This window comes from Xyrauchen texanus, chromosome 36 (genome assembly GCF_025860055.1).
Source record: "Xyrauchen texanus isolate HMW12.3.18 chromosome 36, RBS_HiC_50CHRs, whole genome shotgun sequence".
NCBI classification, from domain to species: Eukaryota; Metazoa; Chordata; class Actinopteri; order Cypriniformes; family Catostomidae; genus Xyrauchen; species Xyrauchen texanus.
In genome coordinates this window covers 35,629,634-35,773,812 of record NC_068311.1, presented here as the reverse complement: position 1 = coordinate 35,773,812, position 144,179 = coordinate 35,629,634, and the positions used below count along the sequence as shown (strand labels likewise).

General features: G+C 40.8%; 5 protein-coding genes across 10 annotated transcripts; 4 read left to right on the top strand and 1 right to left on the bottom strand.

Moving 5' to 3' along the window:
• The first annotated feature begins 2,555 nt into the window (after window positions 1-2,555).
• Window positions 2,556-4,515, top strand: LOC127629842 (alpha-(1,3)-fucosyltransferase 4-like). The gene has a single exon (XM_052107119.1). It carries the CDS (start codon window positions 2,799-2,801, stop codon window positions 3,939-3,941), a length of 1,143 nt encoding a protein of 380 aa, XP_051963079.1. The 5' UTR covers window positions 2,556-2,798; the 3' UTR covers window positions 3,942-4,515.
• Window positions 4,516-24,645: 20,130 nt separating this feature from the next.
• amotl1 (angiomotin like 1) lies at window positions 24,646-82,299 on the top strand. Of its 4 annotated transcripts, XM_052107103.1 has the most exons (14): window positions 24,646-24,661; window positions 24,859-24,895; window positions 28,789-28,893; window positions 46,731-47,964; window positions 48,540-48,870; window positions 50,183-50,327; window positions 55,743-55,823; window positions 61,605-61,750; window positions 67,937-68,086; window positions 68,316-68,506; window positions 71,526-71,642; window positions 72,500-72,693; window positions 74,680-75,054; window positions 78,338-82,299. In XM_052107103.1, the coding sequence occupies exons 3-14, from the start codon at window positions 28,803-28,805 to the stop codon at window positions 78,439-78,441; spliced, it is 3,159 nt and encodes a 1,052-aa protein (XP_051963063.1). In that variant the 5' UTR covers window positions 24,646-24,661; window positions 24,859-24,895; window positions 28,789-28,802; the 3' UTR covers window positions 78,442-82,299. The 4 variants fall into 4 exon arrangements, with proteins under 4 accessions (XP_051963063.1, XP_051963064.1, XP_051963062.1 ...); XM_052107102.1 differs by lacking the exon at window positions 24,646-24,661 and having other exon boundaries at window positions 24,683-24,895; XM_052107104.1 differs by lacking the exons at window positions 24,646-24,661; window positions 55,743-55,823 and having other exon boundaries at window positions 24,682-24,895.
• A 9,403-nt stretch (window positions 82,300-91,702) lies between these two features.
• Window positions 91,703-94,945, top strand: LOC127629848 (transcription cofactor HES-6-like). Its single transcript, XM_052107126.1, has 4 exons — window positions 91,703-91,829; window positions 91,931-92,026; window positions 92,197-92,275; window positions 94,172-94,945. The coding sequence occupies exons 1-4, from the start codon at window positions 91,764-91,766 to the stop codon at window positions 94,522-94,524; spliced, it is 594 nt and encodes a 197-aa protein (XP_051963086.1). The 5' UTR covers window positions 91,703-91,763; the 3' UTR covers window positions 94,525-94,945.
• Window positions 94,946-101,689: 6,744 nt separating this feature from the next.
• LOC127629845 (transcription cofactor HES-6-like) lies at window positions 101,690-109,106 on the top strand. Its single transcript, XM_052107122.1, has 4 exons — window positions 101,690-101,967; window positions 102,074-102,160; window positions 102,745-102,820; window positions 108,144-109,106. Exons 1-4 carry the CDS (start codon window positions 101,887-101,889, stop codon window positions 108,566-108,568), a joined length of 669 nt encoding a protein of 222 aa, XP_051963082.1. The 5' UTR covers window positions 101,690-101,886; the 3' UTR covers window positions 108,569-109,106.
• An 8,651-nt stretch (window positions 109,107-117,757) lies between these two features.
• LOC127629833 (period circadian protein homolog 2-like) lies at window positions 117,758-143,742 on the bottom strand. 3 transcript variants are annotated; one of them, XM_052107098.1, is made up of 23 exons: window positions 143,612-143,742; window positions 139,954-140,321; window positions 138,643-138,735; window positions 138,123-138,277; window positions 137,908-138,029; window positions 137,481-137,682; window positions 135,668-135,719; window positions 135,175-135,317; window positions 134,351-134,429; window positions 134,134-134,240; window positions 131,977-132,130; window positions 131,773-131,881; window positions 130,571-130,744; window positions 127,839-127,935; window positions 126,034-126,169; window positions 125,727-125,851; window positions 125,352-125,546; window positions 124,728-124,967; window positions 123,195-124,264; window positions 122,951-123,107; window positions 122,367-122,544; window positions 122,131-122,281; window positions 117,758-119,103 (listed from the first exon to the last, which is right to left on the bottom strand). In XM_052107098.1, the coding sequence occupies exons 2-23, from the start codon at window positions 140,280-140,282 to the stop codon at window positions 118,987-118,989; spliced, it is 4,185 nt and encodes a 1,394-aa protein (XP_051963058.1). In that variant the 5' UTR covers window positions 140,283-140,321; window positions 143,612-143,742; the 3' UTR covers window positions 117,758-118,986. The 3 variants fall into 3 exon arrangements, with proteins under 3 accessions (XP_051963058.1, XP_051963059.1, XP_051963060.1); XM_052107099.1 differs by having other exon boundaries at window positions 126,034-126,166; XM_052107100.1 differs by lacking the exons at window positions 117,758-119,103; window positions 122,131-122,281; window positions 122,367-122,544; window positions 122,951-123,107 and having other exon boundaries at window positions 123,123-124,264.
• Window positions 143,743-144,179: the final 437 nt, after the last annotated feature.

The window sequence follows — 144,179 nt, the reverse complement described above, 5'->3', positions numbered from 1 at the left end:
CTTTCCCATAGCGTAAGCTAGCTTACGCAATACGAGAGAACCTCTCGTAAGAGAACATAATGAATAAGTACTAGTAATTGTTGAAAAAGTACTAGTACCTAATGAATAAGTACTAGTACCTAATGAATAGGTACTAGTAATTGTTGAAAAAGTACTAGTACCTAATAATAAGTACTAGTAATTGTTGAAAAAGTACTAGTACCTAATAATAAGTACTAGTACATAATTAATAAGTACTAGTAATTGTTGAAAAAGTACTAGTACCTAATGAATAAGTAATAGTAATTGTTGAAAAAGTACTAGTACCTAATGAAGTACTAGTATTTGTTGAAAATGTATTAGTACCTAATGAATAAGTAATAGTAATTGTTGAAAAAGTACAAGTACCTAATGAATAAGTACTAGTAATTGTTTAAAAAGTACTAGTACCTAATGAATAAGTACTAGTAATTGTTGAAAAAGTACTAGTACCTAATGAATAAGTACTAGTAATTGTTGAAAAAGTACTAGTACCTAATGAATAAGTAATAGTAATTGTTGAAAAAGTACTAGTACCTAATAATAAGTACTAGTACATAATTAATAAGTACTAGTAATTGTTGAAAAAGTACTAGTACCTAATGAATAAGTAATAGTAATTGTTGAAAAAGTACAAGTACCTAATGAATAATTACTAGTAATTGTTTAAAAAGTACTAGTACTTAATGAATAAGTACTAGTAATTGTTTAAAAAGTACTAGTACCTAATGAATAAGTACTAGTAATTGTTGAAAAAGTACTAGTACCTAATGAATAAGTACTAGTAATTGTTGAAAAAGTACTAGTACCTAATGAATAAGTACTAGTAATTGTTGAAAAAGTACAAGTACCTAATGAATAAGTACTAGTAATTGTTGAAAAGTACAAGTACCTAATAATAAGTACTAGTACATAATGAATAAATATAGTAATTGTTGAAAAAGTACTAGTACCTAATGAATAAGTACTAGTATCTAATGAATAAGTACTAGTATCTAATGGAATAGTTACTAGTCAATAAAAAATAAGATTTAGTAACATAAAAATAGGTAGTAAGTTTAAGGAATAAATGTCAAAACGGCTTGCCATAGACAGTCAACTGTCGATGATGTTCTAAATACACAGCCACCAGCAGTGAAAAAGCGATTTGAATGTGTATTTGACACCTAACCCGAGTCCCGATTGTTACCATGTTGTTGTACATGTAACAAAAATATTTTTATTATACTAAAATATTTTCCATATTTCATTTTTTTTTTGGTATGAGTAATGCAGGTTAATCTTTTACTATTATTTCTTTAAAAACAAAAAGTAGTAAAAAAAATGTTTTAAATACAATAAATATTTTTAAAACCTTTGTCCAAATCAAAGTCATGTGGTGTAATTAACATGCAGGTAGCTATTTTATTACGTGACAAAAATAAAACAAAAAAAACAGAGAGGACCCCTTTTAAAAAAACTTTTTTCAGTTTTAAATTATTATTTTATCATACCATTAAATGTCAACATTTTGTTCAGATCATTTGTTACCCTGAGAAACTTCTTGCTATTCATGACTCAACATTAAGTCTGAAAAATGTCATTAATGATTACGTTACTGTCATGTTCACTGTTGTCTTTTTGTTTTTGTGCTTTTATGTTCAAGTTTAGTTTAGTTCCTGTTTCCTGTTTGGTTTTTGTAGTCCTTTGCAGTTTCTTTTTATGATTGGTTTTCCCCTGATAGTTTCTCCTTCCCTGATGGTTTCCCCAGGTGTTCCTCATTCCCTTGTTTGTTCCTTTGTGTATTTAAGCCCTTTAGTTTCCTTGTTTCCCTTGTTAGTTCTTGCATGTTTTTGTATGCTCTGGGCCAGGTTTCCCTTGTTTTTCTTGATTCTGAGTTTTCTTTATGTTTATTAAATAAACTGCTGCACATAGATCCTCATTCTCTGCCTGCTTCATCACAGTTACGTTGTGTGTGTGTGTTTAAACCCATTTTAGATGAAGTATTACACTATACAGGACAGTTCTTTAAGAGTTGGACTAATCAACTGTAAATTACTGCTAATTGCTCTAATGCCTGAGATTTCAATTCTCTCAAAGTTTCGTTTGGATTTTTAAACCCTATAAATTCAGATGTCACACACCTTTGTACTTTGTACATTACCTAATGAATTTAATTGAACCATGTTCTTTGTAACCTTTAGAACAAATCTTCCTTAATGGCTTTTACACTGGGAAGTTAAGTAAATTTACCTTTAAGGCATGTGAGATTAGTCCTGTTAAAGTTCAACATTTATTAAAGGCTTATGTCTGTGGTTATTATAAAATAGACCTGTGGATGTTTTAACAAACATCATGATCACATGAGGAGGACAAAATAGCAATTAGGCTCAGAGAATGGATGGACAACCAAAATTATGCATTGGTATGTTTATTTCTTATCCACAGAGGAGTTAAAATTCAGTAGAAGGCGGTAGTACTTTGCCTTCTAAACCCAACTCAAAGCGCCTTGTGTGTGTAAACAAAGAGCCCTTTAAGATGTGACCCGCCTGCCACGTCGAGCGCCTGTAATATGACAGTAAAGACGGATTGAGGGTTAAGGTACACATTCTCAAGTCTCCATAATGAGTCTGCAAACACCCTCTCCGCTTTTATGCTTTATCATGAGATTTCACTTTGGAGAATTGAATGGGGAACGAGTAGATCATTCAAACAAGTCAGACTTGGTTAACAGGTTGGGAAATGAGTCTTGACTGCACTTTACGGATAGTGGCACTTGGATATATGGATACCCACTCCATATGTGGTCAGGCGCAAAATCACTCAGATGTACTCGAAAATCCGCGAACCGACCAATGAACGGCGCGTACCGACAGAAACAATGTCGCGTTGTGTTACTGTCTCAGAGGTCATACCGGCGTGTCTTTGTTCTGACATTGGGGTTTGCGTTGCTGCTGTTCGTGTTAAGCCTGATGAATTCGCCCCTGCCGCCGTTGGATGAGCCCACGCACGGTGAGGTGATCCCCGGTGTTACGCTCCTCGTCTGGTGGAGGCCCTTCGGGAACCGGGATCCCCTGCCTGACTGCGCCGTGAGTTACGGAATTCAGGGCTGCACCGTTACGGCTACGAGGAGCGCGTACGCCCGCGCGGATGCCGTGATTATACACCACCGCGATTTGATGCGAAACTGGAGCGCGCTGCCCCGAGCGCCGCGTCCTCCGCGCCAGAAGTGGATCTGGATGAACTTTGAGTCTCCGACTTACTCCGGCTGGCTACATGGGCTCGACGGAGTGTTTAACCTCACCATGTCATACCACCGAGGCTCAGACGTGTTCTTGCCCTACGGTTATCTGCAGCCCAGGAGGGGAGATGGAGGTGACCCGCAGTTGAGCGCACCGCACAGGCGCAAGCGCGGACTGGTCGCATGGGTCATCAGCAACTGGGACGAGCATCACGAGAGGGTGAGGTTTTACCGGAATCTCCAGCGATATATACGTGTGGATGTGTTTGGACGTGCGACGACAATGCGAGATGTAACATCTGACAGCGTTGTACGCACTGTATCGCGGTATAAATTCTATCTCGCCTTTGAGAACTCACTACACACAGATTACATCACGGAAAAACTGTGGAGGAATGCGCTTTTATCAGGCGCCGTGCCAGTAGTTTTGGGTCCGCCACGGGAGAATTACGAACTCTTTCTTCCCGCTGATGCCTTCATACACGTGAAAGACTTCAGCGGCCCGCGGGCTCTCGCCTCATACCTGAAACACCTGGACCGAAACCCTGCCCTCTATCAGCGCTACCTGAGATGGACGCGTCACTACAGCGTGCATGTGACATCATTCTGGACTGAGCATTACTGTATGGCCTGTCGAGCTGTTCAAGCCAGTAGAGACCAAAACAAAGTAATCAATGATCTTGCTCTCTGGTTCGAATCTTAATGTTTGCTTGATGATCTGTCAGCGTTTGTCAGCAAGTATTTAAAAGAAGAATGAAGGTTGAAAATTCCGCGGTTAAGTTTTCCGTTACAGGTCAACGAAGTGTGTCAAACAAGTTTACAGCAGCAGAAGTTATATTTAAAGGAATATTCCGGGATCAATGACAGCATTTGTAATAATATTGATTACTACGAAATGTCCCTCGTTTTCTTTAAAAGAAGCAAAAATCGAGGTTAAAGTGGGGACAAGTTTTAAGGGGTTAAAGGCAAAAATGTGAAGCTTATAATTTTATGAAAGCACTTAGGCTACATTAATTCTTCTGTTATAACTGGTGTATTATTTGAGCTGTAAAGTTGTTTTTATGGTCAATTTTGTGTTATTGTCGTTATGTTGTCATGGCAACATGTAGTTGTAATATTGAAAATAACTTTACACAGAAAAGGTTAGTAAGTAAGGGATAAGGTACAGTCAGCAAAATGTGTTATCATAAAATAAACCCTGACAGGGTGATCAGGACCCAGGTGTGAATAATCCAGCTTATTACATGGCTACTAAATAAATAAATACATAAATAAATAAATGGACAATAATATTGATTTGTGTCTAATTTATTTAGCTATGTGGGAAGAATCAAAATCGCTGAACAGCTGACTGCACCTCTGGTTTGCATCAGTGATCTGTTGGTGTTTATTTTGAGAATTACTGTCTGAATGCTCATTATTCAGCTTATTACCAGACTCGTTGCCAAAAAGATAAATAAAGGGACAAGAAACATTGAGATTAGTTTAAATTATTTTATTTGTTTACTTATAGAGATCATAGAGTTATATGAGAAATATAAGCGCAGTGTAGTTCTAGTGGGAAGACTAGCAGCTGTACATCATCGCACCATTAGCTGGGTAATTCCCGGCCAATCACATGTAAGCCGTTGCTTTATAAGTCTGCTCACAATATATCACATTGCTGTTTAAGTGTGCTAACACAGCGACCTCCACCACCCCACCACCACCAGTTGAGACCCGTCCTGCACGGGGGTAGGCTCTTCGCCCCTGCCTCTTATCTCCGGCAGGATTTGATGGTTCCGTATAAACCGCAATACGGGGCCTACGCCACAGAGATACATTACTTTTCTGTAATAAGTTATTTTATCATACTAAAATTATGTAAACACACATATTGTTAATGTTTTGCGGCTATACTTTTGAAACATTTACAGATTGGCCATATTCACTTCCATTCTAAGTTCCTTAAAGGTGCTGTAAGCAGTTTTTGCCGTTCTGGATTTTTCTCAAGCTGAGCCATTGAATTAGCCACGCCCCCTCTTTCCAATACCCTTCACATCAAAGACACCGTTGTCACCGACACCAAGCAAAAAAGTGTCATCCCACGATTGTCAAACACAACAGTAGCAAAATAGCGCCCTCAACTGACAACTGTTAAGAAAAACTTGGCATTAAGCCTCAATATTTCGCTGCAACTACAACACTATGAGAACGCACAAAATGATTGACAGTCAGAAAGCGTCAGAGTCCGCAGACACATTTTTGTTTGCTTTTTACAGAGTCTAGAGCTGTTACAGAGACATGCAGCGAGATATCTCAGGACATTCATTTCATTAATATCTTTTAGAGAGTAGGAAAAAAATGTGCACACCTTTAATTTAACCTAAATTTTTGCTCTTTTAGTTAAAAAAAAAAAAAGGAGGTATGTCAATTTTTTTTTTGTGGTATTCAACATTATACCACAAATGATGTTGAACGAGCTTAACTTGTATTGAACCCAGAATATTAAAGTTATTTATTGATGATGATCCAAAAGAATCAAAACATAACACTAATTGTTATGAATGTAGATGAAGGCAGACGTGGAGTGAGGATCTATTTGCAGGTTTATTGAAGAAACGTGAAAACAGACAAAACAGGAACAAAAGAAATACCCGCGACGGGGAAAAAAAAACAAAAACACGGAAAACATTCAAAGGTATAACAAGCAGGATAAACATACAACGAGCACGGAAAACAGGCGTCCACAAACATCAACAATCGACAAGGGAATGGAGAACAAACAGGGTTTATATACACTGGAGACATGATGATGACAAACTACAATCAGGTGAGCACAATGGCAGTGATGAGGGCCGGGGATCATGGGAAGTGTAGTTTTTGACAAGGACAAGTGAAACCCAGGGCAGACAACAAGGGAATCGTGACACTAATAAATATTCTTAAAACTTCAACATTTTTTCATTATTTTCTGAAAAGAAGAAGCATTTGTCTGTAGCTCTTTTGTTTATTTCAGTACAGAATTAGAATAAAAGAACTGTTTTAAAGAATAATATTAAGTATACAATTTTCATTTATCCAAACTTTCATAACTCTAAGCTGTCTGACAAAATTTGAAATGGTCTGCCACTACAAAGTATATTGTTTTCCATGCAATCCACGGATTTAATATGTGTACACGTGTGACATTGATCCCTTCAATGTCTGATGATAATACAAAGAGTTTTCACCCTGAAAGGTAAGGAATTGAAGTATGCAATTGTATTGCAATTTTTATGTTTGTTCATTCAGCAACTTTAAACGCACAATCTCACAGTTGACCTATTCTTGTGTCCATCCTTGTGTACACACAGCCTCGCCCAATGTCTACTGCACACTAGTGTGGAATGTGATCTGCTCTGCCCACATCCATTCAGGAACACTGAATTCCACCTGTCTCTGAAAACGACATTCATTTGTTCTATCAAAATCTTTCCAAGAACGCATACAGAAACATTCTCATTTACATATGCAAATGAGCTTTTCTCCTCCGGATATCGTGACTTGTTGATTCATATGCAATAAGGCAAATGTCTTAAGCTTGGGTAGCTCCTAATTTGAAAGTCAAAGCAGAGGCGTGTAAAAGAGCAGGAGACTGATGTTGATGTGTGTCTTTGTAACCTTTCATCAAACAAGCAGCAATCAAATCTGACAATTTCCATCTGCAGCAGACGTGAAGGATGGCAACACACTCCTTCTAATGTTTCCTGAGAGAATGGCTCCTAAACCCTAGAACGCAGATGTGACTTCACTCTTCCCTAAAACCAGTGTTGTATAAATGATCCATACTTGAGTAAAAGTAGAGATACCTTCATGGAAATTGACTGAAGTAAAAATTTAAGTAGCTCATGAGAAAATGACTTAAGTAAAAGTATTAAAGTAATTGTTATTTAATTTACTTAAGTATCAATATTACAGGTAAATTGCATAAATTACAGAACAGTTCATTAAACCCATGGCAACTTATTTGATTGGTGGTGCTCATCATTTACTCGCCCTCATGCCATCCCAGATGTGTATGACTTTCTTTCATCTGCAGAATGTATACAAAGATTTTTAGAAGAATATTTCAGCGCTATAAGTCAATTCAATGCAAGTGAATGGTGGCCAGAAATTTCAAGCTACAAAAAGCACATTAAGGGAGCATAAAGTTATCTATACTACTACAGTGGTTAAATCCATGTCTTCTGAAGTGATTCAGTTAGTTTTGGGTGAAAACAAACCAAACTGTAACTCATTTTCACTGTGTATCTTGCCATTGCAACCGCTAGGCACGTTCATGATTTCAAGCTTGATTTCACTTTCTAGAGCTTGATGCATGCACTGAGCCCTAGGTGACGCTATAGGAAGTGTAATCGAACTTGAAATCCTGATTGCCAAGAAGAGTGCTAATGTCAAAATGTAGAGTTGAAAAAGGTGTTATATTTTGGTCTATTCTCACCCAAAAACCAATTTGATCCATTCAGAAGACATTGATGAAACCACTGTATTCTTATTAATTACTCTTTTGCTGCATGTATGTGCTTTTTGGCGCTATAAAGTTCTGGCCACTATACACTTATATTGAATTGACCTACATAACATCAATATTCTCCTGAAAATCTTTTTTTGTTGTGTTCTGCAGAAAGAAAAAGTAATGCACATCTTGGATCAAACAAGGGTGAGAAAATTTAGAATTTTTTTATTTTTAAACGAACCATCCCTTTAATGGTACATTCTTAAATCACATCAGAATGATCATATATATGGGATTATGGGGCCAATAAGCAAGCACCCAGCAAGCACCCAGAACATCCTGGCAACTGCATAGCAATGTGCTGAAACACAGTTAAAACAACTTAATAACAGCATAGTAACACCCTGGCAACCACATACTGTAGCAATGCGCCAAAACACACAGCAGAGATCACCTTGATAACTGCATGGCATGCCCTAGCAACCATCCAGAAAACCCTAGTTACCACAAACTGTAGCACAAATGTGCAACAAAGCAAATATGACACTTTAGCAACCACCAGAAAACTAGATTTGCTTCGGCAAAGACCATTCACATCTTCATAAAATATAAAAAATTAATATTGTTGGACATTTTCATGAGTGCTGGTAATTATTCATACACATCATACCTTGTTTAAATGTAAAATGTAAACGCATGTGATTGAGGTTTATATGAACAGGTCTCCTGGAAAGGCAGGATACTGATCGCGCATAACTTAACTATTTCACAGCTTTCATAATGTTTAAGCCTAAACTTATAAATGTAATTAGTCTGGATTTTTTTTTAAAATTCACATGAGCCGTCTCTTGTATTCCCCAGAAGAGATTCAAATGATTCTTTCAACGAATCACACGTCACTATCGCTGATCTGCATGCATTTTTGCATGTGCTGCTTTTATTTTTATTTATTTATTTATTTTAGGTGTTCAGTCGCAAAAGTATCGAAATTCTGGAGAAATTTATAGGAGTAAAGTATAAATTTTCTCTTCAAAATGTAGTAAAGTGAAAGTAAAAGTCCAAAGAAATATTAATACTCAAGTACAAATATTAAAAAAACTGTGCTTAAGTATAGTAACGAAGTAATTGTATTTTCGTTACTATACACCTCTGCCTAAAATAAATATGTAGGTCAGATAAGACCCAGGTGAAATATAGATTCTTATTCTTGAGAAGACTTTATTTTTTTGTGGAGCGGAGGGGGGCGGGGCCGGGCTAGAATGTCGCACGCCCGGTCCCCAATCGGCCTGATGGGGCGCGCGAGGGATAAAGGCAGCCGGTGACGACTGTTCGAGAGAGAGAGAATTACGGGCATGTCCGTCATCTGTGTGTTTATGTTTGTGCTTTTGGTTTAAGTTTTCATTAAATTATTATTTATACTGACAAGCCGGTTCTCGCCTCCTCCTTGCCCATCTAACCCCCTTACATGTTTGTAATTAGTGACAATTTTATTCATTTAAAATTTTAAAAGGTTGATATATCATATATTCAAAACTGAAGAGTTTCAGACACATTGAAAATAGAGTAGGACTTTTGGATGACCGTATAAAAACGGCTGTATTAAGAAATATGGGCAATTTCCATGTTTGGTGGTAAAATATTTATTACAAAAAACTTGGTAATAAACTAGTAAAATGACAACCTTTTGTACTATGTATAGCTACATTACTCTGTGTAGCTACATTTGTTTAGAGTGGTGAGGTGTGAAAAAGGTTGCAGGTTCAAAACCCGCAAAGAAGTGGTCCAGGAGCTATTACCATTGTGCCCATACCATGGACTATCTAACCTCAGGTTGCTCCATGGGGACTGTCCCTGTGAAAGGTATATAATGGCATGCACTTTGGATAAAAGAATCGGCCTCTGTGACATCTTTCTATCCCTGCATACTACACATAAAAATGTACATGGTATTTAAAATACACTAATGAGCCACAACATTATGATAATATGCTGTTGGTCCTCCGCGTGCCACCAAATCAGCGCCCACCCGCCAAGGCATGGACTCTACAAGACCTCTGAAGGTGTCCTGTGGTATCTGGCACCAAAACATTACCAGCAGATCCTTCAAGTCCTGTAAGTTGCCAGCACATCCCACAGATGCTCAATCAGATTGAGATCTGTGGAATTTGGAGCCCAGGGAAACACCTTGAACTCTTTGTCATGTTCCTCAAACCATTCCAGAACAACGTGTGCAGGGCGCATTATCCTGCTGAATGAGGCCACTGCCATCAGGGAGTACCATTGTGATGAAGGGGTGTACCTGGGCTGCAACGATGTTTAGGTAGGTGGCATGTGTTAAAGGTTGTGAAGCACTGTTTGTTGTGACACATTCCTCCGCCCATTTCTCCTGCATTTAACATGTTAACTATGAGAACTGATTGTTCACATACCATCTAATCTACCCAGACCTTGACATGTGGCCTTGTTTGGAAATTCTCAGCATTATTTGCTTCACCTGTAAATGGTCATATTGTTTGGCTCATCTGTGTATATTTAAACAAAACAGATGAAAAATGAAAACAATCAATCAATACAAGTGTAAAACCAGTGTTAAGTGCATTGTAAACCAAAGTAAATAGGATTCATACACATTCTAGTACATTCAACTAAATGTTAAAAAGCCTGTTTTTCAGGTGCTGTGTGTATGTGTACCATGGGATGTTGGAAAACACTGATCTATGGCTCACTTGTTATTGCATCAAAGTTCTATTTTACCACAAGAGGGCATCAAAAGCCCTCAGCTATAATGCCAGGACTGAGAACATACCAGTCTAGATAATCTCAGTCAGTCAGGATAAACAAATATGGCCACAAGCGAGTATATCCTTTGGTAAATGGTCATTTTTGGAATGGAAAATTTCAATTCAGCTCAGTTTTCTCCCATAAAAGCTGAGGGTAAATGTTTTTTAACACCTTGACATTATTTGCATTCATTAAGGACAACTTGACTGTTGTTCTTTATTTTTTATTATTTTATTTGGTCAAATAAAGCAAGGGTTGTAACACCAGTGACAAATTCTCAAAATTAATCTTTTTTAAGATGGTGTCAAAAGTATCACAAAACATACACCACTGATCAGAAGAAAAAACAATTATTAACATTAACATTAAACAATGTAATACCAATGATATTTAAATTAACCATATGAACAAACGTCTAGGTTACGTATGTAACCTCCGTTCCCCGATGGAGTGAACGAGACGTTGTGTCAGAGAAGCAACACTAGGGGTCTCTCTTGAGCGCCGATACATACCTCTGTTCTATGAAAAAAGGCCAATGAGAAGTTGACAGACGGTATTTGCATATCCCGCCCCCGGACATACGGGTATTTAAGTGGGGCGAATACAGGAGTTCATTCAGGATTTTTCTGAGGAGCCGGAAATGGTCAGGCCACAACAGTGGCTCGGCTCAGCGACGTGGCGGGGAAGACACAACGTCTCGTTCCCTCCATCGGGGAACGGAGGTTACATACGTAACCTAGACGTTCCCCTTCTGTCGCTCTCTCCACGTTGTGTCAGAGAAGTGACACTAGGGGTCCACTTTTAAACGTGCCATGCACTGAGCCGTGTACGTGAACTGCTGATACAGGAGCGGGCAGGTATTTCTTACGTGCAAAGGCGACCAACTGTATCAGGCTACACGTACCCTTCCCCAATGCCCCATTAAAGCCATCAGAATCCTTCTGGTTACCCTGGAGAGGGGAACAAGGTGACGCTTGCCAACCTGGGAACGGGCCAAGCCTGGCTGGGCCTCTTTTCTCTCTATGTTTCTCGCATAGAGCAACTACGGCCGGGGCCCTTACATGCATTAAGGGAAGGGGGTCTTACCCCGTTTCCTATTCTTTCAGGGGGAGAAGAACCTGCGGAGACCACACCTACCCTGCAGGGGAGGCAAAGAGTGCCGAATACATCACATGGCTGCTTAGGACCTATGTGGGAAATTTGGCGCGGTGGTAGATCCAGACTCGTAGAGGGGGGAAGCTTACAGCACGGCGACCGAGGCAGCTGTAACTGCCTAAGGGAACACGGAAGTCTGCTCGTGAGGGGACAGTACCGCGGAATTACACACAGGGGGAGTCCAAACAGGAGGCCTTAACCAGTGGAGCACCTATTCCAGTATAGGGTAGATTGAGTACCCGTAGTGGCTTGGGTCAGTGAGTTCCTCCGCTGAACTGCGGACCCAAAAGGGCTAGGGAGGAATCAACCAGGGTTCTGAAGATGGGGTCTCTTGGGAACAAAGGCGCACTATTTTACCTCGGCTGAGGGAAAGGGCGCTAGGCGCAAGCGATTCACCCGGCCAGAACGTCAGCGTGTTACCGAGTTCTATGGGCTCGGACCTGAGAAAACACGGGACGATACTGATTCAATTCGGAGATTGTAGAATCTCACGAATGTGTTGGGTGTTGCCCACCCTGCTGCTTTGCAGATGTCTGCTAGGGAGGTGCCCCTGGCCAGTGCCCATGAGGACGCAACACTCCTGGTTGAGTGAGCTCGGACCCGCAAGGGAGGGGCACGGCCTGGGTGTGATAAGCCAGTGAGATGGGGTCGACAACCCAGTGGGCGAGCCACTGTTTGGAGACAGCGTTCCCTTTCTGCTGTCCCCCAAAGCAGACAAAGAGCTGCTCAGAACGTCTAGAGCTCTGTGTGTGGTCCAAATAGATACGCAAAGCACGTACCGGACACAGCAACGAAAGGGCTGGGTCTGCCTCCTCCCGGGGCAGCGCTTGCAGGTTCACTACCTGGTCTCTGAAGGGCGTGGTAGGAAACTTGGGCACGTAGCCCGGTCGCGGCCTTAGGATCACGTATGTGTCTGCCGGACCGAACTCCAGGCAAGTGTCGCTAACAGAGAACGCTTGCAGGTCCCTGACCCACTTGATGGAGGTGAGCGCGATCAGCAGGGCAGTCTTGAGAGAGAGGGCCCTGAGTCCAGCTGAATCTAGCGGCTCGAAGGGGGGTCTCTGGAGGCCCGTGAGGACGATCGAGAGATACCAGGAGGGAAACAGGTTAGGCCGGGAGGGAGTTATCCTCCGGGCACCTTTTAGGAACCTGATAATTAAGTCGTATTTACCTAGAGACTTGCCGTCTATCGTGTCGTGGTGAGCCGCGATGGCGGCGACATACACCTTGAGGGTGGAGGGGGACAGCCTCCTCTCCAGCCTCTCCTGTAGAAACACGAGCACTGACCTAACCGCGCAATTCTGTGGGTCTTTAGCCCAGGAAGAACACCAATTTGTGAACAAGCGCCACTTTAGGGTGTAAAGATGCCTGGTAGAGGGGGCTCTGGCTTGGTTGATAGTATCTATGACGGTCGATGTTAGACCGGCTAGATCTTCTGCATCCCATCCAGGGGCCAGATGTGGAGGTTCCAGAGGTCTGGGTGCGGGTGCCAGAGTGTGCCCCGTCCCTGAGAAAGAAGATCCTTCCTCAGGGGAATTTGCCAGGGAGGGGCTGTAGCGAGGAGCGTGAGGTCCGAGAACCAAGTCCGGGTGGGCCAGTAGGGGGCCACCAGAATGACTTGCTCTTCGTCCTCCCTGACCTTGCACAGCACCTTTGCAAGAAGGCTCACTGGGGGAAATGCATACTTGCGCAGCCCCGCGGGCCAGCTGTGTGCCAAAGTGTCTGCCCCGAGGGGAGCCTCTGTCCGGGCATACCAGAGTGGGCAGTGGGCGGTTTCTTGGGAGGCAAACAGGTCTACCTGGGCCTTGCCGAACCGGTCCCAGATCAGCTGGACCGGCTGGGGGTGGAGCCTCCACTCTCCGCTGGGCAAGCTTTGTCTTGACAGCGCGTCCGTTATCACATTGAGGTTGCCGGGGATGTGAGTGGCGCGCATTGACTTGAGTCGCTGTGGAGGGAGCGTACTCCGCCGTGGCGATTTATGTAGGCTACCACTGTGGTGCTGTCTGTCCTGACTAGGACATGTTTGTCTCGAATTAATGGGAGAAACTTCCTCAGGGCAAAGAAAACAGCCAGCAGCTCTAGGCAGTTGATGTGCCAACGCAGCGGGGCCCGGTTCCAACGGCCTGCGGCTGCGTGCCCATTGCATACGGCGCCCCAACCCAGTTTGGAGGCGTCGGTTGTGATCAGAACGCATTGGGACACCTGCTGCAAGGGTACTCCTGCCCGTAGAAAGCAGAGGTCTGTCCAGGATTTGAAGGTTTGGCGGCAGGCGGTGGTAACTTTCACATTGTGTGTGCCGTGGCGCCATGCTCGTCTCGGGACTCGAGTCTGGAGCCAGTGCTGAAGTGGTCTCGTATGCATCAACCCCAGCGGCACGGCCACCGCGGAGGATGCCATATGCCCCAGGAGCTTTTGGAATCGTTTTAGAGGGACCAGCGAGGCACTCCAGCACCGACTGAGCACGCTCATTGGAGAGACGTGCTGTCATTGAGACTGAGTCCAACTCCAAGCCGAGAAAAGAGATGCTCTGAACCAGGGTGAGCTTGCTCTTTTCCCAGTTGACCTGAAGCCCCAAGCACCTGGTCTCTGTGCGCTCATAGTAACTCTCACGAGGGGGCCAGGATGAGCCATTCGGCGAGGTAATTGAGTATCCGTATGCCGGCTTCTCGGAGTGGGGCAAGAGCTGCCTCTGTGACTTTCGTGAAGACGCGAGGGGACAGAGACAGGCCGAAGGGGAGGACTTTGTACTGATACGCCTGGCCGTCGAACGCGAACCTTAGGAAGGGTCGATGACGAGGGCGGCAGCCCAGGAGAGTCCTCAGCGTCAGACACTGCGCCCTCCGATGCAGCGGCGGGCTCATCCGCTTCTGTCTCTAGAGGATAGGCAGACTGGCTGTAAGGCGAGTCACTGTTGCCTCGAGCACGGACGGGAGTCAACGAGCGTGCCGGGGTGCGGGTGGTACCCGGCGGAGCTGCACCCACTGCCATCCCCAAATTGCCTCCATCGCCAACCACATCATCCTCAATCCCGTGGGAAGAAGGAGCAATGCGGGGGGCGGCTGGAGTGGTTTGCTTACGGTTGTAAACGAGCCGCGACCGCAACGTTGTCATGGTCATGTTCTCGCAGTGAGAACATGAACCATCGACAAACGCAGCCTCGGTGTAATCGCTACCCAGACACACGAGACAACACCTGTGGCCATCTGAAACGGAGAGCACTCTACCGCATCCAGGGACAACACAGGGGCAGAAAAGCATGTTTATAAAGACGCGTCCTTAAAAGGACGTTCAATGCCGCTGTGTTTTGCTCTTTTAGAGGAAATTACTCTTTTAAATAAAATCACTCTGTAATAACCCTCACGGGAAGGAGGACAGGAAACGAGATTTCAACAAAAAGGTAAGGCTTTAATTGCCATCTTTCTCATAAAAGTTTACACAACTGTCACACAACACAAGCACACTGGGTTGGCTTGTCGGGTTCTCTTGACTGGAGGCTCTGTCTCTGCTTTTATGCCACTCTCCTCGTGCTCACTGGAATTAGAGACAGGTGTTAGGCATAATTTAGCTCAGGTGTAAGCGCCCTTACCGCTTTCCTCTCCCGGACGGGCGCTTGACCACGCCCCCGCTGCCACACACTCTTTTATGGAAAAAATTTGTGAGAGTTCTTTTATCTGCGCTGTCGAAGCGCCCAGGGGCAGGAATGCACAGCCGTGCAAACAGGAGAAAGCCGCTGTTGTGAGCCGTAAGATCCAACAGCATGCAGCAGAGGAATGACAGGAAACTGGCGTGTAACTCGCAGCAATTGCAGACACGACCATCGGCTCCGAAGAAATTTTCTGAATGAACTCCCGTATTCGACCTGCTTAAATACCCGTATGTCCGGGGGCGGGATATGCAAATACTGTCTGCCAACTTCTCATTTGCCTTTTTTCATAGAACAGAGGTATATATCGGCGCTCAAGAGAGACCCCTAGTGTCGCTTCTCTGACACAATGTGGAGAGAGCGACAGAAGGGGAATTACAGTTAAAATGTAAATTAATATATTTTTCCAACATCACTGTATGCACATTTGAGCAGCCTCTTCTTCCGTTGAACTTTGACCTTGGAAGTTCATTTCCAGAATTTTTTTTATTTTCAAAAAACAAGTTTTTAACATTGATAACACCAATATATTATTAATTATTTGTTTTGTTTTGCTTTGCTTTTTTGCAAAAGGCACTCAATTTGAAACGCTTAAATTTGGTCTCAGCGCCTCCTTAACTTCACATGATCACCCACTATTATGATTGGCTAACATTGTGCAGCAGCTCAAATTCAGCCATATTTGAAACTCAAGCTGAAGAGAATGAACAAAGCTTCACAACATTATAAAACTAATATCAGGGTTAACACATATTAAACTGTTTATCTCAAGCACAACTGTAAACATTCAGCTGCATACACTATCAAACAGTCATGACATTTCAAATATTCATGAATGGAACGGTTTACGTTTTTAATCGTGTCCAATTGTTTTAAACTGCCCATCATTCAATAACAGTTCCTTTGCAAAGCTTGAATCATATTATGACTGGTTCACAAGCAATCCACACTGATATGAGCCAAAAAAAAACAAGCACATCATATTCCAAAGCATTGTGAAATGACGCACACACATAGGCGCGCTGAGGCGTACATTGCCGGAAACTCATCATAATGGTCAAAGACGTCCGTCTAGTTCATGTTTACATACACCAACAATTAAAAATAGCGCAGATGTGCTAAAGAACATGTCCAGGATGCATTTGTGCTCAAAACAACAAGAGGCAGCAGCTGAATGAGAGAATTGCTTATCTCTTGAGTTGTAACTTGACATCTTGTCTTTTAAATGTGGTGAGATAGATGACAGCATTAAAAGACTTCTGTGTAGAGCATGCTTATATACAAAAAAAATTAAAATAGTCCAGATGGGTCCACTTTGGTGTTCAGGAATAGCACTAGGCCTGTCTGTTCTGCTCATTTGAACTGCAAACCAGTGGGTGGGGCCAAGTGGGCGATGACGCATGTTGTGGGACGAATGAGCAATGTTTCATGATGTCACAAACAGACAGATTTCAACTATAAAAGCTATTTTTAAACTGGTGAGTAAGTTTTGAGTTCTGAAATGTACAGTATGTTTTTATAGTATAGTTTCCACTTCTATGACAAAATATCAAGGAAAATTTGATTCCCTGTCTGTCACTCAGTCGACGTTGTGTCGCTGAGTTGACACTCTGAGTTGACACTCCTGCGGAGCACGGCCATCTCTGATTTTGAGAAAAGGCCAATGAGAATTGGCGTGTGGAATTTGCATGCCACTCCCCCGGACATACGGGTATAAAAGGAGTGACGCTGCAAATACACATCAGATATCTTCTTCGGAGCCGAGAGAGCAGTCATAGAGCTGAATTCCTCTGCTGTTTCATTCATCTCTGCAAGCTGTTGGCTTTATGGCGCTTTCCAGCGGTCCTCCCCCTCGCATACTACGTTGTGCTGAGCATACACCCCTCGGTGCTTCAGCAACTGATAAAAGAGCTTACGGAGTGAATAACTTCGTTTATATATATATTTATATTCTCATATACATATATATATATATATATATATATATATATATATATATATATATATATATATATATATATAAACACCATACAAGAGTGGCACAAACGGTAAAGCGTCTTTTTCAAGATGTCTTTCCGTTTGTGTGTGTTTCCTGTTGCGGTCGTTCTCTCTTCCCGTCTGATGGCCACGATCGCTGCCTCTTGTGTCTGGGTGCTACCCACGCAGAGTCAGCGTTCGTGGATGGTTCATGCTCTAACTGCGAGAGCATGGCCATGGCTACGTTGCGGTCGAGGCTCACACTCGTAAGAGCGCGAGCCACCCCAGCCGCTCCCCGACTCGGTCCTTCTACCTACGGGTATGAGGCGGTGTCGGCTAGCGCTGGGGACGATATGGGGACCTCAGTGGGAGCCTCTCCGCCGGGTACAACCCCACGGACCTCCCACTCCCCGCCACGCTCGTATGCTCCAACCGAGCGCTGGTGCGCGGTTGCCGGTTCGCTTCATAGCGGACCCGCGATCTCGTTCGGAGCGCCTGACGACGATGAGATCTCGATCGCGGCATCGGAGAGCGGGTTTGTCATGTCTGACGCTGAAGACTCGGATGAGCTCCCACCCTCGGGTGCGGCGGCTCAGTCGCAGGCTGATGCGGAGCTGACAGCCATGCTTGCCCGGGCAGCAAGTATCGGGCTGGAATGGAACCCTCCACCTCCCCCTGAACCCTCGCGGCTCGACGATTGGTTCCTGGGGGCGGAGCGCCGCTTACAGCCCCGCTCCACCCCCGTTCCTTTTTTCCCGGAGGTGCATGAGGAGCTTACGCGCTCGTGGCAGGCACCTTTCACTGCCCGCACGCGAGTGGTAAGCTCCTCCGCTCTCACTACCCTCGACGGCGGGGCGGTAAGGGGCTACACGGCGCTTCCCCAGGTGGACCAAGCGGTCGCGGTGCACTTATGCCCGCAAAACGCCTCCACTTGTTGGAACTGCCCGAGGCCTCCGTCCAGGTTCAGAGCATCTCTTTTCTTGGTATGGAGTTGGACTCGGTCTCAATGTTGGCCCGTCTCACCAGCGAGCGTGCACAGTCAGTGCTGACCTGTCTGCGTATGTTCAAATCCTTTCAGAGGCTCCTGGGGCATATGGCATCATCAGACATGGTTACACCGCTCGGGCATGCATATGAGAGTGAGCCCACTCCAGCACTGGCAACACGTGTTGCCACTCCCTCAGCCCCTGGTCAGACCTAGCGTTCTTGCGGGCAGAAGTTCCCCTAGGCCAGGTCTCCAGGCACGTCGTGGTCACGACAGATGCCTCCCAATGGGGCTGGGGCGCCGTGTGCAGCGGCCCTTGGACAGCATTGGCACATCAACTGCCTCGAGTTGCTGGCAGTACTACTTGCCCTGAGGAGGCTTTTGCCGTTGATCAGGGGCAAGCACGTGTTGCTCCGGACGGACAACACAGCCGCAGCGGCGTATATCAACCGCCAAGGCGGTCTGCGCTCTCGACGCTTGTCACAACTTGCCCGCCGTCTCCTCTTTTGGAGTCAGCACTGACTCAAGTCGCTGCGGGCCACTCACATCCCAGGTTACCTCAACAGCACAGCAGACGCACTGTCGCGGCAGGTTACATCCAGGGGAGAGTGGAGGCTCCACCCTCAGGTGGTTCATGGAGTCGATTGGAGTCGATTCGGCCAAGTGCAGGTAGACCTGTTCGCTTCCCCGGAATCCTCCCATTGCCCACTTTGGTACTCTCTGACCGAGGCCCCCCTCGGCACAGATGCCCTGGCACACAGCTGGCCCCCGGGGCTTCGCAAGTATGCATTTCCCCCAGTGAGCCTACTTGCACAGACGTTGTGCAAAGTCAGGGAGGACAGGGAGCAGGTCCTCTTAGTGGCCCCTTATTGGCCCTCCCGGATTTGGTTCTCGGACCTCACACTCCTCGCGACAGCCCCCCCTGGCGAATTCCCCTGAGGAAGGACCTTCTTTCTCAGGGTCAGGGCACCATCTAGCACCCGCGACCAGACCTCTGGAATCTCCATGTCTGGCCCTTGGACGGGACACGGTAGACTTAGGTGGCCTACCACCCGCGGTGGTAGACACGATCACTCAGGCGAGAGCCCCCTCAACGAGGCGTCTTTAAGGCCTGAAGTGGCGTCTGTTTGCTCAGTGGTGTTCTTCCCGTGGTGAAGACCCTCAGAGATGCACAGTTGGATCAGTGCTTTCCTTTCTGCAGGAAAGGTTGGAGGGACAGCTGATCAAGTGGTGAACCTGCAAGCGCTGCCCCTGGAGGAGGCAGACCCAACCGTTACGTTGCTGTGTCCGGTGCGTGCTCTTCGCATCTACTTGGACCGCACGCAGAGCTTTAGAAGCTCCGAGCAGCTCTTTGTTTGCTTTGACGGACAGCGGAAGGGAAGCGCTGTCTCCAAACAGAGGATCGCCCACTGGGTCGTCGATGCCATCACGATGGCATACCACGCCCAGCACGTGCCACCCACTGCTGGCCTACGAGCCCATTCTACCAGGAGTGTTGCGGCTTCATGGCCTATGTCCCATGGCGCCTCCCTAGCAGACATATGTAGAGCCGCGGGTTGGGCAACACCTAACACCTTTGCGAGGTTCTATAACCTCAGGGTTGAGCCAGTTTCGTCCCGTGTGTTATCAGGTGACACAAATAGGTATGTTCGGTTCAGCTGGCCGGGTGTATCACTTGTGCATAGCGCCTTTCCCCTCCCTTGAGGTGAAGATGTGCACTCTTTTCCCCAGTTGCATTCGCAGGAAGTGTGAACCCTGGACATTCTTCCTCCCTAGCCTAGCGGCCGTCGAGTCTTCGGAGAGGCTTGCTGCCGCCCCGGTACAGGCGTCACTAGGCCCCCGTACTGAGGTAAGTGCTCCACATGTGCTGGTTGCCCCCTTCGGCAACCCCGTGTGATGTATATCATGCAAAATGGTTTCCCTACCGGCAAACCGCATCTTCCTTGGACAGAGGGCCCTCTGCTCTGGGTCGCCGTGTTTGTAGTAACCCCTCCCCACCTTTGGGTAGGGTCTACCACGACGCCGTTCCACACAATGTGCTTCCGCTGATAGCCGGTAAGACCGTGTGTGTATTCCACCTAAACCCCCCCCCCTCTCGGGGCCGGGTGTGGTCTCCGCGGTGTCCTCCTCTTTGGATGGACACCCACCAGCTTGGACCATATATATATTTGGCCCACAGCCAAAGAAAAAAAAAAAAGGAACGATTTCGTTCCTTTTACAGGGGAGAAAAATAGAGAGAAGGCCGGCTGGGCCAGCCAGTCCTTATACTTCTGAGCAGTTAGCCATTCCCCATAGGTGCAGGGGACCGCTTCATGCCTGCCAGTGTGTTGGGGGTAGTTATGCGACGGCTTGCTGCGCTGGCTATGAGGCACACAGAGGTTTGCCCGTCTCGCACCGCTAGTCTGCGTAACTCAGTTCAGCTCTGTGGCGTTTTCCATGGGACCCCTAGTGTCAACTCAGCGACACAATGTCGACTGAGTGACAGACGGGGAACGTCTCGGTTACTGACGTAACCTCCATTCCCTGATGGAGGGAACGAGACGTTGTGTTCCCGCTAGCCACAATACTGAACCATCCGCTGAAAGCCGGTCTTTGGCTCGGCTCCTCAGTGCGATACCTGATGTGTATTTGCAGCGTCACTCCTTTTATACCCGTATGTCCGGGGGAGTGGCATGCAAATTCCACACGCCAATTCTCATTGGCCTTTTCTCAAAATCAGAAATGGCCGTGCTCCGCAGGAGCGACCCCTAGTGTCAACTCAGCGACACAACCATTTTATGTTCTCCATTTTATGACCATTTTAATCCAAATGCTTACCATTTTAGGAAAATTCATTGAAAACATATTGATTTTTTTAAGGATTTGTTTCAAATGTCAGTGTTTAATTTTGTAAATCAAATAATGATGGCTTTCTATTCAAATGTTCATCAATTATATAATTATCTCATTTGGAGATCAGTGCTAGCATTTATGTTTTTGTAGTCACTTCCCCATCTTGAAAATCTTAATTAACATTTTAAACATTTATGTTTGAGATGAGAACATCATTATATTGTATAAAGTCTAAGTGTTATTCAACACTGTCGTCAAAAAGTGATGGATTCAGACTTCTAACGGATGGTGTTCAATCAACATGATTTTTAATGCTTGCTCAATTACCTTATTTCAAATGAGCTAATGCAACAATTCTTTATCATTTTTTCTAATTGTATTGTGTACAATCCATCTATGTGCACTTAATCCAAGTGTGTTGTTTGTGTTCCAGTTGAATTAAGTTAATGTGTTTTGTTCACTATTTGTTTTGGTTTCCTACTTTCAATGCTTAGTTTTTTAAAAGCACATTTACTTCAGTACATTAAGGATAATATGCATTATGTAGTAATACATCATACAAAAACAATTATTGCAAATAATGGAATAATATTGGGATATAATGTAAAATGAAATAATATTTCATTCAAAATTAGTAGTAGCCTATATTTAACTATAATCCATTGTGTTATACTCATAATCAACATCAAAATGCCAAGGTCCTCGATAACAAATACAGTTTTTAATTTTATTATGTATGTAATTTACCAAATAAAATAAAGACATAAATCCATGTGACCAAATCATGTGGAATGGGTATGCACCACCCAAAGGCCTAATGTGTAATTATGGTCATGGGTGGGAGCACATTGCATTCTGGGACAGCTAAAAATGTCCACTGAGAAAAAGAGTGATATTTCCTTAATTTGTCTGGGATCAGCTCAAATGATGTGTGTTATGAATAAAACAATGAAATTGTTTTGGATTGACCACAAATCAAAGGCTTAAATTAACCCTTCAAAGCCTGACATATGACATCATGACACAGGTAATTGGTGTGTTGGTTACAAAAGTTTTGCCATCCATATTCAAATCCGATGCGATGTGCGCCTGTGCTGAGCCTTTGATGTAACATCCAGGGCTGTAAACACATTGTGGGCATGCCCCCCCAATAATCAAGTATGACAAATTTTAGCTATCTCATTAACTATTATACTATAAATAATAGTATACTACTATAATATCTCATTAACAATTAACTATCTTATTAATTTCTCCATTACAATAAATACAATTCTCAGTTCACGTCATATTGTGTATTTCAAGCTATCAGGTGATTTCCTGCACAAATCTAATCTGTGGCAAAGAATATGTGAAGTGTGGACATTGCCTGTAATTTACTGTATATAATTATATGTTGAATATACTGTATTGACTTCAAAAGAACAGTGTATATTTTAAAACCAACAATTCTTACATTTTGGGCATGTATCTCATTTAGAGCCTTTATGCCAAAAGTTATTGCTTTCACCACTTTTACTGTTTTAAGGACCAAATAAATTACCATTACATTTGTGACCTCAACACCCATGTGTTCCAGCCTTTACAATACTTTAATCAGCAAAGCCTTCTACTTCCTAAAGAGCATTCCCCAGGGGACAGCAGGCATGAGGTATATTGTACTGTTTTTTCAGCAAATTATTGATCATGTTGATGATGTAGATGCGTTAGAAAATCATGTACCAAATATAATATATCATGCCTTATTGCGTTAAGAATTTTTTAGTCATTATTCATATTTTGCTGTAACTTGTAAACTTGGTGTTCTTGGTAAATAATTTGTTTCTTAGATTTGTCAAAAAAGAGATGAGTTATAATGAGATGTGAATATAAGCTTTAAATGATGGCAGATTGGTTCAATACATCTGTTTAAATAAGCACAGTACTTACATTATAGAACATTAAATCAGCCCTGTTATTATTTGAAGAATTAACAACAAAAAAAGTCATAATGACTGGCATTCAGAGTGTCCCTTGATAAAGCCTCATCTGTCATGAAGACAGGTGTGTTTGTTATGGCTCTTTGTAATTAAAGACAGCCAATCATAACTAACTTCCTGGGAAAGGGAATAACCAATGATATTTGGGGTTACACACAAAACAGCAAGAGCCCGGCCATTTCCACGAACGAGTGTCAATAATGCATGCTTTGAGTGTTTAAATGTGCGCGCAAGTTCTTTTTCCTCGCGTTTTTATCGCATTTTATGGATTATTGGCATTGATTTGCATCATAAAAAAATCAGCCACAATGAATGAAAACAGTCAGAAATTATAGGGTGAGACTCTGAAACATCCTAAGTCCAAAACATACACACCTACTCACACACAAACTCACTTACACAAACACAAATATTTTCTTTTTATACATTTATTAATGCAATGCAAAACACACACACTCAGAAATGAAGGGGTTAGACGATAACACACAATGCAGAACACACACTTACACATACACACACACATTAGCTAAATACATTTTTACTATAGAAAGTTTGAAATTGTAAAATGTTTACTTTATTCTTCTGCTTTATACTCAAAATTTTGCAGTTCATTTTTGTTTCTTGATGTTCATTTTCTTGAAATTATTATGCATTACTTTGAGTTATAACATTTTAATGTTTGAAATAAATTATTGGTTGAAAAATGCTTGTGCTGTGTCTTCTCTTTGTAACATCATGGTCAGGTTTGATTGCAGCATAATGACATTAACTGCAAAAACTGACACTTCAAATCAATTTTAAAATGATAAACTTTGACAAATAATAGTTTGATAATGTATAAATACATATCCAAACGCATATCTTGTGATAAAATTAGGTTACAACAAGTCATCAGACTAAACAGTATGTGGCTACGATCATCTACTGCCTGTTACTGGCATGAAATGATTTACAATTCATGTTATATATATTTTGTTCACCAGATGGCAGCAATCTGCCTCCAATTTATATTACATTCTCATACTGTATTGTCTTCATGTTTTAACTTATATAAGTGAAGGTTCAGAATTTCTTATTTTATTTATTTATTTATTTTGACAGAAAGCCAAAATGTAGAGAAACTTATTTTCAAACTAAAACTTATTAGCGTGGATGCGGCCTAACTCAGGGTTAAGTGCCTTTCTCAAGTGAACAATGAGGAGGAAGTTTTGCTTAGCAGATCCAGCTCACGGGTCATTCCTTTGGCATTAGTCTTAATCACAACATTCTCATCTACCCATCATTCCTGTTCAATGTTCTTTTTCTGCGTGTGTGTCTGTGTATGTACAGTATATCTTAACGTGGTATTCTTCTCCTTTCAGACAATCAGCAAGTGACATATCACTGAAGGGGAGCGGGTCATTTATTCGCTGACTGAAATACCATAGAGCTATAGTTTTATAGTTATAACTATACTTTGTCTAAGTATGTCGGTATTTGTGTCTCCTCCTTTAGCTCCCTCAGCCCAAGTCTCTTTCTCACACACCCTTAAAATCCCATTCAAAGGGTTTTTAGTTTGCTGATCTGTGCTTGTCTGGACAGAGAGGATGTGTGTGTATGTATGTGAATACATGGACTGGCATGTCAGGGCACATACACTGAGGCAACATATCGCATCGCATACGCTCACACAAAAACATGGATTCCTGAGTGCTTCCACCCTTCTTTCCTAGATTGAGAAACTTTATGCATTTTCACATAAACAACTATTTCACCCAAAGCAGCCCAGTAATTCTGTCTGTATTTCTGTAGCAACAACAACAACAACAACTGAGGAGCCACTAAACAGGTAGGACACAGATTGTCTGGGACCATAATTAAAATTGTTAAGGGAACAAACGAGAAGGTAAGGAAAAGATAAAGCAATAAGTGGGAGAGGAAAAGACTGTTTGATGATCTGCCTTTGTTTCTGAAAGAGAGATCGAGATCTTTAACAGTCCACAGTCTTTTACAGAATAGTTTAAGTTGGAAGAGACTGACGTCACTAGCTTGTGTAATACATTTTTTGACATTTCTTTGTAAAATGTGAATGATGTGTAGCTTTTATTTTAAACAACTTGGTAGTTGGGGAATTTTGTTTAGTCTTTCTTCTGAAGGTAAGTTGTTCCATGTCCCCTCTCTGCTTGATTTCAGATAACACAGACACCCCAAAATAGGCTGCCTGAGGGTGTATAATCCGTATACACACACACACATTGGGCAGTGTTTAGTCTAACTGTCTGACTGTTTGTGTCACTATTAATAATTCAATTCACCATTCATACAAGGACATAGAAATGTATTGTTATTTCTTACTGAACCGCCAGGTGTAAAACATTTACTATTGGCTCTTTAAGACAAAATACTATTAATGTTTGAAACATTTTCAATTTTGCTGCTTGTTCAGTTTACTTAATTAAAATGAACTAAAGCAACACTATTCTAGAACATTTTGTAACAACTTGATTTCATTTTATCCATTTAAGTTTGTAAAATGGAAGTTTACTTAATCCATTTGAGTAGGGACTACATGAATACGTTTTGTGGTGTTAATGTAGCATTGATCAAATTATGCAGGGGATTTCCATTTCCCAGCATGCTTTGAATGGGACTGGATAGAATTTTTTTTTTTTTTTAAATTAAGTGTTATTTTATGCATTTTTGAGCAAGACGAGAATATGATAAGATTTGTTCAAATTTAATATTCTGTTAGACGTGTTCTGCCGAAGTTTTTTTTTTTTTTTTTACCATTGTGGGTTACCATTGTGGTGAAGATTGGTGCTTTTGCTTGGGTTGAGGACTGACACTCTGTATCAACTGACATCTAATTTGATTGCTGCTTTGCTCCATAATCAGTTGCAATTAAATTGACAGTTCAACAGTTTCACTGTTATTACTCTTGCTCATCTGGCACATACTAGTGTTACAAGAAAAATTCAGTTGGACCAACATAAAAAAAAATATTAAATTAACCTTAACCTGGCTTAATCGGAAGGAAATACATTAAATTCCGTGTAAAAAAAAAAAAAAAAAAAAAAGGTTCTATTCTACAATTCAATTAAGTGTAATGACTTCATTTTTTGAGGCAGCAGACACAATGTTCAGGTAAAAGTCAGTCAGTGATATCGTGATTTTTAAAGGTATGGTTCATCAAAAAAGTTAAAATTCTGTAATCATTTTCTCAGCCTCATGCCATTCCAAACCTGTATTATTTTCTTTCGTCTGTGGAACACAAAGAAAATTATGATATTAAATGTCTCATTAGCTGGGTTTCCATCCACATATTTTTATGCAAGTTTTGGGAAATCACATGCAATTTTTTGGAGGGAAACATTAAGATGCAAATTTTCCAAAATGTACATTAAACCTTATTTATGTACATGAGGTTAATACATTTTTTATTCAGTTAGAAGACATACACTTAAACTACGATGGATACACATTTACAGAGCATATTCCTATAGAATGTATATACTGTAGATACTGTATATAGGTGCACATCAAAAAAGTCATGTGAATACATCATTCGCTCAAAGAATATTATCAAGTAATACCATTTAATAAAAGAGCCACAGTGGCTTCAACTTCTATTTTAATTTAAATTTTGCACCAATTTCCCCAGAAGTGACGATTATGTTCTCTTGAACACATGGGATGCAAACGCTGCTTTATTTGTAAATTGTTTTTGTGATATTCTGATTTTTCGCATTGACTAAATTTGCATTTTATTCGGAAACAAAGCTGCTGGCAGTGGTTAAAGATGTTTTCCATATTTAGTAAATAAGTATAGTAAGTATAGTTTAAGTTCCTTACTTACGTAAAAGTACAGATCCCACAGTAATATTTTACTTAAGTAAAAGTCACCCATTAAAATACTTCTTAAAGGGATAGTTCACATTTACATTTTACAAAAATGTAAATTCAGTCATTGTTTACTCACTCCTGTGTTGTTTTAATCCTATATGACTTTCTTTCTATTTTTTTAAAACAAATGGAGAAACTGTGAAAAACTTTTGTGCTCAGTTTATGATGTCCACATCTTCAAGCTTCAAAAGAATGCAAAAGTATAATTTAGAAGTCTAATAAATTATTCCATGAGACTCATGATTGTTATGAAAGCATATGATATGAGCCAAGGTTTAGTGGGGAAAAAAAACTGAAATCTAATGTATTATTTAGTGAAAATGTTCACTGATAATTGATCTCATGATAGGGCAAGAGAGCAACAGTTCACTCAGCCTCCTCATGACATTGGCAAAAACTTGCTTGTTTATCTAAAAACAGGTCCGCTACAGCAACAGCGATAGCCTTATAGTACTCGAGTACTCAGAAATTAAACAGATACATAGAGGAGGCTACAGGCAGCCACAGTCACACTCCTAACCTGACCGCAAACGACACGCGATAAAAAAAAAAAAAGAATTCTATGGTAATCAGAGTTTTTGTCCTAACCAGCAGTGACGAATGAACGTTTATTCTATCGATCGCTTGTCTTCTATTTTCGGAATCGCATGGGTAGCTACGTCCACTGTAAATTAGCATCGGTCCAAAAACTTTCAAAAAAATAAGGCTGGGCATAGAAATGTATAAATTCTTCGACTACAAATTCTTCAGACATGTTTAGTAAGTTCTGTTCTCTGTTTTGTGTGCCGCTCTTTCTGTTGTCGCTATCACCATGGCGGACCTGTTTTTAGATAAATAAAATGAGTTTTCCCTTGAACGTCCCAATGTAGCGAGGGCGCTGTATGAACTGTTGCTCTCATGCCCTATCATGAACGTGCACAGAGATCAATGGTCAGTGAACATTTTCTCTAAATAATACATTAGATTTCGGTTTGTTTCTCACCAAATCTTATCATATGCTTTCATAACAATCATGAGTCTCGTGAGATATTGGATTTATTGGATATAATATGTGACTATAAGAAGTTAAGTCATAAACTGTGAAAGGGCGGAGGGCGGGCCAGGTCGTGATGCTACACACCCGGCTCCTAATCAGGCTAATTGAGCCTCAGAGAGGGAGACTGCAGTGGGACAGAGAGAGAGAAATGTATGGGCAGCAGTCCGACACATTTGTGTGTTTGTCTTTTTGGTTGAGTTTCATATTAAAATATTATTTATATTCTCAAGCCGGTTCTCACCTCCTCCTTTCCCTTAATCCCTTTACATATACAATATCAAATCAAATCATTGATAAAGTCTGTAAACAGAGCTGTTGATAATATCAAACCTGGCAAATTTGGAAAGTTTACTTTTAAAAAGTATGTCGCAACATATTATACATGCTGTAAAATGTAATTTGTAATATATTCCGTTAGATTACTCAAGGTCAGTAAAGTAATCTAAGTACTTTGGATTACTTTAGCACTGGCAGATGTTTTTCACTAGTTTTGACTATAAACGAGTAAATATTTTCTTTGTATAAATGACATGTTGGCATTTGGGCACAAGACACACACAAGAACCAATGAGCAGAGTCAATCCTTAAATCAAAGCATTTGCAAATTAATAACAAATATGACAACAACAATAATAATAATAATAATAATGGCTTTTCTTTTTGATCTTTTATAAAAGATGCATATACATTCTGTTGAGTTTTGAAAGCTCATTCTAGGTGAATGCTAATACAGTGCCATTGGTACAGATTGTTATCAAGAGGGTGGGTGCAGCAGTGGTAACAGGGTTGTGTTTGTGTTTGAGGGAAACCTGAAAGCATGGATCCTGGAGAAAACTGGATTCCTGAGGATGTTCTTCAAAGTCTGGAGCAAAACCGACTTAACCAGCACTCTCTAGACATGCAGCAAAGTATGTATTACCACAACAACAACAACACACACATGCACACACAATTCTACATCTAATATGACATGAAATAGTGTGTTCCTGGCAAAGGATTCAGTACGATGCTAGTAGGAAACTATATAGAGGAACCCAAGTAAGCCATAGGTTATTGAAGAGTGTGACAAAAACTATATAGATCAAAACATTGCTAACTACCCAGTTTACTGCATACTTATACATATATTTAATACTTTTATTCTCGCTATTTTTTAAATAATTTATACAGTTCTTTACACTATATTTTCAGTATTATGTGGCGTTAACACAGTATTCCCTGAGCCATGGAACAAAACATGTCCCACAACTGCACCTGCCATTATTTTGAAATTTATCACAGATTATTAATATAATTTTCTTAACACTAATATATGATTTCATTTTATTTTCTCTTTATTTAACCAAAATTATGACATTGTGTCATTTGAAACATATTTTCAACTTAAAGGTGCACTCAGTCATTTTTTCCTCATTAAAAAACTTTAACTTCTAAGGACATGAATTGTAAATTTCGTAATATATGTAGGACATCATGAGCACTCACATTAAAATGAAGACTCCAGTCATATTAGTAACCTTATAAAAGCTGTTTTATTCTACATGGAGAGGGTCCACACATGGGGCGGCCATGTTAGAATCACATGATCAGCCGAATACTACTCACTTAATCTCAGTAACCGTTCTGTTATTGGACACTTTCACTCATTAATTAAAGTAATCATGACTGACTGTGAATACTACATTTCTACAATTACATCTGAAACTGCTATTGATTTTACAGTACAGTAAGACAAAACACACATGTTAAAATACATTCTCTGAAAAACCTAAATATCTTATGCAGTGTTTTTTCTAAAACGAGATAAGTCTGTATCTTTCTTTAAGGATTTTTAGATATTTTTACAGGAAAATAATACAAAAATTATTATTAAGAATATGATTTTTGCACTAATATCAAAGATCTTACTAGAAAAAATTAATTATGCTCCAAACTTACTTCAAACGTACTTCTCTGTCTGCTCGTATGAATGTAACACATCATAAGAAAGTGTTTCACCGCTGTTCAAATCCACTTCGGATCACATTATTTATATGTATAAATGTTTTCCATCAAAAAGTACTAAATATTAAATGAAACAAATGACAATAAAATGCAAAGTAATCTCTTCAGTTATCAAAATATTTTTTACTGTAACTCTATTCTAATTACAAATGATTTAATTTGTAACGGTAGTGGAACACAGTTACATATTTTCTATTTTAAATACATTTTCACGTTACTCCCTAACCCTGATTATATCTGTATACAGTATAAATGATATTCTGTTTTAGAATACATTAATACACTGCTGTGAAATCCTATCTGCCACAATTTACACCAGCATGTGCCACCAGGGGCACCGTAACTTTGCACTCTGGGCCCCCAATTGTATTTATTTATTTATTTTTTATTTAAAAAAAAAAAAAAAACATTATTAATAAAAGTGAACATAATCATGACCCTAACCTAACATTAGCATTCAATAAGAGACACTAAATCTATTTTTGGTTTTAAAAGTTCATTAAAAATAACTTAAAGAATTTATAGAATTAACTTTAAAATAAAGTTTAGAATATTTGATCATGTCATTTTAGTGAGTTGGAACTGTGTTTCAAATGGAAATATTGTTGATTTCAAAATGTTGATTTAAGTCATCTTTTGGATTATCTGAAAGATTATCAAACAAAACCCGATTTTCCCCCTGCAAGAACATTTGAATGAAACAGATTTTATGCAGATGAAAAACTGATAGGTTTGCCCATAATTCACAGAGGTCCAGTCTTTAAAGCCCTTGTTTTTACTTTTCCATTCGTAAGAATTACTAAAGGTTTTAACATGGATGACTAATCATTGAGTAGATCAATGGAACTATTCTATCAAATATACTATAGCATTTTGTTATGAAAAAACAAACAAACATTAACCTAAACTCATTTAAAATCAACAATTAAAACTGCTTTGTAATAATAAAAACTAAGTCGACTTCTCCTTCCCCTTTTATAGTTTTAATATTAATCTATAACATTTCTGTCAAATCATCCCTGAGTTACAACAGTCGGTGTAATACATTAATGGCACACATTATGTTTTCTCGTCTTATTCTTGTTAGTGCTGTTAAGAATGTTGAGACTGTATGGCCTTATGAGATGTGTATATATATAATGAATGCATATTTGTACACCTTACAGTCATATATGCACACCAGCTCTCACGAGGAAACTGTCAATGACATTTCTGTGCAGTCTAAATATTCTGTATATTCATTATCCTGAGCAGGTTTGTGTACATATAAAGCTACACTATGTACGATTTTTTGTTAAATTTTGACAACATTTTATTAATGAGCAAGTACACCAACAATCCGTCTTCCAAACCGAGTTTTTACCTTACCCCGCACGATTCTCTACGGTAAGCCCATAATAATTATTTCTATTTTAGACTCGATTTCACGGGCGCAATCATTAGATAATGACACCGGCCCTGGGGACAGTTACAGTAGGAGCTACAGGGGAAAGGATGCGAACAGAGGTGGTGGCGCTAGGACCCAGGAGCGCTTTTTGTCCAGCGGTTCGGGCACACGCGCATTCCTGTCATACCGCAGTGAATGCAAGTGATTGTTGTGAGTCCGTCAAACGCGCTCAGCGCTGCGATCAGCACCTGAGAGTCCCGGGAAACTCACTCTCAAAACATAACCAATCTGACAGATAGAGAAATCCGCGTCAAGTTTTCTAAACATAACTTTCATCATTTTTCTGCCTTCTTTTGTGAAGTTTCCGCAAGAGTCAAAGTAGTGTGATGTGATGCGTGACTCGTGTTTACCAGCTCTCAGCTGAAGTTGACAAATGTTTTCGCAGCACTAGGGTTTCTATGTCGGTGATGTTCTGGTAAGTTACCTTTTTTCAATGCAATTTATGATTTACAAAAAGTTGCCATTTCAACTTTAAACACGGATTCTATACATGAATGAAGTCATTAAATACAATATTTAGTATAAAGTCTTGTAATGTTTAATGTGGATTGCAGTGGGGGTTTTAAATAGCTGGCGACGTATTACTGAAGTTCATGTGGTGGTTCTATTTTTGATCTTGTTGAATGTGTGTCAGCAGTTTCTGGACTGGTGCCTCTGAGGATGTTTCCCTGCTCACTTTCTGTCATTTATCTTGTGTTGTCTTTTTATTGGACATTAGAAGCTGCTTGCAAAATAACATGCATGTCAGTGTAAAGGGTGGGTTGGTTAAGTATATATTTTCTTTTGTTAGAAACTATGAATACACTGTACAAAAAACTGAAAATGTGCAGTTGTCAGTCATTTCAGCCTTATCTGACCCTTACTTAATTTCTAATGTTATATATTCAGTCAGTTTTACTAAATGTTTGACATTTTTGAAACCAGTTAATTGAAATGTTATAACATGAAAGATTTTAGGACACGCACACACAAAAATCTATACAATAAGGTTCTATTTGTTAGCATTATTAAATACATTATGTATCATGAACAATCAATGAACAAAGTTTTTATTACATAATTTAATAATCTTTGTTTAATGTTAATTTATTGACATACAATTGTTAATTGTTAGTTCATTTTACAACTTTTAAAAATGTATTAGTATATGTTGAAATGAACATTACCAACATTATAGGCTGTATTATTCATTGTTAGTATATGTTAACTAATGCTAATAAATACAGCCTTGTACAGTGTTACCAATTTATTTTATGCTGTATTAAAATCAAAGAAGCCATATTACATGAGCAGAAATTACATCCACGAATATCTGGTTCTGTATAACAAAGCCAAGAATTGGCTGACTTTGTTGTAAATTTGGTATAAAAAAAAATTTGACAAATAAGGTTGTCTGAAGTGATTTTATTTTAGAAATATAAAAAAATTTAAAAACACAAGTGTCAAGTTTGTAGACATGTAATCTTTGTCTTTAATTGTTTTGAAAAACATTTATAGCGTTTTGTAAAAACAAAAAATAATAATTCTGTTAATTTTAATGACTTTTAAAAAGTCATGTGGTGCAACCAAGTAAATGGTATTAAAATTGCTTCTTTGCACCTTGAATACATGAGTCTGTGCACGACTTCATCATTAATATAAAAAGTTTTTAAACATATGTTTGAAAATATTTTTTTACAAATATCAATCATTTTGAATTCAAGAATATCAAGACGTTTTCTCATGGTAGCACTAAATAACCTTAACAAAATGTTCCTTTTCATTAAAATGGCACATTTTGTATATTTAATGACATGACAAAATAATGATTTGTTTTTAAGTCTTGTGGGTCTAAAGAGATCACTGTTCCCTATCTGTCACTCACTCGACGTTGTGTCGATGAGTTGACACTAGGGGTCGCTCCTGCGGAGCCCAGACATCTCTGATCTTGAGAAAAGGCCAATGAGAATTGGCATGTGGAATTTGTATGAAACTCCCCCGGACATACGGGTATAAAAGGAGTGAAGATATCAGATATCTTCTTCGGAGCCAAGCGAACAAGTCACAGAGCTGAATTCCTCTGCCGCCTCCATTCATCTCTACACGCTGTTGGATCTACGGCGCTTTCCAGCGGTTCTCCCCTCGCACACTACGTTGTGCTGAGCACACACCCTCGGGTGCTTCAGCAGCAGAAAAAGTAAACGGAGTGAATAACTTTGTTTATATATATATATATATATATATATATATATATATATACATGTTGCTATACCTACCTATATATATATATTCCACTGCCCAGCCGTGGCACAAGCCCGCCCCGAGCCGACAGTCTCCACGGGCCACGAGGACAAAAATCTTCCTCCCCCGTCCCAGGCTGTTCCGGGAGTGGTTACAAGGAGCCAGGTAAGTGCTTCGATGTCTCTAGACTCAGCACCCCGGGCTCCGCCCCGTCGCGAGGTCCCACCCGCTGGCACATCAACTGCCTCGAGTTGCTGGCGGTACTACTTGCCCTGAGGAGGCTATTGCCGTTGATCTGGGGCAAGCACATGTTGCTCTGGATGGACAACACAGCAATGGTGGCGTATATCGCCGTATGTCACAACTGGAGGCTCCACCCTCAGGCGGACCAGCCTGAAGTGGCGTCTGTTTGCTCAGTGGTGTTCTTCCCGAGGTGAAGACCCCCAGAGATGCACAGTTGGATCAGTGCTTTCCTTTCTGCAAGAAAAGTTGGATGGACGGCTGTCCCCCTCCACCTTGAAAGTGTATGTAGCCGCCATATCGGCACATCACGATGCAGTGGACAGTATTTCGGGAAGCACAATTTGATCATCAGGTTCCTGAGAGGCGTGAGGAGGTTAAACCCCCCAGGTCGTGCCTCGTTCCCTTGTGGGACCTCTCTGTGGTCCTTTGGGGAGCTCCCTTCGAGCCCCTTGAGTTAGCAGAGCTAAAGGCGCTCTCTCTGAAGACCACCCTCCTGACGGCGCTCACCTCCATCAAGAGGGTTGGGGACCTGCAGGCGTTCTCTGTCAGCGAACTGTGCCTAGAGTTCCGTCCGGCTTACTCTCTCGTCATCCTGAGACCCCAAGGTGGTGAACCTGCAAGCGCTGCCCCAGGAGGAAGCAGACCCAGCCTTGACGTTGCTGTGTCTGGTGCGCACTCTTCGCATCTACTTGGATCGCACGCAGAGCTTTAGAAGCTCTGAGCAGCTCATTGTCTGTTTCGGTGGACAGCGGAAGGGAAGCGCTGTCTCCAAACAGAGGCTGGATCGTCGAAGCCATCACTATGGCATACCACGGCCAGCACGTGCCGCCCCCTGCCGGCCCCTGCTGGCCTACGAGCCCATTTTACCAGGGATGTTGCAGCTTCTTGGGCATTGTCCCACGGTGCCTCTCTAGCAGACATATGTAGAGCTGCAGACTGGGCAACACCTAACACCTTTGCAAGGTTCTATAACCTCAGGGTTGAGCCAGTTTTGTCTCATGTGTTACCAGGTGACACAAACAGGTAAGTTCAGGTCAGCTGGCTGGGTGTATCACTTGTGCATAGTGCCTTTCCCCTCCCTTGAGGCAAAGACGTGCGCTCTTTCCCCAGTTGCGTTCGCAAGAAGTGTGAACCCTGGACGTTCATCCTCCTTAGCCTAGTGGCCGCCGAGTCATCGGAGAGGCTCACTGCCACCCCATTACGGGCGTCACCCAGGCCCCCGTACTGAGGTAAGTGTTCCACATGTGCTGGTTGTCCCCTAGGCAACCCCGTGTGATGTATATTCTGCAAAATGGTTTCCCTGCCGGTAAACCACGTCTTCCTTTGGCAGAGGGCCCTCTGTCCTTGGTCACCGTGTTTGTAGTAACTCCTCCCCCCTTGGGTAGGACCTACCATGACACCACTCCACACGATGTGCTTCCACTCCTAACCGGTAAGACCGTGTGTTGTATTCCACCTAAAATACCCCCCCCCTCGGGCCGGGTGTGGTTTCCGCAGTGTCCTCCTCTTTGGAGGGACACCCCCCCGCTTGGACCATATATTTGGCCCCCAGCCGAACGATTTTGTTCCTTTATTGGGGAGAACAATAGATAGAAGGCCACGGCCAGCCAGTCCTTATACTTCTGAGCAGTTAGCTGTTCCCCTAGGTGCAGGGGACCGCTTCATACCTGCCAGTGTGTTGGGGGTAGTTATGCGACGACTTGCTGCGCTGGCTACGAGGCACACAGAGGTCTGTCCATCTCGCACCGCCAGTCTGCGTAACTCGTTTCAGCTCTTTTGCCGTTTTCCATTGAGACCCCTAGTGTCAACTCATCGACACAACGTCTCGTTCCCTCCATCAGGGAACGGAGGTTACATCAGTAACCCAGAAGTTCCCTTTACAAAAGGCTTCACTACGATGTTGCGCTGCTAAGCGCTACGGGGAACAATCTTGCATTGTGAGCAGCTGTGAATTTGTGTGAAACACGTCAATGAACATTGACCTGAATTTATAGCCTCGGCTGGTGAAGATCATTAGATGCACCTGTGGCCAGGCTATAAAATAGAGGCGTCACCAGCGTGTCGACAGATATTTTTCATTCAGAGCATACTATGCTGTGTGTCTCACAACCTGCTAGAAAACTTTCTTCCCTCTTTGTTAGGAGTTAGAAATTGTTAGGCAGTGCACAGAACTTTCTTTCTCTCTCTGCTCTGAAAGAGTATATATATTTATATATAAAAAAAAGAAAAAAGAGAGAATGACGGAGAAACAGAGCAAACGATGCGTGTTTCCTTGTCAATGTCTCATGACGGACAAGGACACGCATGAGTTTTGCTTTGTTTGTTTGGGGGAAGAGCACGCGGCTCTCGCGTTGGGGCGGGGCGGGTGCTCGCATTGTGACCTTCTTTCGGTCGGGATGCTTCGCGCTCGCCTCGCTTACTTCCGAGAGCCAGCACCCACACTTCATTCGTGGGGCTCTCATATGGATCTGGCTGAGGAGCGAGAGATGGGTGCGTCCCTTTCGCTCGCTCTCTCCCCAGATCCGGCTGGTCCTTCTCGTGTTCTTGAAGTGCGCTCCGGCGCCTCTTCAGTTCAGGAGGGGGACCTCGATTCCCTTGGGTCTATAGATTTCGAGTTACCCACATCAGAGCACTCAAAACATGATGCAAAATCCTCTGAGGAGTTACTCGATGTGGTGACTTGTGCTGTGGCCAGACTTCAATTAGACTGGCCACGTGACCAAGAAACCCCCAAACGCTCCAAATTAGAGGAGAGAGGCTCAAAAACAGAGCGTGGTGAGTCGTGCTCCCCCTCGTAGGGACTGGGGACAGGCTCGTCACCCTCAGCAGCCGCCCAAGAAGGACCTCAGGGCTGTGATCTCTAAAAGAAAGAAGCCCTGACATTCTTGTACCCAACTTTGTGAGGGTACTTCCCTTCAGGACGGGGCGCGTGTATCATCCACTTCGGCCCTCCCGATACCCTCACGAAACCTCTTCACTCCCGCCGCCTTTGGTGTTTCGGGTGATAGAGGCTTCCAACAAAGAGTTGGGTGTACCGTTGCTTCCTGCCTTAGTCCAGGACACGGAACACTCAACACCCCCTCAACAGGAAGTGTTGAAATTAGTACCCATCTCAGAGAACCTGGCAGTGTGGAAACTTCTGCCAGGTATTTCTATGTGGGTTCTAAAGACAGTAGAAAGAGGCTACAGAATTCAATTCGCTCGCCGCCCTCCACGTTTCAACGGCGTGGTTCCCACTACCGTAAGACCGGAGCAGGCATGTCTACTGTGGAAAGAACTGCAAAATCTCTTGGCAAAAGGGGCCATAGAACATGTTCCCCTTCCAGAGAAAGAGTCAGGCTATTACAGCAGATACTTCGTGGTTCCCAAGAAGGGTGGGGGGTTGCGTCCGATTCTAGATCTTCGAGGCTTGAACCGCTCGGTCAGGGTGTTCAAGTTCAAGATGCTAACTGTCAAGTCGGTCGTGTCTCAGATCCAACATCTCGATTGGCTGGTCACGATCGATCTCATGGACGCATATTTCCATATTGGAATTCTGCCACAGCACAGGAAGTTCCTGAGGTTACGCTTCGGGGACGAAGCCTTCCAGTATCGGGTTCTTCCATTCGGCCTAGCCCTATCACCCCGCACATTCACTAAATGCATGGATGCAGCACTGGCTCCTTTGCGACTCCAGGGCATCCGCATTCTGAATTATTTAGACGACTGGCTGATACTAGCACAATCTCAAGAACTGGCAGTTCAGCACAGAGATATCGTCTTGGCTCATCTAGGTTCTCTGGGTCTGAGACTCAACGTCCAGAAGAGCGTTCTTGCTCCAACCCAGGAAATTACCTATCTAGGGATTATATGGAACTCGTTCACAATGCGGGCACAGTTGTCTCCCGCTCGGGTCAGCTCCATCCAGAACTCCCTGAGCAATCTCAGGCTAGGTCAAAGTTGCACTGTTCATCAGTATCAACGAATACTAGGTCTCATGGCATCTGCGTCCACGGTGATTCCTTTGGGCCTTCTCCATATGAGACCGTTTCAGCTGTGGCTAAAAGCCAGGGATTTCATCCAAGGGCCAGTCCCCCTAGGGAAAAAAGGGTTACTGCGCCGAGTGCTTCGTTCCCTTTCTATGTGGCTCAGACCCGGTTCCTTACCTTGGGTCCCACTCTCGATGCGTCATGTCATCGCAGGATGCTAATGACAGACGCCTCCCTGACGGGTTGGGGTGCGATCTTAAGTGGTCAGTCCAGCCCAAGGGGAATGGGAGGGTCATCAGCTCGATTGGCACATCAACTGCCTCGAGCTGATGGCGTATTTCTGGCCCTGAAATACTTCCTCCGACATCTGAGAGGCTGCCATGTCCTTGTGCTGGGTGGACAACACAGCAGCAGTCTCCTACATAAACCGTCAAGGAGGTCTACGCTCTCGCCACCTGAATTTGCTGGCACGTCGGATTCTCCTTTGGGCCCAGGGCAAGCTCCTGTCACTCAGGGCAATTTACATCCCTGGACGCCTAAATGTGGGAGCAGATTTGCTGTCCAGACAAAACATACCGAGGGGCGAGTGGAAACTCCACCCTGAGGTAGTACAACAAATTTGGGAGAGATTTTACAGAGCAGAAGTGGACCTCTTCGCCTCTCAAGAGACTGCGCAATGTCCCCTCTACTTCTCTCTGAGTCACCCAGCCCCCCTGGGTCTGGACGCGTTGGCACATACATGGTCCAGAATGTGTCTGTATGCTTTTCCCCCGGTTTCTCTGCTCCCAGGAGTCTTAGCCAGAGTTCACCAGCAAGGGTTTTGCCTCTTACTGATACCGCCTCACTGGCCGAACAGGATTTGGTTCTCAGAAATTATATCTCTCCTCGACGGCTCGCCTTGGGCGATTCCGGACAGGAGGGACCTTCTGTCTCAGGCACAGGGGACGATATTTCATCCCCTGCCCGAATTGTGGAAACTTCATGTTTGGCCCCTGAAGGGTACCAACTGAGGAACACAGGGCTGTCGCCTGAAGTTATCAAGACCATTCTTAGTGCTAGGGCTCCCTCCACCAGAAGAATCTACACCAATAAATGGGGTGTCTTCGAAAGGTGGTGCAGTTTACATGGTGCAGATCCAGTTAACTGCCAAATTGTTTCAGTTCTGGACTTTCTGCAGGAAAAACTGTCAGAAGGCATATGCCCCGCTACTCTCAGGGTTTATGTGGCCGCCATTTCGGCTTGCCACGCCTTGATGGACGGGGCGCCTTTGGGGAGGCACCCTCTACTCGCTTGCTTCATTCGTGGAGCCAGGCGACTGAGGCCTCCTGTTAGGACCAGAACTCCCTCATGGGACTTAGCAATAGTCCTGGAGGGTCTGGCCGAAACCCCCTTTGAACCTCTAGAGTCAGCGTCTGATAGACTTCTGACTCTCAAGCTGGTTTCTCTTGTGGCGATTACCTCTCTTAAGAGAATCGGGGATCTACAGGCTCTGTCTGTTTTGCCGGCCTGTTTAGAGTTTGCCCCAGGTATGGCCAAAGCTATCCTCATCCTGACTACCTTCCTAAGGTGCCTTTTACGACACTACACCCTGTCACTCAGGAAGCCTTCTGCTCCCCGCCGTTTTTAACGCCGGAGCAGGAAAGTCTTCACGGACTCTGCCCAGTCCGTGCCCTTCAAACTTATGTCCACCGCACTAGCCAGTGGTGTAAGTCTGGGCAATTGTTTGTCTGCTTTGGGGGCCGAAACAGGGGGGCAGCCGCTACCAAGCAGACTATGTCACATTGGGTGAGGGATGCTATTGCCCTGGCCTATGAGGAGCGCGGTCAAGCTTCGCCAGTAGGTGTCAGGGCTCACTCCACCAGAGGGGTCGCCGCCTCTAAAGCCTTGGCTAGAGGGGTCCCTCTGCAGCAGGTTTGTGATGCGGCAGGATGGTCCTCTCCGCACACATTCATCAGATTTTATAGTTTGGATGTTCATGCTACTCCGGGCTCTTACGTCCTTGAGTCGACATCCCAAGCTCATGCCTGAACGGGTTTGTAACGCTGCAGGCTGGTCCTCTCCGTGCACATTCTTCAGTTTTTTATGGCAGGCTCGTGCCTGAACACATTCGTGATGCGGCAGGCTGGTCCTTTCCGCACACGTTCATCAATCTTCATGGGTTAGATGTTTCTGCTACTCCGGACTCTTACGTCCTTGAGTCGACATCCCAAACTCATGCCTGAACAAGTTTGTGACGCGGCAGGCTGGTCCTCTCCGCGCACATTCTTCAGTTTTTATGACAGGCTCATGCCTGAACAAGTTTGTGATGCGGCAGGCTGGTCCTCTCTGCACACATTCATAAGATTTTATAGTTTGGATGTTCATGCTACTCCGGGCTCCTATGCCCTTGAGTCGACATCTCAGCTCATGCCTGAACAAGTTTGTGATGCGGCAGGCTGGTCCTCTCCGCTCACATTCATCAGTTTTTATGACAAGTTTGTGTTGCGATAGGGTTCTCTTCGCACACATTCATCGAACTTTATGGGTTAGATGCTTTGCTACTCCGGACTCTTATGTCCTTGAGTCGACATCTCAGCTCATGCCTGAACAAGTTTGTGATGCGGCAGGCTGGTCCTCTCCGCACACATTCAGCAAAATTGAATGGTTTAGATGTTTATGCTACTCCGGGCTCTTATGCCCTTGAGTCGACATCTCAAGCTCATGTCTGAGACTTCTCGAGTTTTTGTGAGTACACTGCACATCCGTAGGGGTCCGGACAGCCCCAAGTGCGGCGGCGTGGGTATTGCGTTCCCCGTAGCGCTTAGCAGCGCAACATCATAGTGAAGCCTTTTGTAAAGGGAACGTCTCGGGTTACATGTGTAACCCTTGTTCCCTGAAAAAGGCGGAACGAGATGTTGCGCTGCTTTGCCGCACTGGGACGTCCCAGGACTGCTCTTCAGAAAAAGGTATCTGTCGACACGCTGGTGACGCCTCTATTTTATAGCCTGGCCACAGGTGCATCTAATGATCTTCACCAGCCGAGGCTATAAATTCAGGTCAATGTTCATTGACGGGTTTCACACAAATTCACAGCCGCTCACAATGCAAGATTGTTCCCCATAGCGCTTAGCAGCGCAACATCTCATTCCGCCTTTTTCAGGGAACAAGGCTTACACATGTAACCCGAGACGTTTTATGATGTTTGTCACATCACAACAAAGTTTCTACCTACATGTTGGTTGCACCACATTACTTTGAATTGGTGGACAAATGTTTTTCAATATTAATCATATTTTAAAATAGTTCCACTGCAATTTCAAGAATTTTTCAAGAATTACTCCTTTAAATGAGACTTAAAAATGGTAAATTTTTACTGTCTCTGGATGATTGCACAACATACATTTTTTTATTTTAAGTCCCAGAAAAAATATCAAAATTACTTTTAACTCAGTAATTAAAAACATGTTCATCATAGAATTCAAGTATTCAAGTAATTGTTTTGTGTGAATTGCATTTGTAATGTATTTTGTAATAATTTACTAGATGCTGACAAAAATCTTTTTTAAAATAAATGAGCATCACATCATTGACCTATAAATTTTAAATGTAATGCCAAAACATATATTTTGTAGATCTTTTTTTTTTCTCTCTCGTTTGAACTGCTCACATGCAAGATAACAGAATTAAACAGCAGTCCATAAAAATTCTCCTGGCACTATCCTGAGTGTGTTTTTGGTGAGTTTTGGTAGCTGACCTAGCCTTAGAAGTTTATTAGCTTTCGGTTAAGTCGGCTTCACACAGTTAGCCGATATGTTACAACAATTTTAAAGTGTAAGCCTCATTAACATAATTGCCGGCCAGTAGGTAAGAGAGGTAGGGCACATTAGCATCTGCCAGTGGGAGTTTGTTAATCAATTCACCATCCTAACCACCATAATGGTTCTAGAACCTGGAAAAGCACATCAAATCTGTTACCGGGGCGGGGTATTGTGTTCTCGTCAAGTGACCAATGAGCTTCTTCTTTTACTGAAGAACTGACAAGAACATTCCCATGATAAAGTTACTCCATGAATTACATCCTTAATCACTCACAATTACAAATGTGTATGTTTGGCACTCCAGTTGTTATTACGGCAAGCTCCATGTGACAGAGAATCAGTTTGCCACCCCTTCACCAAGTGTGTCATATCTGTGAAATATTTACCTCAGCCATTGATATTATCTATGTATCTATCTTGATCTTTATAGTTTCACATCTTCGTACACCGATGAAAATATAAAAAAATATATAATTGTGGAACCGTTAGAACTCCCTAAACTGACAACTGAGCAAAAAAAATTATCTTGATTCTAAGATAACCTTGGAGGAGCTTAACGAGGTAATTAAGGCCTTGCCTACAGTCAAGTCTCTGGGGCCAGAAAGCTTTTCCGCTGAGTTTTTTAGATCTCATGCTACAGAATTGGCTCCACTTTTGTTAGAAGTTTATAGGGAATCATTAAAAAATGGAAAGCTTCCGCCAACAATGACACAAGCCCGGATCAGTCTGATGCTTAAAAAGGACAAAGATCCAAGCGAATGTAAGAGTTACCATCCAATTTCCCTGATCCAGCTAGACATTAAAATGTTGTCAACAATATTGGCTAACCAATTAAAATATGACATCTCTTATACATATAGATAAGGTTGATTCAGGGCTACAGCTCTTCTGATAACATCAGGCATCTAATGAATATCATGTGGTCAGTAGCGAATGATCAGTCCATCATACTTTATGCTGAAAAGGCATTTTATATGGTAGAATGGGATTATCTTTTTAAGATTTTGGAAATATATGGGTTTGGGAAGACTTTTATTGGATAGATTAAGTTACTTTATAGACATCCGGTAGTGGCGAGTAATTATTTTACTCTGGACAGGGGCACTTGGCAAGGTTGCCCTCTTTACCCTTTATTGTTCTGTCTTGCCCTGGAACCATTAGCAACCACGATAAGAAGGAAAGATGATTTTCCAGGGGTGATGGCTGGAGGTGTGGCACATAAGCTTTTGCTTTAGCAGATGATCTTTTATTTTCGTCTCCGACCCCACTAGATCTATACCTTGCCTCAGCAGAAATATTAATTCCTTTTCTAAGTTCTCGGGATACAAAGTCAATTGGACTAAATCCGAAGCTTTATTTCTGACAGCGTACTGCTCAGTAACAGCTTTTCAGCCGTTTTACTCCCTGTTAATTCAGAGCCTGTGGTTCAGAGCTTCAACTTCTGTCAAGAGATTATGGGAGAGCGATTTAAACTTGGTATTGGAGGAGGGAGTGTGGGCTAGGATTCTAAAAAACAATCTACAGATTTGAGGGTGCGTCTGATGCTATTTAAGATTTTGCATTGATTGTATCGGACACCCTCTAGATTGTATAGACTTGGTCTTAAAGACACACCCACCTGCTGACGGTGCAATTCAGAAGACGGGGACACAACCCATGTTTTTTGGGGATGTGTTAAAATACAAGAATTTTGGTTGAGGGTTCAGAGATTTATGTTTGACTTTTTGGACACACAAATGTATTTTTGCCCCAGACTCTGCATCTTAGTTGATGGGTCGATCATTAGTTTTGGGGATAGCCACTTAAAAAGTTGGGTCCTAGCCAGAGTTATGGTTGGCAGACTAATTATTCTTAGGGGGTGAAAGACGGCTGGGGCACCCTCATTTCGGGAGTGGTGTTGGGAGATTGGCGGAGTGGCAGCATTTGTGGAGGTGATATTTAGAAGGTTGGGAAAACGGGATTTGTTTACTAGTATGTGGGGTGGATATTTGGCTTTTTTGGAGGGTTCTTGGGGAGGGGCAGTGGAGAGGGATTTAAAAAATTTTGTTTGATGTGTATGTGCATTTTTATTTCAAGTATACATTTTTTATGTTTTTTAAAATATATATATATATTTTTATGTTATAATTGTAAGTGAAAAATGTTCTACCCAATTTGGAATGCCCAATTCCCCAATGCACTCTATGTCCTCATGGTGGTGTAGTGACTCAATCCGGGTGGCAGAGGACGAATCTCAGTTGCCTCCACGTCTGAGACCGTCAATCCATGCATCTTAACATGTGGCATGTTGAGTGCATTGTGTGGAGGCCACATTATTCTATTCTCGCTATTCTCTGCGGCATCCACACACAACTCACCATGTGCCCCACTGAGAGCGAGAACCACACATTGTAGCGATCAAGAGGAGGTTACACCATGTGACTCTACCCTACCTAGTAACCAGGCCAATTTGGTTGCTTAGGAGACTGGCTGGAGTCACTCAGCATGCCCTGGATTTGAACTTGTGACTCCAGGGGTGGTAGTCAGCATCAATACTCGCTGAGCTACCCAGGCCCCCACCCCCCAACAGTGGTGGACAGTAACGAAGTAAATGTAATTCGAGCATTACATTCGAAGTAAATGAACGAGCCTATGATTGAATCTGGAAATAAAGCAAATAACTGAGAAAAATATGAGATAGTCCTCAGATGACATGTCCGTAATTTATAGCAAAACATCTAGCATTAATTCGATCGCAAACAGATTCATTAAAAGTAGTTTTTACTTCACCACATGTGTGACATCATTAACCAACGTGGTTGAACAACCAATTTGCGACAATACGGTTTTGGGAAACAGTCGTGACTAGCAAGTTGATTTCTTCAACAGTGCATCGTACTACGGTAGTGGAGCAGCAAGTTACGTATGGGAAACAAACCCCAGAGCCGTTAAATATGAGAGTTGCAAACATAGACGGTTGCGACAGTGATCTCGCCGCCGCGCGGTCACGTGATTCGTGTAGCTCTCAATAGTTCCAAACAAATTGCGTTGCCAATGATTTTAAGCGGGGCAGAGAGCAGCAGCTATTATTGCAGCAATTATTGGTAAATATTGATGCATAATGTACATTGCTTATTATGTTGACACTAAAATGACTTGCATATAATAGCTAGCATTTTTTTTCTGGGGAGTAGCAGAAACTCTGCATTAATACGTTTTTGTGTTTAATTTTGGAGGGAAATTGGCTGCTCCCATAACATAGAATATATATATATATGTATATATATATATATATATATATATATATATATATATATATATATATATATATATATATTCTATGTATGTGTGTGTGTATGTATATATATATATATATATATATATATATATATATATATATTTAATGTATGCGTTGTGCAGGTTTATGTGAATGTATCATAACATTAGGATGTTAATAATTATGACCATAGACACTGAGAAAAATATATACAGTAAAAACTGTTTTATGGGAACAGTCCCTTCCTCCAAAATTAAACACACAAAAAATGTATTCAATTCAAATATATATATATATATATATATATATATATATATATATATATATATATATATAGATACATCTGACTAATTAATGTTTTTTATTAATAGATTGGTGTGCCAAGAGTGACATTAGTCTTCATGTAGACTGAGTTAAGCAAGAGTCTTGTGACAAATTATAATAGGACATTATGGCATAAAAAATCATAGTACTTGGATACTTAAGTACATTTGAAGGCAAATACTTTTGTACTTTTACTCAAGTGAATGTTTAAAGGCAGCAGTTCTACTTTTACTTGAGTAATATTTTACCTTGAGTATCTTTACTTTAACTCAAGTACATGGTATGTGTACTTCGTCCACCACTGCCCCCCAAAACTGAATATTAAAATTATTTATTATTAGAATTTAGCTTCAGAAAAAGCAATGGAATGCTCCAAAATTAACTGATTACAGCATCAGAGTTACAATTAAAATATATGGACCAAGGATAACATTTTAGTGCAGGCAAAATTAGTACTCTAAGAACTCTAGTTACTTTGCAGGTATTGCATTCATGTCATTGCATTGCTATTCAGTTTTTCCAAAAAACCTACTTTTTCTAACTCCTCCTAGACCATTGGTCTGGTCGAGACACTTAGTCAAATCGGTTACAAGGTATGAGAATGTAAATTGTTTGGCCATGGCCCAATTCACTTATAAGCCTATATTCTGGAAGATTTGTCTTGAGGGTCCTCGATTATGCATGTAAACATTTTGGGTGAATCAGACAAACGGTCTAGGGGGAGTAAGAATACGTAGAAAAAGTCGGAAAGCTCAAAATGGCAGACCTTTTTAGATATTCTGTACTTTTTTGAACTTCACTTAGACCGTTTGTCTGATTCACATGAAATTTTGCATGTATCATCTAGAGACACTCATGACAAAAAAGTTATCAAAAGAATTTTGATTTGTCAAATTAATAATTATTTTGCCCTTGGTCCAATTCTCTATCAACCTGTGTTCTGAACAATTTGACAAATCAAAATTATTTTAAAAACTTTGTGTTTTGAGGGTCTCTAGATTATTTGGGCAAAATTCGGGCAAATCAGACTGACAGTATACGAGGAGATAGAAAAAGTATGTTTTTTGGAAAGCTCAAAAGGGCAAAAATATTTTGCTTGATTTAGGGAATCAGAGGAAAATATTATTTTGATTCTAGCCCATTCTGTAGCTGAAATATAAGCAAAAACCACCTAGGGTTGAAACTGGTGTGTGTGTGTGTGTGTGTGTGTGTGTGTGTGTGTGTGTGTGTGTGTGTGTGTGTGTGTGTGTGTGTGTGTGTGTGTGTGTGCGCGCGCAACTGAGTAGTAGGGGGATTTTGGACCATCCTGCCAAACTTTTAGGGCAGAATAAGAATGAAAAAGAACAATTACTATAGGGTTCCAGCTCCTTCGGTGCTTGGACCCTTAATAATCAATTTCCTGGAAGATACGCATCATCTGAAAGAAAGATATGGTGATGTTTTGTGCCAATACTCAGATGATTAGTTGCTCAATCTCTTTTTGTAGGTAACATCATCCATTTCCTTGGTGCATATCCTTGCTACCTTTTGCCTACCCACTCAGCAGCAGACATGCATGTTGCTGAGGACGGCATGTCGGGAACCGTGCTTCAGAGGCTTATGCAAGAACATCTGCAATACGAAACAAGTGGAACCAGACGAGGCTTACAAAACGACAGCTCTCAGATGCAAAGCAATCCCATGTCTACAGAGAACCTGCTCTTACAAGAGGAGGGTCAAGTAGCCCATTTGTATCAGCCTATACCCCCACAGAGTCAGTCACGACAGGAACCTCAAGGTCAGGAGCATCAAGTGGACAGCTGCTCCATGGAGAAGAGCAGTGGAGTGGGTCAGGTTGTAGGTAGAACAGTCCAGACAAAACCAACCTTTGAGACCCTTGAGCTTCCATCTTATGAGGAGGCTAAAACCCAGTCTCACCTGTACAGAGTACACCAGAGTCCAATTAACACTATGTCCCAAAACCTAGAATACACCCACCAGAGTCTTCAAAATTCAGACATCCCAAACCAGACTTTTCAAAACAATCTGCAACAAAATCAGAACCTGGTCCTTCACAAGGAAGGCCATAAAAACGTTGTGCACAAAAGTCAGCAGCAAGACAACCACGTCCAACAGACGCAACAGATTTCAATAGTGTCTGACAACCCCACAGGCTCACAATCCTGTCCTCCATCACTTTGCAATGCACATTCACTATCCTCACCTCCTTCCCTTACATCTTCTTCCACCTCTCTCTCCACGGTACCTGTGAAAGCCCGTGTGGAGGGTCGAGCGTGGGTCCAGCGAGGGGTAACTGCTGGTACGACTCTTCGGGATGAAGGCCTGGCAGAATTAAAACAGGGTCATGTTCGTTCGCTCAGTGAAAGGCTCATGCAACTCAGCTTAGAATGCAATGAAGCTAAGCAAAGTGGGGGACCCTCCAGTTCTCCCTGCCCAGGAGACACTACACCTTGTGGAGTTGAGAGTACAGAAAATGCCCCCTCACCAACTAGCAAGACCTCTACAATTACCTTTCTACCTCCGCCACCACTCCTAGCATCACCACAATTGTCTTTGGAACAAAGAGGTCCTCCCCCAGAATATCCCTTTAAGTTCAAGGTACAAACAATGCTTCCAGCCACATTAAACTCCAACCCAAGGTCTCTGGAACATGTCCCACTCTACAGTGACACCTTGACAGCAGCCGTGATGGAGACAGTGCCACATACAAATGTAGCGAGGTAAGTGTAACATACTCTTAAGGATGATGTGTTCAAAATGTTCTTGGTATCATTTATTGGTTGGACAGGGATTAACTTTTATTAGGACGGATCAGAACTGTGAACTCAAGAGCAAAAAAGTTACCTCTAGAGCAGTGTTTTCCAACCTTTTTTGACATAAGTATCATCACAGCACCATCCGTAAGGCTCAAGTGCCCCTTCATCGACACAAAACTAAAGAGATAAGAAAGACTAAATATAATTTAACATTATCTTTAATATTGTAATATCCCTGATGTACTTTTATTGATCAACTAAAAAGTGGGGTCATATGAAGTGTGAAACTCACAATTAGAAAAGACTAATTCTGTAAAATATAGCCCTTGTCTCCTATCCCAGTGTAACGTGCAGAGAGAACTATAAGTAAACTATAACTACAAGTAAGCTATTGGTATTTTGGGCAGGTCTATCTGTATGGCTGACTAATAGCAGGTTTAGCAGGTGTCTGGGAAACCTGTGAATGGTTCCAAAATTACGCACAGCAGCTTTTTATATGAACAGATTTCAACACAACTCACAATTTTTGTCCATTCTAGGCAGCACCCAATATCTCTAAGTGCTTCATCACAGCACCAACAGCAGAACTGCCCTATGTTCTCAGAGAGCTTTATCCTGCCCTCTCAGGCTTCTCAATGGCCGTATCAGGCTGTATCTCTATCTCAGTCTCCGGGATTTCCTGCAGCTCAAATTGGATCTTTGATAAAGGGACTGTCTCTTCGTAACGCCCCTTTAGGACAGCCTTTCCCAGGGGAAGCATTTGCCACGGTGAGCCATGCACAGCAGATGATGGAGATCTTAAAAGAGGAGAACCAAAGCCTTAGACAAGAGCTTCACAAGCAAAATGAAAAAGCCGGCAAACTACAACGGGTATCATACATTTTTATTTCTTCTTTCTGTGTGAAAAAGAGCAGTGGCACAATGTGTGAGAATTTTTTAAGTTTAATATTTAAATCTTGCATTAGTATGAGCTATGAATAATAATTAAACCTGAAGAGGGCATAATAATGGAAGGTGGTAAAAAAAAATAGTGCAAAAAACAATATGGATAGATATAGCAAATTAATGCACAATGGTGATTTGGGGATGTGAAAATGTTATTGGGATACACCCAAACACCCGCCAAATGTGTATAGAAGTCATTTTCAGGGTTTTTCCTGCATTTAAAATTCTGTGAATCTCGGGCCGCCTTTCTAAGCACTAAATCTTTTTCTTGTCTGACTTGTCTTTTGTGTGGCACGATTGAAGCCTGATTTTTGTGTGAATCACAGACCTATTAGTGTGAATTAACTGCTCTGTGCTGTTGTAGCTCTAGAGCACACGCGTCAACTGGGCTTGCCTAATATTCCACACTTTATTGTAATGTGCGTATCAGAGCTAGGATAGCGCAGAGCTGATCAAATGCTATATTCAACCAGGCTTCCCTCGATATTGCACAGGTTGTTCTACATTACAGGAATTCAAGGAATTCAATCATCTCTAACAGCTAGACAGCCTCGGCATTATAAACAGCACTGATGAGGAAAAAGGTGAAACAACACTGTGGCATTACATAACTACATAAGTAACAAGACTTTTTAAACTACACATCATCACCCTTAGCAAAATGTATAACTTTTTTAAAAACACTAACTACATTAATGAGGAGCCATTCATGGTCATACCTGTGGTTATGGCCTTAAAATTACAAATGCTACAGTTAAACAATGGAAGAACAATAGTAAAGGCAAGTAAGAGCAAGTCCTGTACAATTTTGAATGAAAGGGGTATAATGTCTAGACGTCCGTGAAATATGGACAAATAATGGACAAACCTTTCCTCCTTTTCTATCATACTCCTTTTCTGACTGGACATGTTTACTTTCAGATATTCCAAGAGATGACTTAAATCATTAGGCCCGTGTCCTGCTAAACCCATATCATTCTCGTTTAAATCAAATGTCCAAACAAATATATGCAGTTAAAGTCTCCAGTTACCTTTATCACTTTTTGTGGAGTGGGGGATTGTGGCTTGTGAAAATGAATAAAAAATGAATGGTTAATGGCTTTTACACAATTACCCAATGTTTCCGGTTAGCGAAAACGTTAATGCCAGGTCCCGCTGCTCAGTATGACTTGAAAATATCATATGAGGAATATGACTTACTGTGCAGTATTAATGGGAGTTTGCACTGTGTTCACAGATGGTGGTGGAGGTTGAGCACCTGTCTGAGGCATATGAGAGTTTAGTGAAGAGCTCATCCAAACGAGAGGCTCTGGATAAAACCATGAGGAATAAACTAGAGGGAGAGATCAGACGCCTTCATGACTTCAACAGAGACTTGAGAGGTTAGAATGTGAAATTGTATTTATTTATTAAAGGAATGTTCCATGTTCAATACAAGTTAAGCTAATCGACAGCATTTGTGTCGTAATTGATGAGAAAAAAAATATTTTCAATTTGTCCCTCTTTTTTTAAACAGAAATGAATGGACCAGTCCAAAAAAATATTAAAATACTTACTGATTCAAAAGCATAAATGAAATTAATGCAACGTCACACTGAAGGCATCGTGCTTTGGGTTCTTTTGAGCAGCACATTTTGATGGTTGATATGGGCAGTGCTGCAGCTTTCTTAATCTTTTAAGCATTGTATAGTAATATAATAATATAGTATTTAGTATATAAAAATAATTTAATAATGTTTGTTTATATTAATATAATAGATAATGATAATAAATAATAATTAAGTCATTATAAATGGTTAACTATGACCATCCCCCACATCGATGACCACCCCATCGCCCAGAACACAAATTCTGGGGCAAAACGAAACCCGAGTACCCACCACATCGCACACAAAATACTGAACCTTCGACCACTTTGAGTTCTGGATCTCGACACAGCACCAAAAAACATGGGCCATGTCTCCATCCTCTGCTTGGCATCTCCAGCAGGTGTGTGTGTCCTTAAGACCAAGCCTATACAGTCTAGAAGGGGTCCAATAAAATCTATGGACATTTTTGAATTGTATAAGACACACCCCTGCATCTCTAGATGCAGACTTAATGTATTTAAGAATCTTAGCCCACACTCCTTCCTCCAATGCCAAGTTGAAATCTTTTTCCTATACTCTCTTGAGAGAAGTTGATGCTCTGTCCCCCAGACTCTGAATTAACAGGGAGTAGTACAGTGATGCCTCATGACCTTTTCCAAAAGCCACAATCAGCTCTCCCAAAGCATCTGCCTCCTTAGGGGCGGGTGTACTACTCCCAAAAATTCGACAAAGCAGGTGGCACAGTTGTAAAACTGATAAAACTGAGATCTGGGGATCCCTAAATGTTGGACCAAATTTTCAAATGATCTCAACACTCCACTTTCATATAGGTCACCGAGTGTAGCAACCCACCTCACAATCCACTCGTGCCAGCAGAAAGGGACTTGCCAATACACAATCTTGGGTTCTGCCATATGCTCGAGGCAACATTTAAATAAGTGTCTGATTTAAACAGTCTGGACACTTTAGTCCATACCGAGTATAAATGCAAAATAACAGGGAGTAACTAAACTTTTCTGATTAGTTTGATAGAGAGGATTTGTAATGGCGAAATAGGAGCAAGAACTGCCTGTTCAATAACAAACCAGAGAGGGGCTCTCTCAGGTGGAAGTGACCAATGAGCCAAATGTCTGAGACCGAATGCATAATAATAAAACAAAATCTTGGGTAGGCCTAGCCCACCTTTGTCTATCGGCCTATGTAACTTATTAAAATGCAATCTGGGATGTTTACCATTCCAAATTAAGGACTTCGGTATGCTATCAAATTGCTTGAAATAAGAGAGGGGGACATCTACAGGGAGAGATTGTAGCAGGTAGTTGCATTTGGAAATTAAAAATGTTTTGTAATAACATTAACCTTCCCAATCATCTATAAATGTACACATCACTCGAAAACCTTTTTATTAAAGAGTCAAAATGAACTCTAACTAGGTCAGAAAAATTAGCTGGGAATAAAATCCCTAAATACTTAATGCCCTGTTTGGGCCACTGGAAGGCTCCCGACTGGAAAGCCGTTACTGGACAGAATGCTATCAGAGCCAAAGCTTCGGATTTAGACCAATTTACTTTGTATCCTGATGTAACTTGGAAAAGGTTATTTCTGTGGAGGCAAAGCATAGATCTAGTAGGGTAGGAGACGAATAATAAAATATAATATGCATAAAGCAGAAGCTTATGTGCTAAACCTCCTGCAACCACCCCTGGAAAATCATCCTCCTTACTTATCGCGGCTGCTAAAGTTTCCAGGGCAAGACAGAACAATAATGGGGAAAGAGGTCAACCCTACCGAGTGCCCCTATTAGTAAAATAATCTGAAATCCATTTGTTTGTACCGCTGCTACAGGTTGTCTATAAAGTAACTTAATCCATCCAATAAACGTACTCTCAAACCCATACATTTCCAAAATCTTAAAAAGATAATCCCATTCTACAATATCAAATTACTTTTCGGCATCAAGTGAGATGGTAGCGACCGGAGACTGATCATTCGCTACTGACCACATAATATTATACTGAATATTATACCCCACCTGACCTATATGTATTACTTAATTGGTTAGCCAAAATGTTTGACACAATTTTTACGTCTAGTTGGATCAGGGATATTGGACGGTAACTTTTACACTCATTTGAATCTTTGTCCTTTTTAAAAATCAGACTGATCCGGGCTTGTGTCATGGTTGGGGAAGCTTTCCATTCTTTAATGATTCAGTATAATCTTCTAACAAAAGTGGAGCCAATTCTGTAGCATAAGATTTAAAGAATTCTGCGGCAAAACCATCTGGCCCCGATGCCTTGCCAGTATTTAGGGACTTAATTACCTCGTCAAGCTCCTCCAAGTTTATCTCAGAATCAAGATTTTTTTTTGCACATTCATCAGTTTAAGGAAATCTAATGGTTTCACAAAGTTGCTAATATCTTCATCGGTAGATGAAGACGTGGAACTGTGAAGATCAAGATAGAACACTTTATAAGCATTATTAATATCAATGGCCGAGCTAAAAATGTCACCACCAGGGAATGGTAGAAAGAGATTCTCTCTGCTTTATATATCTAGCCAATGCTTCTTGCTTTGTCCCCCAACTCAAAGTATGACTGTCTTGCCCTGAATAACCAAAATTCCACTTTCTGCGACAAAATAGCATTATTTCTATATTTAAATCGGGTTACTTCTCTGAGGCCATCATACAACATTTCAGATCTGCCTCTGCACTTTGGATTTTTTGATGAATGAGGCATATTCTATGATCTGACCCCTAAGAACTGCCTTAAGTACCTCCCAAGCCACACCCACAGAGGATACTGAGGACCAGTTGGTCTCCATATAAACATTGATTGCAGTCTTTAACATTTGTTGGAAATCAGGATTTTGCTATAGAGATTCATTAAAGCGCCAACTATATGATTTATTTTTCTCCATATCTGGCAATACTTCTAAACTCACCAGGGCGTGATCTGAGACTAAAATGTTTCCAATTAAGCAACCAACAACAGATGAAATGAGGGACTTGGATATCAACAAAAAAAATCTGTTCTAGAATAAATCTTATGGACTGATGAAAATAATGTATAGCAACCTACCAGATGGGTTCAAAAGTCTCCAAATATCTGTAAACCAAGATTTTTACACATCATGTGAAGTGTCAGTGTTGCTCTGGGGGCTTACACACTTTTGCTTTACTATGATTAAGGACCGAGTCCATCAATAGATTAAAGTCTACACCCAATATTATATCATGAGGGGTGCTTGATCCCTCTAAACTCATGGAGTCCATGTATGCCTACGAGTTCCTCGGATGGTCAAGAGTCAATTCACTCGGAGGCCGCATACAAGTATATACAGTACCATGACTTACACAGTCCGTCAACTTTAAAAAATGTATAAAATGGGCGTGTAGATATTTTGCGGTCATTCATAGTGTCTATTCTCAATCTGGCTGGGAACTTCATTGTAAAAGTGATCTTCCGTCAATCCAACATTTATTTAAATGGTCTGCACTTATATAGCGCTTTTTTAACCTTAGAGGTCACCAAAGCGCTTTACACTGTGTCCCATTCACACACACATTCACTCACATTCATACACCAATGAAGGCAGAGCTGCCATGCAAGGCGCTACCCTGCCATTGGGAGCAACTTGGGGTTCAGTGTCTTGCCCAAGGACACTTCGGCATGTGGAGTCGTGTGGGCCGGGAATCGAACTGCCAACCCTGCGATTAGCAGCCGACCCTTTAAGGAAAAGTGTTAATCCACAAACAAAACAAACTTCAGCCGCTCGGCGAAGCCAACGCATAAAGAAACAAAAATGACGCCCAGTTTCCTCTGAAAGCCAGAGTAAGTACAGCGAGTCAATCCACTCACAAGAGAAACACCCAATGGTTACTCACCCATTGTTTCTATAAAAGACATTGCCTGATTGGGCTATGTAAACTCTTTGCTGCTGTCCTTGGTGTTTATTCTCAGTTTGGCCGGAAACATCAGTGCAAAAGCGATCTTACATTGATGCAAGTATGGTGACTACCTCTTCAAGCTAAGTGTAATAAATTATTCCATGAGACTCATGCTTGTTATGAAAGCATACGATAAAAAACCAAAATGGAATGTATTATTTAGTGAAAAGGTTCACTGACCATTGATCTCCTGTTCGTGATAGGGCTTGAGAGCAACAGTTCACTCAGCCCCCTCATGACATTGGAGCGTTCAAGTGAAAACTATTTTTGTTTTTCTAAAAACAGGTCAGAGAACAAAACTTACTAAACATGTCTGAAGAGTTTGTAGTCTAAGAATTTATGCAATTCTATGCCCAGCCTTATTTTTTGGATTTTTTTTTGGACCAGTTCACAGCAGACAGCGTTACCCGCAGTATGCCTAAAATAGAAAACAAGGGATTGATAGAATGTACCGTCGCTCGTCACAGCTGGTTAGGACAAAAACTCTGATTAACATAGGAAAGATATCTTATATTGTGTGTCGCTTGCCATCAAGGTAGGACACGGTGTGACTGTGGCTGCCTGTAGCCTCCTTTCTGTTTCTGTTTGATTTCTGAGTACTCCGTTCAAAAAAACAAGGCTAGGCATTGAAATCCACCAATTCTTCAGATATAATTTGTATGTTCTGTTCTCTGTTTCGTGTGCAGCTGTGTTCTGTTTTCACTATCGCTGTGGAGGACCTTTTTTTGATAAACAAGAGAGTTTTCGCTTGAATGCCCCAATGTCTTAGGGCCTGAGTGAACTATTGCTCTCATGCCTGAGATCAATGGTCAGTGAACATTTTTACTAAATAATACATTCGATTTTGGTTTGTTTCTCACCAAATCTTATCATATGCTTTCATAAAAATTATGAGTCTCATGGAATAATTAGTTAGACTTCTGAATTATACTTTTGTGTTCTTTTGATGCTCGAAGAGGTGGTCACCATAAACTGCCATGTTATGACATCACTGACCACAAAATGATTTCACAATTTCTCCCTTTGTGTTAAAAAAAAGAAAAAAAGTCATATGGGGTTATATCAACACAGGTGTGAATAAACAATGACTGAATTTTCCTTGTTGTGTGAACTAATCCTTAATAACAGTACATTTAAAAGTTACTGCAGTCAAAATAAATGCAAAGACAAAATATATTATGAAAAGTATTTTATATTGTTAATTCACATATCTAAATTGTCATGGTCAATAAAACTTTTTTTAATTTGTTTTTCAGACCGTTTGGAAACAGCCAATCAGCAACTAGCCAATCAGGAGTTGAATGGACAAGAGGATGGTCTCTTGTATCTTTCACTTAGTGAGAGACTTTATATTTGATTTGATTGGTGTTTATAATTATACAAGTGAACTTGTTATATCCTTAATTTGTCCTGTTAAACTTGTTCTCTGTTGTAAATGAGTGTCTAGCTTAGCCCAAATTATTTCCTGCATCCCTCCCTTAATTTCCTGTTCCACTTCCTCTCTTACCCACAAATCACTCTTACTCTTAAAATGAAAACATGGAATTACCCCATTTCCTTTAGAGTTTCAGAGCCATAATCTCACACACAGTGCTGGAAAATCTGAGACATTGTTTTAAAGTTTGTCTTAAAGGGATTGTTCGCCCTAAAATGACAATCTTATCATTTACTCACCTTCATGTCATTCCAAACACACTTTTTTCTTTTCTTTCGTGGAACACAAAAGGAGATGTTTGGGGGAATGTCCAAGCTGACCTTTACTATAAAATGAAAAAGTGGATGGTGACAGGACATGAGCACAAAAGCACCATAAAACTATCATAATCCAACTCATATTGTCTTTAGTAAAATTCTAGTTAAAGGAGTAATTAACCCAAATATGATCATTCACTCATCATTTACTCACTCTTATGCTATCTCAAACTCGTATGACATCCTTTTTTCTGTGGAACACAAATTAAGATATTTTGATGGAGTTATGAGGTGTTTTTGTCCATTCAGTGCCCAAGTGTTATGTTCCCTGTTGTCTTTTGTTTTTTGTACTGTTATTTTGAAGTTTAGTTTAGTTCCTGTTTTGGTTTTTGTAGTCCTTTGTAGTTTCTTTTATGCTGTCATGTTCACTGTTGTCTTTTGTTTCTGTGCTTTTATGTTGAAGTTTAGTTTAGTTCCTGTTTCCTGTTTGGTTTTTGTAGTCCTTTGTAGTTTCTTTTCATGATTGGTTTTCCCTGATTGTTGCCCCAGGTGTCCCTCATTCCCTCGTTTGTTCCTTTGTGTATTTAAACCCTGGTTCTTTGTTTAGTCATTGTCGGTCATTGTTTGATGTGTGTGCAGGAATGTTTGCTGCCCTAGTTCTCCGTTTATGTTTGCCCTGGTTCTCCGTTTAAGTTTATTTCCCCCTTGTGGGTTTTTCCTTTGTTTATTCGTTTGTTCATTTAATAAAAGTCTAAACTGCATTTGGATCCGCATCTCCTCCTCTGCTTCGCTGCTCAAACGTAACAGAACGACCGACCACACATGGATCCAGCAGCTATTCGGGCCAAATGTCGGCTGCTCAATCTGCAGCAAGAACACTACCCATTGTAGACCACGCTCACTACTTCCTCCTCCTGGCGAACGCTACTGACTTCCCGGACTCTGCACTGATGATATTTTTCAGGAGCAGCTTGAACCCCTCGCTGAGGGAGCAGGTGCCACAGGCAGCGCCCGGCTGCACTTTCCGCGACTACCTGGGAACGACCCTACTAGCGTGCAGCTCACCGCTCCCTGACACACCAGCCCATCCTGTCAGCGAACAACCCCCCACGCCTATGGCTTCCCTTGAACCCGCACGGCCAACTTCGTCCGCCCGAGGAGGAGGAGGAGGAGGAGAAGACAGGCCCACGCCTGCCCCGGTCAGCGAGCCAGAGCCCTCGCCTGCCCCGGTCAGCGAGCCAGAGCCCTCGCCTGCCCCGGTCAGCGAGCCAGAGCCCACGCCTTCCCCAGTCTGCGAGCCAGAGCCCACGCCTTCCCCGGTCTGCGAGCCAGAGCCCACGCCTTCCCCGGTCTGCGAGCCAGAGCCCACGCCTTCCCCGGTCTGCGAGCCAGAGCCCACGCCTTCCCCGGTCTGCGAGCCAGAGCCCACGCCTTCCCCGGTCTGCGAGCCAGAGCCCACGCCTTCCCCGGTCTGCGAGCCAGAGCCCACGCCAGCCACGGTCAATGAGCCAGAGCTCAGGGACGGTCAGTGAGCCAGCGCCTGTCGCCTCAGAGGTCAGTGAGCCAGCGCCTGTCGCCTCAGAGGTCAGTGAGCCAGCGCCTGTCGCCTCGACCGTCAGTGAGCCAGCGCCTGTAGCCTCGACCGTCCCTGAGCCAGCGCCTGTAGCCTCGACCGTCCCTGAGCCAGCGCCTGTAGCCTCGACCGTCCCTGAGCCAGCGCCTGTAGCCTCGACCGTCCCTGAGCCAGCGCCTGTAGCCTCGACCGTCCCTGAGCCAGCGCCTGTAGCCTCGACCGTCCAAGAGCCAGCGCAAGTAGCCATGACCGTCCAAAGGCCAGCGCCAGTGATCACGCCCGTCCAAGAGTCTGAGCCTCCCGAGCTTTCCAGAGCTCCGCCTCCCGAGCTTCCCAGAGCTCCGCCTCCCGAGCTTCCTAGAGCTCCGCCTTCCGAGCCTTCCGAGCTTTCCAGAGCTCCGCCTTCCGAGCTTTCCAGAGTTCCACCTCCCGAGCTTCCTAGAGCTCCGCCTCCCGAGCTTTCCAGAGCTCCGCCTCCCAAGCTTCTTAGAGCTCCGCCTTCTGAGCCTCCCGAGCTTTCCAGAGCTCCGCCTTCCAAGCTTTCCAGAGCTTCGTCTTCCGAGCTTCCCAGGGCTCCGCCTCCCAAGTCTCTCGAGCCTTCCAGGGCTCCGCCTCTCGAGCCTTCCAGGGCTCCGCCTCTCGAGCCTTCCAGGGCTCCGCCTCTCGAGCTTCCCGAGCCTCCCAGGGCTCCGCCTCTTGAGCTTCCCAAGCCTCCCAGGGCTCCGCCTCTCGAGCCTCCCAGGGCTCCGCCCCTAAATCCCCTCGAGCCTCCCAGGGCTCCGCCCCTCAAGCCTCCCAGGGCTCCGCCCCTCAAGCCTCCCAGGGCTCCGCCCCTCAAGTCTCTCGAGCCTTCCTGGGCTCTGCCTCCCGAGCCTCCTGCGGCTCTTCTCCCAGAGACTCCAGAACCTTCTAGGGCTCCGCCTCTAGAGCATCCTACAGCGCACCCTCCCTCGGCTCCACCTCCAGAGCCTTCCAGGCCTCCGCCTCTAGAGCTGCCTACGGCGCCACCTCCCTCGGCTCCGCCTCCAGAGCCTTCCAGGTCTCCGCCCCTAAAGCCTTCCTCGGCTCCGCCTCCTGAGCCTTCCTCGGCTTTGCCTGCTGAGCCTCCCACAGCTCCGCCCCTTGAGCCTCCAGAGCTTTCCATGATTCCGCCTCCCTCGGCTCCGCCTCCTGAGCCTCCCGAGCCTTCCTCGGCCCTACCTTCCTTGGCTCCGCCTCCCTCTGCTCTGCCTCCTGAGCCTCCCTCAGCTCTACCTCCTGAGTCTCCCACGGCTCTGCCCCCTGAGCTTCCAGAGCTTTCCATGGTTCTGCCTCCCACAGCTCCGCCTCCTGTGTCTTCTACGGCTCCGCCTCCAAAGTCCTTCTTGGCCCTGCCCACCACGGTTCCGCCTCCTGGTCCACCCAAGGCCTCACCACCTGAGTCTGCCACGGCTCAACCTGCCTCTACTCCGCCCACAGTGTCTCCCACAGCTCTGCCTGCCTCTGCTCCGCCCCCAGGGTCTCCTGCGGCCTTGCCTACGCCTCCTTCGGCGCCGCCACCCAAGTCTGCGACTGCTCCGCCTCAGAAGTCCTCCTTGGCTCCGCCAGCTCCCCTAGTGTCCAATCTTCCTCCCAGGCCCCCTGAACCAGCCCTTGCCCTACGGCCACCTCCTAGGCCACCTAAACCTGTCCCTGTCCTGTGGCCACCTCCCAGACCTCCTGAACCGGTCCTTGTCTTGTGGCCACCTCCCTGGCCTCCTAAACCTGTTCCTACCCGGTGGAGGCTCCCCAGGCCACCTGAACCTGGCCCCGTCTCACACCCCCATAGACTGCCTGTCTGCCCTCTTGGCCTCCCTGGTCTGCCTAATTGCCCCTCGTGCCCCCGTGGACTGCCTAATTGCCCCTCGTGCACCCGTGGACTGCCTAATTGCCCCTTGTGCCCCCATGGACTTCCTAATTGCCCCTTGTGCCTCCTTGGACTGTCTCTGTACCCCTTGTGCCCCCTTTGGTCTGTCTGTTTTCCCCCTGTTCCAGTCCCTCACCCCTTGGACATTTATTTGTCTTTGTTGTTCTTGTCGTTTTCTTTAGGACCGTCTGGAATCCGGTCCTTTTGAGGGGGGGTTATGTTATGTTCCCTGTTGTCTTTTGTTTTTTGTACTGTTATTTTGAAGTTTAGTTTAGTTCCTGTTTTGGTTTTTGTAGTCCTTTGTAGTTTCTTTTCATGATTGGTTTTCCCCTGATTGTTGCCCCAGGTGTCCCTCATTCCCTCGTTTGTTCCTTTGTGTATTTAAACCCTGGTTCTTTGTTTAGTCATTGTCGGTCGTTGTTTGATGTGTGTGCAGGAATGTTTGCTGCCCTAGTTCTCTGTTTGTTTGCCCTGGTTCTCCGTTTAATTTATTTCCCCCTTGTGGGTTTTTCCTTTGTTTATTCGTTTGTTCATTTAATAAAAGTCTAAACTGCATTTGGATCCGCATCTCCTCGTCTGCTTCGCTGCTCAAACGTAACACCAAGTCAATGGGGTCCAACACTTTCAAACTCCTAAAAAGATATAAAGGTAATCCATATGACTAGGGATGCACCGATGTATCGGTTGCCTATATTTATTGGCCAATTATTGACCAAATTAAAACCATTGGCATATTGGTTATAAGAATGAAAAAGGTGATATGAAAAACTGATGTTATAGTTAAATAAGTAACACACTTTGAGAATTCTCTGTGAATTCAAAAGCACAATCCAGAAATAATAAAAGCAACAATATGTAGAAGTGTTGAAACTGCCTAAGAACATGTAATGTTTTATTAGACTTTTCTCATTCTCATGTTAATGCAGAAAAACATCAAAAACGGATTTGACAGTTGGGAAAGCTTACCTTTAGGCTACATGATGAGGCAAACCATCCAAAATGCTTTGAAACCAGCAGATTATGACTTTTCAGACATCGGTTTGATATCCATTAATGCTGCATGATAAATCGCTAAATGGCCTTGCACAATTACTAAACCCTAAAAGCCTGCATTTTAAAATATAGTCTTCATTCAGAGCTTCAGTCAGTGCTGTATGAGCAAGCAGCGCTCTCTAGTGGTCTCGACAGCATTATCCATTATACAATTATAATACAGAATTTGAAAGGGGTGTTATTTTTCCATGATGTGTTGACATTTCCGTGGAATTGCCCAACATATGCATAGCATAGCATGAATTTGTAACATTATATTTCTGTTGTAGTGTTCTGTTGTATTGAAATTCTAAAATATTTTAGAAGTACAAAATAACCTTAATATGACTCATTATTTCATTTTTATTTTTTTAATCAAGATTTTTTTTCATCTTTTACCATCTATTTATCTTTCATTGTGGTTATCTTTAAACATTTGTCAACAGATCCAATCCTTATTCAATTGTACCTCTCTTTACATTTTTAAAGCATAAATCCAAATTAAAATCTGATGAAAAAATAAGGTAACTGGCAAAGAAATCAGTATTGGTTTATAGTTTGTTTTTTGTTAAAATCGGTATCGGCTAAACAATTTAATATCGGCGCTTCCCTACATATGACTCCAGTGGTTTAATCCATCTCTTCTGAAGCTATACGATCAGTTTTGTGGGAGAAACAGACCAAAATGTAACTCCTATTTCACTATAAACCTTGCCATCTGCAGTCTCATTGGCAATCATGATCTGAAGCTCGATCACACTTCCTCGCACACAGAGCGCATGTTCCCCTTTGACTTGCATTTTATGGATATTAACACCTCATATATCGTTCAAAATATCTTTGTTTGAGATGGCATAAGGGTCAGTAAATGATGAAAGAATTCAAATTTTTGGGTGAACTATTCCTTTAATGTACTGTCATTGTGTTTCCTCTCAGGAAGAGAAAGCTTGAAAGATCTGGAGAAATTCGAGATAGAGGCAGCCAGCCTCCGATCAGCCAATGAGGATCAGCGGCGACACATTGAGATCTTAGAACAGGCTTTGAATAATGCTCAGAGTAAAGCCATCAGATTAGAGGAAGAGGTGAGTCTACACAACCTACAGTATGACCATTATATTGTAATCAATAAAGTAATCAGATTCATTTTTAAAAACATAGTAGCCACTGGGGTTTCTCATGCAATGAAAAACTACAGAGGCTATTATTGGGAGTATTTGCTCTTGGTTACTTAATGCGTTTTTACTGATCGGATAGTTATCCAACTAGGTAAATGCAAATTCAACTGAGTTTACTTTTGTGATGATGCTATTTGTGAAGTTATTTACTGTATTTTTTGTATCAAGTTACTTTACCAGGTGTATCAAGTTACTTTACCAGGTGTGTGTATGTGTGCAGTATATTTTTCGCCTCTGAGCTTGGCATGGCTAGATATGTCTGTGCATGGCAGGTGCACTTGTTGTCAGTGTTTAGCAGAGGTCAAGTCATTTTATATTTGTATAGCGCTTTTCACAACACACATCGTTTCAAAGCAGCTTTACGGAAAATCATGCATTAACAGAAAATATGACTGTACATTGTATATAAAAATAAATAATACAATAATAATTGTATTTAGAACCCCAGTGAGCAAGCTGAAGGCGAGACAAGGAACACAAAACTCCATAAGATGTTGGTTAATGGAGAAAACTGATGAATATAATGCCAATATTAGTTATTTATGAGCAGTGAAAGTGAGTGTTAAGGGTCAGTGTTTAAACAAACATTTTGTATGAACTATAAGATTAATGACTAATATCTTTGAAGTTCATCCTGAATTAACTGCAGAAGTTCACATAGATGCAATTCTCCTTGTTAATTGGCTGATGAAGACTTTTGTTGGCAATTCATTGATAGTCTATGTAATCCATTTCAAGAGTGTAATCCATCATTAGACCGAGGTGATGCAGGCAGAGATCAGTGAAGCGCATCGCAGTTCAACCGGTAGATAATTTCGGTGAGGTCTTTCCTAACTCCAAGGTTCAGGCAGTGGCATATTATAATGGTTACCCTGGCGACCATGGATGTTTATTGTTCTCTGCCTGTCTTGTGTTACATTATGGGTTTTGTATTTCTTTTCAGTGTCTTTGTTTCATTGGTTCTTATGATTATTAGTCCCAGGTGGTCCTTGTTTTCTCATTAGGTCCTTGGTGTATTTAATCCCTGTGTTTTGCTCTGCTCATTGTCAGTTCTTATTGTCATGTTTAGTTTCTTGTGTTTCTTTCTCTGAGTTTATATTAAAAAACCTTCACTTAGATCCTCTTTCTCTTGTCTTGTTCCTGCAAACATTACACATATAAAGTATCCCTGTCTTATGATTGGATTTGGCATCAGTTCATCCCCTGAAGTACATCGTAATAGACTGAAGTGATGTCTGGCTGGCAGCGGCTGCATTTAGTTGTCATCACTTAGAGACACGTAGCAGTGGAGTACCACACCAAGCATTTTCAGTATCGTCCCATGTTCTCGCAGGTCCGAGCCCGTAGAACTCGGTAACACGCTGACAAACTGGCCGGGTGAATCGCTTGCACCTAGCGCCCTTTCCCTCAGCCGAGGTAAAACTATGCACCTATTTCTCCCAGGAGACCCCATCTCTCGGATCCCTGGATGATTCCTCCCTAGCCCTCATGGGTCCGCAGTTCAGCGGAGGAACTCGCCGACCCAATCCATTATGGGTACTTAATCTACCCTGTACTGGAATAGGTGCTCCACAGGTCAAGGCCTTCTACGCGGACTCCCCCTCTGTGTATTTTCTGCGGTACTGTCCCCTTGCGAGTCCCAGCTGCCTCAGTCGCCGTGCTGTAGCAACTCCCCCCCTCTCCGAGGCTGGATCTACCACCGCGTCATTTTTTCCACATAGGACCTAAGCGGCCATGTGATGTATTCACCACCTTTACCTCCCCTGCAAGGTAGGTGTGGTCTCCGCAGGGTTTTTTCCCCCTGAAAGAATAGGAAACTGGTAAGACCCCCTTCCCTTGATGCATGTAAGGGCCCCGGCCATGATTACACTATGCGAGAAACATAGAGAGAAAAGAGGCCCAGCCTGGCTTGGTCTGACTTTATGGGGCATTGGGGAAGGGTACGTGCAGTCTGATACAGCTGGTCGCGTTTGCACGTGAGAATACCTGCCCGCTTCTGTATCAGCAGTTCACGTACATGGCTCAGCGCATGGCATGATTTAAGTGGGAACCCTAGTGTCGCTTCTCCGACACAACGTCGAGAGAGTGACAGAAGGGGAACGTCTAGGTTACGTATGTAACCTCCGTTCCCCGATGGAGGGAACGAGACGTTGTGTCCTCCCCGCCAAGTCGCTGAGCCGAGCCACTGTTGTGGCCAGACCATTTCCGGCTCCTCAGAAAAATCCTGAATTAACTCACCGTATTTGCCTGCCTAAATACCCGTATGTCCGGGTGCGGGGTATGCAAATACTGTCTGCCAACTTCTCATTGGCCTTTTTTCATAAGTCAGAGGCATATTTCGGGGCTCAAGAGAGACCCCTAGTGTCGCTTTTCCGACACAACGTCTCGTTCCCTCCATCGGGGAACAGAGGTTACATACGTAACCTAGACGAGATATATATATATATATATATATATATATAATCACACATCCAGAAATGTCAGATATCTGCCCCATTCTAAATGACCCTTCTTCAAAGGCCGCTACCCTCCCCATCTCCGGGGAGTGCCCAACTCTTGAAATGAGGGCGCCCCAGCCGACCTCCATCCCCTTAAAAGTATCTGTCTGGCAATCATGACACTGGTTAGGACCCAAATCCTAATGTGTCTATTCTCAACATTGATGACCTCCCCATCGCCCAAAATACAGTGTCTGGGGCAAAATGATACCCGAGTGCCCAGTACATCACACCCCCCAAAAGACATGGGTTATGTCTCATCCTCTGATTGGCATCACCAGTAGGTGGGTGTGTCTTTAAGTCCAAGCCAAAATAAGGTGCACCCTTGTGTCTCTAGATGCAGAGTTGACGTTTTTTAGAATCCTAGACCACTCTCCCTCCTCCAATACAAATCAAAGGCTGCTTTTGATTTGTATTGGAGGAGGGAGTTTAAATCTTAAGTTTAAATCTTTCTCCAATAATCTCTTGAGAGAAGTTGAAGCTCCGTCCCCCAGATTCTGAATTAGCAGGGAGTAATACACTGAAGCCTCACTGATGCCTTTTCCAAAAGTAGTAATCACCACTTCCAGAGTATCTGCTGCTTTAGGGGGGTGTATGCTACTCCCAAAAATAGTAAAGAGCAAGTGCCACAGCTGTAAATACCTAAAGAACTGAGATCTGGGGATCCCAAAATATTGAACCAAATTTTCAAAGGATCACAACACTCTGCTCTCATTTAGGTTGCCAAGTATAGCAACCCCCCTCACAATCCACTCCGACCAGCAGAAAGGGGACTTATTAATACACAATTTGGGGCCATAAGCTTGAGGCAACATTTAAATAAATATCTGAATTAAACACACTGGACTTTTGTCCATACCGAGTGGAAACGAGATGTAATTTAACTTCTCTGGTTAGTTTAATAGAAAGGCTTTGCAATTGCAAAATAGTGGCAAGAGCTTCCTGTTCAATACAAAACCAGGGAGGGGCTCTCTCAGGTGGAAGAGAGCCAAATGTCTGAGACCGAACGCATAATAATAACACAAAATCTTAGGTAGGCCTAGCCCACATTTGTCAACCGGCCTATGCAGTTTACTGAAATGTAATCTGGGACATTTCCCATTCCAAATGAAGGACTTCGTTATGCTATCAAAATGCTTGAAATAAGAGAGGGAAACATCTACAGTTAGAGATTGTAGCAGGTAGTTGAATTTTGGAATACAATTCATTTTAATAACATTAAACTTTCCAATCATTGATAAATGTAATGAAGCCCCACATAGCCTGAAAACCTTTTTATTAAAGGGTCAAAATTAACTCTTAACTAAATCACACAAATTTGCTGGGAATAAAATACCCAAATACTTAATGCCCTGTTTGGGCCACTGGAATGCGCCTGGCTGAAAAGACGTTATTTGGCAGTACGCTGTCAGAGCCAAAGCTTCAGATTTAGACCAATTTATTAAAGGAATTAATAATTCTGTGGAGGCAAGGCACAGATCTAGAAGGGTCGGAGACGAATAATAGATTAACATCTGCATAAAGCAGAAGCTTATGCGCCACACCTCTCGCCACAACCCCGGGAAAATCAACCTCCTTTCTTATTGTTACTGCTAATGGTTCCAGGGCAAGACAAGAACAATAATGGGGAAAGAGGGCAACCCTGCCAGATCCCTGTCCAGAGTAAAATAATCTGAATTTAATCCATTTGTTTGTACCGCTGCTACAGGGTGTCTATAAAGTAGCTTAATCCATCCAATAAACATACTCCCAAACCCGTACATACTCCTGTCCAAGAGCCAGTGCATCTCGAGCCTTCCAGGGCTCCGCCTCCCGAGCCTCCCAGGGCTCTGCCCCCCGAGCCTTCTTGGGTTCCGCCTCCCGAGCCTCCCAGGGCTCCGCCTCTCAAGTCTCTCGAGTCTTCCAGGGCTCCTCCTCCCGAGCCTTCCAGGGCTCTGCCTCTCAAGTCTCTCGAGTCTTCCAGGGCTCCTACTCCCGAGCCTCCCAGGGCTCCGCCTCTCAAGTCTCTCGAGCCTCCTAGGGCTCCTCCTCTCGAGCCTCCCAAGCCTTCCAGGGCTTCACCTCCTGAGCCTCCCAGGTCTCCGCCTCTCGAGCCTCCCGAGCCTTCCAGGGCTCCGCCTCTCAAGTCTCCCGAGCCTCCCAGGGCTCTGCCTCTCGAGTCTCCCGAGCCTCCCAGGGCTCCGCCTCTCAAGTCTCGAGTCTTCCAGGGCTCCTCCTACCGAGCCTTCCAGGGCTCCGCCTCTCAAGTCTCTCGAGTCTTCCAGGGCTCCTCCTCCCGAGCCTTCCAGGGCTCTGCCTCTCAAGTCTCTCGAGCCTCCCAGGGCTCCGCGTCTCGAGCCTTCCAGGGCTCCGCCTCCCGAGCCTCCCAGGGCTCCGCCTCTCAAGCCACCCAGGGCTCCGCCTCTCAAGCCACACAGGGCTCTGCCTCTCGAGCCTCTCAAGCTTCCTCGGCTCCGCCTCCCTCAGCTCCACCTCCGGAGCCTTCCACGACGTGGCCTCCTGAGCAGTCCACGCTCCGCCTACCTCGGCTCCGCCCTCAGAGTTCCCCATGGCTGTGGTCCTGAGGCCGCCTCCCAGGCCTCCTGAACCTGTCTTTGCTCTGTGGCCAGCTCCCAGGCCACCTGATCCAGTCCTCTTGTGGCCACCTTGGACTGCCTGTCTGCCCCCTGTGCCTCCTTGGACTGCCTGTCTGCTCCCTGTGCCCCCTTGGACCGCCTTCTTGCCCTCTGTGCCCCCTTGAACTGCCGGTCTGTCCCCTGTGCCTCCTTGGACTGCCTGTCTGCTCTCTGTGCCCCCTTGGACTGCCTGTCTTGTGCCCCTTTGGACTGTCTGTTTGCCCCTTGTGCTCCCTTGGTCTGTCTGTTTGCCCCTTGTCCCCTCTTTGGCCTGCCTGCCCCCCCTCACTCCTTGGACGATTTTTTTTTTTTTTTTGGGTATTCCCTTTTTGTTTTTGTGTTTGAGGAGCGTCTGGAAGCCGCTCCTTTGGGGGTGTTATGTCACGATTCCCTTGTTGTCTGCCTTGGGTTTCACTTGTCTTTGTCTAAAACTACACTTCCCATGATCCTCGGCCCTCATCACTGCCAGCCCTGTGTCATTGTGCTCACCTGATTGTCGTTTGTCATCATCATGTCTCCAGTGTATATATAAACCCTGTTTGTTCTCCATTCCCTTGTCGATCGTTGATGTTTGTGCATGTTATGGTAGTCTCTGTGTTTAAATCCTGCCCGTATTCTCCGTCGATGGTTTTTCATGTTTATGTTGTGTTTTCCCCTCGTGGTTGTTTTGTTTGTTCCTGGTGTTGTTTTATTTTAGTTATCCTGTTCACCCTTTTGTTTATCTCATTAAAGAACTGCACATAGATCCTCACTCGTCTGCCTCCTTCTGCCAAACCGTTACATAACTATCAACCGGCTGACTGTACATTATCCCTTACATATGAACTTTTATCAAACATCTGGTCACGTACTTTGGCTATAAAATGAAATGATAGTTTACCTGAAGGAGTGAATTAATATAAAAAAAAACTCAACAAAACTATATCAGTCTTCCCTAAAAAAATCCATCCTCTCTGTCTCTCTCTGTATGTGTCCTGTAGTTGAGTAAAAAGCAGATGTATGTGGAGCGGGTGGAGCGGTTGCAGCAGGCACTAGCACAGCTCCAATTTGCATGTGAGAAACGAGAGCAGCTGGAGAAACGTCTGCGTACCCGCCTGGAGAGAGAACTGGAGGCACTGCGAACTCAACAGGTCCATATATGAAAAACAAATATATGTGAATTATATGCACCAAGTCTGTTTATGTGCAATAACAGGTATATAAAAACATGCCCAATCCAGAGATATATGACAGTGTTTGTTTCTTTCAGTGGCTTAGAAGGGTGTTGTCAACCGCAGCAGGGTTGAATATTGGAAAGCCGCAATTATCCAGTCCAACATTACCCAAAAAATCACTGTGTGTGTGTGTGTGTGTGTGTAGCGTGCTGGTGTAGGTGTTCCCCTCGCTGTGTGTAAGTCCAGTGCCCCTGCACTGCTGGATCTGCTGAGGGAGAGAGAGGAGAGGATTCTGGGATTGGAGGCTGATATGATGCGCTGGGAGCAAAAGTACTTGGAGGAGAGTGCAATGAGACACTTCGCTATGGAGGCAGCTGCTACAGCCGCAGCACAGAGGTCAATATACAGTATACACACACACACACACACACACACACACACACACACACACACTCACTCACTCACACAGCCAACTACATGCAATAGACTTGCATTCTTTCCTCTTGAAGGAAACATTTAGCAGTTTTTATTTAATTTATATATTAATCATAAATAAAGGGAGGGGGGTTGTAATGTTTCATTACAACACATTGCACAGTGCATAATAAAAGTTCAAATTAATGCACAGATAAATAGAAAATAATCACTGCCTACTCTTAAATATTTATACACTGTATCATATCAAACATTCGCGGCCAGAGTGCTAGGGAGGAAGTGCATTCAGGAAGCGAGAGCTTACTGGCTAACCTGGGAAAGAAGGCGCACTGGATCAGCTTGGTGAAGGGCGCAAGGTGCAAGCGGAACTCCCAGTCAGCTGTTCCGTATTACCGAGTTCTATCTGCTCGGACCTGACAAAACACGGGACAAGACTGACTCAACCCTGAGGTTGTAGAACGAAACAAAGGTGTTGGGTGTTATCCAGCCCGCAGCTCTGCAGATGTCTGCTAAGGAGGTGCCATGGGCCATTGCCCACGAGGATGCCACACTTGTAAAAGATTATTTTAAATGATCTGTGCATAAAGCAATTTATATTCAAGAAATTCCCCCTCACTGTGACCTACAACCTTTAAAAAAGGGTGGGGAAATAGAGGTTCAGACTCTGACATGTGGTGTGATGTGCTCTCTGAATGAAAGGGTCTCTGATTTCATGTCTGCATACATCAATTTGTCACTGTACTGCTGTATGATTATAAAGTGCAAAAAAGTTAAAAAAAATTGATAGGGCACAAAAAAATCAGCACACTGTTTTCCCCAGATGCCTTTGCATTTTACATTTACATTTATGCATATTGTAGATGCTTTTATCTAAATCGGTTTACAATGCATTCAAGGTATACATTTTCCTTTTTAATCAGTTTGTCAGTTTGACACTTCCAACTCCCAGAATTTAATCTAAGCACAAAAGTGACACTGGAGCAGAATTCTCCATTATGTTTGTAGAGTACATGTATTACCTGAGCTTCAGATGTGTGCTCTTCTGATCTGTGTCACTGCATGTCGATATCAGGCAGTTCTGTGAAGTCTTGTGAACAAGTTTCTCTCATAGCGCTCATGATCGTGCAGTGGATTTAGATTTTCACTGAAAAATGAAAAAAGTTCTTAAAGTTCTTGTTGTTTCTTACTTAAACCTATCGTTTGCCTTAATAAGCCTTTATTTTAAGAATTATGCAGAATTCTGAGTTATTTTAGTGCTGTACCTATAACTGAGCTTCTAGTCTCTATTGTACGTTCATTCAATCGCTTTTATTACCTATAACTGATTTCCTATCGTATGCATATTCCCTTGAAATCCACACAGAACCAGTGAAAAACCATCCATTTCATCTGCCTTTAGCGTCGTCCCTTTTCAAACTAATTACCAAAAATGCATCTTAAAATTAAGATAACGAAATTCATTCACAAACTCATGCAGTTTATTCTTGATACATGTATAAAAAAAAAATACAAAATTTTCCTGCTTCATTGGCACCATTTGCAAAGGGGAAAAAATTATAAAAACAGCTGATAATAATAAAAACAGCGGGTAGGGAGATATGGGTGAGGTTTTATTAGATTTATTTTATTATTATTGTCTCCTTCTATCCAAAACTTTGCTCTTCTCTTTCAATAAACATGAAAGAACAGCTCGCTCCCATTTTATGCATTTTGCGCTAAATAAAAGGAAAAAAATAATAAAAACAGCTAGAGACTCCTCCTCTTTCTCTCTCTCTATATATATTTAATTGGCTGTATGGCTCATTGGCTCATTGGCTCATAGGCATTAGCCACACTAGGCCTTTCTGTCCTGCTCTCTTGAACTGGGTGCCAGTGCGCTGGGCCAAGGGTGCGATGATGCATGTTGTGGGATGTGTAAACATAAATGAGCAATATCTTGTGATGTCATAAACACACAGATTTCAAAAAGAGATGTTTCAGCAGAGTGGCAACTATAAATGCTCTTTCTAATCTGAAAAATACAGTACGTTTTTATAGTACAGTACAGTGTGGCATGGGGTTGTGGTCATGTGTCAGTCTGTGGGAGAAGGAGAACGGGAAGGCTCATCACCTGGGCTGTAATTACCTCTAACACCTGTCTCTCATTATAGTGATGGCAGAGGGAGACCTGAAAAGGTACACCAGAGCATTAGAGTGGAGAGAGAGGCCAGAGCCACCACCTGAAGCTGTGTGTGTGTCTGTTTGGCCACCAAGAGCCCTTTTGTTTTGAGTTTAATAAAGACTGACAAAGAGTAATAAAACACTCAACTTGACTGTTCGCTGTCCCCTGACTCCTCCTTTGCCCAGAACCCAAAGATCTTGTTACATACAGTTACCTCTTATATGTCTAAATATCAAGAACATTTTGATTCTCCATTTCATGACCTCTTTAAATGTGAAAGTTTGGCTGCATCCACTGATCTAAAGTCAGCTTTTCCCTTATCAAAAGTTGTCTAGATTTGGATTTGGGGTGGAAAATCTGATCCTAGACCAGCAGTCTTTCAGAGTTTTTCTGGCACAGCAATTGGAATTCCTTAATGATATCTATATTTACAGCCTTACAAACGATTTGCCTATGCCTGTTAGTAAGGTGGTTAAGTTTACTGGTGTTGCGCACTTTTGGCTCATGCAAGTGGGGGAATCCCAAACACACTGTGACTCGATTATTTAAATACATTATTTTAATTATATTAATGGTCTTTTAAAAAGGCAAAGTCTTGCAGAATAATTAATAAATATAATTTGATTAAAATTGTCTAATTGTCATATTTTAAAACAAAACATTTCATCAACATTTTGGTCAGTAATTTCGATGATTAAATTAACATTGAATACAGATAAAAGACTGAAAGCCAGTGCATGTGTTAACAGAAGAGGTCATTTTACTGCATTTTAATTAGTTTAATGTGTAAAAGTGGCAATGGTGTTTATCTGTTTTCAGAGACACAACTATAATTCAGCATTCTCGCAGTGGCAGTTACAGTGATGGCTCGCTGTGGCAGCATGAGGATGAGAACAGAGCCCAGAGCAGTCGCCGCTGCCAGGATATGGAGCAAAGGTGAATGCTCATAAACATATGCTCATACACACATACAGTACATATGTACATTCATCATGAATTTTCCATTTATGACATGTTCCTGGAATAATGTGTTTTCATGGTTGTCAACAATTTCTTTTCAAAGAAACATACAGTAGTCCTAACCCAATACTAAAATGAAGAGAGCAATAATAGGTTGATAAGAATGCTGTACAAACCCTGGCTTGATTCTTTCTGGAATGATGAAATTATGGTGAAATACCTTAATTTGAAAGGTTTGTTTGATCGGACAGTGCTTAATTAGCATTCTTTATTTTTTTATTTTATTTACTTTTCTCCACCATTTGGAATGACTAATTCCCAATGCACTCTAAATCCACGTGGTGGTGTAGTGACTCGCCTCAATCCCGGTGATGGAGGACGAATCTCAGTTGTCTCCATGTCTGAGACCGTCAATCCGCCCATCTTATCACTTGACTTGTTGAGCGCATTACCGCGGAGACATAGCACATGTGGAGGCTTCATGCTATTCTCCACGGCATCCATGCACAATTCACCATGTGCCCCACCGAGAGCAAACTACATTATAGTGACCACGAGGAGGTTATCCCCATAGACTCTACCCTCCCTAGCAATTCGGCCAGTTTGGTTGCTTAGGATACCAGGCTGGAGTCACTCAGCACACCCTGGATTTGAACTCGCAACTCCAGCGGTGGTAGAATTATGATTCTTTATTAAATAATGTGATGCATTGTGATATCTGAAATTTGAATTATTTTAATCAATGTCTAGAAGTGTTTCTAAGAACAAAGGTATATAAAATAATGGCATGTTCATTGGCATTCATGTTTAAAACTTAAATTGTTCCATTACAGGATGAAGGACTTGCATGCTCAGCTGCTGGCAAAAGATGCCATGATTAAAGTCCTACAACATCGTTCCCGTCGAGAACCTGCCCCTCTTCGCCCTGCCCATTCTGTGCCCTCCATTTCTATTGCAACAGGACTGCATGCACGGCAGACCTCGCAGACTGATCGAAGAGATCAGCAAAGCTTGAAGGGCAGTACGAGTGAGTACACAACACATATCACTGAGTTTACTTGGGACTGGATTTCACTGGACAGTGGTGGAAAGTTCTGAAAATCCATATTTGAGTAAAAGTATTGCTATTAAAGAAAAATGTACATAAAGTACAAGTAGAATTTCAAATAAATAATATGACTAAATAAGGAAGGAAAAGTAAATAAGTAGATTGCTGAAAGAAAACTTTCTCCACAGTAATGTCATTTTCTGTGACTATGGTGTAAAATGTCCCACAGTTGCAGCTGTGTTTCCTAAACTTTCCATCACGACCTGTCTTGGCATTGCACTGCAATAGCGAGATTTCCCTCATACCTCATAATCCAGGATTCCCCCGTGCACTTAAGCACATACACAAATGCGCATCGTTTATGTATTTACATGGCCACATAAACCGTGCTTTCTGGCAGAAACCTAGGTATGTAAAATTGTACTCTCTCTTTATAAAGTATGTGATTCAACTGCTTTGAACATAGCGTCACATATTTGTGACAGTTAAGTATGTAACGGTTTTTCACCGTTACATACGTTTTAAACAGATAGTTTTCTTACTGATGACATCTCATTCATGGTATTGCATGAATATAAAGTTAGGTTTTTCTAATCATTTAATTAAGACAAAATCAGCTACATTTACACAGCATCATATAAACTTGATGTGATAAAATAAATCTCTAAATTGTGACATTTTACAATAAAGTTTCGCTCCAATTTAAAGGCAAAACTCATGTGTCATGAGCACAGCATACAGATATGTTGGAGCCTGAACATTTATTTCCCCAAACAAAGTTGTTGAACTTTGGGTATGTTTGGGTAGGAGGCACTATCAATGTTTCTCATTTACCCAGTTTGTAAGATTTGTCGCAAAAAGTGACAGCTCAGACAGGAAACACTTCAAACCTGAAGCACCATCTCCATGAGTATGATCCTATAGAATTTGTGGAGATGAATGTATGTGACAATACCAACACCAGATTCAAAACAGTTTTACATGATTTGTTATGACTCATTAGGTTTATAGGTAGACTAACGTTATGTTTAATTTCTCATAAATCAAAATTTATGTTAAAAATAACAATTATGATACAAACTTGAAATGTATATTTTGTTTTATTCACAAATGTTACCAAGAATGGTTTCTTTTGGGATTGATTGGTCAACAACAGATAGGGGAGTGTTTGAAAACGATGTGTATTTTTGCAATTCCGATTGATGACACTCGTGAAATTACACACTTCAAATTTACAACTTCACAACTGTTGTACTACTAACCAATTTTGTATGTACACTCTCTGAGCACTTTATTAGGAACACTATGGCCGTAATAAAGTGCGCAACATGGTCTTCTGCTGTTGTAGCCCATCCACCTCAAATTGTCTGGTCTGGTCCAGTCTGGCCATTCTCTGTTGACCTCTCTAATCAACAAGGCATTTCCATCCACAGAATCCACTCACTGGATATTTTTAGTTTTTTCCACCATTCTACGTAAACTCTAGAGACTGTTGTGTTTAAAAATCCCAGGAGTCATAAGTTACAGAAATGCTCAAACCAGCCCATCTGGCACCAACAATCATGCCATGGTTCAAATCACTAAGATCACATTTTCCCCATTATGATGGCTGATGTTATCTGAAGCTCCTGACTCATATATGCATGATTTTATGCACTGCACTGCTGCTGCACAATTGCCTGATTAGATAATTGTATAAATGTAGGTGTACAGGTGTTCCTAATGAAGTGCTCAGTGTGTGTGTATGTTAAGATTCCAAATTTTCCTGTAAGATCCATTCAGAACATTTTTGATGTTTAATATACAGTTATGGTGAGCAGGATTTTGGACCAATGAGATTTCACTGTGGGTGGGGCTACCCAGTGTAAAACTAATCGATCAACATATTAGGGGAAAATAACTCTAAATCTTTTGGTGACCTGTGTTACTTGTAGTTTTACTAAATGGCTTGTGTTTTGTTTGCAGGTGTACTCTTGGGAAAAGACCCAGTAGAGAAAATCATCCCCTCTCTTCCCTCTGTTTCGCTGTCTGTCTCTTCACTGCTCTCTTCATCATTCTCCTCTCTGCCCTCCTCTTTTCCTTCCTTCCTGGCCTCTGCAGGTTCAAGCACATCTTTAATAAACTCATCCTCATGTCTTCCCCGCTCCATCCCTCCTCCTTCCTCCTCCATGTTACCTTTGCCCTCCTCAACCGCTCCCCAGCCTCCTGCATCTTTCTCTCTTCCCTCCACTCCTCTCCTGTCCCTTCATTCTAAATCAGCCAGCAGAGACAGCAGCAGGCAAACAGGCCAGAGTCAACAGATGTTTAGATCTTTATCCACCACAAGACAAGAGTTGAAAGGTAAGACATTTGGATATTTAAGAGATTCAGAGAGATAGTTCTTCACTGATAGGTTAACATTCTGCCTAGCATCTCCTTTTGTGTTCCACGGAATAAAAGAATGTTGTACGGGTTTGGAACAACATGAGGGTGCATGATTATGGAATGTTTTTGTTTTTTTATGAACTACCCCTATACCTTGGAGTAGCTGGCTAGTAGGTGATGCTGCGTGTACTTGCTATAATTGTCATTAGAAATGTCAAATGTTAAACAAATTAATAACTTAAACAACAGCGCCACCTTTGCCCCATTTACACCTTGCATTATCATGTATTTTTGGTGATCGGTTCGCAGTCGGATAGCACTTGACCACATTAAATGCCAGGTGTAAATGCACCCAAGACGCATTGTGATCACATCACTGAAACCACATTCGGAGGTGGTTAGGGATGGTTTCTGACCACTTTCAAAACAGGTGTAAATGCAAATTAGTTTTCGTAATCCAGATACAACTACGTAATTTGTTGTGCTACAGTCATCCATTTTTAAAGCACTGTGTTTTGGGATCTTGATTGGTTCTTGATGTCATAAAATATTGATTATTGATTTGCACATTATTTTAATATGTTTTAGAGGCATCGATATTAGCTTTCCATTTAATATATACTGGCGTAATAGCTTTTGGATACCACAAGAGGGTGATATAACATTTACTGGAGCCGGTCAAAATAGTAGACTCAAGCTGTACCACATTACACAGGATGCATCACAGTTGTAAATCTAGTCATCATACTCTCAAAAGTTATGAAGGTTTTTGTACTTTTTTTTAACAATGAACAAAGTGACATTGATGAGTTTGCAGGTTAGTGTATGAAACTGGTGAAACTGCACAAAAAAATCACAGTGACATAAGTATTCAGGCCCTTTGCAATGACACTTGAAATTTAGCTCAAATGCATCTGATTTTTCTGGATAATCTTTGAGATGTTTCTACACTTTGTTTTTATTAAATTGATTGGACATGATTTGTAAAGGTGCACATCTGTCTATATAAGGTCTCACAGCTGAAAATGCATATCAAAGCAAAAACCAAGCCATGAGGTCAAAGGAACTGCCTGCAGAGCACTGGGTCAGGATTGGGTCAAGCACAGATCTGGGGAAGGCTCCAAAAAATGTCGGCTGCATTGAAGGTTCCCAAGAGCACAGTGACCTCCATAATTCTTAAATGGAAGTTTGGAACAACCAGGACTCTTCCTAGAGCTGGCTGCCTGGCCAAACTGAGCAATCGGGGGAGAAGGGCCTTGTTAAGAGTGGTGACCAAGAACCCGATGGTCACTCTGGCTGAGCTCTAGAGATCATATGTGGAGATGGGAGAAACTTGCTGAAGGACAACCATCACTACAGCACTCCACCGTTATAGGCTTTATGGCAGAGTTGCCAGACAGAAGCCTCTCCTCAGTGCAAGACACATGAAAGCCTGTTTGGAATTTGGGAAAAGGCCCTAAAGGACTCTCACACAGATGAAACGAAGATTGAACAGGCACTGCTCATCACCTGTGCAATATCCATGCCAACGGTGAAGCGTGGTGTTAGTGGTAGCATCATGCTGTAGGGCCTTTTTCAACAACAGGGACTGGGGGACTGGTCAGGGTTGAAGGAAAGCTGAACGCAGCAAAATACAGAGATATCCTTAATGAAAGCCTGGTCCAGAGCACTCAGGACCTCAGACTGGACCGAAGGTTAACCTTCCAACAGGACAATGAGCTTAAGAACACTACCAAGACAACGCAAGAGTGGCTTAGTGACAACTCTGTGAATGTCCTTGAGTGGCCCAGCCAGATCCCAGACTTGAACCCAATTGATCATCTCTGGAGAGACCTGAAAACTGTTGTCCACCCATGGTCCCCATCCAACCTGACAGATCTTGAGAGGATCTGCAAAGTTTGTTGCATCATACCCAAAAAGACTTGTGGCTGTAATCGTTGCCAAAGGTCTTTCAACTAAGTTCTGAGTTAAGGGTCTGAATACTTGTCAATGTGATATTTCATTTTTTTAACAAAGAAATGCATATACTGTCATAGTGTACAACCTTATACAACTTTGGTAATTATATATTATTAATATATATTGTTTTCAATTTTGCCATTTTGTAATTTTTACTGTTACACTATTCATAAGAAGAGGTAGGATCAAAACTTATAAATAAAGAGGTAATAAAGTGGTAAATAAATTATGTAATGAGTGTGGAATGAGGTCACGGTCACTAAAGACCCAAGAGTTAAATAATATCACGTTATTTTACAGAAAACACATGCAAAGTAATGGAATATGTACAAGCGATTCAGAAGTTGCATTTTGCCTCCAAGATTACTTTTATACTTCACTGACAGTTAGGTTTAGGGTTGGGTTTGGATTGGATGTAGAGTAAATAAAATATTACATGGGCATTTCACCCTGTAAAACTGGAGCACACATGTGCCTGCAACTTCAAAAACACTTCCAGCTTTGGACACTTGGGGCAGTGTTTTGAATTAGGGTAAGCAAAGACTGAGTTTAGCTCAAGAAATGATTGTTTCCCAACTCAGTGTGAGGTCAGTCTGGGACTCTCCCGCAAGTGACTTTGTGACCACAAATATGCAGGATATTAAAAAATATTTTTATAAAATAAGGCAAAATGGTTTCATAGCCAGTAAGAATATTAATGGTAGGTAAATTGAATGAACGAATGAATGAATTAATGTTGCATTTATATACACTTTTCTGATACTACATTCAAAGCTCTGTACACAGTGAACAGGGGAATCTCCTCAATCACTAACAGTGTGCAGCATCCAACACACACCACACCAGCTTTTGGTGGAAAGGAGAGAGTGGACTGATACAGTCAGTTAATGGATGGGGATTAGTAAGAGGCCATGATGGATAAGGGTCAATGGGGAAATTTGGCCAGGAGACCAGGGTTACACACCTCCTTTTTTGCAAAAAGTGCCCTGGTATTTTTAGTGGCCATTGAGCGTAAGGACCTCATTGAGAGTAAGGACTTCATCCAAAAGATAGTGCCTCTTTACAGTATAGTGTCCCCGTCAATATACTGGGGTGTTAGGACACACACCCCCTGCTAGCATCACTAATACCACTTCAAGCAGCAACCTAAGTTTCCCCCAGGAGGTCTAGCATCCAGAACCCTGCTTAGATTCAGTGGGTATCCAGTCTATAGCTACAGGGTGATATGGCTGCTTATATGACTAACCATTGACAAGCACAACAACATTTTTAAACCCTGTCTATGTGTGTTTATTTGCAGAATCTCCATCCACCCAGAGTAAAACCCTAGATGGCCGAGCACAGCTAAGTGGAGGACAGAAGCTGCCCCTGCCTGACCTGGACTTGGTGGAGATCCTCATCTGATAGAACAGCCCTGGAATATCTGTAGCATTCCTACAGAAAGCACAGCATTCGAGAGAGAGAGAGAGAGAGAGAGAGAGAGAGACTGGGAGAGCAGGGAAGTGAAAAGAAAATATGAGAGAGACGGAAAGAGAAAGAACAAAAGTAATAAAGTCTCTGTTTAGACCTGTTATTAAGATTGTTTTGGGCGATCTGATCGCAAGACATCTGATGCCTATGCTAAGATCTGCCAGTGATCATTGTTACTGCATGATAATAAACCACGAAGTAAAATAACTAAAAATGAAACCAATAAAGCAAATACATGATGTTTAGAGCAGAACTCTTGTTTTAGTGCAGTGGTTAATTGAGTAGTAGTAGGCGGTGCTTCGCTGGTCTTCAAATGCATTTGAATGGATGAGTTTACACTATGAGCCCAATGTGGTGACATGTGTTTGTGTCCACCTCTGAATGTGGTTGAAGGGGACAAATCTCAAAACATTTTGGACCGTTTACACCTTTAGTGTCTTAATTGTCATCCCATTTCAAACGGATCAATTGAAATGCATCTTAATACCAAAGAGAGAGCAGAAAAGAGTGAGAAGAGGTGACTCCACCTGCTTATTAAAGAAATATTCTGGGTTCAATACAAGTTTAGGCATAATGTTTATTACCACAAATAGATCATTATGACTAATCCCTTCTTTGAGGTTGAGGGACTTACTGTACAGTGGAAGTATATGGGGACCAATTTTGGAGGGTTTAAAGCAGAAATGTGAATCTTATTATTTTAGAAAAGCACTTATATTAATTCTTCTACATTAAGTAATTTTATGGTTTAGGGTTTACATCGCCATAGCAACGAAGGTCTAAAACCGTATAGAACATTATACACAAAAAAGGTTAATAAGTGATTTCACACTAAATTCATGTTAACACACATATTGTTTTTTGTTTTGTGGCTATACTTTTGAAACAGCAAGTATTTTGACGTTTACATATTGGCCCTATTCACTTCCAGTGTTCTCACAAAACCTGTCAAGTAAATGTTTTGCTAATATTTAAACCCAAAGCAATAGGTAACAAAAATATTTTTTTTTAAATTATTTTTTTGCATAAAGATAATGTAGCCTACATTTAGGGCCAACATTTTTTGGCATTGTGACATTATTTTCCAGTTGTTTACATTCATGATTCTCATTTGCATAATACAGTAAATTTTAAAACTTTATTATAGTAAAAAATGTACTTTTGTACAATGATTTTTTATTTATTATTAAAATCAGCAAGGATTAAAGGCAGTACCAAGGGAATATTTCTGTGATGTATGTATACTTTACCATTTAAATTATATATAATTTTATATTAGAATATCATAGTGATCTTGTTTTCGCATTGTGATTATGAGAATTTGGAGGTTAAATGTGCATAACTGTCTTGAAGTCACAAAGTAAAAATCCTTAAGGCCCAAAAATAGTCTTAATTTTATAAATGCAAAGTACTTATTTGTTTCATTTGATTGTGGAGTAAAATAGGACCAGGACATTTTCTTGACAGGATTCAGTTGACCACAAAAACAATTAAGGTTAATTAAATCCGCCTCAGTCTGTTTATTACATAAACACTTAAAATATATATATATATATATATATATATATATATATATATATATATATATTAAAAAATAAATTGTGGCACATTAGATTCAGTAAAGTACCCTCTTCTTAAAAATATTTTTTTTTAATTATGCAAAATTCTTACATTGGCTTTTCACACTATGCTAAACCCTGGATTAATGCCACTTTTAACCCTGGGTAAGTTTTTAAAGGGGGTTATCAAACCCTGCTTCAGGTACTTACCACAAATTGTGTTGCCAAAGGTATACAGAGTGAAACGATGCAGTGTTAGAATGTAAAAGCCAGTTGTTCATCAACAGATCAACAACCAATTATAAACTGTAACATGCAGATATCGTTAACTCAGGGTTTACATACGTATAGTATAATATCTCAAAATGTGAAAACCCATGATTAATTTCTACCCCAGGGTAAAGTATAAATATGGAACAAGATAACTCAGGATTACCGTAACAATTTAAGTGTTAAAAGCCCATATGTGGTTCTTTAGAGATTTTTGATGTTGCATTTATAGGTTCTTCAGATTGGTTTTCCCCAGTGCATTATCTAAAGAACCAGAGATTAAAATATTCTTTGCAGAATATATAAAGGTACACATATGACTCCATCAGGTTGCAAAACACTTTGGTTCTAATCAGGGTCCATATTCACAAAAAAATCTTAAGGCTAAAAGTAGCTGCTAGCGTGGAATTTAGGAGCAACTAATAAAAATTAGGGGTGTCATTACTAATTTTAGTACTTGTAAAATTTTAATCTAAGAGTAATTCATGAAGCATTTTAACACTAAAAGTAGCTCCTAAACCCTCAACTATGGACTTCTAACTCCCTAAGAGTGACTCACAAACGATACGAAACATGACTTCTTGAGATGCAGTTACCTATCCCACAAACCAAAACTACCCAATTACACCGGAGATAAAGGATTTGGAAACTCAAAATAAAACTGTGAAGCTGGGATTAATTGCGAAGTTCTGCCATCCATCTGCAGAATAATCTATCAAACTATATAATATGCTAAAAATAAGTTTTAAGCAAAAACTCCTGGCTTGGAACTCTTTGGAGAACTCCTAGTGGTAAGATAAAAATCTTTGTGAATACGGGCCCAGAACATTTATGTTAAAGTATGTATTGAATGTCTTAAGATGCCTTCTGTCTTAATTTTTCAACTGCCCCTTGTATAAGCGCATTCCATGGAGCTTTTTTCTAGGACAAAAGTTGTTTATATCATTAGAGCAATATTTTGTGTGGGTGTATCTACAGAAAATATATTGTTACATGTACAGAAATTATAGCTTTATTCTCTGACTAAAGCCGGTGTCACACTAGCTGATATTTTTCTGCGATTTTCAAGTGTAATCTTCATTGACATAATCGCCAGCCAGTAGCTGAAAGATGGAGCGTGCATTAGCGTCTGTCAGCAGGAGGTCGATGATCCCTTGGCCGTCGGGTCTCTCTTCTGATTTAATGATTCCAGGATCTGGAAAAGCACATCAAAATGGTTAGAAAAATTTGGTCTGTTGCAAGGCGGGCTCTTGTGTTCCCATCAAGTGACCAATGAGCTCCATATTTTATGGAAGAACTGACAAGACGTCATGCTGATGATTTTCATCAGGGATCGCACTCAGCTGCATATCGTCACAAATGCAGATTGTAATCCAAAGTGATTCTGTCTCCAAGCATTTTTCCTGGGGTTCTCCTAAACTAAAATGACTAATGAAATCAGAAAGCGGAGGCAATATGGTTTATTTTTACAGAATGTAATTTCTTTAATTTTATTTCTTTTTAAATATAAATAATTTCTTTATTTCTGCATATGGAAATGCATGTTATATGGCAAGCCTCAAGGGGATAAATACACAATCACACATTCACAAGGTACATTTCCTTCATGAATCGCACCCTAAATCACTTTATTACAATTGTTTATGTTCACGCGGTACTCCTGTTGTTATTTTGGCGAGCTCCACGTGACAGGGACTCAGAGAGAGAGAGAGAGAGAGAGAAAGAGAGAGAGAGACAGTCGGGGGAATTGTTGTGTCTGTCACCCTTCCATCATTTTGTATCAGCAAGTGTGTCATACCTCCGATTGAAGAGAGTGAGATCTCAGCAAAACAGTCTGTAAATGTGAAACACTTGGCCAAAAATAGAGTTGTTTTTGATGTCTGCTAGTTTGGCGCTGGCTTAAACGAGTGAATGTTGTGTTTATGGATTGAACTTGCTGCAAATAAGAGTTGTGATTAAAAAATGTTACAACAATAACTACTGTATGCTTCAAGTATGTGAAATCACCCGGAATAATGTCCCATACATGATCACACCACACAGGAAGTCAGCATTTTGCTTTCCAATGTTCCAGTACCCTGACTGGGCTGATCCATTATGGTTGTCGCTGACAAGAGCATCTCCCATCAGACATTTTCACATCAGTTCAAATTTGTACTTTCTCTTATGGCGCAATTCTGAAATTGTGTTTAGGCTCTAAGATTACATTTTACTTCACTGACAGTTAGGTTTATTTTGGGGCATTTGGGGGTAGAGTTAATAAAATATGCTTTCCTATTCACTCTATTAATATGTATAATTTACAGCTAATAACAACTCGCTTTACAACTCACTTTTGGCGCCCCCATGTGGGCATTTCACCTGGAAACTGGAGCTCACATGTAGGCCTGCCCTTACATTCAAAAACACTTCTTGCTTTGGCCACTTGGGGCAGTGCTTCAAATTTTGGTAAGCACAAGAAACATTAACCTACACTGAAAAAAAAATTGTGTTGGATTTATTAAAATATATATGTTGCATTTTTGCATCACACTTCATTTTAAGTCAATGTAACTAGAAAGCCTTTGATATGTTTACACAAATGTATCAGTTCATTCAACTTTACATAAAAAGTTGTGAAACAGAGTCCAACTTCACAAAAAAAAAATCACTCTAACAGTGACTAAAAACAACTATTAACAGTAAAACAACATCAATCATACTAAAAAGAGCTAAAACCTCTGTGAATTCTTAGTAACAACAAATTCAATGCCCACATCATTTTTGACCAGGCAAATATTATTGTGTCATCTTGGACTTACACTGCCTCCTAGTGGCTTGGATGCAGCATCATTTAAAATCAATAGTTTTAGTTGTAGAAATGTAATATTCACAGTCAGCCATGATTACTTTAATCACTGAGTGAAAGTGTCCAATAACAGGACGGTTACTGAGATTAAGGAGTAGTTTTCGGCTGGTCATGTGATACTAACAAGTGTGGACCCTCTCCATGTAGAATAAAACAGCTTTTATAAGGTTACTAATATGACTCCAGAGTGCTCATGATGTCCTACATATATTACAAAATTACAATTCATGTCTTTAGAAGTTAAACTTTTTAAATGAGGAAGAAATGACTGAGTGCACCTTTAAATCATTGAAGTGAAAAGGCTTATGGGTATTTCCCACAAAATCAATTTGTACTTGTCTGTTTGAGTTATTAACACAAAATCTTAATTTAATGGATTTTTAAGACAAAGAACTTGACATGCAACTCACAATTATTTATTTACTTTATGCATCACTTGAGTGCACCTTATAATTGACATTTTGTGTTTTACTAAAATAAATATATATGTACATTTTTGATTAGAAGCTATTTTCATACATTATGGTCATTGAGATAATTAATAATTTGTTTTTAGTGTACTGTTTCTGAATTCACTGTTAGATCAGTCTGATTGTCATCTCAGTGGAAATCTCTGTAGCTCTGCATCAATCATTATATGAATTTTCTTAAAGTTCAATCGACAGCATTTGTGGCATAATTTTGATTGCCACAAACATAATTGTGACTAGTCCCTCATTTTCTTTAAAAAAGGCAAAAATCAAGGTTCCATTGAGGCACTTACAGTCGAAGTCAATGGGGTACATTTTTGGAGGGTTATAAAAGCACTTAAATTTATTCTTCTGTTAAAACTCATGTATTATTTGAGCTGTTAAAGTTAAAGTTAAATCATAATATTTCGTCATTTTAGGGTTTGTTGACATTATATTGTCATGGCAACAAAGTTGTAAAATTGGCCATAACTTTACACAAAAAAGGTGTAGCAAGCGATTTTTTTTTTTACTCTAAAATAATTTTAAGACATATATTGTTTATGTCTTGTCTTCACTTTTGAAATAGTATTTTTATTTTCCATTTACTTTCATTGTAAGTGGCTCACTGTAACCTTGCGAGGGGCGAGTTGAATTCTTTTTTGTGGCAATCAACATTATGCCACAAATGTTGTTGACTGAGCCCAACATGTATTGAACTCAGAATATTATTGTAATGAAAAATGGGTTTCATTGTGTTCAGATGTGTTCATGTCACCTGCTGGCCAAATCAGAATATATGGGTTTAGGAAAGTGCATCTAGTGTGGTAGTTCACATGGCAAGAAGTGCCATGCAGTGTTACGACCCAGTCTAGGTTGAGGTCATAAACTCATAACACAGAAAATAATATTTTTACAAGTTTTATTTACAACACCACAAATGGAAGAACAACTTCAGGGGTGAGCAAAGGCCAAAACAACAACCAAACACCAAATTAACTCTCAGCAGAACACAAATTAACCTTACAAAAGAAAAGAGAACTAAAATACATTCAATAACCTAACTCCTTAACTAACAAGTCACAAAAGAAAAAGTTGCAGTTCTAGATTGTTTGGGGCCCTGGGCTGGATGTGGAAGTCCACACAAGGAAATAAAATGTTAAGGATGGATGGATAGACAGACAGACAGACATACATTCATTCATTGTGGGAACCTGCCAACTGTCCTTAAGAGTATAACAGCTTGATAAAGATAATTTTTTCAATCTAAAAATGCAGAACGGTTTCTGTGAAGGTTTAGGTGTAGTGGACAGATTTCATTAGCTCCATAATAAAAACAACAGCTACCAATGGAAAGTCCCCGCCACATTGCGTGTTTGCGCGCGCTTGTGCGTGTGTGTGGGCGTGTTAAAAGTCATTTGTAAAGGTCTGCTGCTTTCCGTGGTGATTGGTGATGTTGCACGACCTGACTCGTAAAATGTGCGTTTCGCGAGCTCTGAATCACGGCGACGCGTGACCATATGTTGCAGTATAATGGGATGAAAGGCCTCGCGCCTCGTCTTTGTGTTCTCTCGTGTTCTCCTCCGCGCCAAATCTACTTTCCCCGTTATGAAACACACATTAAATTTGGGTTCTCTGCATTTGAAATCCGGCCCAATAATTTCCTTATAAATAGCCCACGATTTTAAAAGAACGTATGTCTTCGTTTTGAAATTCAAACATGAATAAAAACATCCAATGAATGATCAATAAAATATTTTGCACTTGGTGTGATGCGTTTGTGAAAATGTGTGTGGTTTAATAAAGTTTTATTATAATTAATAATAAAATAAACAATACAAAAAAACTTTTATTCCCCAAGAAATATACTGACAAGCATTGTAGCGTCTTGACGATAATATAGAATATTTTACAACGCCTCAAATGCGGCTCATCCATTTAGAAGAGAAAACTATCCGTTTTCTAAATATTTGCTTTAGACGGGAGAATAGAATAGAATATTGACATCTAATGTCATTCTGTTGTGTGCACCTGCTGTCCCACTTCCACAGAGAAAGCACCTGCCTACAGTACCGGACACATTGCTACACGCCTCCCTCCCCAACAACACCGGCCGGGTCACTCTCATTAGCCACGGATCAATGAGCGGTTTTGTCCGATGGAGTTTCCCACGTCTGTGTGCTGTGCTGGCAGTCGCGTGGCCCCAGTCAAACAGATCACAGATGAATTCTCAGACATCTGCCCATGGCCGAGAGCACTCTTTTATCCGCCCACATCAGTACACTAGTGCTGAAATAAAAGTGAACTGACGCAACTTGATTTCAAGCGAAAGCAGACGTTTTTGCTTTTAATTATTTATACTGCAGCACAAATTGGGAGTGACCGAATAGTTTTTCCACCTTTGTGTAGATCAATACTTGTTTAAGTGAAAATACAGTAAAAGTGGGTATCTCTCTAATTCAGATACAATTAATGTTTTACCTGTTTTAGCTGACAGATGAGAGGTTTCAACCCCGCGATGTGTTGCCGCTAGCTTTAGCGTGTTAGCCAAACCCAGTTCAACACTTAATCCTAAATAATGTTCCTTCACACTGCGTGGGGTGATGGTAAAGCATTAAATAAAAATGTATAAGGTCTTAACAGAAGATTTGCTGGTTGCACATTCACCATTTAGGGTGATCTCAGCTAAAGTGGTCCATCTCCTTAAATGTCCCTGATAAGGTTGGTGTGTCATAGTTATTTAAGAACATTGAATTTCCAATATCTGCAAACTATTTTTTATAACAGTTGGTAAGAGTTTTTTTTTTTTGGTTGCAGTCTGCCCTACTAGTGGATGCGGTGGAGTTAGCTGCAATGCTGGCCTGACGAAAAAATAGGGTGATGCCAACTAAAGTGGGCCACTTTTTGGTAAATAATCTAGAATAGCATTAAAATGTCTATACATGCAGTTATTCTACAGACCCAATTTTCTGATTTTAACTCATCATAGATCCATTAAGCTACATCCATCCATCCTTCTATCTATCTGTCCATTCATTTATCTATCATCTAACTGACTCTCTATTTATCTATCTATCTGTATGTTGGTCTGTCTGTCTGTCCATCCATCTTTCTATCTTTCCATCTATTTATTTTTCTGTCTGTCTGTCTGTCCGTCCGTCCATCCGTCGTTCCATCCAGCCGTCAGTCTCTCCGCCTGTCCGTCCATCTGTCTATCTTTCCATCTGTCATCTATCTTTCTATCTCTCTACCCATCTGTCTGGCTGTCTGTCTATGTATCTATTAATCTGTCTGGCTGTCTGTCTATAACCTTCAAACTTCAATTTGACATGATTTTGTCAAACCAACATTAAAATTTGTATTAACAAACTTCCACAAAAAAAAAAAAAAAAAAATCTTCCACTTAAGTCAATAATAAGCAGGTTTCAATTGTTCCCAAAAAGTGAGACACTGGGGGACTAAAAATGGTTCAAGGAATGAAAATGAAAAACGAAACGAACTAATTTTTTGGCAGAAGGCAACCGAAAACGGGAACAAAGTGATTTTCAATGTTCAGATGTGAAAACTTGATTTTTAAATGCTGTTAACTGGTTATAACCGGTTAATTTCGTTCCAATCATCGTTTCATTCTTGAAACCAAAGTCCAAAGGGTTTATCACAGTAATTTTTTGGATCTACACCACTTCATGGTGCCCGAAAAATGAAACGTGCTTTGGTCCAGAAGGAAACTGCTATATCACACATTTCTTTGCATAATTGCCCGTTGTGGATACATTCTCAAAATGAAGATCCCCTTTTTCTCCTAATTTGGAATGCCCAATTCCCACGACTTAGTAGGTCCTCGTGGAGGCGCGGTTACTCACCACAATCCGGGTGACAGAGGACAAGTCCCAGCTGCCTCCACTTCTGAGACCGTCAATCCATGCATCTTATCACTTGACTCATTGTGCATAACACCGAAGAGACTCACAGCATGTGGAGACTCATGCTACTGTCCATGAGCCACACGCAACTTATCATGCACCCCATTGAGAGCGAAAACCACTAATCGCGACCACGAGGAGGTTACCTTATGTGACTCTGCCCTCCCTAGCAACCAGGATAATTTGGTTGCTTCCAAACCTGGCTTGGAGTCACTCAGCACACCCTGGATTCGAACTTGCGACACCAGGGGTGGTTGTCAGCGACGATACTCGCCGAGTTACCCAGGCCCCCAAATGAACCTTTTTTAACAAATATGTATAATTACCACATACTGTATACTGTACATGCACGGCTAATCCAAATACAAGGAAAACATTATTCATTTCTCAGTTGTCTCCCAAGTCTTCACTGAATTGTTGTTATATATGATGCATTAATACAGATTTGATGCTGCTGGATTTTGACTCAGAAGCAGATCTGTAATTAAAATTATACTCAACTGCTAATTAACTGTATGCTTGTTATGATTTCTATGCTGATAAATCCACCACACAGGAAAAAATTTAATTGCTTTTTACTTAACTTTATAATTTTCACTTAATTTGGTTTGGCAAGTGGCTTATTTTGGGCTTACTTTTTCAGACTAGGTTGCTTGTGTCATGTTCTCTATTGTCTTTTGTTTTTGTACTGTTATTTTGAAGTTTAGTTTAGTTCCTGTTTTCTGTTTGGTTTTTGTAGTCCTTTGTAGTTTCTTTTTATGATTGGTTTTCCCCTGATTAGTTCTCCTTCCCTGATTGTTCCCCAGGTGTTCCTTATAATCCCTTGTTTGTTCCTTTTTGTATATAAGCCCTTTTAGTTTCCTTGTTCCCTGTTAGTTCTTGCATGTGTTATGCTCTGTACTAGGTTTCCTTGTTTTTTTCCCTTTGTCCTGAGTTTTCCCCTGTTTTGTTAATAAAGCTGCACATAGATCCACAACCTCTGCCTGCCTACGTCACAGAAGAAGTTCCTCCAGTTGAGCCGGGCGAACCTCCCTTTGATCGAATACTCACGTACGTTTTGCACCATTGCCAGATGCACTGGTTATGCGGACCGACACCTAAAGTCCATTTACCAGATCGGCCTCCTTGCCTATGGATGGGAGGAGTTGCCAGAGAGTGGTGAGTACATTTGGATTGAGTACGTGGATATGATTTTGGAGAGGTTTGCTCCTGAGCCCACGCCTGCCACGGTCAACGAGCCAACACCCACACCTGCCACGGACAACAAGCCTAAAGCCTCGTCCGTCCCAGAGTTAGCGTTGCCAGCCTCGTCCGTCCCAGAGCCAGCGTTGTCAGCTCCGTCCGCCCGGAGGAGGAAGAGAAGAGGAAAGGCTTCTGCTCCCCAGCCCACGCCTGCCACGGTCAGCGAGCCAGAGCCCACGCCTGCCACGGTCAGCGAGCCAGAGCCCACGCCTGCCACGGTCAGCGAGCCAGCGCCTGTAGCCTCGGCCGTCCCAGAGCCAGCGCCTGTAGCCTCGGCCGTCCCAGAGCCAGCGCCTGTAGCCTCAGCCGTCCCAGAGCCAGCGCCTGTAGCCTCGACCGTCCCAGCGCCTCCCGAGCCACCCAGGGCTCTGCCTCCCGAGCCACCCAGGGCTCTGCCTCCCGAGCCACCCAGGGCTCCGCCTCCCAAGTATCTCGAGTCTTCCAGGGGTCCTCCTCCCGAGCCTTCCAGGGCTCCGCCTCTCAAGTCTCTCGAGTCTTCCAGGGCTCCTCCTCCTGAGCCTTCCAGGGCTCCGCCTCCCAAGTCTCTCGAGTCTTCCAGGGCTCCTCCTCCCGAGCCTTCCAGGGCTCCGCCTCTCAAGTCTCTCGAGTCTTCCAGGGCTCCTCCTCCCAAGCCTTCCAGGGCTCCGCCTCCCAAGTCTCTCGAGTCTTCCAGGGCTCCTCCTCCCGAGCCTTCCAGGGGTCCGCCTCCCAAGTCTCTCGAGCCTTCCAGGGCTCCGCCTCCCAGGGCTCCGCCTCTCAAGTCTCTCGAGCCTCCCAGGGCTCCTCCTCCTGAGCCTTCCAGGGCTCCGCCTCTCAAGTTTCTCGAGTCTTCCAGGGCTCCTCCTCTCGAGCCTTCCAGAGGCTCTACAGGTCTGGGAAGGGAGTACGGGGCGACTTCGCCAGGTGGTAGGGGTTCTGGGGCATAGATGGATCCACCTGGGGAATCGCCTCGTACCCGTGGCGCGCTCCACCGTCGAGGGTGGCGAGGGCGTACGAGCCTGTGGCGGTGTGACGAGTGGAGAGGGGTGCTCTCCACGAAGACGTCAGCTCGTCATGCACTTCCGGGAAAAACGGAACCGGGGGGGGGGGGGCGAGGCTGTGAGTGGCGCCCAGACCCCAGGAACCAGTCGTCCAGCCGTGATGGTTGTGGGGAGGATGGAGGGTTCCAATCCAAGCCCACGCTGTTGGCTGCCCGGGAAAGCATGTCGGTCATCTGTGTGTCGGCCTCAGCCTGGGCGTGCAGGCCCGAAAGCGGCAGCCCAGGGGAGTCCCCAGCATCAGATACCACGCCCTCCGATGCCGCGGCGAGCTCATCTGCTTCCATCGCAAGAGGGTCGGCAGACTGGCTGTGAGGCGAGTCGCCGCCGCCTCGAGCACGGACGGGAATCAACGAGCGTGCTGGGGTACGGGTGGTCCGAGGGGGCATACCCGGCAGAGCTGCACCCGCTGCCATCCCCAAATCGCCTCCATCGCCAGCTGCATCGTCCTCAATCCCGTGGGAAGAAGGAGCAACACGGGGGGTGGCTGGAGTGGCTTGCTCACGGTTTTAAGCAAGCTGCGACAGCAACGTTGTCATGGTCATGTTCTCGCAGTGAGAACATGAACCATCCACAAACGCAGCCTCGGTGTGATCGCAACCCAGACACACGAGACAACGCCTGTGGCCGTCTGAAGCAGAGAGCACTCTACCACATCCAGAAACAACACAGGGGCGGAAAGGCATCTTTATAAAGACGTGTCCTTAAAAGGACGTTCAACGCCGCTGTGTTTTGCTCTTTTAGAGGAAATTACTCTTTTAAATAAAATCACTCTTTTATGAAAAAAAACTCATGAGAGTTCTTTAATCTGCACTGTCGAAGCACCCAGGGGCAGGAAGTGCACAGCCGTGCAACAGGAGAAAGCCGCTGTTGTGCGCCGTAGAATCCAACAGCATGCAGCAGAGGGATAGCAGGAACTCGGTGTGTACACGCAGCAGTTGCAGACACGACCATCGGCTCCGAAGAAATTTTCTGAATGAACTCCCGTATTTGCGCCGCTTAAATACCCGTATGTCCGGGGCCGGGACATGCAAATACTGGTTGCCAACTCTCATTGGCCTTTTTTCATAGTTCAGAGGTGAATATCGGCGCTCAAGAGAGACCCCTAGTGTCACTTCTTTGACACAACGTCTCGTTCCCTCCATCGGGGAACGGAGGTTACATACATAACCTAGACGTTTTTACTCGGAATGAACCGAAATGAAAAACATTTCATTTTAGTCCCTGGTAACACTTGTGTCATAAAATGTCAATATTTGTTAAATAATGGTGGAAATGTTCCTGTTTCTTTATTGTGACATTAGATATAGTTAGATATTTGTCTATACTGTACTTAAGGTGTCTATCTGTCCTGTCTATTATTTGCTCTCTTGCGATTTTCGTAGCGGGCATATTACCTGTAGACAATGGTCCAGAGTGTATTTTCGATACCTTTGGTACTGGATTTGGTTTCGCTTGGATCTATTAAGGACAGGGCGTGAATGCGCACTGGGTCTCAGGTGGGTTGACTGTAACCAAACACTCTTATTAGATCCTGGGAATTTCGAATTGCCTTGGAGAACCAGCTTGGGTTTTCACGAGCACGGACAGAATGTGTAGTTTCTGTGTGCAGAACGCTTCTAGGCTGGACATCTGTCGCTTGTTTTGAGTAGGCCAATATGTGTGTGTGTGTGTGTGTGTGTGTGTGTGTGTGTGTGTGTGTGTGTGTGTGTGTGTGAAGGCTCATACACTGAATAGAGGTGGTGACCTGTCATTTGTGAGTGATGGGAGCCAGTGTGTGGGAAAATATCTCAGCCAAAGAGCTCATGCATTCAGATGCTAATGTCCCTCCTATAAATACAGGGCGTGCGCGGCGCGGAGGACCTTAGAAACACCCAACACCCAGAGAGGAGTGAGTGAAAGTGTATACTGAACAGAAGGCACTAGAGATGACTGCTACCAACCTCCAGCAGAACACAGGTCAAAAGCACATCAGTGCCAAAGAGGAGAGGAAGGTATTCTACAAAATCTCTACAAGATCTCTGGAGGAGTGCATTTCAAGTGCATTTGCTTTACCAACTTTCCTCTCATTGACTACTTTTGTCTGTCTTTTCAGCTACGGAAACCCCTGATTGAGAGAAAGAGGAGGGAAAGAATAAATCACTGTCTAGATCAACTTAGAGAGACTGTAGTTGGAGCATTCAGGCTTGATGTAAGTAGCATATTTGCTCAGCTTTGAAATTAAATGACATCCTTGGTCAGCTATATTAGGTTTGAATTCATCGTTTAGGTTATAAAAGTGTGTCAAACTGCTTTAGACCAGGTAATCTTTTGTAAATACCATGAGACAGATCAAAATCTTTTTTTTTAAACATTCTACAGCAGTCTAAGTTGGAGAAGGCAGATATTCTGGAGATGACGGTTAAACACTTGCAGAATATCCAGAGCACAAAGGTTTCTGGTAAGTATAAGTAATGCACAGATACAAACTTGCCACAAACATACCAAAACAATCCTTTAACATAGTTTTAGTTTACAATTCCAGAGACAACTTTGGCCTGTTCTTGAGTAGAGGAAAGGATGTAGTATGTGGGTCAATGACCTGACGCAAATCTTTTTTAAAGGTGCACTTAGTCATTTTTTTCCTCAATAAAAAAGTTGAACTCCTAAAGACATGAATTGTAATTTTGCAATACATGTATAAAATGACAACTCCAGTCATATCAGTAACCTTATAAAAGCTGTTTTATTCTACATGGAGAGGGCCACACATGGGGGCGGCCATGTTAGAATCACATGATCAGCCGAATACTACTCACTTAATCTCAGTAACCGTTCTGTTATTGGACACTTTCACACTGACTGTGAATAATAATACATTTCTACAATGACATCTGAAACTAAAACTATTGATTTTAAATGATGCTGCATCCAAGCCACTAGGAGTCAGTGTAAGTCTAAGATGACACAAAGACAAACACTGAGTGCACCTTTAAATTATTCAAAAATATATTACAAATGCAATTCACACAAAACAATTACTCTATGATGATCATTTTTTTCATTTACTGAATTCAAGTCCAAAATATCATGTGGTTTAACCGTTTGGAAAAGTAATTTTTAGAATAATCTTTTATTGTTATTTCTTTAAAATAGTATGCAATAAAAAAAATTTTTTTAAATATGATTAATATTTTTAATAGTTTTTCCACCAAATAAAAGTCACGTGGTGTAACCAACATGCAGGTAGCCATTTTGTTGTCATGTGACATAAAACGTAAAGCAGAGGACCCATTTAGACCTTCATAAGAAGTAAAAAATAAAATAAAAATGTTATAGAAATATTTAAAAAAGAAAAGAGAAAAAATATCAATATAATTTTGTGCTGTCATAAAATATTTATATTAGAATTTTTTTTTTTAAAAGCATAATTTTGGTCATTTGTTGTAACCCTAAGAAAACAGAAAATCATGATATTTGTAAGAAATATTTTTCACCGTGAAAAATAAGTTAGAATTTTTTTTTTGAAGTTAATGATTAATGTATTTTAGTATTTTAATAATTTCACTTAAATGAGTATTTTAATATCTTTTATTTTCATGGTTAAACCACATGACATTTCAAGTCATTGAATTATTTCTTTTTAGAAAATGCTATAAATGTTTTGTTTTTTTATTTGCGAAACCAATATGGGCTCAAAGATTACATTTCTATGAACTTGACACGTGTGTTATTCTACTAGAATTTTAAAAGATTTAAAATTGAAATAGATTATTATCTCAGACAACCTTATTTTTTATAATGAGCAGTGTTGGGTGTAATCTGATTAAATGTAATGAATTACTGTAATCAAAAAACTTTTTAGTCAAAGAGTAATCTAACGCATTATATTTTAAATCAATGTAAGTTACTGACTTTCAATTAAGTACATTAATTTGTTTACACTTATTTCCAAAAATGTATTTATGTAGAACACTCAAAAAATGAAACATTTTCATATGTTTGTTTGCGTTTCTGTGAGAGCAGAAGAGTCACTAATGAGTCAGCGTAAAGGAGAAATATGAGGTGTGCTGAGTGTATGAACAAAGAGGAAATATAGACATTATTCTGAATTTGTTGAGTGGGGGAAAACAAAAACTTAAAAGTAAATGAATACGAAATGTGATTACTTGTTCATTAAGTATTCAGTAAAGTAATTTGATTACAATGTGTAAAGGTAATTTACTTTGAGTAACTTGATAACACTGATAATTCGACTATATAGTTGTCAAAACCAACATGGAGATATAACCCAAAGGATTTTTCTCATTGATTTTCGTTGTTTGTGTATTTACATAATCCTCTTGTCTCCATACAGACATGGTGCTGGACACAGAGTCCCAACAGAGGTACAGTACTGGGTACATCCAGTGCATGCAGGAAGTTCACAATCTTCTTCTCTCCTGTGACTGGATGGACAAAACCCTCGGGTCCCGCCTACTCAACCACTTGCTCAAATCTCTCCCGAGAACAGCCAAGGACTGCCCTCAGCAACTCAAGACCTGCCTGACAAGTATTTCTTCAAACCACAGTGACACTGTTGGTTTCCATGACGATGAGATGGAGAGCCCAAGAACCTGCCCTCCTTCTCCTGTCATGCACGGGAGGGCCGCCCTGCCTCCTCAGAGTCAGTGCTCAACTCCCAATCTTGACATGTGGAGGCCCTGGTGAAATATCTGTTAGCGTACGTAATTGTGTGTATGTTTATGTAATATATGTTACTGAATGTATCCATGTATGCTGCCAGTCTGAGAGTGGATGTGCTTTGGTGTACGTCCACACACAGTGCATAAGGGTGTATGTACACCCAGTGTGCTGTCTGCGGTAGAGCCTCCTCTGATATGTATCTTATAGATATGCTTATTTGCAAGCGTGTGTGAGGTGGATCTAGTCCAGAATAGCTCTCATTACAGACCCTGTCTACTTCCTCTCTGAAGTTAAACTAATGTAGCCTGCATTGTAGAAGGCCCCTATTAATCACCTTATTTATTTAATATTAAACATTTTAGCTGCTGATATTGTATACCTTTTCATTTACTATCACTTTTCTATGTACACGTTTTAACCATTATTAATAAAGGAGTGTTTTGGTTGCAACAGTCATGATTAGTTACCTATTCACATACAAAAACAAAATAATGATTTTAACACATATTTGAATGCATATGTGACTTTACAAGTGGCGGGCCGTGCATTTTAAGTCGAGGCCTTCAGTGTGATTCATGCCGTTAAGAAAACACAGTTTCACAATGAATAAGACACCCTATGTCTTTGGGCATCATACATTATGTCGCAGTTAACTAATAATACCAATTAACATTTTAAAAACACATCCACGCACAAAAGCCAGAACTTGAAATGACACTTAATGCTCAAGCAAGCATAATTTTAACTGCAGCATGACTGTTTTGTGAAATGAACATCAAAAATCATATTTTTTCATATGAATCTACCAAGGAAGTCTATAATACCTGGAAAATCGATCTAATAATATTTGTGATTTAAGTGTTGCTTGCAATAAATTTCATTCCGTCAGGGTACCTCCATTCCCTGATATTCGGAACTGTGTGACATCATGCCCCTGCATCTCGGCGTTGAGTTGAGAATTTCTGATACACTTTTCCTTGTAGATACTCGACTTTCCGAGTTTAATGGGACACAACACTACTTTTCAAAACTTGATCCGACACTGAATGCTCAAGCTGCCGAATTCACACTTCGAAAACTCCTGATGTTGCTATAACAACGCAAAAAGCACTTACTAATTTACTTGAAGTGAAAATCAGTCCTCATTTCCTGTTTCATAAATTAAGCAATCACATGGTCATGCAGAACATCTCAGGTTTGTAAATCCATAAGGATATCTTTCTCAATGCAGATGTGGCAGTGACAGCCGACTCGTCAGTAAGATCTCGCACTTTTCGCTCTTGAATTACGTACATCACTTAAAGCTTGACTGCATCACTCAAGGCCAGCTAGAAGGTCTTGACCGGGGCATATCCTAAAGATCACACCCACAAGAACAAATAAATCAATCTGATTGGCTGATGAATCTGACAGTCTGACTTTAGTTACTCATTCATTCGCACTGTTGAGGGATTCTGTAGAAATTCTGAAGGCCTGACGGCAAAAATGATGGTGATTGAGAATGAAAGGATGAAAAATATTTATTTATTTGGCATGTTAGGTCAGCAGAGGCTTTACTGAGAATTCACCATTGGACTTTATTCCCCTAAAATGAATATGTGGGTCAAAAAAACAAAAACAAAACCCCGGTAAAATCTGGATGCTTTTCCTTTACAAAACACCGTATTTTTTTCCAAAGAAAATCAACTGTAATCATCATTTTATTAATAAATTAAATGGTTGAGATATCTTTTGTTAAAATCTGAAGAGTTTCACACAGATTTGCAATTTCCATGTTTGGTTTCAGGTGAAATGAACAGAGGCGCTACAACAACTGTGTGTTCACAAAGCGTGACTTCAGTGGCTGATTATGACTTTATAAACATTTATTTTTCTCTCTATTGCACAGAACTTGCTATGTTATGATATCAATGTTTTATTCTAAAACATCTTTTGAAAAATTATAAATTTGAATGATTGTATTACAGACCCACTTACATATATACACTTATTTCTATATGATTAGCTTGCGCGGTAGCACGCCTCAGAACGGACTTTGGATTCAGAGGACAGCGGTTCAAACCAGACAAGAACTCAAGCTGACATGTGACACGACAGAGAGATAGAAGCGACTCGAATTGACATGGTTACTTCAGAAAATGTGCTTTTCATTTCGCTTCTACACTATCAGTTAAGGTTAGATGTTGGTTAATGGTAAGGATGTCTGTTTTGTTGCAGTCTTATTTCTCGTTTCCGACACTATTGTTTAAGTTTAGGGTAATGTTTCATGCTAGAGAGGTGCATTTTAGTAAAACCTCCTTCTAAAATTCACTTTTAAAACCTTGTCTGATTACAACATCATTTTGCTTGGTTTTGGCGCCCCCCGCTGGACATTTCAATTGAAAAAAGCAGCTAACGTATTATGAAGCAAACCATTTAAGTTTTGCAAAAATGTTGCAATGCTTACATAGATTTCATGAGACCAGGTTACCAATTTCCATGAGAGCGCTAATTCTAAGTGCAATTTTTGTGCCAGAGCAAGTGGATGTGGGTGGGAGTGTTTGCGCTATCTGTGGGTGTATTCGTGCAAACTGAGGGTGTATTATATGTTAATAAATACATATTAATAAAGACGCAATCTGCTATTTTCCTGAGAAAAAGGTCATCACGGGTTTCAAAGGCATGTCTGATTAGAGCACAAAGTCTAAAATCAGTTTCAGCATTTGCAGTGTGAAGATTCTACTAGTAGGTGGTAATAAAGTTCATGTCCAAACTCTGAAAATATAGTGGAACATTAAATTATGTCCATGACCATCAATATTGTAGCCATTTTATGTAAATATTTATGAGATTTGTGGTAAAATTTCAACAGATCACGGTTCAGTTTTTTATTATTATTATTATTATTATTATTATTATTATGTTTAGGCTATTTTATATTTACAATTGTATATATGATCAAATTTTTATTGGTATTTTTTCACCTGTTGTCATAGATTAATTTTTAAGTCACTCAAAAGGGGCTGATGGAAGAATTTGGAGAAAGTAAAAGGTTTGTATTTGATATTATTATTTTTTTTAACCAAATTTTTGTTTGAAGTGTAATTTGAATTTAGAAATATTTTTGAATGAAAATTATAAATGAATTTAAAAACAATTAATCACAATTGACCGGTAGGAGAGAAGTGCGTGTTAAAAGTCCCTCGATCCACAGCCTAACTTGGAAGGCTGATACAAACACTGTTAATACTAGCAATGATTTGTGTGTCCAACACATTCTCACACCCCAACTCGTGTGTCAGTAGATGAAAATGATTAATATAATTTAATGGAGCCTACATCCAAATCCTGATGAGAACCACATTTTCCATATACAAAGGAGCGTGTCGCGCATTCCACGCACATACAAATCACAATAATGATACTTCCAAAGACAACATATTAAGTATGAGTATTAGTATTCTTGGCATATGAAATAGGCTAATGGATTTTTTTGTTTATACGATTAAAACAAAAAGCTTCTTGATATAAATTGATACTGAAACACCTTGTTGATGAGAGAGGTCAACAGAGAATGGCCAGACTGGTTTGAACAGACAAAGTCTACTGTAACCGATCTGTACAATTGTAGTGAGAAGAAAAGAATGTCAGAATGCTATTCTGAGATGTGGGTTGTCGCTGTTTTGGTGGCACGAGGGGGACCTACACAGTATTAGGCAGGTGTTTTAATGTTGTGGCTGATCGGTGTACACTACACTTAAAGCTACACTATGTAGCGTTTGGCCTTCTAGCGGTTGAAGCGCAAGTTATTACGTGAGTTGTGCTTCAGCTCTGCTCTTTGCATGGATGCATCTCATTTGAGGAGTAACCATGTTTACAGGTGATTATCTTATCAGAGCGAATGTCACATACGAAAACAAAACTTGCCCCCTCCCCTCAAAATAATAAATAAATAAATAATGAAAGGAAAGAAGAAAGAGACAGATATTCGAAAATATGTCTTTATAAGCAGGTAAGTAGCATATCTAACAGTTGTTTTAAAATAAATAGTGTTACAAAATTTAGACAACGATGACATAATACAAAACGATTGCTAGTCATATCAGATAAAACGGTGGAAACTACTATAACTTTGCTAGCAGCCAAATAGACCAAGATAGTAGTAACTGGTTTAGAGATTGTCATTGTTACCAGAATAAAAGTTACATTTTATTTCATTGTCCTTCCTTCATCGAAAATGAAAGTATCACAGTCCATACAAAAATGCCACATTAGAGTGGCTAACGCTATCTAACGAACTACCGTGCTAAGAGAGCTGCCTCGCTCACTATCGGTGTAGTAAAATATCTTACCTGTCCAGCAAGAAAAACTCAAGAAAAAAACAGCAGTGGTGGTTCTAGCTCACTTGGTGCCCTGGACGACCAAGACACATTATAGGTGTGGGTGAGAAAGCAGATAAATATTTAAGCTATTTTTTACCTCAGTCTCCTCTTTCACACGTGATGCCTATTTAGTTTCACTTTCAGACCTGAAAGTGTAAGTGGAGATTAAAAGGGGGTTATATATCCATTTCTCACCCACACCTATCATATCACTTCTGAAGACATAGATTTAACCACTGGAGTCTTATGGATTACTTTTATGCTGCCTTTATGTGCTTTTTGGAGCTTCAAGTTTCTGGCCAAAATCTACTTGCTTTGTATGGACCTACAGAGCTGAGATATTCTTCTAAAGATTTTCATTTGCATTCTGTCAGGAACAACTCGTGGCACCTCTCTCCCATCCTGATCTTGCAAGCTGGGGGCGGGGTGGCACTATTTGGGGCACCTTCCACCCATCGCGAGCCAGCGGGATGGCACAATTCGGGACACCTTTCTCCCATCGCGATCTTGTGAGCTCTGTGCAGGGGGGATCGATCAGGTACCCTGTCGTGCCGCCCTATAGGAGCCTGCCTATATCGCCTAAGCCAGGATCCACTACTGTTTGGAAGACGGATTGTTGGTGTACTTGCTCTTTAATGAAATTGTGTTTATTTCTAACAAAAACTCTTACATAGTGTCGTTTTAACATATGGACTGGGCCATTCGTTTTAAAATGCAGTCTAACAAAAGCAGAGTTAGAGAGACAAAGACGTTTTTAGAATTGCATTTATGTGATTGCACTGTCGCTCGCACATGTTTAATAATGGAAAACTAACCTTTACACATGGAATATTGTCAATGAGAAAGGCTCGCGGCTGCCAGCTGCTCTCGGGCGCGCGCGTCTTTCAGAGAGAGAGAGAGAGACGTGTCTCGATCTGGTCGCGAGGATGGCGTGCTGCCAAACAGCTTGCTTCAGTTCAAAGAACAAGCACTCACTCACTCACTCACTCACTCACACACACACACACACACACACACACACACACACACACACACACACACACACACACACACACACACACACACACACACACACACACACACACACACACACACACACACACACACACACACACACACACACACACACACACACACACACACACACACACACACACACACACACACACACACACTTCATTTTATTTGAATATTAATGTGGTAGTGTTCGTAGTGGTTGTTGGTTTAAAAAATAATCACCTTAATCACCTAAGACCAGAAGTAATTTTTTATGGAGGTTTTCTTGAGATCGCCCTGACAGTGTTCAGTTGAATGTTGCCTTTTCTTCCGCCAGTAGAGAGGCCCATCGGGCGCCATTAAAACAGTTGAACACCTGTCGCTCCCCCTCCTCCCCCAATTTGGTCCTTTCTATTCAACCCTGACTGCCGCGTGCAGCTGCTAACTGACGGCATTACGTTACATCCGAGTGACCCCTTGACCTCTGTATGCACAGCTCAACGGGCACAATGACAGTCGAGTGTGTTTCACTGTAAGGCCTTATTTTGGTTAAAATAATAATAATAATATTTTTTTACTTGTGCCTACGTATGAGTAGAGTCAGCAAACATTGGAACTCAATACTGTATAAGGTGCATCCTGAGATCCTCTTGAAAAGCTGGTTGAGAGATGAAATCTAGGCAAAGGTTGGCTACTTTGGAGAAGCTAAAATCTAAGATATTTTTAAACAGTTTTTTATTTTGGTACCTATAATTCCTATATATCCATTTTTGTTATTTCATAGTTTGGTTATGCAATATGTGGAATATAGTAGGGCTAATAATATAGAATACGTAGGTAGGCGTGTCCAAACGTTTGACTGGTAGTTTATACAAATAAATATAATAACTGTGTAAAGAAACTACAATACATAACAAAAAAAGAGATGTGCGTGTTAACCAGTACCAACATATAGTCTACATCTAGATAAAAAATCCTGTTAAATGTACAGTAAAAAAATGGCAGCTGTTATTGCCTGACATTCACTTTAAACAATACAGTGACCATGTTTCAGGCATTATGGGATGTCATTTGGTGCCTATATTTTACAGCTCACTACTGTATACTGTATATCATTAAATTATATAATGTGAATAAACCAACCTTCTGGGACGATAAATATCTGTGTTGCGCATAAAAATTTACTGTTGACCACCACAGTAACAGATGGTGAAACTGAAGTCCACATGATGACTTCAATTTCATCCCTTCTAAGAGCAATAACAAATAAAGATGTATAGACACTGCACAGTGTCACGCACACAAACAAAAAACACTATCAGGGTAACACACGCGACCCTAAAATATTGCAATAGACATCAACTAAACAACATAAAATGTACATTATTTAAAATAATGATATATGATAATAATGATATAAAATATAAGACGAAACATCAATATTTCATTTCAATATAATCAATTGGAATTTTAACAAAAGTTTGCTGCAAAAGTGAATGTATTGTCTTCAGAAATAAAATTTAGTTGTTCGCCAATTAAGTTTTTATTTATTTATTTATTTTACTGTGGCATTTTAGCATTCTTTTTTTCTTTTTTTTTTTTTTTTTTTACAGTGAATGTAGTGCTGCTTAGTGACGGAAATCTTTTTTGGGGAAATGGGATTATGTTATGAAATTCACTCTCGAGATTCAAATCAGCGTTTTCCGATGGGAAAGTACAGCATATCTACATATACAAAATAAATCAATACGGCAGCCTCGCGTATGTGCGCTCTCAGAGACAAAAGCGCGCGCGATGATTGGCTGGAGCGAGCTCAGACTACTGCACGCGAATCTTTCATTCATATGTAAATGAGCCCGTATAAAATCCTCACTGGAGCCCCTCACAGATGAACTGCCAGAGCCGTTTGGTTTGACTGGACGCTATACTTAATAAAGGAAACCAAACGCTTCATCTTTACTGTCTGCTGTTTCACGTCCCGAGTGAGCGCTTCCGAATCGTGGGTCGCTGGCAAAGCAACTGATCCGTAATGGCTCCCGCCGCTCGTCTCTGTAAAAATGGTTTGGGCATGGAGGACGAAGAATTTTATTCCATTAAAAGTGATAGAAAGGTAAGACCCTTTTTTGTTGTGATTAAACGGCGTAAAGGAAATAGACGGCCACGTATGTTTATTGTATATATTAAACGCATATACATTGCATGTTTTGTTGTTGTAGACGCGAAAACCTTTAGTGGAGAAGAAGAGACGAGCACGCATCAATGAAAGCCTGCAGGAGCTGCGGACACTGCTCGCAGATAACGACGTAAGTGAAGCCTCTTCTATTTAATGCATAGATAGATAGATAGACAGACAGACAGACAGACAGGAAGAGACAGATAGATGGACAGACAGACAGACGGATGATAGATAGATAGATAGATAGATAGATAGATAGATAGATAGATAGATAGATATACAGGAATAGACAGACAGATGACAGTGACAGATAGGACGGACGGATGATAGATAGATAGATAGATATACAGGAATAGACAGACAGATTATATAGATAGACAGATGACAATGATAGATAGACAGACAGACAGACAGACAGACAGACAGATGACAATGATAGATAGATAGACAGACAGACAGATGACAATGATAGATAGATAGACAGACAGATGATAGATAGATAGATATACAGGAATAGACAGACAGACAGATGACAATGATAGATAGATAGATAGACAGACAGATGACAATGATAGATAGATAGACAGACAGATGATAGATAGATAGATATACAGGAATAGACAGACAGATAGACAGACAGACAGATGACAATGATAGATAGATAGACAGATAGATGTATAGGCTATTTACCTCTTCTCTCTTTTGCTGCAGACAAAGATCGAGAATGCAGAAGTGCTTGAAATGACAGTGAAACGCGTTGAAAACATCCTACAGAACCGTTCTCAGGGTAAGATATTCAAAATCTAGTGAGCTGCCTTAATGTGTGCTGCCTACATTGGCAGCTGTCTTCTATAGCAGCATCCTCATAAGAGACCCATTAAAATGCTCTACGTAGACAGCAACTCCACTCATCATTCAAATAGCACATCTCACACGCACCGCACGGAAAACTCAACTCGCAACTGATTTCAGTACATGTGATGCAAGAGGAACGATGTGATACACTGGATGTGTTGAAGTGAACATTCTAAATGATGTGCAGACAGCATGGACTAATCATCTATGACGGTTAAATGGGAAAATAACCTGTAGCCAACTTTTTTTCAACGGAAATCCACTGGTATTAACATTTACTTACTACATTATGTTACAGAATTATTATTTGCTATTATTGCTAGAACTGTGTCTAAAAGTGGTTAGAAACAAAAGATTATTTAAATTCCCTGCTGAAAAGACCAGCACTGTGTCCGAATATCCATACTTACCAACAATTTAGTATGCCAAAAACAGTATGCCAATGGAGTAGTATGTCCGAACCAATCATACTTATAAAACAGTAAAGGCATGGTCACATTTACACTTTGCATGGTGAAATTGTGAATATTCAGTGTAGCTGTGTACGAACAGAGACTATTTAGCCACTTACATTAAAATGAATAGAAGACATTGGATTCTATTCTACATGCGCATTAGCTATACCATTTTTATTTGCATAATCTGAGGTAAAGAAGCACAAGGTTATGATACCAGTGTTGTCAGGTTTTACTGCTGATTTGAAATATGTCCTTTGATCGTAATCTTGACCAACGATTTTTTAGATTTTTTTCCCCCATTCAAGTAGATAAGAGCTGCACTTGTATGCTGCTTGTTTACATAGAAAAATAGCTGCCTGGGTGCGTTCCAAAGATGATGGCGAGTGGATTGACTTGCTAAAAAGGCTTTTTTATGATGCTCCGCCCACACAGGCAAATTCGGCTGTCAAAAAGTTAGCCAAATTTAAACTCCACGAGGGGGAAATTCTTTGCCACCGAATGTTCATCACATGAAATTAACGATCCTACGGATTCCCATTGAGATGGCTGTATTTCGCACATGGAAATTAAATGTGACTGCACCTTAAGTGAGAAATACCCGGATTACCTACTATTTCTGGCGAGATTCTAAAGTGCAGATCGAATGCACAATACTACTATCCCATAATGTTTAATTGAGGCAACGTCACGTTCAAAACACTGGATTTAAAAGAGCGGTTGTAAACCGTGAGTCAGATAGCTCTTTTCATCTATAAGACTATAAAAACTAAGAAAGTTGTTCCTTGTGCTTAAATGGTGCTTGTTTAACAAAAGTAGATTAGATATTTTTGCTGTTGTTGCTATTACATTATATATTTGGGTGATGGGTCAATACCCATTTCCCCAGATGAAGTATGTCCGAAATCTATTCATACTACTCGCATGCATACCTAAAAGAATGGACTGTTTTACCGGCCGTGAAGTGCATCCTTCATCAAATACAGTACATACTGTGACAGTACATGACTTTGGACACAGGGCAGAAAAAAACAAGCCCTTTTCAACCTACAGTACTGTTACTTATCCTTTTAGTAACTTTCTAGATGAGAAAACTTACAAGGAACGACGTCTGAAAACGTAGGCAGCTGCCTAATCAATTAATGGTTGAAATGACAGTGCTTTTGGATGAATGGAACTCTAAAGGAAACTGGTCTCATAACTCCTAACTCATATATCATAACTCCTTATACATTCCCCTGAAGGCAGCGTTTTTCAGATGAGGTCTGTGTTTTCAGGTTACCGTGCTGCTGCAGCCGCAGTGGGAGATGAGACGAGCGGTCAGAATACCACGTGCTGAATTTAGTGGACATGTTGAAAGCACTATAAACCTATTTATCAACACAATCTTTTACAATAAAGGCTTTTATAACTCAACATAATTGACTGTACTGATATACTCATCAACTGACTTAAAAATATATGTCTTGATGCAAATTAACCACACAGTAACAGGCACACGATACTTCCCTCATGTAAACTAGATTTCATGACGGTTTAGTGCATAATATGGCACTTATCCACTGCACTTTACAGTTCGACTCACCTCAACTCGACTTGCTTTACTTTTCTGAGCTTGCATTTCAACTATAGTTTAGTGCCGCTGTGGCATGGGGGGCGTGGTCGTGTGTCGGTCTGCGGGCGAGAGAGAGAGCGGTAAGGCTTGTCACCTGGAGTTTAATTACCTCTAACACCGGTGTCTTGTTATAGTGATACGGAGAGAGACATTTAAGGAACGCCAAATGTCGAGAGGGGGAGAGAGTGAACGCGTGAAACACGACAGCCAGAGAGTGGAGACCTGTGCCCTGTTGTGTACAAGCGTAACGACGGTTACCGTCATATCTGTAAAAATACTGGGAATAAAAACACTAACCTTGAACCTGCCTCATTGTCTCCTGACTCTTCCCCTCTCGACATTTGGCGTTCCTTAAATGTCTCTCTCCGTATCACTATAACAAGACACAGGTGTTAGAGGTAATTAAACTCCAGGTGACAAGCCTTACCGCTCTCTCTCTCGCCCGCAGACCGACACACGACCACGCCCCCCATGCCACAGCCGCCTCAACGTGGGTGGGATTATAGGCTGATCTTCATGATTGCCTCTACTGCCGTGACATCATCTTAAACACAACACAAACTGACCAAAACAATAACACAACCGCTAGCTGTTAGCTACTAGTTCATTGTGCTGCATTAAGCAGTTGTTGCATGGTGATTTTACACAAGTGTAAAAGTTAAATTGGCATGGTTGTTTTAGAAGCTTCCAGTAGCTGGTCAACTAAATAAAGTGAAGCTTTCAAGCAGAGTATAGAGTTAACATAACAAAATGTACCATCGTGGCTGAGTCCAGGGCACTCTCCCTCCCATTGCTTGCTGGTTTGGATAGTGTCCAATAGTCCATGGTTCTGTAGTCACTTTTATGTTTTTTTTTAACTTTTCCCTACACTGTTGGTAGGTCCGGTGGTAGCCATGTGTGGCCAACAGCTGAGACACTTCCTAAGAGACTTTTTCATTTCACTCATCGCTAACGAGTGGACCGTCTGCACCTCGTTTATTGACCATGGCGTGGTTTTGCGCACAGCCATTTGTTTTTTCACAATTTGCTTGAACAAATTATACTGTTATTTCTGTTACTAACTTTAAAACTAGCGGGTTGATGTCACGTGTCGGAAATCCAGTGCCGCTCGTAGTGACGATTCTCCCTGACCAATCAGTGATCTGCAGGATTTTGACGTCACATTTAGTATCAGCTCGGCTCGCTTGGAACCTCAGCCGAGGTGGTACTAAAAAAGTATCAGGTACCCAGTGGGAAAATCCCAAAAAATTGAGCAGAGCCAAGTTGAGTTGAGTCATACCGTGCAGTGGAAAAGCCCCAATAGAGTTCAATTACCCACTCTCGATAAACATCTGATTATTTACATCCATCATCACAGGAAAAATTCAATGTAGTAATCCAGAAATCACTTTATTTTCTGTATAGTCACACAGTGTGATGAAAACTCAACGAGTGTCTCCCGATGAAGTTACACATTCACACATGTGAAACGGGTGATCCTCTTTGTATACTTTGTTGTTGTTTTTTTTATTTCTGTGAAGGGAATTGTAAAATCATCTGAGTAGCAGGCTATTAGCTAGTTGTTTACAAATGGAGGCTGTAGTCTCCTCTCCTTTCTCAATACGTTGTGCATCATAGATTTTTGACCAATCACAGGCTGCAGCACCTCCCACAGTCTGCTGCAATCCTTATATGCCCCCAAAGAACCTACTCCAGAGGAGGAGCTAAAAATCCCCCAAAAACAGCTCAGAGGAACTATAGTTCCTTAGCTGCGAAAGCGACGAAAAGAACCAAAAACAGGCTTTAGGACTACCTGTGGGAAAGGGCCTTTAGTTGGTCAAGCTGGTCTTTACTGTCGGTGCTACACGACCTGATTTGATTTGCCATAACAGACACTTTCAATGTAGACAGTTTCATTGGAAATAATGGAATCTATTTGCTTTTGACACAATGCGCCGCTCACGTTTGGTGTAGACAAGGTGTGAGCATATACGTAGCACACACATTTTGGAAAAAATAGCCAGTTTTCTATTAATTTAAATGGTTTGTATCGATTCTTTTCAGGATCTAATGGATTATTATTATAAATATTTTTCCTTATTCTCCCTAATTTGGAATGCCCAATTCCTAATGCGCTTTAAGTCCTCGTGGTGGCGGAGGATGAATCTCAGTTGCCTCCGTGTCTGCACCAGTCACTTCACGCATCTTATCACGTGGCTTGTTGAGCGTGTTACCGCGGAGACGCCATCCACCGTGGCATCCACGCACAAGTCACCACACCCCGCTGAGAGCGAACCACATTATAGCGACCACGAGGAGGTTACATCATGTGACTCTACCCTTCCTAGCAGCCGGGCCAATTTGGTTGCTTAGGAGACCTGACTGGAGTCACTCAGCACACCCTGGATTCGAACTCGTGAACTCCAGGGGTGTGATAGAATGGATTATTTAGTATATTTATAATTAAACTTTATCTCGCTTCATCTGCCATCTTGGATTTATTTTTCAACCGAACTCATCACGGTGCATTCTGGGATCACCTACTCTGCCTTAAAGGACTTTCCAGATTCAATACAAGTTAGGCTTAAGCTACAGAATTTGTGGCATAATGTTGATTATAACCGCAAAAACTCATTTCGATTCGTCCCTCCTTTTCTTTACAAAACAGCAAAAATCAAGGTTACATTGTGGCACTTACAATGAAAGTGACTTGGACAAATTTTTGGAGGGTTTAAAGGCAAAAATGTGAAGCTTATAATTTTACAAAAGCACTTACTGTACATTAATACTTTTGTTAAAAAGTTGTTTAAATCGTTGTTCTTACAGTCATTCTTACTTTACATTTTCATGACAACAAAGTTGTAAAATTGGCTTTAACTTTACACAGATGCGGTTAGTAAGTGATTTTATCACAGTAAAATCATGTTAACACACATATTGTTTATGTCGTGGGCTATACTTTTGAAACATTGAAATTATTTAAATGTTTACATATTGTCCCCATCTGTAACCCCGATTTTTGCTTCTTTTAAGAGAATGACAACAGGGCTGTGAGGGATAGACTTACAGTCTCTTTAATAGGTTTTACAGTTGTTTTTGGATTGTTTGGTTTATGAAACATCCTTCCAAGCAATTTCAGTTGACAGAAAACTTGCATGCTTAGGTAATTGGTTGCAGTAAAGATAATTGTGTATCTGACTTTCCAGAGGCTGAAGCTATGAACCGTGAGGCCAGTGAGAGATTCGCCGCAGGTTACATCCAGTGCATGCATGAGGTGCACACCTTTGTGTCAACGTGCTCGGGGATCGATGCCAATGTGGCGGCTGAGCTGCTCAATCATCTGCTCGAGTGCATGCCATTAAATGAGGACAACCTTCAAGAGATGATCATGGATCTCATATCAGAGCCTCACTCCTCCGGTGGATCATGGCCAGCTGGAGAAGCATTGAGTCCAGGAGGCCACAGTGTGTCCGACCTGTCCTCAGTACATTCCCCATCCCTGTCCAACCCTTCCAGTGTGGATCTCTGCTCCGATCTTGAGGAGACAGAGCCGGAAGCGAGCCCAGCATCAGCTGAGGATAGCCTGAACTCCACCATCACACAATCCAAGTTCATGTGGAGGCCATGGTAGAGACACTTCTCAATATTTTCCTTCATACTTTACTTAGTCCTGAATTGGAACATGGTGGAATTGTTCTCTCATCAGATTCTCACATGGATTTTAAATGCACAGGTTGATATAGTGGGAAATGGCATCGTCTCATTGATCAATATGGTGTGACTGAAATAACGTTTATTATTTCCTTGAATAACTGCATATTCGCTCAAACATGATGGACTTGGTCTGGTTCTCCAGAAATGGGATGACTTGATGTTTAACAGCTCTTTCAGAAACTGAATTACAGATTTGATTGCATTATTAAGCCAACTGTAATAGCTTATACTATAGAGAAAAGTGAAAAAGTTTGGTTTTGGTAGGAGAAAAGAGGTTTTGTGTCTTTGTAGACCTAGTTAAGAGTACTAGAATGTCACAGTTTGAGAGATTGTCACAGATTAAGCCTACTGTAAATATGGTTTTCATGGCTACCGTGTAGTAATTATAAAAACTTTTTTAAGATTGTTTATGTACTGTAGGTTTTTGAAATAATAAAAAAATATATTTCATTTTACCATCATTAAGTGCCAAGTTACAGTTTGTAAACCATGTTCATGCAGTTTGCATGATTATTGACAAAAACGTTCTTGCTCTATGCTATTGATTAGATGTATAAGCATAAATTCAATGCTCAGAATTGGTGGCTAGAAGGTCAATCAGTTGTTTAATAGAATTTATTTCACTATAAATAGTTTTTTGTTAATACATTTAGCAACAGTAATAATGTCATTTGACCTGCATATTCCGCAAGTCTTCAAGCTTCTGCATTATCGATATTCAACTGGAGAAATCTTTATATATTTAGAGGTCCGAGCGCTGAAAGTGCTGGAACACTATTGTATTTGTACTGATTTTCTTGTTTCTCTTATTATTATTATTATTATTATTATTATTCTGCCCTAAAACCGTAAGTCCTAGAGACACCAGACTTGGCAAGATGGTCCCAAATCCTCCCCCACTACTACTCAGGCGCATACACACACCCCTGTCTGACTGTAGGTGGTGCTACAATTAGCACTTTTACATTTTGGCTCATATCTTCACAACCATAAGGGATAGAATCAAAATTATTTCTTCTTCTGATTCCTTGGGTCAAGATGAACAAAATATGTCTCATATATTTTATATCAGTCTATAAAAATGTTCTGCCATTTTGGAATTTCTGAAAAAACCTACTTTTAAGTTGTGAATTGCCTATCGTTACGAAATGTCCAGTGCATTATGACATTCTTGTGTGCCGTGAAAATTAGGTGGCACACAAAATTAAGTAAAAATCGTACAATTTAAATTGTAATTAACAGATGAAGGATGTACTACTGATTTTGTTCACTAGATGGAGCAGCAAGTCAAGGAATTCCATTAAATCCTCTGACTTTGAGTTATTGCTCTTGTAATGTAATATCTGTGCAGTAAAAATAGTAACAGCTATCCAACAAATGAAGAGCCTTGAAATGTTGAGTTTTTCTCAATCTAAATGAGATTTTATCCAGCAATACAAAAGCTCAATTATGCATGATAATTCAATAATGTATTACTGATTTTGTCCACTAGATGGACCACCACGACTAAAAATCCTAGAAAATCCTCTTTGACTTAGCTTTTTGCTCTTGTAATATGCTGATGTCCAGCAATCCAAAATCATATTCTAAGTTAATTCTGTTGTCATTCTAATAAAATTATAATTTTGCAACTGTGATAAATCTTTTGGAAGAAATTTTACACAAAAACAGCTTTGTCCAGAGCATCCACTATCTATTGTGTCCAATTAAATTATTCTGGCCTTGTCCTGGCATGCTTGGACCCCAATGATTGCCGCTTGTGGCTATATTTATGTTTGAAATTATACAGTGGATATAAAAAGTCTACACACCCCTGTTAAAATGCCAGGTCCTTGTGATGTAAAAGAATGAGACAAAGATAAATCATGTCAAAACTTTTTCCACCTTTAATGCGACCTATAACGTGAACAATTCAATTGAAAAACAAACCAAAATCTTTGAGGGGGTTGCATAAGTGTGCACACCCTTAAACTAATACTTTGTTGAAGCACTTTTTGATTTTATTACAGCACTCAGTCTTTTTGGTTAGGAGTCTATTAGCATGGCACATCTTGACGTGGCAATATTTGCCCACTCTTCTTTGCAAATGTGCTCCAAATCTGTCCGATTGCGAGGACATCTCCTGTGCACAGCCTTCTTCAGATCACCCCACAGATGTTCAACTGGATTCAGGTCTGGGCTCTGGCTGGACCATTCCAAAACATTAATCTTCTTCTGGTGAAGCCATGCTTTTGTGGATTTGGAAGTGTGCTTTGGGTCGTTGTCGTGCTGAAAGGTGAACTTCATCTTCAGTTTTCTAACGGATGCCTGAAGGTTTTGTGCCAAAATTGCCTGGTATTTGGAACTGTTCATAATTCCCTCCACCCTGACTAAGGCCCCGGTTCCAGCTGAAGAAAAACAGCCCCAAATCTTGATGCTGCCACCACCATGCTTCACTGTGGGCATGGTGTTCTTTGGGTTATGTGCAGTGTTGTTTTTGCACCAAACATACCGTTTGGAATTATGGCCAAAAAGTTCAACCATGGTTTCATCAGACCGTAACACATTTTCCCACGTGCTTTTGGGAGACTTGATGTTTGTTTATTCAAACTTCAGCCAGGCTTGGATGTTTTTCTTTGTAAGAAAAGGCTTCTGTCTTGCCACCCTACCCCATAGCCCATTCATATGAAGAATACGGGAGATTGTTGTCACATGTAGCACACAGCCAGTACATGCCAGAAATTCCTGCAGTTCCTTTAATGTTGCTGTAGGCCTCTTGGAAGCCTCCCTGACCAGTTTTCTTCTTGTCTTTTCATCAATTATGGAGGGACTCCCAGTTCTTGGTAATGTCTCTGTAGTGCCATATTTTCTCCACTTGATGATGACTGTCTTCACTGTGTTCCATGGTATATCTAATGCTTTGGAAATTCTTTTGTACCCTTCTCCTGACTGATATCTTTCAACAATGAGATCCCTCTGATGCTTTGGAAGCTCTCTGGACCATGGCATTTGCTCTGAGGTGGAACTAAGAAAATGTCAGGAAAATCCTACTAGAACAACTGAACTTTATTTGTGATTAATCAGTCATTTTAAATGATTGCAGGTGTGTAATGACTTCTATTTAACATGAGTTTGAATGTGATTGGTTAATTCTGAACACAGCCACATCCCCAGTTATAAGAGGGTGTGCACACTTATTCAACCAGGTTATTGTATGTTTTTTCATTTTCATTTTTCCCCCACGAAGATTTCAGTTTGTTTTTCAATTGAATTGTTCAAGTTATAGGTCACGTTAAAAGTGGAAAAAGTTCTGACATGATTTATCTTTGTCTCATTCTTTTACATTACAAAAACCTGGCATTTTAACAGGGGTGTGTAGACTTTTTATATCCACTGTATATACATATGATCTATTTTTAAAGGGCACTGTTTTCTCACTAGCTTGTCTAAACAACTAAAGGAATATTTCTAGTTCAATATGAGTTAAGCTCATTTGACACTATTTGTGGCATAATGTTGATTATCACAAATATATTCGACTTGTTAATTTTTTTCTTAAAAAAAAAAAAGCAAAAACTGAGATTACGGGGCCTGGGTAGCTCAACGAGTATTGACGTTGATTACCACACCTGGAGTCACGAGTTCAAATCCAGAGCGTGCTGAGAGACTCCAGACCGGTCTCCTAAGCAACCATTGGCCCGGTTGCTAGGGAGGGTCACTATACATGAGGTATAGTTACCTCACATGAGGTAACCTTCTCGTGGTCACTATAATGGGGTTCTCATTCTCAGTGGGGCGTGTGGTGTGCGTGGATGCTGCAGAGGATAGCGTGAAGCCTTCACATGCACTATGTCACCGCAGTAACACGCTCAACAAACCATGTTATAAGATGCGCGTATTGACGGTCTCAGATGCGGAGGCAACTGAGATTCGGCTTCAGGCGAGTCACTACGCCACCACGAGGACTTAGAGCACATTAGGAATTAAGCATTCCAATTTGGGGAGAAAAACATAAATAAACTTTACATTACAGTGAAGCAAAGTGAATTGGGTCAGTCTGTAAATGTTAAAATACTCACTGTTTCATATGTATAGCCACAAGATGTGAACAATATGTGTGTTAAAAAACAGTTTGTGTGATAAAATAACTTACTAAACTTTTCGGTGTAAAGTTTTATCCAGTTTTACAACTTTGTTGCCATGATGACGTAATGCTGTAAAACGACCAAAATAAAATGACCAAATGACGTCAAGTTTTAACAGAAGAATTAATATAAGTGCTTTTATAAAGTTATAAGTATCACATTTAAGTAAACCCTCCAAAAATGGTCCCCATTCACTTCCATTGTAACTGTCTCACTTTAACCTTGATATTTAGTTTTTTAAGTCCAAAAATGTATTTTGTGGTAATCAACAGTTAGTCATAAATGCTGTGATTTAGCTTAACTTGAATTGAACACATAAAATTCCTTTAGCATCAGTAGGGTTTGTTGTAAAACGTAACGCCTCTACTTGTGTTTTAAGTCATGAATTTAATGGAAATTGTTGGTCTTACAGCCTATAGAGGCAATTGATTATTCCCCCAACAATTGTGTAAAAACAACTGAATTTAACATGTTCATCTTTGCGTTAAGATCATCAAATGTGTGCACGACGGTGTGGGAAAATTGTTATTAAAATTTTCTGTCTAGAAAAATACACAGATGTGAGAAGACTGCAGCTCAACCTCTTGTATAAGTAGGCCTCTAGTGAACAAAAACATCCTGATTGTCCTTGTGCCCTTTGCATGGCCAGGTGTGACATCTGACACGTCTTTCACAGAGGGAGTGAACCTTTCTGTGTGAAATCCTGTCTGTGTGGCCACTGTTTTAATAAAAAAGAGATGCTAGGGTGTCACACAGCAGGGCATGGTCTTGGTGTTCTGCTTCAAACAGGACGTGAGTGTCGAATCTCAAGAGTGGGATTGTGTGTCCAGGATTAAGGACTGAAGGAACGGGATCATCCATGTAACATTCACACCTTTTACAAGCAACCTGAAAGATCAAAGCTGGGGATGTTGATGGACGAAAGCGTTTGTATGGATGTAACTTCAACTTGAATATTAAATCATAATGACATTTTTTGGTTGTATGGAATGTTTTCTAACCATAACTAAACCTATTAAACGATACCTAACGTCTTTATGTTAAATATCACAGATAATTTCATGTGCCAACAGCAATCAGATGAATGAACAGTTCACTGTTGAGCGGGGTGAGGGGTCAGCTAACCGTCTGCTCGCTGTGAGAACAGATGGTGACGAAAGAGATCCCTCGGGACCAAGATGCTTTACGTGTGGACCAGCTGGTTTATTTGTGGGAAAAAATACATTGTGATCAGTTTCACTCTGCCTTACAAAGTCAACACAAAACAAACACTAACCAACATTTTTAATAAGTAGCCCAATGAGGAATGTTTGAATCAACCTAACACATAAATAAAGCGTCAATATTAGCACTTTATTTTAAGAGTATTGCAATCTTAGCCATAATTTACAAAATATGAAATGTCTTGTTTTTGTGTAGACTGTCATGTAATTAATGCTCTATTTCAGGGATTCATCATTTATCGAGTTTATTAAATAAACAATATAAAGTGATAAATGACAAATAAATGACTAAAATCTTCTATTAAAACCACTGGACCCCCTGTTCTAAAGTTAAAGTTTAACTTGGTTTGTTTTGGATTTTATATATGTTTTTTTTTTTTACTATAATAAGCCACACTAAAAAAAGGATTTTTGCTGCTTCTAGAACATTTTGTCACAGCTTGGTTTCATTGCGTTCCATCATTTCAATTTTGTAAAATGGAAGTTTACTTAATCCATTTGAGCTGGGACTACAGGAATACTTTTTGTGGTGTTAATGTAGCATTGATGATCCTAGGCAGGGTATTTCTATTTCCCAGCATGCTTTGCGTGGGACTCGACAGGGAGAGTAAATGTTAAACTTAAATGTTATTTTATGTGTTTGTGTGCAAGATGAACATATAGGGGGATAATTGTTAGAGTTTCATGTTTTGTTATGATAGATTTTTGCTGGTTACCATTACAGTGAAGAGTGGAGCTTGAGCTAACCATTAGGACAGGTACAAGTCGCTCATGAAATGTATTGCTCGCTTCACTGAGCAAACGCTAATGCTAGTTAGTATAAAAAGATTCAGTATAAAAGAAATGTATTTGAGTTGAACTGCTGCATCAAATTTTGTTGGGTTTACCCAATTTAACTCGGTTCTTTTTTACACAAAATGTTTGTGTTGAGATTACATAGTAATTTTTAAATTAAGAAAACTAATTTCAAACACTTAAATGAAGTTCAGCAAAAGAGCTATTTTTTTGAGTGCAGTAAATATGGCTAATTAGTATTGTCTTTAAAAATATATATTTTTAGCTAATAAATTACTATGACAATTCGACCCCCTATTCTAAAACATGTACTTACACAAGTGATTTATTTTTATCGTAATTGAAACACGTACACAACAAACCGATAACTTCAGTACATTAACTTGCTCTTTAGAATAGAGGGTCCAGTTGTCATTAATAGAAGATTTTAGTGATTTATTAGTAACAGCTTTTTAAAGCCAATACTAATAGCCTTAATTACTGGCTTAATAAGAGCTTAAAAAAAAAAAAAAAAAAAGGCAGTAGCTCCAAACCACCAGCAAAGATTTAGGGAGCCCCAACCTAACCCTTTCCCTAACTGTGTGTGGACGTGACACCACCTTTTGGAGTATCCCATCTCTTCCTGGAGAAACCCCACCCTCTTTTGGAGATTCTGCCCCCATTTGGAGATCTCTGGCCTGCTGCTATACTTACTTGTCACAACCAGCAGTTCCCTCTTACATCAAACTCTGGGATTCCCCCAGTGTTTTAATGTTCCACAGATGATGAGTCCTCTATTGCCGGAGAAGATAGCACTGATACATTGAATGTCTAGATAACTCATGTCGCTGAATTATTTATGGTTATTGTACCCTCTCAAACGTGACTTTGCCATAGTCAAAAACAACGTTCAAGGATTTTAGTTGCTCTCCTTGGTACCCCTTTGACGTAAAGAAATAAGGAGTAGCCACAACTGATAGCTAAACTCTGATGTCTGAACATAAGTTTGTCTCAACCAAGGATGGGACCTGGATTCATGTTGTGGCTAACAATTATTGTTTGCATGAAGACGGAAGCAGTCCATATTTGTAATATGTTAACATGTTTGAAGCAGTTGACCTACTAGAATGCTAGAAATTTTGGTACAACGACACCCTTAATATAATTTGCATATGACTATAATTGCTTTAGAACTTTTGTAAAACTGTACTTTGACTTCCTGTCTTTCTAAACGTTCTCATCGACTCGTGAGGCCTGATGAACCTGCAGCGAACAATCAGAGTAAACTCTCTCATTTGATAATTGACTCAATCTTCAATACACATATTGAGGACCCAGATGTTACCCCCTACAAACCACTTTCTCTTAATCCCGTAAGGAAAATGGCGTTCTCGATTGCATGATGTTTCAGATCATCGCTTCCTGAAAAAACACTGGAATAAACCATAAGTGTATGTAAAATTGATGCTTCAGTTTATGAATGTAATTAAATATTCAGGCCAACATCTCTCCTCATCTCAAATGCTTAAAACACTTCTGCATTAAGATTCATTTGATGTCATCTGAATTATTGCGCAGTAAAGAGGTCAGAGGACTTTGACAAGACATGGTCATCCTATATAATAAATGAAATCTGCAAGTGGACAACATGAAATATCTTTTTATTATAAGGTAGGAATGATGTGACATTTCTGAAGAAAATCAAAAGACAGAATGAAAACCCAAAAAACTGAAAGGGTCACATAAAGACAATCAGACATATCTAAATATTTATTGATAGCAACCATTTTAGGCAGTTGCTGTCACTTTATAGCTCTTTTTCTTTTCAACACTCGAGAGTCTGAAACAGAGATGTAGAGGGCCAGTTCCAATGTTCATACTTTCAACACCCCTAGCTGTAAAGTACACTCAATAATGCACTGAATCTCAGAGAACAGAGGTGAGCATTTTGAGGTACGGTCAGAGAGTTTGTGTCCTGCAAAATGGATTTCAGTCTTATTTAACACTGTACATAATAAAGCCTCCACTCAGAGCATTGACATCCTAACATGACATCTTTCTTGGATGACTGTAATGTAACATTTCAATGAGCAAAAAACAAAAGACATAATAAGAGAAGAAATCAGGCCAATTTATAATTTTTTATGACCTACAAAAATATTCCCTAGATTGCATGGCCCTGACCAACTACAATAAATACACTTCCTATGGATGTTCTGGTAAGAAGACATGAGACTGGGCTTGTCTTGTATTGTTAGCAGAAACAAATTTGGCTTAAATGGTCCCTAAAACAACAGTATGGTGTACTATTGGCTGGATGCATTGGTATCGGCCCATCTATTGTGCAGTGTTCATACTGGGTCTGCTGCGTCTTTCATTTATGCATACTGTAGACAAATACTCTTCATCTCATTTTACGTAAAATAAAAACATACTCTGACCATATAAGTAAGTTCTGATATGCACAGAACATCCTGGAGAAAAAAACGTTGCTGTAGCTACATATTGAAACAGACAGAAAGATAGAAAGAGAAAAGAATCACACAAGTGTGTGATCAGAGAGTGAAAGCGTTCCAACCAATCAGAGTCCAAACATTTGAACAGCACCTTTGGGATAAACAGTAAGCTACCTGGCACACACATAAATAAACACATATTCATATGCACACACTCATATTCTTTAACAAATGACAAAGGATAATAGTGTAGAGTAGATTCCCCTCTCCCAAAAAAAAGCCATTCAAGGCCCCTAGAAAGTAAGTTGAAGAAGTCGTGAAATGGTTTACTATTTATGAACATTCAGACACCGTCCTTGCCGCTGGGTGAGGCAAAACATCAACTAATGTGACATTAAAATGTTTTATCAGACTATATACCTCTATCTATGTGTAGAATTCACAAGAGGTCAGTTAAAGAAGATGTTTTAACCACTCAAAAATGATTTAAAGTAACATATAAGCAGAAGATAATATTAATATTAATTAAATAGTTTTTTAAATTATGTCGCAGTCCTAATGGTTGAAACACTGTAAAAAAAGTAATTCACTGTCCGGACACTTGCAATTTTTTTCTTTGTTGATTGCATCGTGTCCTGCACCTGTGGCTCAACTTGGTTTGATACTGCATACCATTTTTCTTTATAATTTGTCTTGTATACATTCAGCAATCATGATGCTAATGCGCTAACAGTATATGCTGCCATAATATGCACTAGTTACACTCCGTCATTAGCCATGTTTACACTATCGGGCCAAATGAGGGCATGCTAGTGCATGTCAGGGGCCCTTCGTTCCCACTGTCGCTTCTGGGGTTTCATCATTCCTCCTTGGGGCTTTCTCGGGGCCAATGGCCTTTGGCCCGATGATTACCCTTGGGCCAAACAAGGCCAACTGGGGATTGGGATTGAGGCGGGGTCAGTGTCAAAGGCGGAGTTTTGCCGAATTTGCCAGGTTACATATCCAGCACACAACGATACAAGTTCGGAGTATATTAAAAAAAATAGCAGGTTCAGTACAAATCCATTAAAATGCCTGATAGTGGAAAAGCGGCTATTGTATTTTATGATGACTTGATACTACTGTATAACAGGGTGCCAGGCAGGCATACATGACCAATGAATGTGTTAATGGCTTTCTGTTGAAGACAGCACATGAATGAAGCAGCATATCAAACAACAGAGTGAGCTCTTAAGATTATTTGAGTAGGTTCGGTTCCTTTCGTAGACTAAAGTAAAAAAATTTCACGAAAATGGAAAGTGCCTCTACACAAAAGGTTAATATATCTGTTGGCAAGTTTGCATCAGCTCATGCAAACTTACACACCAGTGTGTTCATGTTGACTGATCTTGACTGAGTGAACAACTTAATCAGAATTAGCTGTTGGCCTCAATGTAGGTGGAGCTCTGGGTCACACCCACCGAAGATGTGGACCAATGGCATTATGAAGGTGTTTACCAGCTGGTTTTCCTGAAAGTTATCACTGGCGAGCTGTTTCGAACCACTGAAACAAACTCAAAAACATATTTGTTTTTGGCAGATTTTGTTTGAAATGACGTCACACTTGTCCAGACCTCGATTTCGCTAGAAATATATTGGGGCCTTCACTCTGCATGTGAATGTTTTGCCAGGTGTGAACCTAGAAGGCCATTTCGCACTCTACTGGAGATTAGAGGATTTTCATAGCACCGTTTATCCACTAGATTGCTCGATCACTTTCTATTTCCGAGAACCTCCTCCATCTTGTCCCACCTCTGCTTCTAAACTGCCCAACTCCATATCAGGCATGTCCTCTTCTAGTGGAGCAGAGGGGTTATCTTCACAGTACATGCACTCCTACAGAAACACATACAGTTATGGTTGTAAAATGGTACTGCAGTTATACTTACTACCGATCCTATGAGCCCGATCCAAATCCGACACTGTGTTTTAGTTATGTTCGTTACTGTCAAGCTCAAAAATGGCATAAAAGAACCATAAAAACACCATTAAAGTAGTTCATATGACTCATGCATTTTATTCAAAGCCACTTGAAGACGTGCGATAGCTCTGTGAATCCCAAAAGGCTGCGTTTAATGAGTAAATATATAGTTTGCACAGGGCCAACGCATTAGTGAATGGTGCTGCTCTGTTGACAAACTCACGTACAAGCTGGTGATGCACTCGCGGCTATTTTTAGCCTTCACGCTCTGCGCAATATTTGAGTGCTACTCAAGAACAACATCTCAGATGTAGATGATCAATAGTTCGGTTCACTTAAAATATGCATTTAGAACAGCACTGGAGGAGCATTTGACCAGAATTTGAAAAAGAAGTGAATTAAACTACTGTGAACTTGTCTACAAACAGACACATACAGGACTTCCTGGAGAGTTCAGAATGTCAAAATAAAAGCATGTGGGTTTAAAAAGTGCTCGATGTAAATATATTACTGTTGTATTTCAAATTAAAAGTCAATAATAATATTAATAACAATTTATTATTATTGTTGTCATCATTAGTATTTGTTTACAATTTATAACAATATTTAAATTGAATGGGTTCCAAAAAATAACCGTGTGAATGAAAATTGGACTGATGTCTTAATTGAACAAAAAACAGATCTGAATCCTTTAAAGTCCAGATACAAGTTGAAACATTTTTGGGAAGCAAAATTAAAACACTGGTTTCTTTTCTGCTGGTGACTTATACTGGAATTACTGTTCATTTTGTTGCTGCATTATCCAGTATACTAGTTACCAATAAAGTGTTTCTTAATAAGCTGTACATTTATATGAAATAATGTGTAGTTAGAGGTTTGTGTTTCTTTACATATTAAAGAGTACTCTCCATTAGTTCCACACAATAATGAAAAGATATTCTAAACTGATTATGCAAAAAACAACACTGGTATCGGATCGGGATACTGAGATTTCCAATATCGGTATCGGAAGAGAAAAAGTGGTATCGGTGCATCCCTAATACTTACTATCGATTAAACATAGGCTTTCTTCCAAACCCTAGTGAGCTGCCTACATGAGGCAGCAACCTTCTAAAGGCCCTTTCATACCAAAAGTTATGCAAATTTAGTCATCAGCAAATTCATGCCAGTACAATAGGTGACACAATGCAAAAGGCAAACTGCACTACACAGAACCTACTGTGTGGATTCAACGCAGAAGAATAAACCAGCCTTTAGTTTCTTTTTCTTTAGCAACTAATGATCATTTGTCAGGCAGAAATGTGTATGAAAAACATTTTGGTGTAAAGTTGGACTCAGGGTTGCGCTGGCACGTCACTCTATAGACTACGATGTATTCGGTAGTGCAAACACAAGTCATGTGAAAGCCCCATTGGGCCTACACACTAAGAAAGGCTCAGATGGATTGTCTGATGCATGGGGTCAATTTGGAAGGAGTGTACCACAGAGGGAAGAAGCGGTTCAGTTTGAAAACAAGCAGCAAAGTGGCGATCACGAATAGACGAATTTCGACAATGTACCAGTAAACACTTGAAACTCCAGGCGCTCTCTCAACAATTACTATCGTTTTAGCCAGGCAAAGAAAAATAATAAAAGGACAGGCAGTTTGTCCGCAATGTTTTTTCGGTTTCACAGCGCAGCTAGTCCTGCCTTTCCGAGATTTTCATTGGTCAACACATTCCTACGTCCGAGTGCATTGCAGCAAAAGTTGAAATGTTCTCATCTTTTGGTCGCATTGCAGCGCATCACTATTGCAAACCATTGCATTTTTCCCCTCCGTCCTTCTGACGCACCATCCCCATTTAAATCAACGCATTCACAGCGTAAACTCTGATGTTTATATACATTAGAGTGCCTTAACACTAGTCACTTTTATGCATTAATAGCTCTTCTGCCTATATCTCTCTTAGAAAACTCCAGACAACATGAGATATGGAAATTTAGATGTGATCTATGAGCTTTTTGATTGCTTTATACAGTGTAAATCTGTCCCTCACACCGTCATTTTCATTCCCGTCAAAAATCTAATTTGGTGCCACTATGGATAAGGCCTATTGGCCGCTGCTGTAATCAATCACGCCCCCCGAGATTAAGAGTGCTGGGAATAGTTTATTATTCAATCATTTCAGTGTTATTTATTTATTGCAGGTTTGCATCTGGAGTGCTTTGTAATTCCCTGAGCATTTCAATTCATTTTGAGGAATGCAGTTTTTGGTCTTTGTGTGAGATGAAACCAATAATTATATATATATTTTTTTATTTTATGGAAATGATTCTGTTAACCTTTTGACAGTCCATAGAAGGTCATTTGGTACAAAGGGGAAAATATGCAAATGAAAGAGATTTGTTCAGCTGAATTGTTGTAGGTAGGTGTAAAAATACATTTAAAAATCGACACAAAGGAATATTGTTGGGAAAAAATTGTACGTCTCGCACAAGGCAGAAGTGTGAATGCTTGTTGAATGTTTACATATTACACTTTCCAAAATACTTTTAAAACTATTTTTCTTTTCATTCTGATTATCATCTGTTGCTGTTTAATGCCAGTTGATAAAATGGTTTCTGATGCATTAGCACCCTCAAGTGTGCGCATGTGTGTTACTGCAACAGCTCAATATCACCCAAAACAAATTACTCCATACGCATCCATAGATTCTGTTCAAAATCTTCATCACGGCAAATAATTGCACTGAAAAATGGCATTTGGTGTGAAGTGAAAGGGGCAGAATCCTACTTAAACAGAACCTCAATAGTTAATGACAGATTTGAGACAAGCTTCATTGACAGGAACTGTTAAAATACACTCAAGTCCTGAGAACTGCACGAGGATGCTGTACGATATGATGCCTAAAATGCTATCTAGTAAGGCAGCTCACTAGGGTTTGCAAAACAGCCGTACATACCTTGATGTTGATGGCATTGGGTAAGCCACCTTTCCTTATCCATGGGTGCTGATCGATTAGTTCTCTACGCTGTTCTGAGGAGAAACAGGGCTGGTTCTTCTGCATACGCCTCAAACGCACCTGATCTTCTCTCAGAACCTTTTCCATGTCCCTATTCCACAATTAATGCAGTCTTTAAAGCATTTTGGTGGTGGAATTATGCATAAGGCCAAAGGCAACTATGAGTTGTCGCTCACCTTGATGGCACCTGATAGGTCATCATGACATTGTCATCTGCGTCAGCCATAATCCTCCATACAGGTTCCTGAAGAACATACTTAGCAAAATTCTGCTCCTGCTCCTTGATTGTCTCTTGGATCTTGTGATTGTTCTCTGAGGAATCCATACTACCAAAGTACTTGCTTGTTTTGCTTCCTGCTCAGAGTCAGAAAAGTTTAGTTTTGAGAGCTAAAACTAAAAATTAACAATAATTAGTACTTCATTAATTGTTTGTCATTTCATGGACAAAACCTGAAACATTTCTTAATATAAAAACATACACATGTGGTAACAATGGTATAAGAGGTCAACATTGTAAAAACACAATATCGGTCAACCTCAACATGGTATAAGAGGAATAATTGACTTCGGAGCAACTGCTTTGTGCCGTTAACACTGCATTACTGGATGAAATTGTAAATAATTCAATGGTTTGTTGTTGAAACACTCCATAATGTAACTGTGTCTGACACTTAATCTGTTTAGTGCTTTCAAACTGTTCAGGTTAAATGTTATTGTTAAGCATTAAATGTTAAATGTTGAGCATTAGCTTGGTGGTGACCTGTGCCACTGTTAGAGGTATTGCAGTCATTGGATGTGGAACCAGTAGATGCTGATGTGGCCGAGCCGGAATGAGAGTCTTCCTGTAACAACAGTTCCAAAACGCTGCTAGATGAGGAGTGGTCACCATACTGGCTGCCATCACCTGAGCAAAATGTCTGGAAGAGCAGCCAGAGAAAATCATGAAAAAGTCTGAAGTCATCAAGTCCAAGATTCGCTGATGTTCAAGGTTTGTAACACTTTACCTGCTGCAAATCATCTGGTGCATAAGATTTGCTGTTAATAGATGTGTTGATCCTGTCCTGTGCAGAGCTACAGTTCCCCTGGTTGTTTGATGGGGGCGCTGTGCTTTGAGAGTCATGCTTTTCCTCCATTTGAAGCAGGTCCAGCTGCAATGGAGAACTAGAGCGGGACCCAAACAGTGGGGGGGAGTGAGGGGGTGGCAAGGGAGAATTACACTCTGAAGACTCAATGATGGAAGGTTTAGGGTCGGGTGTCACAGCGTACTGGAAGGCTATCTGAGATGGAAATGGAAGTTGATGGGGATTGAAGGTGTGTGTCAGAAAGGACTGTTGGGGACTCTGAAGACACTGTGGGGTGGAACAGGTTTGATGGTTTGTGTAGAGCTGTTGAGGCTGCAAGGGTTGCTGGATGTTGTAGGCTTGCTGGGGCTGAAAAGGTTGTTGGCCATTGAAGGGCTGTTGGAGATTGAAGGGCTGTTGGGCATTTATGGATTGCTGGAGACTGAAGGGCTGTTGGGCATTGAAGGGTTGCTGGACATTGAAGGGTTGCTGGGCATTGATTGGCTTTTGTGCATTGAAGGATTGCTGGGAATTGAAGGATTGCTGGGAATTGAAGGATTGCTGGGAGCTTAACGGTTGCTGGGGCTGAAAGACGCCATTAGATGCTGTGCCTAACTGTGGCAACATAAAACTGGGCAAAACTAATGCCACAACTGGTGTGACTAATGGGGTAGGATAAGCAGGAGCAGTGGGCGTGGCCTGAGCGGTTTGGGACTCTGCTATTCCAGTAGGGGCTTGGGGAGGGACAGTGGATGGAACTACAGGGAAGAGAGGATACCCTGGAACTACGGTGGAAAATGGAACCGAAAGCCCAGACTGTGAAGTCTCGGAGGGGGACCAGGATGTCTGATTCAAACCCTGCAGTGGTGGTAGAGATCTGTGCTGAGACGCAGCATTATCTGATGAATTGGCATGTTTTGTGCGTGGTTTCTTTGACTTTTTGGTGCGCCAATTTTTCTTGGTTGTTGGCTCTCTACCAGGCACACCTTTTCCTGCTTTGAATCCACTAACTCCTGAAGAAACAATAACAAAAAGGGGCAGAGAAAGGGACCAAGAAAGAGTGAAGTGTTTGTGATGGAGAGAGAATTCTATCGACTAAGCATGTTCATGTTTTCATGTTTTGTCTGGCGCTCTATTGTAAGGTATGCCATTTTATCATTTAGACAGGAGCTCACAAGTGCCCTCAAAGCTCCCCTTTTGTGAAGATTTTCTTTCTAGGAGAAATAATTATAAAATGTGGCTTATATTTCATGGTAACCATCGGGTCGAGTCAAATGGTTTTGGGTATTGGACTAGTTCTGGTTTTAACTTAATTCCATGCAGACCTTTACCAAATATTGGATGCAGAAGAGAACCACAAGAGGGGTGGAGGCTTTTTCTAGTGTGAATAGGGCAAATGTGGTCCACTGGATATGTTTGATATCTCAATGCCTGCAATACCATGTATCAGCTCTGTGTGTTTTAATGGTTACATACCTTCAGCAGCCTGTCCTCTGTTTTTTTGTTTGCTAAAAAGGCAATTCTTCTGTAGGGACTGACCATGCAGGAGTTCCCTGCAACGACTGAGGAATGCTTGCTCTTCCTTCTGCGTGTGTGCGGCCAGCACCTGCTTTGTAAGTCCCAGCTTCCTATAGGCTTCCTGCTCCACTGTGGGTGGGGAAACCACACTGACAGGTGCGGAAGAGGTGGGGCTTTCTGCAGCATCCTCAATTATCTCTGCAAACAACAGTTAAACGTCATTTGGTAAAATAATTCGAAAACAGTAGAATTTGATCATTCTCTTACGTATATGCAAACAAACAAATAATTTTTTTTAAATTCCCACACAATGTTGGTTGTATCTGGCAAATATTTAAAATGAGATGGAAACTTTTTGGTCATTACTGAGAACAGGCAGTACAAAATGAGTAAGGAGCCTTTCACACATGATGTGTTTTTGCATTCAAAGACAGATGGGCAGAGCGCAACAGAATACAGGGGTTTCAAGATGTGCTTTTTTTTAAATGTGGCATTTGGCATGAGATTCTTGAAAGTATTAAAATATGAACACAAATATATGAAGTATTTTGTGATATTGTATGTTTTGATGCAAGTTAGTACCTGATTCTGGCTGTGTTTTCTTGTCCCCCGGGTGTACAATAGTGCTGCTGTAGGAACACTGAGACACCACACTGTCTGCTTTGCTGGGCAAGTCCAAAGGAGATAAAGGGCCTCCCACAACAGGGGCGGGACCTGATGGAGGCTTTCCATTGGTCTTTATAGACATAGAGGATGGCACCTCCATACCTAGAGGATCTAAACCCCCCCCCCAAAAAATGACATGATCAGAAGTATCGAAACTGAAGTGTGTTTGATTAAAATTTAACATGAAATAACATTCCTTTATGTTGTTTCAAAAACAAATATCAGAAAACTTCTAAAACCACTGAGCTAAGATTTCATTTCATGGTATTAACAATTTTGACATCAAATTACCCTCTGTTTGCTGTAGACTGGCATCGGAGGTGTGCTTGTCCTCGTCAGAATTTGAGGAGGTGGTGTTCGAGGAGAACTGGTACTTTCGTTTTGCTCTGTTCAGGACGTTACAGGTCTCCAAATATCTGAGAAACACGATTCATTTATGTATAAATATTCACTAATACACTAACAACTATTCGAACCAATACATCTGAAATGTTTTAAAAAAGCAAATAAAGTGAATGACAAATACCACAAAAAGTTAATTAGTGTTCAATATAGATCAATGAACATACTGTTTTAACAGTATACAGAACCCACAAACCTGATGACGCTGTCCAGGCAGCTTACTTGCTGGTACGAGTACATTGTGTGGTCCTTCCGTTCCTCCATTGCAGAAGGTCCATCTCTGACGAACAGTGCAGAGTCTTTTTGCTTCAGAACAGATGCCCTGAACCCTGCTTAATACACAGGGTCAATATTCAAACACACAAAAACATAGTGGGGTTCCAAGGCATAGAACAGGCTTTCCCTAAGGGTTCATGATGGATTATTGTGGGGGATCATGTGATGATTTCTATCACTGAACGATAACCACATTCATATTCCGTGGTATGCACATAAAAAATACCATGTGATATCACTGGTACACAAAACCATAAATTTTGTGTTTTGCAAAGTTTGCTGCTTCAGTATTTGTAGATTATTTGTTCACAGGTTTCTATGGTATACTGGAAAACAATGATAAGCATTTCATAAGTTTTAAAGGCTTTTATTGTCAAAAACACTAAATGTATGCAAAGAGTCAATATTTACAGTGTTGACCCTTGTGCTTCATAACCTCTGCAATTCGCTCTGGCATGCTGGATAATAACTTTTGGGCCAAATCCTGACTGATGGTGATCCATTCTTGCCTTATTAGTGCTCGGAGTTGATCACAATTTGTGGGCTTCTGTTTGTCCACTCGCCTTTTGAGGATTGACCACAGGTTCTCTATGGGATTAAGATCCTGGGAGTTGCCTGGCCACGGATCCAAAATTTCAATGTAATGATCTCCAAGCCACTTCATTATCACTCTTGCCTTGTGACATGGTGCTCCATCATGCTGGAAAATGCACGGATAATCACCAAATTGCTCCTGGATCGTTGGGAGAAGTTGCTGTTGCAGGGCATTTGATGCCATTCTTTATTCATGGCACTGTTTTTGGGCAGAATTGTGAGAGCCCACTCCCTTGGATGAAAAGCAACCCCACACTTGGATGGTCTCAGGATGCTTCACTGTTGGCATGACACAGGACTCATGGTAGCGATCACCTTTTCTTCTGCGGACTATTGATTTGCCAGATGTCCCAAACAGTCGGAAGGGGGCTTCATCTGAGAAAATAACTTTGCACTAGTCTTCTGCTGTCCAATCCTTGTACTTCCTGCAGAATTTCTGTCCTTGATGTTTTTCTTGGAGAAGTTGTTTCTTTGCTGCCCTTCTTGACACCAGGCCATTGTCCAAAAGTCTTCGCCTCACTGTGCGTGCAGATGCACTCACACCAACCTGCTACGGAACACGATTCCGTAGCTGACTCCTCAGGAGGAGACGGTCCTGGGGCTTGCTGGACACTCTGGGACATCCTGAAGCCGCCTTCACTGCAGTTGAACCTCTCTCCTTGAAGATCTTGATGATCCAGTAAATGGTTCTTTCAGGTGCAATATTCTTTGCAGCAATTTCCTTGCATGTGAGGCCATTTTGATGCAAAGAGATGATGGCTGCATGTCTTTCTTCATTGCTAACAAGGTGCTGCTGATATGATTAGTGAAATTATGTTAGCTGGTCATTTTGTGCCAGGACCAAAAAAACTGTGAAATTTGGGGTTAAGTAAATTTTTTGGCCAATGAAGCTTTTTGCAATTTTTTAAAATGCATCTGATCACTCTGCACAATAATCTAGAAACAATGTGAATAAACACCACAACAACTGAAGCAGAAAACTTTGCGAAACACAACATTTTTGTCACTGCCAATACTTTTGGCCACGGCTGTAGTATAACCATTGTGCTTTTTGTTATTGTAAATTTAACAAAACTGAATAGGTTTCATATTAAATGTGTATTATAAATTAAATGTGTCAAAAGAACTCACTGTCTATGCTCTTCTTCTGCTCTGGTTTGGTAGAGGAGCTCTGAGGGTCCAGAACCTTCATCATTTGAACCCCTTTACAAATCTCCTGAAATGACCTCTGAAAAAAAAAAAAAAGTAAACACACACCGTTTTAGATAATGTGAAGTGGAGTGAGAGGCTTTGGGGTTGTGCAATCTAGTGGGAACAAATAGGAGCCTTTATAATAAAACTGGTATTTCCAGCTGTTTTAAAATAGTTGACATATTCAGATCTGTGAAAGCACCTTGTTGGGCTGCACGTTACAGAGAAAGAATGCGCAAGATCACATATCCAAGCGACATGTTGCAAAAAAAGTATTATCCAGCATTAATGGCAATCAAATGCAAATCTAGACAAAGGGTTGACTTAATTTAAAGGGGTCATGACATGAGAAACCAAATTTGCCTTGATCTTTTGGTATATAAGAGGTCTTTGTATCATTAAAACGTCCGGCAAGTTTAATATTTTAAGACGTCCTCCCCATTCTAAACGAATCATTTATTTAATCAAGCTCAAAATACAGCTCGTTCTGGATTCATGGTTAGAAGTGACGTGTCGGTTAGAAGTGACGTAACAGCGTTTGCATATGACCGCCTCCAGCACAAGATAACTACGCTTTAAGCGCAAGACAACTACGCTCATTTCAGTATCGCCGTGCGCCTCACAAGTGTTCAGTCGATGGACAGCGAGCTCTGACAGAGACTACTTGTGCACAGGAAAATTACGATGCCACACAGATGTGCTGTTCCTGGCTGTGGTCAAACAAAACCTCTGAATAAGCTGCCGAAAGATCCAGACGTCAGGGAAAAATGGATGCAGTTTATTTTTTGCGGACGTCCCAGTCACGGCAGTGTTAACTTAAGCGTTTGTTCTGTACATTTTAAGGATGACTGTTTTGAGAACAAATCTCAATATGATGCTGGCTTTGCCAGAAAACTGTTGCTCAAAGATAAGTCCGTGCAGACTATTCTGGGAACAACGACGACGCAAACTGTAAGTAATCTATTTTAAACTTTAAACTACTTTTTAAAGCGCAATTTCATTCATTATGAATAATCACAGTGTTTTTACTTAGTTTACTTGCATATTGTTCTGGCTGGGGGCGTCAATAATTGATAAATAGGCACTAACGTTAGCCAATCATAACAGTGGGCGTTAACACTGAAGTCTTAAATGGAAAACGCCCCCAGACTGTTTGAATCAGAGGATGAGAAACAGGGTGGGAAAAGGTCATAAATCACTAGATTTTAAAAGTTTTTCTTAAAAAAAAAATATATTAATACTATAATTGCACCTAAGGGAACATAATAATACAATAAAAAAACCCATGTCATGACCCCTTTAAAATATACATATTTAAAATTACATCTTAAGATTTCTTTTTTACCTTCACTTTCTATTTTTCCCACTTTCTCCTTTCAAACTTCTCTCACTCCCAAAAGTATCTTTCCTCATATAATAATGCTTACTTATTTGTAGTTACATAAAATATGAAAAAGTCCGGCTTCTGAACAAAGGGGTAAGCTTTTGGGTTGCAACTACCAATTATTGTGATTAAGATCAGTCATCTGATAATTTAATTAATCAAATAAATAAAGGCCTACTTTTATTTCGAGAGAGCTGGACAGGTACACATAGAGGAACAATTGCTGTAGTTGTTATTGAACTAAACAAAGAGACTGCCATGCCAGGGAAGGGTCGAAAATGTTGGGACATTCCTGGCTGTGGAAATTTAGCATCTACGCATAGCCTTTGGAAGGATGCCAACGTTTGTTTTTGTGCCTGAACTCGTCAATGTGGATTATATGGTTTGGTCGGCACATTTCTCTAAGGATTCTTTTGAGAACTATTACTATGATTCAGACTTTGCAAATAAACTTTTAAAGAATTTGCTGTAACAGCAACATTGGGCATGACACGGTGAATAACAGATTTAATACTAATGATTTTATTTGTTTGAGATACAAGAATTGTATCATCAGACATTTTTACTCACAAAATAAACCAAGATCAGGACTCCAGTGTGGAGCGGATTGTGTTTTTTACACGGTTACTTACCAAAGAAATGCACAATTTCTCATGACCTTTGATGTGAGAGATAATAATATTATAATATAAGAAGAAATGTAGCATGGAGTTGTGTAGTATAGTGTCTGCGTCTCATCTGTCTCATTTTAGATGCAACGTCCAGTGTTTTGGCAGAAATAAACGCATCGGGACGCCCCTTGCCACGTATTGTTTGCGCTTCAAAAATATTAGACAATCATAACAAAGTGGGTGTATACTGAAGTCTTAAAGCGGCAGCACAGAGAACTGGTGGTTTCAGACAGAGGGCCAGAGGCAGTGTGAAAAATTTTAATTTAGTACTATATAATGATATATATATCATGTTATATATTACTATATAATGTTTTGTGTAAAATCCTTTACTAACTTTATAAGTGAACCTCAAGAAAAATAATTAAGTAAAAAAAAAGCATGAAATTACCCCTTTAAATTACCTTATTTGGGCAGTAAAATGTGATAATCAAAATAGTGCAAAATAATGCCATTATCTCAAATAATCGCTAAGACATGTGATTGCAGCTTAAAGCCAAGGAGGTATACAAACTTATGTTGGACATTATATGTGATTCTATATATTTCATGTGGTGGGTGAGAGTAATGGAAAGTGTGTGTGTGTGTGTGTGTGTGTGTGTGTGTGTGTGAAATACCAGTTTGCTCTTGTTCCCCTCCTCCTTTCTGGTGTTCCGATTACTCCTGCTGCCACTGTTAACCACGTTTCCATTTCCATTACTGTCACTAGAGGACGCTATGCTCAGCAGGTGCTCATGGGAACCATTGCTGCCGTGACTACCATAACCACTGGAGCCCATGCTGTGGACTGGCTACAAGACAGAGATTGACACAGTGTATTTCAATGGGAAAAAGACAATTTTATTACAAAAGCTTTGCTATTACTATTATTAACAGCATGCTTCTATTATTGTGATATAGTCTTATATCACGCTATCACATTATTGTACTTTCTTCTTTACTATTGCAGGAGATCAGCAATTACAGACATACTCAAACCAGCCAGTCTGGCATCAACAATCATGAAATGGTCGAAATCGCTGTGATCAATTTTTTTCCCCCATTCTGATAGTTGATGTGAACATTAGCTGAAGCTCCTGACCCATATCTGCATGATTTTCTGAACTGCTGCCACACGATTGGCTGATTAGATAATCGCAAGGATTATTGTTGGTGTCGATTGTTGGATTATTGATGGGCCGGTTTGAGGATTTCTGTAACTGTTGATCTCCTGGGATTTTCACACACAACAGTCTCTAGAGATTACTCGGAATGGTGCTAAAAACAAAAAACATCCAGTAAACGGCAGTTCTGTGGACAGAAACACCTTGTTGATAAAAGAGGTTAAAAGAGAATGGCCAGACTGGTTTGAACTGCTCTGTACAATTGTGTTGAGAGTAATATCATGTCTGAATGCTAATCTGAGATGAGGGTTTGGTGCTGTTATGGTGGCATGGGGGGGACCTACACAATATTAGACAGGTGGTTTTGATGTTGTGGCTGATATATATACTGTACATTTATATTTTAATGTTGGGTTTTATTCTGCATTAAAGAAATAAAAATGTGTATTTTATTTTGTTTTAAAGCACATGAATGTCCTGAACACAATCCAATTTATTTCAAGTATGTGAACTTTTTGCATAACCCCATTACATCGCAATCAATGTGAATACTTTTGGGATGGTTCTTTTGTGTCTTGTGTGAATAGGATTTTAGTGAATGTGGTTATGAGAATGAACATGAGTGAATGTTTGATGCAGAAAGCATTTTCCAGTCTATGTTGCTAAGACAAGCCAGTATGTTTATTGTGTGCATATGTGTAAAAGAGAGTTTGCACCTGCAGAAGTAGTCTATGAATCTGTTCTGTGATCTCCTGCATATCTGAATCCATGATCTTTTCCTCTGTGAGTGTCGGAGCTAAAAACACATCCTCGTTCATTGGACCCCTGCGTGCACACAAAAAACATAGAACATTACATATTAAACATTTGATCTGTCTTAACTTTTAGCAAAATAAGTGACCTTTTGGGTGAAGACTTACATTCGGACTTTGTGCCGCCCGATAACAAAGGACACCTTGCGACTCCAGGGGTTCACGAAGCTACACCAGCTGGTGTCTAAAGTAACGTATTCTCCATTCCTCAAAAAGAACCGGATCGAGGGCTGATCAAACGGCTGCCCAACATACTGCAGAACTGCAGGAGAGAGAATTATGTCATTGGATGAAAGCAGTATTATTGGTATAAAAGTGATTACAGTTTTTTTTTAATACTTTCATCAAGCTTATATAACTTGAGTCTCCTCAATTGCAGTGGAGGGGAAAAAGGTGGCAGTAGTGATAATACAAAAATGGATGAAAACTGATGATTCAGTTTGTACCCTTTTATCAGTTAAAAAGAGGGATCAGAAAATGTACGAGGCTTTGTGGACATTGTTTCTAATTGGTCAGGTTGTCTATATAATTATTCTATTGGCATCACAAGGCTATAATACAGTTATTCAACAAACTTGATTTAGGGTTTTTATTTCTCAAAATCAAAACCTTTAAAGATACATTCACCAAACTAGGCACAGATCTTCATACTGTTCTGGAAAAACGTGCTTCGTTCTTTCTTTCTAACTGTCTGTCTGTCTATCGATCTATCACTTTTATAAAGTGGGTCTTCTGTAACTATACCTATCTGTTCTCTTGTTGTAACTCTTTTCAGGCCCTTTTCCATCTACAGTACTGGTACTTTTCCTTTAGTAACTTTCTAGATGAGAACTCTTACAAGGAACAGAACATCCATGGAGACTTTTCCCCGGTTGTATTCGCATTGCCAAAAGTCACCACCGTAGTGACATCATCAAATATCGACCATATTTCTCCTGACATGGTTGGAATGCGAAAGTCAATAGCAACAACAACAACAACATCAACAAAACCAAAATCAACAACACTGAAGGAGGATGCCAGGATCGGAGTTACACTTTTGTTTGGGCTCATTTATATGAGCTTTGGCTGCATCTGAAAACGTAGGCAGCTGCCTAATCAATTAATGGTTGAAATGACAGTGCTTTTGGATGAATGGAACTCTAAAGGAAACTGGTCTCATAACTCCTAACTCATATATCATAACTCCTTATACATTCCCCTGAAGGCAGCGTTTTTCAGATGAGGTCTGTGTCTTCAGGTTAACGTGCTGCTGCAGGCGCAGTGGGAGATGAGACGAGCGGTCAGAACACCACGTGCTGAATTTAGTGGACATGTTGAAAGCACTATAAACCTATTTATCAACACAATCTTTTACAATAAAGGCTTTTATAACTCAACATAATTGACTGTACTGATATACTCATCAACTGACTTAAAAAATATGTCTTGATGCAAATTAACCACACAGTAACAGGCACACGATACTTCCCTCATGTAAACTAGATTTCATGACGGTTTAGTGCATAATAGAGTTCAATTACCCACTCTTGATAAACTTCTGATTATTTACATCCATCATCACAGGAAAAATTCAATGTAGTAATCCAGAAATCACTTTATTTTCTGTATAGTCACACAGTGTGATGAAAACTCAACGAGTGTCTCCCGATGAAGTTACACATTCACACATGTGAAACGGGTGATCCTCTTTGTATACTTTGTTGTTGTTTTTTTTATTTCTGTGAAGGGAATTGTAAAATCATCTGAGTAGCAGGCTATTAGCTAGTTGTTTACAAATGGAGTAAACAACTTTCTCAATGTGTTGTGCATCATAGGTTTTTGACCAATCACAGGCTGCATTAAATGGCTATTAAAGTTTCTCCATGCCATAATTTTAAATCAATGTTTAGGCCAATGCTAAAAAAAACATGTAATACCTGTGTCATTTCTCAGCACTGGTCAGGATGGAACAATCACTGTTGTTTGTGATTACCAGGTAATCATTTTTAAAAATGTATATATTTCATATTACCGGTATCTTTAGAATTAATGTATTTAAACTTGTTATCATACAGATCCAATAATAAAAAAAAAAGTCCTGAGACTGTGCCACTCAAATGCTGTTTCGGTTTATTGAGAATCAAGCACCCCCTGGTGGAAGACCCCTTTGTGTCTCATATGAAACAGATATCGTTGACATATTTTCCATCAAAAGGTGTAATACCATTGATTTTTACTGAAGAAATTGTTAACTTTTTTCCCAATTTTGTGGTTGTATCTTACTTTTCCGGTGCACTTCCAGCATTAGAGGTCTGTCATTGGGGTGTATATGTAACAGAAGAGGTGTCCCAATCAGGTCCTGAGGCAGATACCCTAACAAAGGCACCGCCCTGTAATGCATGCAAAACTATTACATATGCTTAAAATACATGTAATATCTAAATCTATAGTATTCATAGTAATGCAAATAAACTGCTACAGACACATAGAATGCACAAACCTCTCATCAACATCTTGAAACACACAGTTAGGTGTGTGTGTTGTAGTGAAGATCCTCTTATCAAGTGGAATTCTTGGTGCTGCAAATTAAAAAAGCATGTCATAAAGCAGGGGTCGGAAACCTATGGCACACGTGCCAGCATTGGCATGCGGAGGGGTAATCACTGGCACGCCAGTAACAGCGAGAGAGGAGTAGACTATTTTATTTATATAAATTTCGCACCTGCATGCCAAGCTACATCTTGATGTAATCCTTCCTCATGATAATGCAGTGTGCTTTCAAGAGCTGAATGGGAGGATAAACAAAAAGTGAAAATGTGATGAGACTGCAGTGTACCCAACAGACTCATGCAGCGCGTGCAAGTCATTCGCACAGTGCCGCCACTCCCAATAAGCAGACTACGCAGTCTGCGTAGGGCATCAACTCTCTAGGGGGGCACCATCTTATCCTAGGAGGGCACCAGAATGTCCACCGGCTGCCATTGCTCGCACGTTATGTTTTTCAAGGACCCGAAAGCAGTTGCGGAACACAGACGATCAATTCACGCTCATATCACGTGTGTGTCTCGTCACACTTTAATAGTGTTTAATTTTCCATTCAGCTGATGAAAACAAGCTGCGTGAATCTGAGGATTCTGTGGGATTCTGTCAGCACTCCATGTCAAAAAGTTTGCCGACCCCCATCATAAAGACTCAATATTTGTTGTAAGGTATCTTCATGAATCCACCAAAAATTACATCTTGAAATAAGATCACATCAACCGCAAGAGTGACAATTGTACAGTGTATGCCACTCTTGCATTAACAGTGTGATTGTGTGTTTACCTTCATATCCAGAGTGAACTCTCTCAGCCAGAATGAGGCAGCAGAAATGTTCTTCAGAGAGCTCCGGGTCCTGAACCTTCATGAGATACGGGGTCATCCTGAAGGGATAGTACTGAAGATCTCCTTCCTTCTCTTTACCACCACTGTACACACACATACACAAACTTATATTTCAAGACTATTGCAAACCTATCACATGCTATGTATTTAAATGTCTTTAACATGTATTATTAAATGTGTTCCAGATGTGCTAAAATTCAAAAATACAGTCACATCTATCGCGTGAAACACCTGTTCACCACATCACTGTGCACATCAATAGAGACCTTAGTTTATTAACCTTAGTTTACATGTCAAGAACTATATTTTCTAGTGGTAGAATGGCACTGAATGAAATTGGTTTTAAAAAAAGAAAATGAATATAGTGACTGCTTTATGGATGGTTTATATTCATTCCTGTATTAATGGATTGATTGAGTTGAGCTTCTCTCACCTGATGCGACAGAAGAAAGATTTCTCCTGCATAAACTCAGTGGATGAAGACTCTGAAAGAGACATATGAGACAAGAATAGAATAAGTCTTACTTATTTTAGAGTAACAAAAATGAAGACAGGACAGGAAAGGATCTCAAGACACACTTTTCTTAAATGTAATCCTTTCAACTTGCCATTTTAAAATGCATTGCCTATGATGCGAGACACTAATGGGAGAACAAGACAATACGGACAAAGACAGTTTAGTGTGCCTGATGTGTACATGGACGTATTGCAAGCGATTTACCATACTAAGAAAATTGTGCACATAAGCAAACTTGCAAACATGTTGGACAAACGCTCCAAAAAGTGGCTATTGCGTGTTGTAAATGTACCAAATGACCATACAGCACACTTATAGCTTTCACAAAATAAAATAATAATGATTTATTAGATATATTTATTATATATTTATTAGTTATTCAATGACAAATCGGTTAAGTGGACTTTGTCCTTGGACACGGAACAACTTTTACTCTCAATACGCAGTGAAGGATCACGCTGCTGAATAATCCACCACTATAATACACAATCACTGGTGAGTGAAATCTAAACATTTACCAGCCAGTTGCCAAATATAAAACCAAAATATAAAATTTGGTTGCAGATCCAAGTGATTTCCTCTCATTGTAGTGCACACAGAGTAAAAGATCGATCCATGGCTTTTGAGAATCTATATCGAATTGACTAATTGGAGAGAAAAGACAGCTTATGTGTCCCTGTTAACGCATAAGTGAGGTTTTTGAAGAGTGCTCATGTGCGTATGTGCTCAAGTGCATCGGGGGAATCCCTAAGTCTGATGTAAAGGGAAACCCTACTATTGCAAAATAGTATCATCATTAATGACAGCTCTATTTTGTTGAACCAAAGTGGTTTGAACGATATATATATATATATATATATACACACACACGTTACTACGGTTTCGGGAAACAGTCGTGACTAGCAAGATAATTTATCTAACAATGCATCAAACTATGGTGGTTAAGCAGTGAGTTACATAGTTGTACAGGAAACACCCCAGAATGATTGCGTAGCCGAGGATGAAATCGCCTCAATTCATGATTTTCAAAGAAGAAAATACAGTATTATGTATAGATAAAGACATCACATGTCAAAACTAAATCTGAATTTTTACCACGGTAAAGCTAGCTGTTCTTGAGAGACACGGGAGAGAGCCACCAGTAAAAAGCAATATTTTGCCAGTTTAAAACATTTAAATACACTAGAATTTGGACATGTATTGTTAGAAGAATACAGATTTTAAAATGACAAGACTTGTGTGAAACCACATCAGTTAGGTTATAGTTATGATTTTCTTTTCTAAAATAACTGAATAAAACAATAATAATATATATGGGTGAAATAATATCAATGGGTGTGCTATTTACTCTGTTCTCTTTCCGTTTTACAACAACAGTATGATGCACAGTGCAAATCAAGTATCACTTTCCTTTCATTAGTAGTAATTTGCTCTCCTAGATACCGTGCCTGAAATGACTTTCAGACTTGATAAATCACTGTGTGTACACCTTAAACTGTATATTCATTAAGGCAAACCATGCTCTTTTGCAAATTTGAAAGATGCAATCCTCAGTAGACTACGTTAGTAGATCTGCTTTTGAATTTTTTTTTTATCAAATGTTTTTGTGCAGGCAAACTTTTAGTAAGTCAGGGTGTCAGACCACTGGACTAGTGATTTCATTTCAAAATAGTGCATCAGAGATTTCAAAAATATCTGGTACATGTGCAGTACGTGTTGGTAAACTGACCTGTTCCAGTGCACATGCTCCAGGATGGAAGTCTGTACGGCGTGGTGAAGCTGTAGAACACACTAACGTCACGAGGTGTCAGAAACTCCACAAACTTCCGGTCTTTGAACTCCTCCTTTCTGCAGTTCAGGATTCCTGCAGCCTGCTCTGAAATGTACACGATCTTTCCCGTGATCAGGGACACCGCAACAGCAAAAATATCCTTCACAAACACACACACACACAATGACATTGCATTTCATTTGCTTTTGCATTTCACACTGTTTTCAATTTTAACACACTTTACTTATTTGAAACAGTCTAGTACACCTTCAAAAACACATTACTTTATCAAACATAATCTGATCACAAATTAAAGCCAAGATGTTTTTAAAGAATATATGTTCAGTGTCTTTACCTTGCTGTTTTAAAGCTGTGTGTTACTTACAGCATTTTTGAGGGTATATTCAGAGGTAATACTGTTGATTTCTTCAATTGTGTATGATGACACGTCCAGACCTGATGGCTGACTGTCATTGATCATAAGCATCTGGTAGTACTCTTCATTGGCTGGAAAAACAAAGACAAAACCATTTAGTTTACACATTTCTTCTTTTCCACACAGTTTACATTTCTTTATGCACATGTTTGAGGCTGTCTGACCTTTGACCTGTTTGACGCAGCGCAGGGCGTACTTGAGAGTGTTAAGCGTACTAGCCCGTCCCTTGCTGCGTTTGTCAGATGGCAGGTGATATTTCAGCTCCTTCAGTGTCTTGAAAAGCTCCTTCTGAGTTTTTGCCTTTGCCGACTGTTCACTACTGTGGAGACAAAACACACGTTTTAAACTGGAGCGGAATGGCATTCTGGCACCTTCCATTAAAAAAAACCTAAAATAATCCAGTTTGTTCATCAATCCATTCCATTCCTGCATGTTCCAGTCCAATTTATTTTATTCATTCCTTTTCCATTTTGCGAGTGATCTTGCTTAAAAACACCTTTCAATTTCTTCTGAATTCATTACATTTGAACCCGAAGAGAAAAAAATCATATCACTGGATCAACACTTGCTCTAACACGTGCTTTTATACTTACTGTATCTGTGTGCATTTCATTTTTTGGTGGATCAAAGACAAGAGGGAATGACTGGACTGTATTATAGTTATGTAATGATTGGGTGGGTTACCTGCAGCCGCTGGTCGAAGGGTTGTCTTGCTCCGAACCGACCATGCTGAAAGCATTGTTGCTGCTGGGAGGGGAAAGGCTTTGAGAGTTTGAGCTACAGAAGAAACATAAGAGGTGAACAGAAAGACAAAATTGAGACACAAAAACTGATTGGAGGGTTTCTGAAAATAGGTCAGACCATTGTTTTATTCTTTAAAGACATTGTCTCAGACTGAGGGGAGAGACAGTGAGAACTAACAAGACCTTCCTGGCCTTTCTGAATTTCTACCTCTTTATTTGCCATCTCCCACGTAAGCTCAGACACACACACACACACATGCACTGTTTACATACATTAAATATAATGTCATTATGATTTGTATTATTATTTACTTATTACTATATTGAATATTACATTTTATTATACAGTAGTAGTATATTTCTGTCGTAATTTCACGTGTGTAGTTAAATTTAGCTTTTATTTATTTTATTTATACACCTCCGCATAAGTAGTTCCCTATATAGCTTAAATGTTCCTGTTAAACCGCAAAAGGCTGCGCTTTAATTATATAAAAATATAGTCTGCGTGCACTGCACGCTTGAAGGTTAATGTGCACTCTGCTGTCTGTCATCTTTTATAAACGCAGAGCGCAAGTGAAGCTTATGCTAATGATGAGGTGTTATCAGTAAGTGTGTTTATGCATTTATTCAAGTTTGATTTCAGTCGGATTAACGCAATAATTGGTCTTTTTGAAATGTCAAGTTTTTTGCCACATCAAACTAACAGACCTAGATTGTAGTTCAGTTCCATCCAGCATGTCAATCAGACCATAGGACTTAGTGATATGCGAAACAGAGTTTCCCCGAGAAGTGTATTTAACCCAGAAGTCGAAGGCAGCACAAAGCAAAGACGAAGAGCAACAACAACAACAAATGTGTGCATTTCATTCAGAAGTGATCACCCCATGCCCTATTCCCTTCTGTGACATTCCGCATTTAATAGTTAATTCTGTTTTTATGACAGGATTCCATGATTCCATCTGTGTTTTCCTCATCGTGGAAGTATATCATCCAGGAATCTATTTTCAACATACAACATACTATGATTTGGGATGACTATTACTAAGCCATGTACCATGTACTATGAGATGAAATGATGCTAACTGGGACACATACTTGCAGCCCTTCCACCGAAACTGCTGAATGGTAGCGCAGAAAACTCTGTCAGAGTATCTCAGCACAGTGTTGCATCAGTATCGGTGGAATAATGCATGTTGAGAGTACCATTAATGGATATGAAAGTCAAGAAAATGGACTGTTGGGTGAACCTTACCTTTTATTACTCCCTGACGATGTCATGATGGCAGAATCTTTTCCGATTCCACTGGAACTCCCCATAGACTCGTTTCCATGGGACTCGTTACTGTGAGATTCCGTGCCACTTCCACTGGAGCCATTTCCGCCCATCTCCATATCCTCGTGCATCTGGGATTGGGGTCGTGGGTCATGACTGCTGTCACTGCCCTCAGAGGCCCCGCCCATGTGGTGCAGGTGAGACATGGAGCCACACGGGTACTCTGGCTCCTCCTCTTCAGACACACCCCTGTACAGGTAAGCCTCTGGTTTTGTCTCACCCGTCATGGACATGGTCAGGTGTAACATTTGAGCTCAAAGGTCACCGAACCCCATCACATGTTGTAGCTGTAAAAAGAGTTAATATTTTTATAGGCATTTTGTAGTTGAGTACTCTAACTCACAAAACAATGAGTAATCAATTAATTGTAAATTAAAATTTAAGTTAACTGTTTCAAAATAAGCTAACTTCAAACTATTATTTTCTTTATGGCAAAACTAATATGCGTTAATAAAAATGGATATATATATATATATATATATATATATATATATATATATATATATATATACTGAATATAATAAAATAACTGTAAAAAACATTTGGACTCATTCAGAGCTTACATAGAAACCAATGCTGATGGCATTAGGGTCATGCATAGCTTATATAAATTCTGAGTCTGCATAAAGGATACCACATTTTTATGATTTCATATGTTATCATTTAGAAAAATAAGTGGTGAAAGTTGGCTTTTTATCTAATACGCTCTGCCCATGTTCAAAGATTTAACACACAAACAAACAAGCTGGTCTGATAAGCTTCAGAGTTTCTCGTACCGCTTCACAGTTTCTTTCCACCATAAAAGCAGATCCTCATCTGTTGGTAGACATGACTCCAACAAGAACCATATGTTGTGTAAAGGTAGGCTATTTCCAATTTTACAACTTCGTTACCATGACGATGCAATGTCGTAAACCCCGAAACGTCTGTAAAAATTTTGATTTAAATAACTTTAAAGCTCCAAAAAATAGCCTACATGAGTTTTACCAGAATAATTAATGTAATAACTTTGATAAAATTATAAGCTTCAAATTTTAAAAAATATGCCCCATTCACCTCCACTGTAAATGCATTTTTGCTTTTTTAAAAGAAAAGGAGGGACGGGTCAGAATTATTTTTGATGTAATCATAATCAACATTATGCCACAAATTCTGTCAATTAATCTTAACTTGTTTAGGAACCAGGAATATAGCCTTAATGATATAGAAGCTCGTTTTTACACTTATTAAACAATATTAATTCAAAATAAAATAAAAAAACATTAAAAATCATAAAATGTGAACAATTCATTGACAAAGTGCTGGTAGATCAGACAATTGGGCACAGTTATCAGCTGATGCTGATAATCCCAAAATTGCTAAATATCAACCAATTAATTGACCTGACCAGTCTTGAAGCCCAAGTTCCATCTAATTTTTACAACCAGTGTTTTTTTTTAGTTCTTGTCCTCCGGAAATGGGGGGGGGGGGTTACTTATTTTCAATGTTTTGTCAGCTGAACAAACAACATACACAACATTCCAACCCATTGAACGGACTGTGCATCTATTGCTCACAGCCTTTATCAAATCAAATCACTTTATTGTCACACTACCATGTACACAAGTGCAACAGTAGGTGAAATTCTTGTGTGCAGTTCCGAGCAACATAGCAGTCATGACAGTGACGAGACATATGCCAATTACAATAAACAACATACTTACACAACACAATTTACATACCAAATGTACACATACTTACACAACACAATAATTATATACAATGTACAGTAAACAATACACACAATATAGAATACACAATATACAATGCAATATACACACAATATACAATACAACTTTACATATATTTCTCAGTTTATAGCCTATGACATGGAGACTGCGGAAACTTCCCTTTCTACATTTCTTTCTCATCCCCTCCCCCAAACACCACAACCCATTCTTCTTCAGCAACAATAACCTAATACCCAACTTAAAGATTCGCAAGAATTCCTGTAAGCTTTGCAAGAACTAGTAGAGAAGTAAAGAATGAATAATGTGTGTGTGGCTAGGTATTTAAAGGGATATTTTTTTAACCTGAAAAGTAGTTATTTTCAATATAACTTGATACTGATTGTAATTATGTGTATATTTAATATACATTTTATGTACATTTGATATGTAAATTATGTTGTTTAAATATGTTGTTTATTGTAAATTGGTATTTCTTGTCTCTGTCATGACTGCTATGTTGCTCGGAACTGTACACAAGACGTTCACCTACTGTTGCACTTGTGTATATGGTGTGTGACAATAAAGTGATTTGATTTTTTTTTTTTTGACTGTGAACTCACTGAACCTACAGTGAATTAAATGACAATTAAATGACAATGATCCCCGCGCATGCGCATTACCGCTTAGATCCCTCACTCTGGACTCAGGGACGTGGTCGCCACCTCTACACATCCTTGATATAAGTTAATTTACACGAACTACATCAAAAAAAGAAGAAAAACAGATGGAGAAAATAGGCATTTATCGTCTATACCAATGCCAAATGTACAAATCTACATCAACATACAGAGCCGTATTTAGTCTGCTACTACACATGATTACAAATAGTAAGACCGCCATATATTTATATACAAAACAACGTTTATTACAGCGTATAATGTCTCGTCGTCATTTAAATAGAACGCTGGTCAACACCGCAAAGACACATGGGAAATGTAGTTGGGTACACACAAATGACTCTGTGTGTTTCGGTATAACTCACAGGTACAGGTAAACTGGCGAGATAGTCATTGATGTGTGTGTGACCTGTTAGACTAATGTTTCTGACAGATGCATGACATATTCCAACGGCACTACATATTACTAAATGGCAGCTCTTGGAGCAAGTGCTACATATTTTTCCAATGAACAAAATTTAGATCGACTAAGATTGCAATAAGATTGAGATTGAGATGAGAACAATGAAGGCATGTAGGGAAAGTTAAGTCAAAATGAACCATTTAACCATAAAGAACCTGAAGAAATAATTCGGCTACAATAACAAACAAATATCTTGTCACACAAGGGCGTAGATTTGGATTGAATTATCCATTACAGCATCAGGAATATGTCTTTGTTTTATAGGTTTCATGTGGACTAGACCAAAGAATGCATTAAATATCATTACCTGAATATAAAGACTAGTCTTTAGAAAAAACATAAACCGGACTAATACCGAGGTAAATCTGAAGAAATGTTAAGGAAATATAACCAATTTGTTCCCTTGTCCGCCTCTCTACACTCACACATGTTGACCTGTAATGCACCGCACGGTACACTGACACAGTTATGTAAAGTAGTGCTACCGCCGACACAGCTCGTTTTAAAATGCTTCTGGATTGGTATACAGGCAGAAACACGGAAACATAAATATAATATCGTATTTACAATGTTTTATAATCGTTAAAATTCCAAAATGTTAAAATACTGTTATAAATCAAACAATCGGAAGTGGTTGCGCATGCGCATTAAGCAATACGTTATGCAACAGTTTCTGAACATTTAAAGAAAGAAAAAATAAAGCAACAACGTAGTCTACTGTCACAAACCTGCAAGCGCACGTTTAATCCACGTTTTTGTCCAGGTCGGTGTTAGTATCGGTATTTTCCCGAGTTAATTTAGTCACAGTGAGGCTTGCAGGGGTCTTGACATACTGTACCCGGTAACCGCTTGGTAGATGATGCAGCAGCGGCTCACGCGCTGACCTCAATTTGAGCTCCTCCCCCTCTATTTCCAATTGGCTGTAGCACAAGGGTTTCCATGGTAAACCCAACTGAATTACGTCATTCTGCGCTCATTGGTGGATGTCTCCGCCTGTCTCTTTATATAAATTGTAAACGCCCCGCACGTGGAAACCCATGCCGTTATTACAGTAGCAGTAAGAGGAGAGTAAAAAAACTACATTACATAAATAAGGAACGTGATCGCTCGTCATTCAAATGAATAAAGTATTTTGAGAAGGAAAAGTTTTTCAACATTAGAATAAAAACAGTGTATTTAGTAGCTGGTCTGTCAAACTGCACAACAACTTGTATGCTTGTTATTTAAGTGACCGACTTAGAGCATTAGATGAAGCTACTTCGCCGTTTATTAGTAACGAACTAAAGCTACAGTACT

Coding starts and splice junctions, on each gene's coding strand:
- LOC127629833 (XM_052107098.1), bottom strand. CDS start 140,282: ATGTTACACCTGACCATGTCCATGACGGGTGAGACAAAACCAGAGGCT. Junction 131,882..131,976: donor GGGCGGCACAAAGTCCGAAT/GTAAGTCTTCAC, acceptor GTGTGCACGCAG/GGGTCCAATGAACGAGGATG. Junction 122,282..122,366: donor ACCTATCAGGTGCCATCAAG/GTGAGCGACAAC, acceptor ATTGTGGAATAG/GGACATGGAAAAGGTTCTGA.
- LOC127629845 (XM_052107122.1), top strand. CDS start 101,887: ATGGCTCCCGCCGCTCGTCTCTGTAAAAATGGTTTGGGCATGGAGGAC. Junction 101,968..102,073: donor CCATTAAAAGTGATAGAAAG/GTAAGACCCTTT, acceptor TTGTTGTTGTAG/ACGCGAAAACCTTTAGTGGA. Junction 102,161..102,744: donor CACTGCTCGCAGATAACGAC/GTAAGTGAAGCC, acceptor CTTTTGCTGCAG/ACAAAGATCGAGAATGCAGA.
- LOC127629848 (XM_052107126.1), top strand. CDS start 91,764: ATGACTGCTACCAACCTCCAGCAGAACACAGGTCAAAAGCACATCAGT. Junction 91,830..91,930: donor GTGCCAAAGAGGAGAGGAAG/GTATTCTACAAA, acceptor CTGTCTTTTCAG/CTACGGAAACCCCTGATTGA. Junction 92,276..94,171: donor CCAGAGCACAAAGGTTTCTG/GTAAGTATAAGT, acceptor GTCTCCATACAG/ACATGGTGCTGGACACAGAG.
- amotl1 (XM_052107103.1), top strand. CDS start 28,803: ATGGATCCTGGAGAAAACTGGATTCCTGAGGATGTTCTTCAAAGTCTG. Junction 71,643..72,499: donor TGCCAGGATATGGAGCAAAG/GTGAATGCTCAT, acceptor GTTCCATTACAG/GATGAAGGACTTGCATGCTC. Junction 75,055..78,337: donor CACAAGACAAGAGTTGAAAG/GTAAGACATTTG, acceptor GTTTATTTGCAG/AATCTCCATCCACCCAGAGT.
- LOC127629842 (XM_052107119.1), top strand. CDS start 2,799: ATGTGGTCAGGCGCAAAATCACTCAGATGTACTCGAAAATCCGCGAAC.